Here is a 121896-nt window from a genome sequence, read left to right as displayed (position 1 = left end):
CATACTGCCTGGACTTTTTTTGCTTTTTTTTTTAATGTGGACCATTTTTGTCTTTATTGAGTTTGTTACAATATTGCTTCTGTTTTATGTTTTGTTTTTTGGGCCCCGAGGAGTGTGTGAGCTTAGTTTCCCAACCAGGGATCAAACCAGCACCTCAGTTTCCTCATCTGTAAAATCAATCACTAACAGTACCTACCTACTAGGGCTGTATGAGAAATCAATGAATACATGGAAAATAACATGTGCACACATATGTGACCCGTATTACAAATATACATGTCAAATGCTATCAATTACTACAAGTAACTACTGGGTCCCAGGTGTTAAGACTTGGTATCACAAATACACTATTTCAATTGATTCCTCCCTCAGCAATCCTATGAGGCTAGATAAGCTCCACTTTTACAGGAGGAAGTGGACTCAGAGGGGTTCTGGTGGCAAAGCCCACATAAAGACCCTGGCTGGCTCTAAACCCTTGTTTCCTCCAGAGGCCCCTTGCCAGAGAGTGCCCAGACCTCCTCTTACAGACGGGAAGACCAAGCTCCGGGGGTTGGGACGTCCCCAGCTCTGAGCAGCAGGCAAGGACCCAGCATAGCCAGCTTCCTTCAGGAGCAGACGGGCTCCCCTCCGTGGGCTTCGTAGGACCACTCTGGGTGGGCGTGGAGCCTGGCACGCCCTGGCCTGAGGCTGCCATGGGGGAGGCCCTGCCCCTGACTCCTGCCCCAGTGAGTGTCCTGGGGGAGACCGCCTCCAGGTGTCCCCAGACCAACAAGCTCCGATGCTCCTTTGAGAACCAGAGAAGGGGAGGAAAAGGGAAACCTAAGAGGAACTTGATGCCAGCAGCCTCTGCACTTGATAAAGACTTCAGCAACTCTTTTTCCAGGGCCATGGCACAGGTCTCCCTCTGAGGCATACAGAGCTTCAGCTGGAGCCCTTCCTTCCAGCAGCTGCTTCGTCTTCTGAGAGACTCGCTCCAAGAGGCTGCATGTCCCCAGAATACGCCTTCACAGTCAGGGAGCAAGTCACTCAGCCCGCGAGATTAAACAAGTGCTCCTTTCCCCACAAACCTCCCTCAGTCAGCAGTGATCATGGAACAGACACCCTTGGAACAGCTGCCATGCATCTGACTTTAGAAAGGGGCCTGCTGCATCCAGCAGGCAGGGTAGCAGATGATGCCCGTGGAATACAATGAAGCAGCCCTTCCAGCCTGCACCCAAAACTCAACTGGACTGTGCCTGCCGGTCCTTCTGCAGGACAGAACAAAGCCTGAGCTGGGCCTCCAAGTCCAGGTCTGTGGTGCTCTTTGCTCACCGGTGTCTAAAGTGCTTGTGGACAACTCTTAGTTCACTGTAAAGACCAATTAATGCCTCCTTTCTGGCCCTCTCGAGATTCTCTCGATCTTAAAATGAGCCAGTCAAATAGCATGATTTTATTGAAAGTGATTCACAGTGGGGAATGAAGGGCAAGATGGACAAAGCCCAGCGGACTGGAGGCCAGAGAGACACTGCCTAGCCAGGAGGAGGACCCCCACAGACAGACAACACCTTCTTGTGGTCCCCGAAGAGCAAAGACCACCTCCTGGCACCAGTTTAAGGCTATTATCTCCTTTATTCAAAAAATAAATATTTCACTTTTGAGTCGACATATATTTCAAATCACATGAAGCACAGAGAAGAATTACAGTCCCTTCGGAAATCGTGAACACGTGTAGGAAAGAGTCATGTTCAAAGCAACAGGGATGGGGTAAGAAGCGCTGATCCCAACTGATCCGTGACCCAGAGATTCCTCCTCTCACCAGGTGAAGCTGTCGACATATCGATTAGAGGAGAGAAACACACACCACACACCACACACACACACATACACACACACACACACACGGCTTTGAAGTCTGAAAGGCACATGAAGTGGACCATAAGGTGTATGGCACATTCAGTGATAAAACGTTCCCTATTCCCTTCCCGAGAAAAGTGGAGAAACTTTAATCAAGTCACAGACCAGAGAAGACAGGGGGCCCCTGCTCAGAGCTCAGGAAACCCTGCGCACGGAAGCCACTCGTCTGCGCCCTCACTCGGTGCTGGCGGGGCGCGTGGCCACGTACACGAACACCACGATGAGCAGCACCACCACGGCCAGCGTGGGCAGCACCACCGTGGTGATCTGCCGCCGCGCCTCCTGCATGGCCTGCTTCCGCTCCTTCTTGTCCCGGGACGTCTCCTTCTTGGGCTTCCCCTTGAGCTGCCGCATCTTCCTGGGCTGCTAGGAGGGCGCGTCTGGAGCCGGTTCCGACGGGAGGGCCACACCCCTCAGGTCAAGGCGCCGGATCTCCTGAGAGAGAACCACGGTCAAGAATCAATGGAGGCAAAGGGAAAAGGAATCCCGAGAGAAAGGCAAACGCTAAACCAGGAGGAGGATCTGCGAGTCGAGGCCCAGGGGAATGGACAGAAGATGCCTGGCCATGCCTCCGGGCGGTGGGCGGTGGGGACAGGCCAGGGATTTCCTGGGCAGTGAGACAGGGCTTCTCAGCCCCATGGCGGCCGGCCGGGCCTGGGCACAGATGGACACCAGTGCTTTCGTGGTATGAAGAGAGCGCTGACTGCCACCTCCACTCAGCGGGTGCGGGGCACCCTTCTCCCGCCCAAGGCTCCACATACTTACCTCATTCTAAACCCACCATCTCCCCAGGCAAGCCCAGTGCCGGACCGCCCACGGCTCCCCGGACCGGGGCCGCCTCAGTGGGGCTGCAGAAAGCCCGGGCACCGCTGCCTCTGGCTCTCCGTGGGTTCCCTCACCGGCCCACCCACACCTCCTACGTGCCAGGCTCTGGCTCACGGGGCTGAGGAAGGTGTGGCACCCTCAGTCTGTGCGCACAGAGAGCATGCGCCAGGGGTGCACCCTGGGCTGCAGGCGGAGTGGAGAGCTGGCACAGACAGACATAACGGGAGACCGGCTGAGCCCAGGGCCCCGCCGCCCACTCATCCTACGTCTGTAAAGTCTGTGCCGCGAGGAGGCGCTCCGAGGGTGCAGCGGTGCTGCCGGGGGCCAGGGAAGGAAGGAAACCAGGGCGTAACTCCGTGCAAGTCCCATCCCGAGTTTAAAGCAACAGAAACAGGCTGTGGCCGACTTAAATTGAGAAGTTTAGGCCGTGGCCTTGGGCACCGCACGGGATCAAGGAAACAGTGTGACAAGGGGTTTCCCTGGTGGCTCAGTGGTAAAGAACCCGCCTGCAATGCAGGAGACGGGGATTCGATCCCTAGGTCGGGAAGATCCCCTGGAGGAGGAAATGGCAGCCCACTCCAGTATTCTTGTCTGGGAAATCCCATGGACTGAGGAGCTGACGGGCTGCAGTCTGTGGGATTGCAGAATCGGACACGACTGAGCACTCCGGAGCCAGCGGCCATCCCGGGAGCCCACTGACACCTCGGGTCTCAAGGTGGCCTCAGGCTGGAGCACAGCCTGGCCGCTGCCTGGAGCCGGGCGGGGTAGGGGGTGAGGCAGACCAGACAGGCCGCTGTCACTGCTCCGGAGGACCCCCCAGGGCCCAGCTTTCCTGCGTCACCACATGTGCATGACCAGACAGCCGGAAGCCCAGTGCACCAGCAGCCCAGCCATCCAACCTCCACAAGCCAGGCGAGTGTTCTCTGAGCACAGTGAAGGAGCAGAGGGTGAGTACTGGGCAGGGAAATAAAAGAGACAAACGCCCACCGAAACCTCCCAGGCCCTGGTAGGAGTCAGGCCCTTTGGGAGGCAGAGGAGCAGCAGGCACCAGTACTCCTCTAACAGAGACTTTTGCAGCACAGCACCCTGTTCTCAGTTTTCACCCAGGGCAGCCGGGGTCCTGTCACCATCCTGGTGAGGAGGATGACATCTTCACCTAAAGGAACGTGTGAAGTGGCAGGACATCGAATGTGAGTTCCCAGCTGGGAAAGGACGCCTTTCTTAAGAAAGGAATCATGGCTATTTTCCAAAGCCTGATGGAAATCATACGTTTGCCTAAATGGGGCTGCCCGGAACATTTACTATTTGCTGTTGGCTGGCATCATGTCATCCCGCTACAGTAACATCAGCCCTCTTGCACTTTGAGAAACTCTGTCTGACCATGGATAATACAAAAAAGATACTGGGGTCTGGGATGAGAGGAGTGGTAAGAGACTAGGAGCCCTCTACCAACAGGCCACTACTTTTTAGGACCTGACACGTGTAGGAGCCCCTGGCTTTACAAACTCTCCTTTTACAAACCCTCCTTTTCAAATCTTTCAGAGAACTGGCAGGCTAACCTGGGTTCAAACTCAGGATGGATCACTTGCTGGCTGAATGGTTTGGGGCTTCACAAAGCCTCAGTGTCAGAAGTTCCCCAAGGCTTAAAAAAGCCTCATTCCTGGGGACAGTGCAGGTCTGGCCAGGACTCAGAGGACAAACACAGGCTCAGTGGTGGCCTGCCTGCCATGGGCCTGAAACACAGCCCCGAGAGCTCCTTTGGCCGAAGAGGGGGTGGTGGGGAGGGAGGGGAAATGCCTCTGAGCTGACAGCCGAGGGGAGGAGGAAGGGTCTAGAGGGACAAAGCCTGGGGAAGGGCGGCAGGCAGAGGGAGTGGACAGAGCCTGAAGGGTGACAGGAGAGGACAGGAGATGGCACGGAGGCCAGGCCACCCAGGGGCTGCTGGACCACAGCTAGGGGTCAGTCTTCACTCTCAGAGCAGCATGAGGGCTGCACACGGAGAGGTGCAAGCTTTCAAAAGCTCTTCAGGCTGGTCTGTGGAGACTTCAGTATAGAGGGATGAAGAGGAAGGTGCTTAACGCTGGCCAGGGAGGGACAAGGTGGCTCAGACATGGTGGGGACAACCAGTAGTGATAAAGACGAGAGTAAAAGTGAAAGTTGCTCAGAAGTGACCAGCTCTTTGCAACCCCATGGACTAGCCCGCCAGGCTCCTCTGTCCATGGAATTCTCCAGGCAAAAATACTGGAGTGGGTAGCCATTCCATTCTCCAGGGGATCTTTCCGACCCAGGGATCAAACCTGGGTCTCCTGCATTGCAGGCAGGTTCTTTACCATCTGAGCCACCAAGGAAGCCACGTTTGATACAACGAACAGGACCTAATGACAGACATGACACGAGAGGGAAAGAGAGTCATGGGGAAGACCTCGGGTTTGGAGCTTGAGCATCTGCTCAAGGGTGGATGCTGATCACCCTCGTTGAGGTAAAGGGGAATCACGGGAAATGGGGCTGGATTTGAGAAAGGCCATCAGTGCTCCGCTTGCACCTATCCACACGTGAGGAGGCTCGTCAGATATCAGCATGAAGACACTCAGGAACTGGGGAGGACATGAGTCTAGAGTCTGGTCTGGGCTGACGGTCTGTACTGGAAGTCACCAGCGATTGAGGACATGAGCTCGGCAAGGACAAGGCAGATGCAGAAGAGGCCTGGCCCAAGCATCTGACAAGAGAGCACAGGGAGTGTGTGTGTGTGTGCATGTGCGTGTGTGTATGTGTGTATGTGTGTTTGTGCGTGTGTGTGTCTGTGTGTGTGCCTGTGGGAGTGGGGAGTTTGGGGGGCAGGGGAGCCTGTGGATAAGAGGCGAATGAAGAAACGACTGTGGAGCCCTGGGGACCAAGAGTCGAGAAGAGCAGGCTGTAAGGCAGGAGCCTCTAGACCTGGTGACTCGGGGAGCTGCCACGAGGAACTTCATTTAGGGGGCAGGAGGGGAGCGCCCAGGAGAGGTCACACACTGTCCTTGAGCAGACAGAAGCTGCGCCCGACTGTAAATGACACACTGCCTCCTTCATCGAGAAAGTTTCACCATGAAAAAAATGTCAGCTGAACTAAAGTGTTTGCACTGCACAGCTGATCAACATCCCATCACAAACTCCTCAGTCCTGTGAGGACTTGTGACCAGAAACTCACACCCCAGCACTGTGCCTGGTCCTTGGACAGACAGCTGGTCTGAAGCTCCGCGGGAAGCCCCTGGGGGGCCCAGAGAGAAACGCGAGGATGTATGAGGGTTCCCACAGAAGGGAGAAAATCTCAAGGCTAGAGAAAAGGAGGGGTATCTTCAGTAGAAAGCTGAGAGCACAGAAGGACAGCTCCGCCTTTGAGAGAAGCAAAGGCAGGAGTTGGGATCCAGTGGGAGGCAAGACAAAGACGACAGGTTCAGGAGGGGGCAGGTCTGAACGGCCTGGTGGGATGAGAGGCTTTCTCCTTCACAGTGAAAGAGTGGAGGCCTTCCAGGGAAACCTAGGGAGCTGGGAGGCAGGCTCAAGGGAAGATGAGGCAGGAATAACCCTGATGGAGAGGGACAAGTCAAGCCGAGAAGGGAAACACCAGCCCGCACGGCCAACCCCCTTGCGCCCTCTGTGTCCATGCCCCCCCCCCCCCCGGCAGGCTGAGGACCATCTCACCCACTCTGGACGCAGCCGCCTGGACCAGGGGGCCAGCCAGTCCCAGGCTGGCTCCCCCAGGTGTGCCAGGACCTTTGAAACGTGTGGCTCTGCCTGGAAAGGAAGTCAGGCCAATCCACCTCTATTTCAGAAGTCTAAACTAAGAAACCTGAATGGACACTGAAGCCGGAAAACCCGGCAGGGGCGGGCGCTGGGGAAGCAACCTGAGGCCATGTGCAGCAGACGGCAGAGGAGGCCGCGCTGCGGACAGGAGCTGGGGCGCGGGGGCTCCTGAGAGCTGGGGAGGGGGTCCGCTGCTGTCTCTCCAGCACAGCCTGCAAAGGCCTGCTCGCCACAGGCTCCGAAGTCGACCTGTGTACACACGCTTCTAAATCCTAGCATAGACATCTCTTTGAACTTGAGTTATTTCCAGTGGGTCACTGTGGCCTCTAATGAAGGAGCCCTGGCTAAAATGATTGCTCCAGTTTTACAAACGAGGAGACCAAAATGAGGGAGTGGCGGAGTCCTAAGTCAAACCCACAGGGGTCTGACCCTGAAGCCCGACTCCTCACCATCCTCTAATGCCTTCCCCATGGACCTTCCCAGCCCTTTACCCCCTTTGCGGCCACATCACTGCTCACCAGCCTCCGTCAGAGAGAAAGTAGAAGCAGCAGCTCAGGAGGTGCAGTCTGGCTCTTTCCCAGCAAGCAGCCCAGGCCGGATTGAGGCCACTAGCTGAGTTCTAGCTTTAGAGCCCAACTGTGACTGCTCCCCTCTGGCCACCCCGCTGTCTCAAGTTCCCCTACCAAGGAAATGGAAGACTTCACAAACACTGGAGTTCCACCAATGCCCCTCCCCCACCAACAGGCCCATAGCAACTGGTCAGCACTGGAACATTCCAACTGGTCCCCAGTGCGTGGATAAAAGGGAGGAGGGTAGAGGAGGAAACACATCCTTTAGTTTTGACTCATTTTATGGTTTTTTGCTAAGCTTTCCAGTCTTTTTGCTATATTTTTGTTCAGCCACTAAGACTGAAGTTGTGTCTAAGTTGTGTCTGACTCTGTGACCCCATGGACTTCATTCAGCACAGCTGGCCTCCCTGTCCTTCACCATCTCCCAGAGCTTGCTCAAACTTATATCCATTGAGTCAGTGATGTCATCAAACCATCTCACCCCCTTCTCCTCCTGCCCTCAATCTTTCCCAGCATCAGGGTCTTTTCCAATGAGTCAGCTCTTTGCATCAGGTGGCCAAAGTATTGGAGCTTCAGGATCAGTCCTTCCAATGAATATTCAGGGTTGATTTCCTTTAGGATTGACTGGTTTGATCTTGCTGTCCAAGGGACTCTCAAGAGTCAAAAGCATCAATTCTTTGGCTTCAGCCTCCCTTACAGTCCAACTTTGACATCCATACATGACTACCAGAAAAACCATAGCCATAGTGTGCGTGTATGTGTATACATGTGTGTGTACACATGCTTATTAAAATCTTTTATGTATATTTCTTCCAACTTAGAGATCATAATGTGCATAACAGCCTTAGAATTTATGAGGGAAACAGTCAGGACCAGAAGTTAGAACGTGGGTTTGATACCAGGTTTGAGCCTCAGCTGTGCCCTGTCTAGTTATACAACCCTGGGCGATGTAATTAATCTCTCACGGGCTTTCCTCTGTAAAATGGGACAAGAAAACCTGTTTTGTGGAGTTACTGAAAAAAAAAGAGAAAGACCGAAGCATTGATTAACAGGCCAAACTAGATGCTTGATAAACTAGTACAGAGTAACTCAGTCTCCAGGGATGTTTGTGCAGTGCAGATGCAGGTGAGGAAGGAGACACCAGGGAATTCTGCCCTTTTTTTGGTTTTGAACCATGTAATGAACCTGCATGACAGAATCCCCCAGTTTTTCTCTCTTCCCTGTTGTAAACCACCAGACACCAATCTGCTGTTGGGCATATTTTCCCAGAGGCTTAATGGGAGAAGTAGGCTGGCATGGCAACTGAGGGAAGGTTCAGAATCACGGAGACCATGCCCAGCTCCCGTATCCCAGACAGGCTAGTCCTGCACTGCCCAGTATGGCAGCCAGAGTCACATGCAGCTAGCTATGAGCCCTGAGACATGGTGCAGTTCAAACTGAGCTGTACTGTAGTTTGAAATATTTGAAATACACACCAGAGATTGAAGACTCAGTACTAAAAGAAAGAATGTAAAGTATCTCATTAATATCTTCTATATTAATTACAAGAAATAATAGTATTTTGGAGATACTAGGTCCAATACAGTATATTATTAAAGTTATTTCACCTGTTTTCTTCTTACTGTCTTAATGTGGGCTACTTGAAAACGTCAAATTCCATGAGTGGCTCACATGGCACTGTAACTGAACAGTCCTGTGCCTGCCCCATGCAAATAAGCACCAGGTTCAGCCCCTGAGAAGTTCCCACATCACAGCCTTAACTCACAATGGCGAGGACTTTAGACCCCTCACGGTCCAGCCCCAGCGGATCTCTCCAGCCTCCTCACACCTCACGCAACCCACAGCTACCAACACACCTGAGCACACACCCCACACACTCACACCCCACACCCATGGTCACGCCCACGCCAGAGCTCTGTCATGCGCCCTCCCCCTGCGTAATTCTCATGCTCTTCCCCATGCACTGGCATCCTCTCGGTGCACTCATCCATGGTCACACCCTATGCCCAGCCTTCAGCACTCCCTCCTTGGCACCAGCTCAGCACTCAGTTTATGCCTTTATTGCAGCACTGATCAGTGGCTGCCACCTAAGCAGCTGGGCCTCTGATGTTCCCACAGGACCATGCACTTCCCCTAGGCTGGCAGGATGCCTCTCACATAACAGGTGCTCAAACAAGCATCTCTGGATTGAACATCAAAGGTGGAAGAGTTTAATACAAGCAGTCATCTTACATACTAACCACAGAGTTATAGCAAAAAATGCTTCAGTAGAGGAGAAAAAGTTATAGCAGAAAATAATCAAGCAGCTAGCTGCCACTTAGAAATGCTCATCTCATTCTCAACACAAGGCTGGTATCCTCAATGCCATTTTATATGAAGAAACTGAGATTCAGAAGGTATGGTGATTTGCCCACATCAAAGACTAACCAACACAGTCTCAATCTCAGTGTAAATCCCATAATGTGTGTGTGTGTGTGTTTGTGTGTGTGTGTTCAGTCACTAAGTTATGACTCTTTGTGACCCCATAGGCTGCAGCACATGCCAGGCTTTCCTGTCCTTCACCATCTCCCAGAGTTTGCTCAAACTCATGTCCATTGAGTCGGTGATGTCATCCAACCATCTCACCCTCTTCTCCTCCTGCCCTCAATGGTTCCCAGCATCAGGGTCTTTTCCAGTGAGTCAGCTCTTTCCATCAGGCGGCCAAAGTATTGAAGCTTCAGCTTCAGGATCTGTCTTTGCAATCAATATTCAGGGTTGATTTCCTTTAGGAGTGACCGGTTTGATCTCCTTGAAGTCCAAGGGACTCTAAAGAATCTTCTCTAGCACCACAATTCGAAAAGCATCATCACTAAACACTGAATGAAAGAATGGACTGAGGATTTGAACTTGGACTTAATTCCAAGTCCATGCATCCTCTTTGCATGACCCCACAGTGCCTCTCAGTCACCCCACAATTAAGAACGTCACCTATCACATCCTGAAGACTCACTTCCTGTTGGACTACTGCACTAAATCCCTCTGCATGTATGTATGCTCCATTGCTAAGTTGTGTCTGACTCTTTGAGACCCCATGGACTGTAGTCTGCCAGTATCCTCTGTCCATGGGATTCTCCAGGCAAGAATACGGGAGTGGGCTGCCATTTCCTTCTCCAGGGGGTCTTTCTGACCCAGGGATCGAAGCTGGGTCTCCTGCATTGCAGTCGGATACTTAACCACTGAGCCACCTGGGAGGCCCCACTAAATCCCTCTACAAATACACAAACCTATATACCACTTTGCAGACAAGGGAACTGAGGTTCAGAAAAGAGCCAGGTCAGAGTGCATCTGGGATTCTGCCCCACCTTTGCCTGCTCCAGTCCCACAGCTGCCCCCAGGGCCAGGCTGTCCCTTAGAAGCACATGGAGTGACGGGGCACAGGGTCAAGGCTCCACACAGGCTCCTGTCTGTCAGCCCCCAAGGGAGGCTGTGCGGAGCGGGCAGGGTGAGCGGGAGCCAGGCCTTCCATGGCCTGCCTTACTTGGCAGCGGGTAAAGCCTGTTCCTGACCTGCCCCGAGTCCTGGACGGTATCCTGCACACCCCCCGCAGGCTGGGCTGTTGTCCTGGGTTTAAAGACACACTGCCTGCTGCTTGGACTCACCACGGGTTAGGCAGCCGGAAAGGCCCCCGGGATGTCCCTGGCCGTTCGAGGGGCGCCCACTAGGAGCAGCATGTCAGGGTGACCATGTGGAGGGGCTGTGGGCTGCAGCCCTCCTCCCCACACCGGTGACGGGAGTACAAAAACCAGGACCGGGGGGCAGCCCCGGGGAGACCACTCCCAAGGGTGACGGCCAGAGACTGCCACCCACCACCATACTGTCCACCGGTTCAAACCCCCTGGACCTCCTGTCTCCAGAAAAGGCAGTGAGCATGAGGTACTCATGGAGAAAATGCTGCAGGCTTCTCCTACTTCCAAATCAGGAATGCAAACAAAAGAACAAAAATGGCAACCCACTCCAGTACTCTTGCCTGGAGAATCCCATGGAGGGAGGAGCCTGGTAGGCTGCAGTCCATGGGGTCTCAAAGAGTTGGACAGGACTGAGCAACTTCACTTTCACTTTCAAACAGCACAGAAGAGGGGGTGGGCTTCCCTGGTGGCTCCGTAGTAAAGAATCCCTCTGCAATGCAGGAGACCCCAGGTCGATCCCTGGGTCAGGAAGACCCCCTAGGGAAGGAAATGACAGCCCACTCCACTAATTCTTGCCTGGAGAATCCCATGGACCAACGAGCCAAGAGTCAGACACAACTGAGCAACTAACCCACCACCACCAAGAAGGGTGTGTGTGTGGGGGGGGGGCGCGGGACCTCACCAGCTCTTCTGGCTGCGTCATCCGAACGTGTAGCATCAGGAGGCCGACCTGCTCCGCGCTCCTGGCCACGAACCCGGGGGAGCCGCCCTGAGTGCAGGGAAAGGTAAGCGGCTCATCGGGGGAGGCTGCTTGACTTTCTATCCTCAGATTTAGCCACAAGGGGCCAGTGATGACCCCGCTCCCGCCTGCCGGCTAGAAGGGGCAGGGGGCCGGCGGGTATCCGGGAAACAGGCTGGGAGTCCCGACACCCGCCTGCACGTGCGGCTGACATCGGTGCCTCCAGGGGGCGCAGACGTGAGCACACAGAGACAGTCCCTCAGGCTGCAGCGCCCCGCTGCCCCCAGCCTCGGGCCGGGAGCTCGACGGCCCAAGGGAGGAGCAGACAGATAGACGCTGACAGACGCCAACCCGCGCATGCTTCTCTCATCAAGGCTAGAAAAAGAAGAAAATAGGTAATTGGGTGGGATAAAATAGGTAATAGCGGGGTCAGCGACTCCTAAATAAAAGTCCGGAACACTAAAAGAACCTTGGGGTGGGTTGCTGAATAACACAGACGTGAAAAGCTAGGGCTCTCAATAAGCAGGATGAGGAGCCTTCCTGTCAAGTGCTTTCTGTGCAGAATCTGTCTCCTGGCGCGGTAAGTCTGCATCTTATCTACTACTGCCCTTTTTAACAAGAAAGAGGAGTGTACATAGCAACTTCATGTCTGGATTTTAACTCCCATCCTGGTACTTGTAGGGTCTGGGCAAGGAACCTTTAATCTCTTAGACCTTCAATGACTGTATCTAAAACAGGGATAAAAATTCCTAGCATTCAAATATTTTTTGAGCATCTATGTCAGGAGACATGGTGGGTAGTTTACAGGAACATGGGGGATGGACAACCCACAAATGAACAGACTGTGTGTCAGATGATGCTACATGCTTTAGAGAAAATAAAAATAAGGGAAACAGAGGCTGCAAATTTAGAGAAATCAATCAAGGAAGCTTCCTGAGAAAGTGACACTGGACCAGAGATTCCAGGAGGTGAGAAAGTGACAGAGGCTAGACTGGAGTCGCTGGATGGCTCTGCCTGTGTTGAGAAGAGCAACGCTGGGCTGCTGGCTGTGGGGGGCCAGGGCTGAGGCCAGGAAAGGGGTGCAGATGCCAGTGAATCACTCAGGAGGGATGTGGTGGCTTGGCCCCTGGAGGGGCAGGTGTGCTGAAGAGCAGCCGGGCTCTGAGTGCTTTCTGAAGGGAGTGCCAACACGACTCACCAGCAGACTGGAAATGGAGTGTGAAACAACACAACGACTCAAGGTTTGTGGCCCAAGCAAGTACAGGAATGGAGGCACCTCACAGGGGCAGGGGAAAGACGGGGGGTGGTCACGAGGCAGGCAAAGCGACGGACGCCCAGCCGCAGATGGATCTCATCGCTGAACCGTGACGGCCCAATGCCCTCCTTCGAAGACAAGTCAGAGTTAAATTTATAGTGATCAGCAAATTCGAGCACAGCAATTTGTTTTAACTGGTTGACCTGAAGCAAACTCAAACACAGAAAGGGCAAAGGAGACAACTAAGCAGAAGCAAAGGAATGTGAAAGTCCTGTAAGAAGGTCCAAAACAGTAACTTTTGAAATGGTTAAGATGCCCAGAAAGAAATACAGTTAACAGCAGCACACACCACACAAATTAAAACCAAAGTTTTACGGTTGATATTGGACATGACTTAGCGACTGAACACCAATGCAACCTTATTATGGTCAGCATGCTCTGATATTTCATATTTTGTTTCATTAGGGAAAATGCTACTTCAATCCATGGAAAATGACTTGCAGTCAAAAAAACACTGAATGGAGACCAGGAAGGGCTGGTAAATGTTTCAATCTCATTCCCAGAAGAAGTCGCAGAAACAGCCTGACAGCCTTTTTCACCTCGATGAATAACAGGTTCTTATGAGAATGAAATGGAAGAAACACATGTGAAGTTACAAGCTCTTCCAGTTATTGTCATTCCTTAAGTGGCAAGTCTTGATTCAAACCTGCAGGTTCCCTGAACCTCATCTGCTATTCAACTAGGTACTCTTAGATACTAGGTACTGAAAGCAAGCACCACTAATTTATCACTTTGGTAATGAGAGCTCAACTCTGTGACAGATGAAAACTAAGACGAGGTTGCAGGAAAATTCCCGAAGATAATCATACCAGCCAATTACATGCACTGCACTGCATGTCTATTTTTTTAAGGCAGTGTTCCTCTAACTTTTCCATCTCAAACATGGCAGAGAGGAGTGGAGAATCATTCCTGGAGGCAAAGCCAATGCAAGACTAAAATTGTAATTGTCTCCTCTTTTATTTGAAAATGTCAAGCAATTATATATGATATTAGCCCTTGCTGTTCACTTGGGATGTGCATGGCACTATGCTAAGGGGGCTCTCAATGTCCCAGGCTCTCACCTTACAGGCAAGGAATGTTTTCGTTTCTTTTTTTAATTTGGCTGTGCCAAGTCTTAGTTGTGGCACACGGGTTCTTTGATCTTTGATGTGGCATGCAGGGTGCTTTTAGCTGCGGCATGTGAACTTAGCTGTAGCATGTGAACTCTTAGTTGGGACGTGTAGGATCTAATTTCTGGACCAGGGATCAAACCTGGGTCATTGGGAACCTGAGCACTGGGAGCTCAGAGTCATGCCCACTGGACCACCAGGGATGTCCTGAGAAATGAGGTTTTGAAAGTCAATGTAACTCGCCCAGGACCATGAAGCAAGGAAGTTGTGGGACAGATTCAAATGCACCCAGTCTAGCTTCAGAACCCCGCTGTAACCACTAAGCTATTTGAATTCCCCTCCAGCAAAGAGCCATATCTGTTTTCAGTTCAGTTCAGTCGCTTAGTCATGTCCGACTCTTTGCAACCCCACGGACCGCAGCAGGCCAGACTTCCCTGTCCATCACAAACTCCGGAAGCGTGCTCAAACTCATGTCCATTGAGTCAGTGATGTTATCCAACCATCTCATCCTCTGTCGACCCTTCTCCTCCCACCTTCAATCTTTCCCAGCATCAGGGTCTTTTCCAAGAAGTCCATTCTTCTCATCAGGAGGCCAAAGTACTGGAGCTTCAGCATCAGTATCAGCCCTTCCAATGAATATTCAGGACTGATTTCCTTTAGGATGGACTGGTTGGATCTCCTTGCAGTCCAAGGGACTCTCAAGACTCTTCTCCAACACCACAGATCAAGAGCATCAATTCTTCGGCACTCTGCTTTCTTTGTAGCCCAAATCTCACATCCATACATGACCACTGGAAAAACGATAGCTTTGACTGGACTGACCTTTGTCTGCAAGGTGATGTCTCTGCTTTTTAATATGTTGTCTAGTTTGGTCATAGCTTTTCTTCCAAGGAAGAAGCGTCTTTTAATTTCATGGCTGCAGTCACCATCTACAGTGATTTTTGAGCCCAAAAAAATAAAGTCTGTCACTGTTTCCATTGTTTCCCCATCTATTTGCCATTAAGTGATGGGACCGAATGCCATGATCTTAGTTTTCTGAATGCTGAGTTTTAAGCCAACTTTTCCACTCTCCTCTTTCATTTTCATCAAGAGGCTCTTTAGTTCTTCTTCACTTTCTGCCATAAGGGTAGGGTCATCTGCATATCTGAAGTTATTGATATTTCTCCCAGTAATCTTGATTCCAGCTTATGCTTCATCCAGCCCAGTATTTCGCATGATGTACTCTGTGTATAAGTTAAATAAGCAGGATGACAATAAACAGCCTTGACATACTCCTTTCCCAATTTGGAACCAGTCTGTTGTTGCATGTCGAGTTCTAACCGTTGCTTCTTGACCTACATACAGATTTCTCAGGAGGCAGGTAAGGTGGTCTGGTATTCCAATCTCTTCAAGAATTTTCCACAGTTTGTTGTGATCCACACAGTCAAAGGCTTAGGCATAGTCAACAAAGCAGATGTTTTTCTGGAACTCTCTTGCTTTTTCTATGATCCAATGGATGTTGGCAATTTGACCTCTGATTCCTCTGCCTTTTCTAAATCCAGCTTGAACATCTGGAAGTTCATGGTTCACATACCCCTGGCTTAGAGGATTTTGAGCATTACTTTACTAGCGTGTGAGATGAGTGCAATTGTGTGTGTGTGTGTGTGTGTGTGTGTGTGTGTGTGTGTAGTTTGAACATTCTTTGGCATTGCCATTCTTTGGGACTGGAATGAAAACTGATCTGTAACAGTACTGTGGCCACTGCTGAGTTTTCCAAATTTGCTGGCATGTTGAGTACAGCACTTTCACAGCATCATCTTTTAGGATTTGAAATAAGTCAACCAGAATTCCATCACCGCCACTAGCTTTGTTTGTAGTGATGCTTCCTAAGGCCCACTTGACTTCACATTCCAGGATGTCTGGCTCTAGGTGAGTGATCACACCATCATGATCATCTGGGTCATGAAGATCTTTTTTGTACAGTTCTGCTGTGTATTCTTGCCACCTCTTCTTAATAGCTTCTGTTAGGTCCATACCATTTCTGTCCTTTATAAAAGTGCCAATCTTTGCATGAAATGTTCCCTTGGTATCTCTAATTTTCTTGAAGAGATCTCTAGTCTTTCCCATTCTATTGTTTTCCTCTATTTCTTTGCACTGATCACTGAGGAAGGCTTTCTTATCTCTCCTTGCTATTCTTTGGAACTCTGCATTCAGATGGGTATATCTTTCCTTTTCTCCTTTGCTTTTCTCTTCTCTTCATTTCACAGCTATTTGTAAGGCCTCCTCAGTCAATCATTTTGCCTTTTTGCATTTCTTTCTCTTAGGGATGGTCTTGATCCCTGTCTCCTGTACAATGTCATGAACCTCCATCCATAGTTCTTCAGGCACTCTGTCTATCAGATCTAATCACTTGAATCTATTTGTCACTTCCACTGTATAATCGTAAGGGATTTGATTTAGGTCATATCTGAATGGTCTAGTGGTTTTCCCTACTTTCTTCAATTTCAGTCTGAATTTGGCAATAAGGAGTTCATAATCTGAGCCACAGTCAGCTCCTGGTCTTGTTTTGCTGACTGTGTAGAGCTTCTCCATCTTTAGCTGCAAAGAATATAATTAGTCTGATTTAGGTGTTAACCATCTGGTGATGTCCATGTGTAGGGTCTTCTCTTGTGTTGTTGGAAGAGGATGTTTGCTATGACCAGTACGTTCTCTTGGCAGAACTCTGTTAGCCTTTGCCCTGCTTCATTCTGTACTCCAAGGCCAAATTTGCTTGTTACTCCAGATATCTCTTGACTTCCTACTTTTGCATTCCAGTCCCCTATAATGAAAAGGACATCTTTTTTGGGTGTTAGTTTTAGAAGGTCTTGTAGGTCTTCATAGAACTGTTCAACTTCAGCTTCTTCAGCGTTACATAGACTTGGATTACTGTAATACTGAATGGTTTGCCTTGGAAATGAACAGAGATCATTCTCTTGTTTTTGAGATTGCATCCAAGTACTGCATTTTGAACTCTTTTGTTAACTATGAGGGCAACTCCATTTCTTCTAAGGGATTCTTGCCCACAGTAATAGATATAGTGGGTATCTGAGTTAAATTCACCCATTCCAGTCCATCTTAGTTCACTGATTCCTAAAATGTCGATGTTCACTCTTGTCATCTCCTGTTTGACCACTTCCAATTTACCTTGATTTCATGGACCTAACATTCCAGGTTCCTATGCAATATTGCTCTTTACAGCATCGGACTTTACTTCCATCACCTGTCACATCCACAACTGGGTGATGTTGTTGCTTTGGCTCCGTCTCTTCATTCTTTCTGGAGTTATTGCTCCACTCTTCTCCAGTAACTTATTGGGCACCTACCAACCTGGGGAGCTCATCTTTCAATGTCATACCTTTTTGCCTTTTCATACTATTCATGGGGTTCACAAGACAGGAGTACTGAAGTGGTTTGCCATTCCCTTCTCCAGTGGACCACATTCTGTCAGAATTCTCCACCATGGCCTGTCTGTCTTGGGTGGCCCTACATGGCATGGCTCATGGTTTCATTGAATTAGACAAGGCTGTGGTCCATGTGATCAGTTTGATTAGTTTTCTGTGATTGTGGTTTTCATTCTTCCTGCCCTCTGATGAATAAGGATAAGAGGCTTATGGAAGCTTCCTGATGGGGAAACTGGGTCTTCTTCTGATGGGTGGAGCCATGCTCAGTAAATCTTTAATCCAATTTTATGTTGATGGGCAGGGCTGTGTTCCCTCCCTGTTGTTTGACCTGAGGCAAACTATGGTGGAGAAAATGAAGATAATGACCTCCTTCAAAAGGTCCTGTGCATGCACTGCTGCACTCCGTGTCCCTGACCCTGCACCAGGCCACCGCCGACCACGCCTCCGCCAGAGACTCCTGGACACTCACGGGCAAGTCTGGCTCAGTCTCTTGTGGGGTCATGGCTCCTTTCTCCTGGGTCCTGGTGTGCACAAGGTATCGTTTGTGCCTGCCAAGAGTTTGTTTCCCCAGTCCTGTGTAAGTTCTGGTGGCTCTCAGTTCAGTTCAGTCACTCAGTTGTGTCCGACACTTTGCGACCCCATGAATCGCAGCACACCAGGCCTCCCTGTCCATCACAAACTCCCGGAGTTCACTCAGACTCACGTCCATCGAGTCAGTGATGCCATCCAGCCATCTCATCCTCTGTCATCCCCTTCTCCTCTTGCCCCCAATGCCTCCCAGCATCAGAGTCTTTTCCAATGAGTCAACTCTTCGCATAAGGTGGCCAAAGTACTGGAGTTTCAGCTTCAGCATCATTCCTACCAAAGAAATCCCAGGGCTGATCTCCTTCAGAATGGACTGGTTGGATCTCCTTGCAGTCCAAGGGACTCTCAAGAGTCTTCTCCAACACCACAGTTCAAAAGCATCAATACTTCGGCGCTCAGCCTTCTTCACAGTCCAACTCTCACATCCATACATGACGACAGGAAAAACCATAGCCTTGACTAGACGGACCTTTGTAGGCAAAGTAATGTCTCTGCTTTTGAATATGCTATCTAGGTTGGTCATAACTTTCCTTCCAAGGAGTAAGCATCTTTTAATTTCATGGCTGCAGTCACCATTTGCAGTGATTTTGGAGCCCCCAAAAAAATAAAGTCTGACACTGTTTCCACTGTTTCCCCATCTATTTCCCAAGGAAGTGGTGGGACCGGATGCCATGATCTTCGTTTTCTGAATGTTGAGCTTTAAGCCAACTTTTTCACTCTCCACTTTCACTTTCATCAAGAGGCTTTTTAGTTCCCCTTCACTTTCTGCCATAAGCATGGTGTCATCTGCATTTCTGAGGTTATTGATATTTCTCCCGGCAATCTTGATTCTAGCTTGTGCTTCTTCCAGCCCAGCGTTTCTCATGATGTACTCTGCATATAAGTTAAATATACAGGGTGACAATATACAGCCTTGACATACTCCTTTTCCTATTTGGAACCAGTCTGTTGTTCCATGTCCAGTTCTAACTGTTGCTTCCTGACCTGCATACAAATTTCTCAAGAGGCAGATCAGGTAGTCTGGTATTCCCATCCCTTTCAGAATTTTCCACAGTTTATTTGATCCACACAGTCAAAGGCTTTGGCATAGTCAATAAAGCAGAAATAGACGTTTTTCTGGAACTCTCTTGCTTTTTCAATGATCCAGCAGATGTTGGCAATTTGATCTCTGGTTCCTCTGCCTTTTCTAAAACCAGCTTGAACATAAGGAAGTTCACGGTTCACGTATTGCTGAAGCCTGGCTTGGAGAATTTTGAGCATTACTTTACTAGCATGTGAGATGAGTGCAATTGTGCGGTAGTTTGAGCATTCTTTGGCATTGCCTTTCTTTGGGATTGGAATGAAAACTGACCTTTTCCAGTCCTGTGGCCACTGCCGAGTTTTCCAAATTTGCTGGCATATTGGGTGCAGCACTTTCACAGCATCATCTTTCAGGATTTGAAATAGCTCCACTGGAATTCCATCACCTCCACTAGCTTTGTTCGTAGTGATGCTTTCTAAGGCCCACTTGACTTCACATTCAAGGATGTCTGGCTCTAGGTCAGTGATCACACCATCGTGATTATCTGGGACATGAAGATCTTTTTTGTACAGTTCTTCTGTGTATTCTTGCCACCTCTTCTTAATCTCTTCTGCTTCTGCTAGGTCCATACCATTTCTGTCCTTTATCGAGCTCATCTTTGCATGGAATATTCCTTTGGTATCTCTGATTTTCTTGAAGAGATCTCTAATCTTTCCCATTCTGTTGTTTTCCTCTATTTCTTTGCATTGATCGCTGAGGAAGGCTTTCTTATCTCTTCTTGCTATTCTTTGGAACTCTGCATTCAGATGTTTATATCTTTCCTTTGCTCCTTTGCTTTTCACTTCTCTTCTTTTCACAGCTATTTGTAAGGCCTCCCCAGACAGCCATTTTGCTTTTTTGCATTTCTTTTCCATGGGGATGGTCTTGATTCATGTCTCCTGTACAATGTCATGAACCTCATTTCATAGTTCATCAGGCACTCTATCTATCAGATCTAGGCCCTTAAATCTATTTCTCACTTCCACTGTATAATCATAAGGGATTTGATTTGGGTCATACCTGAATGGTCTTGTGGTTTTCCCTACTTTCTTCAATTTGAGTCTGAATTTGGTAATAAGGAATTCATGATCTGAGCCACAGTCAGCTCCTGGTCTTGTTTTTGTTGACTGTATAGAGAGCTTCTCCATCTTTGGCTGCAAAGAATATAATCAGTCTGATTTCCGTGTTGACCATCTGGTGATGTCCATGTGTAGAGTCTTCTCTTGTGTTGTTGGAAGAAGGTGTTTGCTATAACCAGTGCATTTTCTTGGCAAAACTCTTAAGTCTTTGCCCTGCTTCATTCCGTATTCCAAGGCCAAATTTGCCTGTTATTCCAGGTGTTTCTTGACTTCCTACTTTTGCATTCCAGACCCCTATAACGAAAAGGACATCTTTTTTGGGTGTTAGTTCTAAAAGGTCTTGTAGGTCTTCATAGAACCATTCAACTTCAGTTTCTTCAGCGTTACTAGTTTGGGCATGCTGCTGCTGCTGCTAAGTTGCTTCAGTCGTGTCCGATTCTGTGCGACCCCATAGATGGCAGCCCACCAGGCTCCCCTGTCCCTGGGATTCTCCAGGCAAGAACACTGGAGTGGGTTGCCATTTCCTTCTCCAATGCATGAAAATGAAAAGTGAAAGTGAAGTCACTCAGTCGTGTCCGACTCTTATCGACCCCATGGACTGCAGTCCACCATGCTTTTCAGTCCATGGGATTTTCCAGGCAAGAGTACTGGAGTGGGTTGCCATTGCCTTCTCCAGTTGGGGCATAGACTTGGATTACTGTGATATTGAATGGTTTGCCTTGGAAATGAACAGAGATCATTCTTTCGTTTTTGAGACTGCATCCAAGTACTGCATTACGGACTCTTTTGTTGACCATGATGGCTATTCCATTTCTTCTGAGGGATTCCTGTCTGCAGTAGTAGATATAAAGGTCATCTAAGTTAAATTCACCCACTGCAGTCCATTTGAGTTTGCTGATTCCTAGAATGTCGACGTTCATTCTTGCCATCTCTTGTGTGACCACTTCCAATTTGCCTTGATTCATGGACCTGACATTCCAGGTTCCTATGCAATATTGCTCTTTACAGCATCGGACCTTGCTTCTATCACCAGTCACATCCACAGCTGGGTATTGTTTCTGCTTTGGCTCCATCCCTTCATTCTTTCCGGAGTTGTTTCTCCACTGATCTCCAGTAGCATATCGGGCACCTACTGCTGGCTCTATGGCAGGGTTAATGGTGACTTCCTCCAAGAGGGCTTATGCCACAGGCTGTATGACCTAGGTCTGCTGCACACAGAGCCCCTGTGGCAGTCCACTGCTGACCCGTACCTGCACAAGAGACACTCAAACACAGTTCTGGCTCAGTCTCTGTGGAGTCTCTGGGTCCTGGTGCACACAAGGTTTTGTTTGTGCCCTCCAAGAGTCTGTTTCCCCAGTCCTGTGCAATATTCTTTAAATGTTGTTTCCCTCAAACCTGTGGGTAAAACAGGATCCACACTCACCCCAAGGCTCTGACCACATGATGGGCAGCACCTTGGACGTGTGGAACCCCAAGTCTGCCAGAATGCCTCTGGCTCCCTCATACTCTGTAGCCAGGCACGGGCTACCAGCCCTTCTCTCCTAGACACAGGACACCATCCTCGTGTTCTCTTAGGCATGAGCTTCATTGACAACCAACGTATCACCAGCACCAGTTGTTTGTGGCATTTTTAAAATGAAAAATTCATCTCTATGCTAAATCACAGCAAGTTAATTGCAGCACCTGGCTGATGGCAGACATACTGAGAGAGACTGAGGCATTGACTGAAATATCAGACGCAAAGAACAACTGCAACCACATGCACCCAAGACTATATGCCAGGGCTCTTCTCAAACACAGTCACTGGGGCTAACCCCACAGAAGGCCAGACTCAGAGAGAGACGGGCAAGCTCTCTAGACCACTTGTCTTTTCAACAGACACTCGCTGGGCACCTAAGTGCTGGGGAGTAGCTAATGACACATAGAGTCACTCACTTACCAGTTTATTCCATCAAGCACTTAGCAGGCACCTACTGCATGCCAGGCCCTGCTCATCTACACATACAGACAGATGAACTGACCAGTCCATCTCGACAGTCACTGATTCACCTGGATGCATGAGGCAGTGGAGATGGAATCATGAACAACACAAAGTTCCAGCTCTGATGGAACACACATTCCAGAAAAGGCAGATGGACGAGAGACAAATCAATACACAGCATGTGAAGGAGTGAAGTGCTGTGAAGAAAGATAAAGCAGCATAAGGTGACAGCAGAGGGCACACTGTAATACTAACAGTGTTACAGGGGCCTGTATCTGATTAGACAGCAGAGGCCTCAAGGAGAGGCGGGAGTGAGACTTGAGCAGAACCAGGGCAGGAGGGCCTGAACAGACGGCACCTTTGCAGCACCACAATGTGGGCCCATGGGCACCTGATGGCCAGTGAGCGAGAGGAGGAGCAGAGAAGGCCAGAAAATCACACCAAAGCGGACGCTACAGACCCACAGCAACGTCTCCAAGCCCGTTGTTTGTGCTTCACTGCAGGCCCTGACCACTGACAAAGTCCAAATATCTTGAAAAAGGCATCAGTAAACCAGGCTGCTGTGTAAAATCTACCCAGCAGCAACACTGCCCGGTCCCCTGGGTGGCATCCAGCACCCCTGACGTGGTGACAGAAAGAGCCCACATGCTCTCATGCTCACAGCTTCTCATCTCGGCCAGCTTTACTCACACACAGATGAGAAAGCCTGTCTGACATGTGTACCCCAATGTTCATCGCAGCACTGTTTATAATAGCCAGGACATGGAAGCAACCTAGATGTCCATCAGCAGATGAATGGATAAGAAAGCTGTGGTACATATACACAATGGAGTATTACTCAGCCATTAAAAAGAATACATTTGAATCAGTTCTAATGAGGTGGATGAAACTGGAGCCTATTATACAGAGTGAGGTAAGTCAGAAAGAAAAACACCAATACAGTATACTAACGCATATATATGGAATTTAGAAAGATGGTAACAATAACCCTGTATACGAGACAGCAAAAGAGACACTGATGTATAGAACAGTCTTTTGGACTCTGTGGGAGAGGGAGAGGGTGGGATGATTTGGGAGAATGGCATTGAAACATGTATATCATCATATATGAAACGAGTCACCAGTCCAGGTTCGATGCACAATACTGGATGCTTGGGGCTGATGCACTGGGACGACCCAGAGGGATGGTATGGGGAGGGAGGATGGAGGAGGATTCAGGATGGGGAACACGTGTATATCTGTGGTGGATTCATGTTGATATATGGCAAAACCAATACAATATTGTAAAGTTAAAAAATAATATTAAAAAAAAAAATATATATATATATATATGAGAAATGAGAACCTAAAAAAAAAAGAAAGCCTGTCTGAGCCCCTTAGTCAAAATCAGGTGCCCTTTTGCCTACATCTACACCTTTAAAATAGCCCTTCTTTGCTCCACTCTTTTTTCTTTTTAAAGAGTTCATCATTTTTGTCCACCTCCCCCACCAGAAGAAGTTCAGTAAGCATTTAGTGAATGGTCTAAACCTATTCCTCTTACTAATGTCACCCAAGGCAGAAGTTTGGGGGGTTTTTGGATGCCTCCCCTTCCCCCAATTCCTTGTATCAAATTATCCCCCAAGACCTATGTTAGGGAAATTAAAATGGAGGAAGTCTTGTTCAGGCTTCAAAGCAGGAGAGCGGGCCTCTGACCTTCCTGGACACTGCCCAGATTCCCTGCCTGCCTTCAAACACAGCAAGTCAGGCAACACTTCAGGTAAGAAAGGGAGTGGGTCTTGGAATTTTTGAGTCTCTGGAGGTCTGGCCAGTCCCCCAGGGTATAAGGAAATCCTATGACTCACAAACTGAAATGAACATTGTAAAATGGTTACAGTGTAAAACCACAGCTGAGTTTTTGCATGAAAACTTATGATGTCATCAGTTTGAAGCCTGTGATTTACAAACAGGAGCCCACAAAACTGCAATTTGAAATGTCACCCACGGGGTGACACACCACCTGGGAACCCTTTTCCAATTGCTGACCCCAGATTGCGGTTAATGAGGGCCTTTCCAGCACTGCTGAAGTCTGGATATAGGTGGGCCCAATTTGGTAATGTTTATGCTGCTATTTCTATTGTTTCTATTTCTTTTCTTTTAACTAATGCATATTGGAATTAAGTCAAATAATCTTCTACAAAAAACTGAAATTGTTTATGTATGTAACGAGTGGTTTCTTTTGTTAATGAATCCTTTGAGCCTAAAAGGAAAGTAAAACTTTTGGCAAAACAGACCTACTAATCCCTTTTCTAAACATCTCTCAACACATTCTCCTGCTCCATCCCCACTAGCAGTAGGTCAGGCCCTTGTCTGGTTCATGCAGATTTTTGCAACAGCCTAATCTCTGTTTCCCTGCCTTACCTTGCTACTTTCTCAAGCCCTAAGTAGTACAAACATTACTAAATTTCTCTAAAATCACTGCCCATGGATGGGTGTGGACCCCCTCCACACACTTTCCCCTTCTGAGCAAAACATATGCAGTAGTAGTTGTGAAGAATCACTATAGAAGCAAATGCAGGAGATGTACACATTTAAGGTATGGATGACTCATTCCCTGGTGGCTCAGACAGTCAAGACTCTGCCTGCAAGGCACATCACCCAGTTTGATCCCTTGGTCGGGAAGATGTCCTGGAGAAGGGAATGGCTATCCACTCCAGTATTCTTGCCTAGAGAATTCCATGGACAGAGGAGCCTGACAGGCTACAGGGCATGGAATTGCAAAAAGTCGGACATGGCTGAGCAACTAACACTTTCACTTTTTCACACGGATGACTCGTTTAAGTCGCATGCATGTGTTAAAGTCTATGGCATCACTGACTCAAAGGGCATGAGTTTGAGTAAACTCCAGGAGTTGGTGATGGACAGGGAGGCCTGGCGTGCTGCAGTTCATGGGGTCACACAGAGTCAGACACGACTGAGCAACTTAACTGAACTGTTGGAAACTCATAAGCCAAAACACATTCCTGGTGTAAAAGGGCATCACTTCACACTTTAAGGTAAACAATCAACCAACTAATAATGAGAAAGCCAAGTTATCAGTGACTGATAATTAAACATCTAGATTTCTACCAATTAAAAACTGTCACAAATTCAAGATGCTGGCAATAGTACACTCTTATTACAGTGCTGTTTGCAAAAATCTATGGGAAATTCTACGAACTGTATAAGTTCATGCTCTATGGGAACCTGAAACGCATGACTGCTCACATGGTGAGGAACTAGACTCCAAGTGAAGGACTCATCCAGAAACTCCAGCAGGCAGGACAGTCATCCCTCAGGATCTGCAGGGGGTTGGTTCCAGGACCCCTGTCTTCAATGTGCACCCAAGTCCCTGGTATAAAATGGCATAGTATTTGCATGTAAACTATGGCACAGCCTCCCATATACTTTAAATCATCTTTAGATTCCTTGTAATACCTAACATAATGTAAATGATATGTAATTAGTTGTTGTATGTGACAAATTCAACTTTTGCTTTTTGGAACTTTCTGGAATTTTTTTTTTCCTCAAATATTTTTGATCCAAGGCTGATTAGAGTTACCAATGGAGAACCTAAGGACACGGAGGTCAGACTGCAACTTAACACCAATCGCATTTCAGTAGCTTTTAATGACATCCTTGTGATCAAAAGTAGACAGCCTGCAGTTATACCTTCAACTTGGAAGTCTGTGGAATTCTGAGACCCACACCCTTAGGAACGGCTGAAAGAAACTGCATGTCTGAATCAGATCCCTGCCATCCAGGAGAAACCTTTTAAGTAAAGACCCAGACTATAGAATCCCTACTGTAAAATCAAACCTCCAGGATCTCCCTTGTGTAAAGCCCCATGGGGACATTCTGTAGAATGATCTAACCCTTGCCCACCTTTCAGCCCCCAGCCCAGTCCATGCCTCTAACCACAGTGGCTATTCATCCTCCTTGAGCCCTCTGGGCATGCCACCCCCTTGCTGACCTCCCAGGCCTCCACTCATGCAGTTATCTGAAATACCCTCATACACCTCTTTTCTCCCAGCCACCCTTCCAGTTGGCAAATTCCTCCTTCGAGACTCAGCTCAAGGGTCACACACTCCTGAAAGCATTTCATGACTCCCCAGGCCCTGAGGTGAGTGGGGGGCTCATCTCTGTGCTCCCATGACATCTGGGGACAAACTGCACCCCAGCGATCACCACGCTGCACTAAGAGCCCTCATCTGCTATTCCCATTATGTTATAATCTCTGCTTGCAGCTCACCACAGTATTCATCCAACTGGTACTAGAAAAAATTCCAAACTCAAGGTCACAGAAAAGTTGTCCTAATTTGAGGCCAAAGTGCACCACAAATAAAGCTGGAATTTCAGTAATTCCCATTACCTTGATTGAAAGGCTCGAGGAGAATGGAGAGTGTCACTGGACTCAGACAGAACCCACTTTTCAGGTGGCTACACACATGGCTACACACACACACACACACACACGCACGCAAAGTTCAAAGGTGAAAGGGAAGAAAGCAAGTAGGCATCATAAGAGGAGAAATGTGTATAAAAAGAAAAGCTGTGTACTGGTATTTTGTCTGTCTCTTTTTTTTCCCTTGTAGAAAGTCAGTCTTTTCTTCTACTGGCCTGGAACCAAGTTTCATTCGTGATTTCCTGAGCTAAAACGTTGTGCACATTTTTATGTGAAAATATTTGGGGGAGGAGCACTTGGAGAATAGCACAATATTAGGTTTTAAATTTTTTGTTAACTATATATTGATTATTTACTTATCAAGGCTTCAAATGAAATAGTGGTCCACTTCTGTGTTCTAAGCGTTGATAGGGTTGATATTCTGGGGTTTGAGGAACAAAGCACTCACCATCTCCCAGAACTCTGTATCCACCTTAAGTGTACCTTGGCCAGCCAGCAGGTATTTTATTGCACTAGGAAAATCAGAGTCACTTCAATCTGCCCAGGAAGTCAAAAGTGAAAGGTCAAAGCATCTCACGAGCTACTTCAATGCAACGCCAACAATGCTGTGGCATCTTCAGCCAGGCCCAGGGCCCAGACTTCGCAGTCCCCTCCACGGGCCCTGCTGAGTGCATGGGCTCCATCCCAGTGTGGGAGGAGGTCACTGAAGCTTTGAGAAAGAAGTGAATGATGAGACAAGCATTGCTAAAGATCCCCTGGCTCCAACATGGTGAGCGAAATGGAGGAAAAGTAGAAGCAGGACAACCAGTTCAAGGGCCTTTGCAGTGACCCAGGCAAACAATGACGTCAGCAACCTGGGAGACACACAAGGAAAGGTAGCAGATGAATTCAAGACCTGCTTCGGAAGCACCACTCGGACTCGGCAATTTGGAGGAAGAGAAAAGTAAGGGATAACAGATGACTCCCTAGTTTCTGGACTGAAAAAGTGAGCTAACAGTTGTGCTCCTTAATGAGATGGGGGGAAGGGAAGGCTGGAAAGGGGCTGTGGCAGAAGGGGACCAAGCGTTAAAATTGGGACCAATTAAGCTTGAGGGGCCCATGAGACAGCCAAGTTCACTAACTCCTATCAAAGGTATACTCAGAGGAGAGAACAAGATGGTGGAGGAGTAGGTGACGTGGAGTACATGTCTCTCCACGGATGCATCAGGAACACACCTTCAGACACAGAAGTGCGTGCAGAACACCAGCTGAGACAGGCAGGAGGACCTGACCAGCGGAAAGAATATGTAGACCCACGCAAAACTCGGTAGGACAAAGGAACTAGGGGAAAAACAGGAGTGTTAGTAGGACTGGACCTGCCCTTGGCAGGTGGGGGAACTGAAGCAGGGGTCAATCCCCACATCGGGGCAATTGTCTGAGTCAGAGGAGAAACATTTAAAGCTGAGAGTCAAACAGCTGAGCTGTGGCAGCCTAAGTGGAATGGGAATCAGACAGTCCTTGCCACAGGCATGCACACCCTGGATAGGGATGCAGGTCCCCTAGAAGGCGCAGCAGCTGGGAGCTGGAGTTTAGGGATCGTGGAGCAATCCCAGGGAGAGGGCTGCTGTTGACTGCGGAGAGACGGATCAGGGGATGTGAGGGAGGAGATCGTGGTGGGAAATGCAGGTGGAGGAAAGCCAGGCACCATGGAAGCAAGGTGATACTGCTGAGTACGCGTAGGGGCTGGAGCCATCACCATGGCCTCTCTCCCCACACACCAGCATCTGTAGGAGAACAACAGAGAGGCTGGCCCATCAAACGCCTGATGCACTGAACTACAGGGTAGGATCCCTCTCAGGGTGCCCCTTTAAATGACTGATGCACCGATCTACAGAGTAGGACCCCAGGCAGGGGGCCCCTCTATGTGTCTGATGCACTGAACAACAGAGAAGGACCCCAGTCAAGGGAGCCCTCTAAGTGCTTGAATGGCTGGAGCTACGGATAAAGACTGGCCAAAGAGGCCTTCTGATCACCAGATATAAGAGGCTGGAAAAAAGACTCTGATAGGGCCGTAACTCCTGCAGTAGAGGCAATCCGTGTCCCTGCACACTTGATGCCACCAGAGTCCCCACAAGCCAAGCAGCTGCACCACCTTCATGCTCAACCCTCACTGGGGCAGAGCTGCCAGAGGCAAAATAAGCCTTTCGTATACGCGTGCAGGGTCACATCAGTCATGTCCGACGCTTTGCAGCCCTGTGGACCGTGGCCTGCCAGGCTTCTCTGTCAGGGGGCTCTCCAGGCAAGAACACTGGAGCATACTGTCCAATACTGGTCGCCATACCCTTCTAGAGCACTGTATTTCCTGCTGCCCTAGCCGCCAACCCCCCTGAGTACCTGGTGCTGCCAGAACCCCTCTCTGTGTCTATGGAATACATGAAGGCCATTGAGAGCTCCCACAAAAGCAAACACACTAGTTCTGATAGCTGTGGACACTGGAGGCAAGAACACACAGGAGTAGGACCAGATTAGACTCTGAGCTGCCCACACAGCAGGTCCAGAGATCAGCAGAGTGCTGGAGGGCATCATAGGGAGGTGAGGTGGGCTGTGACTCCCAGCGAGGGAAAGAACTCTGACAGCAGTGACTCAAGAAAAACATTTATTATTCTTATGTTTTGACTTGTTCTATAGATTCTTTTTGGAGAAAGCAATGGCACCCCACTCCAGTACTCTTGCCTGGAAAATCCCATGGATGGAGGAGCCTGGTAGGCTGCAGTCCATGGGGTCTCTAAGAGTCGGACACGACTGAGCGACTTCTTTCACTTTTCACTTCCATGCATTGGAGAAGGAAATGGCAACCCGCTCCAGTGTTCTTGCCTGGAGAATCCCAGGGACGGGGGAGCCTGGTGGGCTGCCGTCTATGGGGTCGCACAGAGGTGGACACGACTGAAGCGACTTAGCAGTAGCATAGATTCTTTTGGATTTTTTTTTTTCTTTTTTTTCCCCTCCTCTGCTGTAGTTGTCAATTTTATTGGCACTATGAAATCTAATTAAGCTTTTGAGCTCTTTTATTTTCTAAGTCATATTTTTTATTGTTGATATAAACCTCTGCCTTTACATTGGGCTTTTGCAGTTCTGTGGAGTTATCCTTTTGTTTTTTTTCAATATTCTTCCTTTTTCCCCACTTTTTAAAATTTTTTAAACCTATTTTATTTTTTCTATATTTATTCCTTTGTTTGCTTTTCCTAATGTTCTTTATCCCTTGGAGTTAATCTTTAATGTATATAAATCTTATTTATCTACCTCTGTTTAACTTTGCATATCTATTATTTTTTTCTTTTCTTTCTTTCCATTCCTCTCAACAAATTTGTTAGTTTTGTTTTTATCACTTTATTTCCCACATGGCACCTTGCTTCAGTTTTGTTTTCCAGTTTGTGTTTTAGTTAGTTTTGTTCTTAACTCATAAATATAATTTTTTATTTTCTTTGTTCACCAGGTCAATCTATTGTACTTTATTTTTGATAGACTGTTTTGATTTGTTGATGGGTGTCTATGTATATGTGTATATTCCATTATTTTAATTATGGTTCCCTGATTTTGTAACTGCCATTTGCCTGGGGTTCATCTTTGGTTTCTTGTTTTAGGGTATTTGTTTTAATCTCACTTAATGCCATAACAAACCGCTTGTAGAATCTTTGTTCCTGACCAAAGATCAAGCCCTGAGCCTTTGAGTGGGAGCACTGACTCCAAGATCCTAGATTACCAGAGAGTAACCCTAGGTGGTATCAAATACTGAGAACTCACACAAAGGAAACCACTTGAATCAAGACCTGGCATCACCCAGCCACCAGTAGCACCCTGTGCAGGACGCCTCATCTAAAGAACAAACAAAACAAAAATACAAACCCAATCATCAGCAGAAAAGTTACCACCTCACTCAACCTTGCCCATCAGAGGAAAAACAAACAAACAAAAAAACTCAGCACAAATCTCACCTCATACAAAGCTTACACAAATCACTGGACCAACCTTAGGAGGGCAGAAACCAAAGGGAAGAAAGAATTCAACCCTGAATCCTGGGAAAAGGAGACCTCAAACACAGTAAGTTAAAAAAAAAAAAAAAAAAGAATAAAAAGGCAAAGAAGTACTATACAAATGAAGGAACAAACTAGAGACACAGCCGTCCAAATAAATGAAGAGGAAATAGGCAAACTACCTGAAAAAGAATTCAGAATAATGATAATAAAGATGATCAAAAACCTGGAAAACAAAATGGAGAAAGTACAACAATCAATTAACAAAGACATAAAAGAATTAAAGAATAAACATACAGAGACAAACAACACAATTACTGAAATTAAAAATACTCTAGAAGGACTCAATAACAGAATATCTGAAGCAGAAGAACGAATCAGTGAGCCAGAAGATAAAATGGTGGAAATAACTTCTGAAGAGCAGAATAAAGTAAAAAAAATGAAAAGAACTGAGGACAGTCTCTCAGACTGCTGAAACAGTATCAAACGAACCAACATTCATGTTATAGGGGTCCCAGAAGAAGAGAAAAAGAAAGGGTATGAGAAAATTTTTGAAGAGATTATAGTTGAAAATTTCCCCAACATGGAAAAGGAAATAGTTAATCAAGTCCAAGAGGCACAGAGTCCCATACAGGATAAGCCCAAGGAGAAACATTATCAAGACACACATTAATCAAACTAACAGACTAAACACAAAGAAAGAATATTAAAAGCAGCAAGGGAGAAGCAACAAGTAACATACAAGGGACACCCTATATGCTTAACAGCTGATCTTTCAGCAGAAACTGTGCAGGCCAGGAGGGAATGGCAGGAAATATTTAAAGTACTGAAAGGGAAAAGTCTACAACCAAGATTACTGTACCTGGCAAGGATCTCATTAGAAATTAATAAGTTAATAATAATTAATATATAAATTAATTATATATATAATTATATATATATAATTACTTTAAATGTAAATGGATTAAATACTCCAACCAAAAGACACAAACTAGCTGAAGGGATACAAAAACAAGACCCATATATATGCTGTCTACAAGAAACACACTTCAGACCTCAAGACACATATAGACTGTAAGTGAGAGGATGGAAAAATATATTCCATGCAAATAGGAAGCAAAAGAAAGCTGGAGTAGCAATCCTCATATCAGACAAAATAGACCTCAAAATAAAGAAGATTACAAGAGATAAGGAAGGACACTCATAATGATCAAGGGATAAATCCAAAAGGAAGACATAACAATTGTAAATATCTATGCACCCAACAAAGGAGCACCTCAATACATAAGACAAACACTAACAGACATAAAAGGAGAAACTGACAGTAACACAAAAAAAGCAGGAGGCTTTAGTAGGAGACACCGTGAGACACCGCTCACACCAATGAATAGATCATCAAAACAGAAAATTAATAAGGAAACACAAGTCTTAAATGATACATTAGATGAGGTGGATCTCACTGATATCTTTAGGACATTCCATCAAAATGCAGAATACACCTTCTTCTCAAGTGCACATGGAACATTCTTCAGGATAGACCACATCTTGGATCACAAATCAAACCTCAGTGAATTGAAGAAAACTGAAATTGTATCAGGCATCTTCTCCGACCACAATGCTATGAGACTAGACATAAACTACAAGAAAAAAACTGTAAGATACAGAAACACATGGAGATTAAACAACACGTTCCTAAATAACTAACAGGTTACTGAAGAAATCAAAAGGGAAATCAAAAAATTTCTAGAAACAAATGACAATGAAAACATGACAACTCAAAAACTATGGGATGCAGCAAAAGCAGTTCAAAGAGGGAAGTTTATAGCAAAAGAATCCTACCTCAAGAAACAAGAAAAACATCGAATAGACAACCTAACTTTACACCTAAAACAACTGGAAAAAGAACAACAACAACAACAAAAATTAAGTAGAAGGAAAGAAATCATAAAGATCCAAGCAGAAATTAATGAAAAAGAAATGAAAGAAACAATACTAAAGATTAATAAATAAACAAAATTGACAAGCCTTTAGCCAGACTCATCAAGAAAAAAAGAAGAATCAATTCAACAAAATTAGAAATGAAAAGGAGAGGTTACAACAGACAATGCCAAAATAAAAAGGATTATAATAGACTATTATGAATAACTATATGGCAATAAATGGATAATCTGGAAGAAAAGGATAGATTCTTAGAAAAGTTCAATCTTCTAAGACTGAACCAGGAAGAAATAGAAATCATGAACAACCCAATTACAAGCACTGAAATTGAAGCTGTGATCAAAAATCTCCCAGAAAACAAAAGCCCACGACCAAATGGCTTCACAGGAGAATTCTATCAAACATTTAGAGAAGAGCTAATGCCTATCCTTCTAAAACTCTTTCAAAAAATTGCAGAGGAAGAACACTTCCAAACTCATTCTACAAGGCCACCATCAGCCTGACACCAAAATGAGACAGAGACAACACAAAAAAAGAAAACTACAGGCCAATATCACTGATAAACATAGATGCAAAAATCCTCAACAAAATCCTCAGCAAACAGAATTCAGCAACACATCAAAAAGCTGATACACCATGATCAAGTTGGGTTTATTCCAGGGATGCAAGGATTCTTCAATATATGGAAAGCAATCAATGTGATACACCATATTAACAAATTGAAAGATAAAAACCATATGATCATCTCAATAGATGCAGAAAAAGCCTTTGACAAAATTCAGCACCCATTTATGATTAAAACTCTTCAAAATATGGGCACAGAAGGAACCTACCTCAACATAGTAAAGGTCACATATAATAAGCCTACAGCAAACATTATTCTCAATGGTGAAAAACTGAAAGCATTCCCCCTAAGATCAGGAACAAGACAAGGGTGTCCACTTTCACCACTGTTATTCAACATAGTTCTGGAAGTCCTAGCTACAGCAATCAGAGAAGAAAAAGAAATAAAAGGAATCCAGATCAGAAAAGAAGTAAAGCTCTCACTGTTTGCAGATGACATATACTGTACACAGAAAACCCTAAAGATACTATCAAAAAATTACTAGAACTAATCAATGAATTTAGTAAAGTTGCAGGATACAAAATCAATACACAGAAATCACTTCCATTTCTGTATATAACAATGAAAAATCAGAAAGAGAAATTAAGGAATCAATCCCATTCACCATTGCAACAAAAAAAATTAAATATCTAGGAATAAACTTAGCTAAGGAGACAAAAGAACTGTACCCAGAAAATTATAAGACACTAATGAAAGAAATCAAAGACGACATAAACAAATGGAGAGATATTCCATGTTCCTGGGTAGGAAGAAACAATATTGTGAAAATGATTATACTACCAAATGCAATCTACAGATTCAATGCGATCCCTATGAAATTACCAAGGGCATTTTTCACAGAACTAGAACAAAAAATTTCACAATTCATATGGAAACACAAAAGACCCCAAATAGCCAAAGCCATCTTGAGAAAGAAGAATGGAGCTGGAGAAATCAACCTTCCTGACTTCAGATTACACTACAAAGCTACAGTCATCAAGACAGTATAGTACTGGCACAAAAAGAGAAACGCAGACCAACGAACAAGATAGGAAGCCCAGAAATAAACCCATGCACCTATGGGTACCTTATGTTTGATAAAGGAGGCAAGAATATACATGGGGCAAAGACAGCCTCTTCAATAAATGGTGCTGGGAAAACTGGACAGCTACATGTAAAAGAATGAAATTAGAACACTTCCTAACACCATACACAAAGATAAACTCAAAATGGATTAAAGATCTAAATGTAAGACCAGAAACTAAAACTCTTAGAGGAAAACATAGGCAGGGCACTCAATGACATAAATCAAAGCCAGATCCTCTAAGACCCATGTCCTAGAGTAGCAGAAATAAAAATAAAAGTAAACAAGTGGGACCTGATTAAACTTAAAAGCTTTTGCACAGCAAAGGACACTATAGGCAAGGTGAAAAGACAACTTTCAGAATGGGAGAAAATAATAGCAAATGAAACAACTGACAAAGGATTAATCTCCAAAATATGCAAGCAGTTCATACACCTCCGTACCAAAAAAACAAACAATCAAAAAATGGGTAAAAGACCTAAACAGACATTTCTGCAAAGATGACATACAGATGGCTAACAGATACATGAAAAGATGCTCAATATCACTCATTATTAGAGAAATGCAAATCCAAACTACAATGAGATATCACCTCACACCACACAGCAAACATACATCTAGTCAAAGCTATGATTTTTCCAGTGGTCATGTATGGATATGAGAGCTGGACTATAAAGAAAGCTGAGCACCGAAGAATTGATGCTTTTGAACTGTGGTGTTGAAGAAGACTCTTGAGAGTCCCTTGGACTGCAAGGCAATCAAACCAGTCAATCGTAAAGGAAATCAGACCTGCCTATTCACTGGAAGGACTGATGTTGAAGCTGAAACTCCAAAACTTTGGCCACCTGATGCATAGAACTAACTCATTTGAAAAGACCCTGATGCTGGGAAAGATTGAAGGCAGAAGGGGACAAATGAGGATAAGATGGTTGGATGGCATCACCAACACAATGGACATGAGTTTGAGTAAACTCCAGGGGTTGGTGATGGACACGGAGGCCTGGCGTGCTGCAGTCCATGGGGTTGCAAAGAGTCAGACATGACTAAGTGACTGAACTGAACTGATCACCTCACACCGGTCAGAATGGCCATCATCAAAAAGTCTGCTGCTGCTGCTGCTGCTAAGTTGCATCAATTGTGTCCAACTCTGTGCAACCCCATAGACGGCAGCCCACCAGGTTCCTCTGTCCCTGGGATTCTCCAGGCAAGAACACTGGAGTGGGTTGCCATTTCCTTCTCCAATGCATGAAAGTGAAAAGTGAAAGTGAAGTCTCTCAGTCGTGCCCGACCCTTAGCGACCCCATGGACTGCAGCCCACCAGGCTCCTCCGTCCATGGGATTTTCCAGGCAAGAGTACTGGAGTGGGTCGCCAGTGCCTTCTCCTCAAAAAGTCTACAAACAATAAATGCTGGAGAGGGTGTGGCGGAAAGGGAATGCTCTTGCACTGTTGGTGGGAATGTAAATTAATATAGCCACTATGGAAGACAGTATGGAAATTCCTTAAAAATCTAAGAGTAAAACCACCATATGACCCAGCAATACCATTCCTAGGCATATACCCTGAGGAAACCAAAATTGAAAAAGACACATGTATCCCTCTGTGCCAGCTCAAGGTGGGGTGCACCTCACAGGGAGCTCATGTGGCCAAACTCAGCCAGGACACATACAAGCTGCTTCTAAGATGACCTTCAGTAAAGCAGACGCCAGCTTTGTGGCTAAGAAAACAGTCCTGTTAACGATAAAATGGGCTTTGCATCACAGCACAATGTGAAGTAGAGCATGTGTGTGTGTGTGTGTGTGTGTGTGTGCGCGCGCGCGCGCGCTAAGTCACTTCAGTCCTGTCCAACTCTTTGTGACCCCATGGACTGTAGCCCACCAGGCTCCTCTGTCCGTGGGATTCTCCAAGCAAGAATACCGGAGTGGGTTGCCATGCCCTCTTTCAGGGGATTTTCCTGACACAGGGATCAAACCCAGGTCTCCCACATTGCAGGCAAATTCTTTACCATCTGAGCCTCCAGGGAAGCCCGAAGTGAAGTATACAGCCTGGTATTTTTTTCAATTAGTCTTCGTAACAGGTGTGCTGATTTCCTGACACTGACATTTTCAAGGCGTCCAGGCAGAAGGGTCTCAGCATCTCGCTCACCCTGTGTCCTGACAGTTACATCACTGGGGATACTGCCCTGTTTGGGGGATTCCAAATAGAACCTGCCCAGGGAAACATCAATCGAAGGTGGTACAGCTGCAGAAGAAGGTCTCACAAGAAAAAGCCCAGAGTAGATGGCCTGTTTTAGGGAAACAATGACTCTGTATTTGGCCTGTTTTAGGGAAACAGTGACTCTGAGACACATCCTACTCTGGAGTTAATATGCCTTCTTCAGGACCAGCACCTGGTTTCCTATCAGGATGGATCTATTTTTCCAGTTTTGCCACCAAAGGACAAATCAAAATGCCATTCGACATTCTGTTTTCCAATTAAAAGTTGAGCCATTTTAAAAAAAAAAAAAAAGAAAGAAAAACACATTTAACTAAATAATCACACATGGCAATAAAGCACTGTGCTCTGCCTCCTTGATGCATGGCCACATTTGCAGTTATTTAGAGGGGAGGCAGGAAGATCATTAGAGACAGCCAGATTACGCTGCCCCAATCCCTGTTAGCGTCTTCCTGTGCTCCCAGAGTAAGACAGCACAGTATTCATGTAAACTAACTCAATTTCCTGCGTTTAAATAAGCCTGAACAAAAAATAAAACTCATTAGACTGACTGGAAGCTCTCAGGAAGAAGAGATCTACTTTTTTTAAGAAAGTGGCCTGGCTGGGGGTAGAGTTAACACCAGGATCAGACCGGGCTGGGGGTAGAGGAAACACCAGGATCAGACAGCATCTCTGGTCAACAGGTCAAGGCTCCCTCCCGAGAGGACACTGACATGGGTGAAAAGGGCCCCCTGGCTTTGTGACAGAAGCGGCTTCCAAGGAGAACTAGCAAGATGGTGCCAGGGAGAGAAAAACCAGACGCTGTTCACACTGGCAATGGCCCTCACATGGAATATCCAGTCCTCTGAGTTTCCAGGAATGCGAAGTTACCATTTGCCCCTGCCTATTTCCTAGGATTGGTGGGAGAAGGAACTCTGGTGGTGTGCACAGAAGCACTTTCTGAAAGGGGAAGAACTCATCAAATGTAGCAGACAACTGCTGGTTACTGTCAGGTAGGAAAGGCTGGAATGAGTCCTCTTAAGAGGATTGTGACCAACAAAACAGATAAAGTAAGTAAGGAACATCTTTGGGATATTCAGCAGATTCAGTAAAAGCAGGTAAAAAAAGGAATCTACTGACAATAATTTAAAGCAAAAAAAAAAAAAAGGTTAGGAGCAGGTAGGTGGGCTCAGATGCAACTCTGTTGATTGAGGCAGTCTGGAGGATCATATGGATGAATAGATGGATGGGTGGGTGGGTGGAGGAGGGGTCTGCCATCCAGCAGACAAGAGGGCCACAGACACAGCATGACCAAACCCCACCTCGTGCAATCCCTTTCAACACCACCCACAGCAAGGCAGAGTGGGGTGGGGAGCCACGTTTCCAAGGTCACTGGTTCCCTGACCTGCCCATCACCTCCCTTCCCCTCAAGCTTCTGGATCACAGCTCTTAACGTGGAACCAAACTGCCCATGAAAAATAAAAACTAGATATGAAAGCTTTGCTTCATTTCCCCAACAGCCAAAACACAAAAAGAAACTAGAGATTAAAAATCTCTGATGAATGCTCAAAGAATAAAATCGATTTATAGTACAGGCCCTATATAGGTGGAACGGTGGAGGTACGTAGTGAATCCACACATGAGGTGACCACTGCTCATTCAATAATCGTTTATGGAGGCATCTTCTATGTCTGAGGCACAGTTCAGATACATCTTAAGGAAGTGACTGGGGGAAACACGCAAACAGGTAACTATAATCCAGTATGGAAGTGCTACAGTGGGGTGAGGGTCACAGAAAGCAGCCCCCACATCCCACACGGCTGTGGGAGAACAGAGAGGAGGGGCAGAGAGTGCCCCCCGGGATACAGGTCAGTAAGAAGAACGCAGTACAGGGGGAGTTCAAAGGCAGGAGAAACCACACCAGCCAGAGGGGAAAGCCCTCGTTTCCAAGGTGGCCGCCATTGGTGAAGGTAAACCAGGGCGTGGCCAGGCAGAGGAAGGTAAAATGTTACACACAGGGCTGGGTATGTCTGAGAAACAACAGGGACCCTCAAAACCTGGGTTTCCCTCTTAAGAGGACTTTAGCAGACACGAATTTGCTTCTATTTACCTTTTCTTCAACTTCCAAGAACTGCTGCTTCAGTAGTTTCAGCAAACTGACTTCCAGGAAGGGTGATTTGGATTATTCCTGTTGAGAAATCAGAAGGAGAAGTATAATAGGCTTGGTTGGTTTGCTTTCTGCAGACCTCCTGTGACGCCTCCACCAAGTCGCTGCTGAGCCGGCGGTTGCGTGGCTCCCCCAGCTGCTCCGCACCAGCACTCATGCGGCCCCGCGCCTCCCTCTCTCACACCAGGCAGGACGGAGGAGCCTGCCTCTCCAGCCCCCAGCACGCTGGTCAGGCTGTTCCCTGCACTCCTGAGGTTCCTGCAACAGACCCTCTGCTGACTTAAGCTGGAAAGAGAGCATTTCTTTTCCTTGCAACCAAAAGTTACTTATTTAAAACGACAAGATCCAGGGTTAGGACTAAAAAAAAAAAAAAAAAAAAGAAAAGAAAAAACACAAGTAGAGGGTGATGAAATAAAGACTTCTGGAACGAAGGAAAAATAAAAGAGAGACAGTGACCTGGGCCTCTCAACTACCGTCCCATAATATCTGAGAGGAGAGGAAGAGAGAGAGGTGGGAAACCCAGAGAGGAGAACCAGCAAATAAGTCATAAAATCTCAGCAGTATTCAATACTAAGACGGAGACCCAGAAACTGGGGAGAGAGTGGTCCTAATATGGGTATTACCCATAACAAAATAAAAAAGAATTTCAGTGAAAATATAAACATGAGAAACTCTGAAAGTGTCTACAGCACGTGAGGAATAATTGAGTAACCATACAATGCCTATCAATACTACAATGAGAAGTGAAATAACTTAAAGATATGTCTTGATTTACTATGCTGTCCTTTTTTTGGTCTTAATAAACATTTTCTTCACTCATGGTTGGTGGGTCAGCAATTAGTGCTGGGCTCAGTGGGGTGGTTTTTCTTCTGGTCTTGCCTGGTTTACTCATGTGGCTACAGGCATCTGTGGTTCAGCTGAGCCAGATGGTAGACCAGATGACTCAGTTCACATACTAGTGGCTGATACTAGCTATTTGTGCTATCTTTGGAGTCTATTTTAGTAAACACGAACATTTGTTTCACTAAGATCTTGAAACATTTATGCCCACTATCCCCTTGACCTAATTTTCCATTGGTTCCTCAGTAGATCAACCATGAAATCACCTACTGTAGGGCTTCAAGACTCTAAACCCTTCTAATCCCTCTATTAGGGAGTAAGATTTTCATGAAGTTTAAAGATAAGGGCTATGAAAGTGAGGGCTGGGAGGCAGGGCTAGAAGGTAGATGGTTTTTCATGGGGTCTGAATGCCAAGATAAATTGCATGCATGCTCAGTCACTCAGTCATGTCTAACTCTTTGCAACCCCATGAACTGTAACCCACCAGGCTCCTCTATCCATGGGATTTCCCAGGCAAGAATACTGGAGTGAGTTGCCAGTTCTTACTCCAGGGGGTCTTCCTGACCCAAGGATCAAACCGGCATCTCCTGCGCTGGCAGGCACATTCTTCACCGCAGTACTACTTGGGAAGGCCCAAGTTAAGTTGAATGGACTTTATTCAAGCAGCTTAAGAGTCAAGATGACTACAGGCTAATCCCATTCTCTGAGAGAATAATTACCACTCTGAAAATGTAGAATGTTAAAACTGGGCTATGGAGGGAAAGTACGACCCAAAGCACAAAGACAAAAGCAGTCAGCTGGAAACTAAGTGGACAGTAGCCGTGAGCTTACCCTCGACAGAGTACTTTGCCTGCTGCTGTTGGCTCATTAGCTGCAGCAAGGCCTTCATTAGCATCTCCTGGCTTCTGGGTCTTCTAGGCAGCCCGGAGCTCCAGGGGTTCACTGGAGCACCAGCGTTCACTCTGTCGGGTACAGAACAGCGACGGGGACACCAGGTGGCCTGCAAAGCAGGCTGAAGGGCAGTGATCCTGTCTGCTCACCCCAGACCTGGTGCCCAGGGGGCCGGCGTCCATCCCCATCTGTCCGTTCCAAGCAGCAGAGGCACCTGCTCTAATCTCAGCCCCGCCTTCTCCTCTCTGGGCTTGTTTCCTTATCCACAAAACCAGGGAGGGAGACAGGACTCATGGCCCTCAGAGGGTGGTCTTCAGACCAGACCTCTCTGCTGCTGGTTCACAACAAGCCAAGTACAGAAATTAAGAGCAGTTCAAAAGCTTTTAGTGCTCATGACACTGCTACACAGCCAAGCACATGATTGGGGGACTGTCTTGCTGAACAGAGCACAGACTTTTGTAGGAGTTTCCTGCAAATGCATAAAAAAAAAATTACCACAAACTGAGCAGCATAGCACAACAGAAATTTATTCTCTCACAGTTCTAGGGGCCAGAAGCCTGAAATCAAGGTGTTATAGCCATAGCCCCTCCAGACTCTAGGGGAGAGTCCGTTCCTTGCCTCTTTCAGCTGCTGGTGACTGCTGGCATTCCTCGGCTCATGGCTGCATCATTCTTTCATTTCAGTGCCTTCTCATGTGTGTACGTGTGTAAAATCACTCTCTTCCTCTCTAAGGACACCTGTGGTCACATTTAGGGCCCACCTAGATATAACCTAATATTCCCAGGTGTTGCAGTGGTAAAGAACCCATCTGCCAAAGCAGGAGACACAAGAGACACAGGTTCAATTCCTGGGTCGGGAAGATCCTCTGGAAAAGGAAATAGAAACCCACTCCAGTACTCCTGCCTGGAAAATTCCACTGACAGAGAACCCTGGTGGGCTACAGTCCATTGGGTTGCAAAGAATCAGACATGACTGAGCACACAGTCACACACCTAGATAACCCAAGATGTGTGTGTGTGTGTGTGTGTGTGTGTGTGTGTGATGTCTAACTCTGCAACCCCATGAACTGGTTCAGATACTGTGGAATTCGTGTGCGACCAGTTGTTACATAGTGCACACGGTACACTCATACCAGTTCACAACTGGAAGAGAAAACCACTGCCCTGCCTTTTGCTCTGCTGGGACTCTGGCTCCTCCGCTACAGCCCAAGAGCCCAGTGAGATCAGCCTGGAAGCGCCAGGAAAGGAAAGGAGGCTGACAGGAGGCCGGGGCATGGGGGCAGGCCCCTCACCAGCAGGCAGTGCAGGGGCTGCTCCTCTCTACCCACTCCTGCCCTCAAACGGCTTTAGCTGTAAAGGGATTAAATTCATCATCTGTTGCTGCTGCTGTTGTTCAAGGGTGCCTCCCTCATCCCATCAATGCTCAGAATATTCAATGTCCAAGTTTGAGAACAGAAACAAAACAGTTTGATTAGAATCCTTGTGGCCGTAGCACTGTCCTACTACTAACATTTGCTCCCCAGCAACATCCTGCCCCATAACTTTTAAAACACTCAGATCCAGGCTTCTTAACAGGATGGAAGAGGCACCTGGAAATCTGACAAAGCAAGGGTTTCATTTCTCATTGCTTGCCTTGCAGGAGCATTTCTTGTCAAAGAAACTACAATTCTGAGTCCTTTTCCATGTCACATTTCAGCCTTAAAGGGCAGACCATGTCAAAATACCTGAGGATGTTTAAATGACAACACTCAATCCAGGTATGGCCATAGCAAAGTGACTACTCTCATCATTCAACCAGGAGTATGAAAGGCAAAATCTTTCTGGAAGTAATTGGCAAATTCTTATTAAATGGTTTAAAACTATATACACCCTCTGATACTATAATTCCATTTTCAGAATTCTACCCTAGGAAATGAATCTGAAATGGGGACAAAACTTAATGCTCAAAGGTATCCATGGCAATGTTTTACATGAGATTAAAAACAAACTGGAAATAAAGTTAATAGTCAACGAAAGAAAATGACTAGACAAATTACAATAAGTTTGTGAATAAAGTTTTATGCAGCCATGAAAAGGACATTTTACAGAGAATTTCTAATAAAAATACCAACTACAACAGCAACAGCTAATCTTTACATGGGTCAAACACTGTCCTAAGCTTACCAGGTGCTTTAGAAATATTAACCCTCTTAATCCTCAGGTTGCTAATGTTATTATTCCCGCTTTACAGATCAGTAAATGGAGGCACCAATACTTAAGACACTTGCTCAAGATCACCCTGCTAGTAAGAGACTACACGGGGTTTTGAGCCCACCCAGTCTGGCTCAAAAGTCTATGCTCTTAAATCCTCTGACAGTCTGAATAATGGTCCCCAAAGATAACAGGTTCTAACTCTGGAACCTGTAAATGCTACCTTGGGTAGATAACGGCACCTCTGCCAGTGAAGAATCTTAAGATGGAGAGACATCCTTGATCATCAGGTGGGCCCTAGATGCCCTCCCAAATGCTCTCACAAGAGAGGCAGAGGGAGATTTCTCACACACACACACACACACACACACACACACAGGAAAGGCAGATGAAAACAGAGGCAGACGTTGGAGAGAGGGGGCCACACGCCGGGAACGCCAGCAGACACCAGAAACTGAGGGTCGAGGGATGCCCTCCCTCGAAGAGCCTCCAGGGGGCGCACCCTCCTCAGGCCCGGCTCAGACTTCTGGCCCCCAGAACTGAGGGAATCCATTTCCATGGTCTTAAGCCATCCAGTTTGTGGAAATCTGCAGCCAGAGGAAACTAACACAAGTTCCCATGCTGTAGTGCTCTCAATGCAAGATAAAATATGCTAAATGGGGAAAGGGGAAATCAAAATTTATACACAATGATCTTAATTATGCATATAAAATGCATGCAAATACAACAAAACGTTTTGTAGTGATTATCTCTGAATACTAGAAATTATGGGTAATTTTCAGCATTATGCCTTTTGATATTTTTCCAAATTTCTACAATTAATGTGAATTTCTTTTACAAAGAAATGAAAAAAAAACTTTTTTAATTAGCAACTCATGATACTTCTGCAACTCTAACTCAATCACAAAAATGAAAAATCAAGAAAACTCCCTGAGGATTTTCCTAATTTGGTCTCAGAGCAACACCTGAAGAAACCAACCACCCGGGTGCATTTCATCTCCTAAGAGACTCTAGCCGACCCTCGGCCTCTCTAAAGCCTACCAGTTTTCAGACTCGGGCAGGACCATGACGTGGCTGAAGAAGTTTCAGGCTTGGAAAGAAGACGACAGTCTGAGCGGGTGCATGTTTTCCTATCTATCCATCCACACGAGGTGGTGGGGAGGGGGGAGCACTGGGAGAAGTCCACACGTTCCCAGAGCCCAAGCAGCCCAAACTGGCATGGGCCACACGCCAAGAACCAAGAGGACTGGTTACTAAACATGGAATGTTTGCCTTCTCTGTGGGTGACTTCACAGAGCGACACATCACACTAAACACGGGCTTAATCTTACTGAAGTCCGGACTCCAAGCCCATTCTGTTGCAAAACCCTCCTGCTATCATCTGTCCAGGAAGTCAGAGGACCAAAGGCCAATTTCACTGTATCAACATCATATACTTTGATTAAATACTTTCATATCAAGAGTATGTTAACATCTCCTCCCAATGTATGGTCAGAACTGGATCAACACAGAAAGGAGTGCGTGCTTCATGTTTTGTTTTGCGTGGCAGAGAAGGTTGAAAAGTCACTGGTTCCCTACAACACAGGTCAGGTCAGAGCCGAGGGGCATGAAAAGTAGGTACATGGCTTTATTCAGCCCACCCTGTTATGGTGGAGCAAGCTCAGGCATGGGGTTGATGGGATCACAGTGTGGCATTCATCCTTTAGTCTCTGAGCACACTTATTCACTGACTGTTCAGCCAATCAACATACACGAAGCTACTACATGCCAGGCTCTAAGAGGAAGTTGGCTCACATTTCTAAAGACCCAGTCTCCAACATGCCATCCCCTCCGATGACATGGCCAGGTGAGGCCCCATAATTATGGAGCCTCTTCATCAGCCTTCTGGATCCCAAGAACGCCAGCAGAGCAAAATGCAGACAGGAAAGCCTGAACAGGCCCGGTGGAGGTTTGAGAAGGAGAAAAACAAAAAGCAAATGCTTTAGCACTACAGACCATCCGCCCTCTGTCTCTGTAGGTTCTACATCCAAGGATTCAACCAACCGCAGATGGAAAATATTAGAAAAAAGAAATTTCAAAAATGTCCCAAAAAGCAAAACAAATTTGCCACATACTGGCAACTATTTACATTGTATTTATGACTATCTGGGCTTCCCTGATGGCTCAGATGGTAAAGAATCCACCTGCAGTGCAAGAGACCTGGGTTCAATCCCTGGGTTGGGAAGATTCCCTGGAGGAGGGCATAGCAACCCACTCCAGTATTCTTGCCTGGAGAACTCCATGGACAGAGGAGCCTGGTGAGCCACAGTCTATGGGGTTGCAAAGAGTCAGACATGACTGAGCAACCAAGCACACGTATGACTATTTACACAGGATCTACAGATGATTTAGAGTATACGGGAAGGTGCTATAAATAATCTATAGATTTAAAGTATATGGGAAGACATACACAGGTTTTATGCAAATACTAAGTCATTTTATGCAAGAAAGTTGAGCATCTGGGGATTCTGGTATCTGCAAGAGTCCTGAGACCAATCTCCCAGGGGTACCAAGAGATAACTGTACCTTCCACATACCATCAACATAACACTTGTAATTTGCAGGGATCAGTTGATGATAATTGAATCTCCCACCTGACCATCTACTCCACACAGTCGTGTATTAATATTTTCTCAAAAGTATTTTTTCTTTTTGCTAGCCATTGAATGCCTAAATCTACCAGTGTCTAGCCTTAAGAAGTACTAAATAAAAGGTATAAATTAATGCATGAATAAACATGTGTAATCAATTTACTAATCTGTAAAAACTGAAAAAGGCAGTTTACACAATTATTTCCTAAAGAAAATTCCAACGAACCTAATCCTGTGAGACATGCCAAGAAAAGTTTCATGTGTTATTCAACTGGTGAGAAATAGTACATTCTGTAGCCTCCCATCCCACTTAAAAATTCACAGTGCACATCATACAATGAAGAATACGGGAAGGCCTTCAATTAAACACTTTTTGAACTTCCCAAATCAACTTAACCACAGATGCCCTTTCATGCTTAATAACACTTGCTGATATAAGAGAACCAATATTCTAAGAAAACCCTGGGAAAATAGTAACCCAATTCTTTGTTGGTTGAAAAAACATTTATTAAGCCCTGGAAACAAAAATAATATAAGGGTGATGAAGACAGGCAACATTAAACAAGTTAATATTTAATAGGAATGATACTTGGTGCTATCACCACCTAAGATAAATGTGAAACCTGGCTCACGGCCTACTGTCTACTGGAAGAGACCCATGAACACGTGATGAGTAGAACCAATATCAACGGAAGTGACAGAGACATGCACATATAGCTACATACACGTATATATGTATAAGTGTGTGTATTTGCACACACACATAGGAAGGGAGAGGGTTTTCCAGGCAGATGAGAAGCAAGAGTGTCCAGTGTGCAGAGGTTTTATGCACACATTGGTCTTATCCAGTGGTTTCCAAAATTTGGTCCAAGACCCTCTCTGGGGGTGCTGCCAGGTCAAAACTGTCTTCAGTTGTGTGACATCTGCACTGACGGTGCAAAACCAACGGCGGGGAATGGCTGAGCCTCGGCCGTAGCCAGGCAGCGGCATCAGACAGTGACAGCCGCACTGTAATCTCCACCACGCTCTCACGGCTTAAAAAAAAAAGGTCAACTTCATCTAAGAATATACTAATGGAAGCATTAAAAGTTATTAATTCCACTAAATATTAACCCTGAGTACGTATCTTTTTACTATCCCGTGACACAACGAGAAGCACACACACAGCACTTCTGCTACAAGCCCAAGCGTGGTGGTTCTTGGCAGGAAAAAGCACTCATACAACCGAGCGGCAAGCCGAACCGGCCACTCTTCCGCTGAATGCCATTTAACTTGAAAGAATGACTGACAGAAAAGCTATAGTGACTCAGATCTGGGTGTTTTTAGAATGAATAAAGGGAGCTTGTTAGTTCAAGGAAAACTGACAGTATTTGTTACTAAAGAAAAATTTGAGCTTTCAAGCAAAAATTAAAATTTGGAAAAACCCTATTGGCCACTATGAGCTCTAGAGTCTTTCAATACTTGAAGGCTTTTCAGAGGAGAGCGGTAGTGACAGTAACTAATGTGATGTTATTCAAATGACTCATGCATGATGTTACAAAATGCATAAAGATCTTTTCAAATGCAAGACAGACCAAAAGATTTTAATGTAACAGAATATGAGAGACTCTTTGATATAAGATTTCGGATTCTATGCTGCAACAAACCTTGAAGAAACTACCACTTGTCAAGCTCTGATGTAGTTTCAAAGACTATCCACAATTAACTGAATAGGTTGTTAAAACATTCCTCCCTTTTCCAACTATATCCAGGTAAGGCTGTATTTTCTTCATACATAAAACACAACAGGGCTTCCGTGGTGGCTTAGTGGAGAGGAATCCACCTGCCAATGCAGGAGACACGGGTTGGATCCCCAATCTGGGAAGATCCCACGTGCTGCAGAGCAACAAAACCCATGCGCCACAGCGGCCGAGCCTGCGCCCCAGAGGGCCGGAACCTCCGCTTCTGGGCCATGCGCCCCGCAGCCTGTGCTTGGCAACAGGAGAGACCACCGCAATGAGCAGCCTGTGCGCTGCAACGAAGTGAGGCCCCTGCAACTAGAGAAAAGCCACAGAGCAATGAAGACCCAGCACAGCCAAAAATTAATTTTTCTAATTTTTAACACACACACACAACATACTACAACAGAATGAAGGTAAAACCATTGATGAGAATCCAGCTGTCTCCCATTAAGGCAGGCAATAAAGTTATCTGGAAAGAAGCAAAACAATGTCCCCCTTCATTTTCTGCTTTGGAAACAGTTATTTTTCATTAAAAGTGTTATCTGTATTATGTAATGGGTTTGTTACTGCTATATTTAAACTAATTTAATAAACGCTTTAAAATCTTTTCAACTTCAATTTCTAATATTATAAGTACTGCTAGATATAACCCACATAACTGAAAGCTCTTTGGGGATCTCACTAGCTTTTAAGAGTTTTAAAAGGGTCCTGAAATGAAAAGTTAGAGAGCTGCTGGTTGTGGGGGGAGGGGAGGGGAGGGTGAAGAGGCGGCCGGAGGGCCAGCAGTGGCCCCCACTGTGGTGAGGGGTCAGGGCTGATCTGACAAGAGCCAGCAAAGGAGTGGGGAGCACCAAGAGGATGCAACAGACGTGCCTGCCAAAGAAACAGCAAGGACACCGAAGAGCTGACTCCTACTCGATGAACATACAATTCTAAACGCCAGTCAGTCTGATGGGAGGGCAGACTGCAGGACACTGAAGGTCCATTACTACAATCTAAAAAAAATGAAATACAAATTCCTATAAAAGAGGAGAAACAGAAAAGTATTAAAATTTAACGACAGAAGGGAAAGAAGCAAGGTCACGCAAAATAGACATGCAACCAACTAGAATTCTGCAAAGTGAAGGAAATCATCAGTAACAGTACAGGGCTTTAAAGATCTAAAGATACCAAAATCAAGGTGCACTTCGGGCAAGGCTGAAAAGTAAAAATAAATGAGCAGTAAAGAGCAGTAAGCCACAGCAGTAAAGAGGGGAAACGAATGCAGCCCAGAGAAGACAGACAGAAGTCTTCACAAGTCAAAAGCTGGGAGGAAATCAGCTCCTATTTCCAGAGCGTGGGCTCCATCCACTCCAGGGTGGGGCAGGGGCTGGGGAGCTGCTGCGGGAGTGGGCACGAAGCACTTGACAAGGAAGGAGACCCCTGCAGAGTCCAGCACAGGCAGAGGCCGGGGATCCTTAACTGGACGACCAGAGTCTCGCCCAGGAAAAGGTGGATCACGCCAATCAAAAACCCAGACCACCAGACAAGACAACTATTAGAATTTGCTCTCAAGGAGCTTATAATCATTATTTTCTAAATCAAAAACAAAAATCAAGGAACTTCCCAGGCAGTCCAGTGAAGTCCAGTGATTAAGACTCCAGGGGCACAAGCTTGGTTTCTGGCTGGGGAAGATCCTGCAGTGCTGCAAACAAAAAAGACAACAAGAAGAAAACCTAAACCCCACAAACATCCATAGGCTAGCTGTAAGGAAAATGCAAATGGCACGCTCTGAGAACAGAAGAGGTTAGCAAGTTTCTCAAACTCCCTGGGCCTCAGTTTTCTCTTCTGCCACGTGGGGAGTTCTGTTCTCTCAAAGCCTCCGAGACGAGGAGGTCAGCAGGACGAGGCTTCACAGGCCCTGTGACCACACAGACTGCGCACCCGCCCAAAAGTGCCAGACCCTGCGACAGAGACAAGGAGCATCCAGGCTGCAAGGATGCAGGTCGGATGGGGGGAGAGGACAAGAGAACAGGTTCTATCTGTCAAACAGAAACCATCCAACTTCTGTTTTCACCACAACCTGCAGAGTGAGAAAGACACTTTACTTGGCAACCCAGCGTGCGCACGCGCACACACACACACACACACACACACACACACGCAGCGTCTCTGAGATGCAGGCTTCCGGTCTGACCCTGGTCAGTTTCTCCAGTTCCCGCAGTCCAGTTCCTCCCTGTGAGTCAAGGACAGGAAAAACAACACCATGACTTCAGTTGTTGTGGAGAAATAAGTCAACATGTGTAAAGTGCTTCACGGCATCAACCTTTCTCTGTAAAACTCTTACTATACACAACTTTCACAAAACTCAACCTGACTATGTGTATTCCACTCTCATGCCTTCCTCCCATTCTATCTCTTCTTCTTTTTTAATATTGGCAGAGACCCTCTGGATTAACTTCGGAACCCCGTTACTGGGGTTCTGACCTCCAGCTGGAGACGAGGGCTTGGACCTGGGTAATAGTAATGGAAGAGACAGAGCTGATAGTTTTGGGGTGACTGGTTACAGGGGAGGGGGTGTCAGATGACTCAGTCCTCTGGGATGATGATGTTGTTGGGGGAACAACAGACACCCACCCTGGCCAGACACCATAGTGACCACTTGCAGGAGTTATCTTAAACAGCAGGTCCTAACAAGCTGCTGCTGCTGCTGCTAAGTCGCTTCAGTCGTGTCCAACTCTGTGTGACCGCATAGATGGCAGCCCACCAGGCTCCCCCGTCCCTGGGATTCTCCAGGCAAGAACACTGGAGTGGGTTGCCATTTCCTTCTCCAATGCATGAAAGTGAAAAGTGAAAGTGAAGTAGCTCAGTCATGTCTGACGCTTATCGACCTCATGGACTGCAGCCTACCAGGCTCCTCCGTCCATGGGATTTTCCAGGCAAGAGTACTGGAGTGCAAATTCAGATTCAGATTTTCTAGTCTTACTCCCTTTAGTTGCAACCATTACTAAAGCTGTCATTTTAATAGTAACAGCTATATTTGTTAAGCACCTACCATATACAATGCACAACTAAGGACCTTAAATGCAGCATCTCCTGCAATCTTCAATCTGCAGGGTAGGGATTATTATTTCCATTTTACGGATGACAAGATTGAAGCTCAAAGAGACAACATAGTTGAGTAAGTGGCAACACTGGAATTCAGACCCAAGGCTACTTAACTCCAAAGTCAAATAAACACAATCACTCTGAATTTTCTGCCCTCTTTTTCCCTGGCACAGGGGCTGGAGAACAGCCCATCTGATATGGAGTCCACAGTCAATACTCACCAAAGACCTAAGCAGGGCTCAACTCACAGAAAGCTTTTTTAGGCTTGAGAAAGCCACAGTTTATCAAGATTCATTCATTCATCTCCTACCAGCACATAGGTCAAGTCAAGCTTATTTTTAACTCTATCACTTAAAAAAAAAATGGAATGTGCTAATGGCCTCTCTTGTTTCTGAAAGAACGTTTAGGGACTTCCCTGAGGGTCATGGTTAGGACTCCATGCTTCCACTGAATGGGGCCTAGGTTTGATCCCCGATTGGGGAACTAGGATCCCACAAGCCTCACAGCATGGCTAAAAAATATATTTTTTTAATTAAAAAAAATTTTTTTTAAAGAATGTTTAATTAAACTAAGAAACTAACTACGCTCAGACTAATCAAATTATTAGTGTCAGGTCGTTAGTAAAACAGTCACAAAACGCACAACAGTTTCCATATCTGCTGTGTTTCAGTCTGCCCAACATACATGACTTCATCTGAGCATCTCAGTAACCATGGGGTGAGAACAAAACAAGACTAAAAGACGTTCAGTGAGTCCCCGACGGTCACAGTTCCTGTGACTCAGGACCTGGTTATAAGCTACAAAAGAAAGCGCTCTGAGCAGCAAGGTCACAGGAGAAAGAAGACGGCCCGGGCAGCAGAGCTCCCAGATCCCCCCCACCCCCACCCCGCAGCGTCCTCCCGCCCTGGACGGCCCAAACCTCCCCTGCAGACAGGAAGCCGGCACTGCAGAGCCCGCGTCCCCGCCCACCACCTCAGACGGAAAGGCTCTGGGGCCTGGAGTTCTGGACGCCAGGGGGGGAGTCTGAAATGCCTCCCCAGCACTGTGCTGGGTGGGGGACAGGGGGATGGATGGCCCCCAGAGGCGTCCCATCATCTGAAGCTGAAGCCCTCCCCTTCATCTCTCTGACCTGGCTGAGGGGTCCAAAAGTGGCAAAACCAGCGTCATGCTTTCCCCTTGTAATTTCCACACAGGAGGCTGCCTCAAGCTTGCAATGGTACAGGACAACCCCGCACTGGCAGCTCCGGATAAACAGAGGCAGGAAAAGAAAACCATTTTAACATCCTACTGTTAGTGTGCCAGTCGCTCAGTCACGTCCAACCCTGTGTGACCCCATGGACCGTAGCCTGCCAGGCTCCTCTGTCCATGGGGATTCTCCAGACAAGAACACTGGAGGGGGTTGCCAGGCCCTCCTCCAGGGGATCCTCCTGACCCAGGGATCGAACCCAGGTCATCCATATTATAGCAGGCAGATTCTTTACCCATCTGAGCTACCAGGGAAGCCCACATGACTGCAATTATTGCCTTGGAGTGAGATACCTGGGGCTTCATAATAAATTCTTCCCTTTTACTAAAAAAAAAAAAAAAAAAAGATTCAAGGGGAGCCCTGCCTGGCCCAAGTAGGTCAAGGGTCTGCTTACAGCACAGAGACAAATCAAGAACCACTCCTGGCAGGTCCCAAGTTCAGACAGAGGAAAGGTGCTTCCCCAGAAAAACAGGAAGGGTCCACCAGTCTCCAACAAAGGAAGAAGGCTTATTTAAGGCAGATGAAATAACACCATAAACATAAGTACTCAGAAACCCTGCACACACAACTGGTAAGCCACTGCTCTTCAGATCCCAAGTCCAGTAATCTCACTCATTCTACACCACAGCTGACATTATTTGGGCACTAAATTGTAAAGCAATAACAGTAAAGAACAGCCAGTGTAGAATAAGGTGCTAATTGTGCAGTAAAGATGCTTAGTGCAAACAGAATTCAGAGAAATCAATGCACCCTTTTACATCCATGGAATATTCTAAAACTAGAGATCTCCAAAGAATTGACACTTTTGAACTGTGGTATTGGAGATGACTTTTGAGAGTCCCTTGGACTACAAGGAGATCCAACCAGTCCATCCTAAGGGAGATCAGTCCTGAGTGTTCACTAGTACGGACTGATGTTGAAGCTGAAACTCCAATAATGTGGCCACCTGATGTGAAGAACTGAAACTCATTTGAAAAGACCCTGATGCTGGATAAGATTGAAGGCGGGAAGAGAAGGGGACGAGAAGAGGATGAGATGGTTGGATGGCATCACCGACTCAATGGACATGGGTTTGGGTGGACTCCGGCAGTTGGTGATGGACAGGGAGGCCTGGCATGCTGCGGTTCATGGGGTCACAGAGTCGGACACGACTGAGTGGCTGAACTGAACTGAACTGAGAGATCTCCACACCACAGTTTTGTGCTAGGATGAAACAGAAACCATGTTTCTTCATCAACGAGAGCCAGGCCTGCCTCCCAGCTCCCTTCTGACTCCCTACAGCTGAGTAAAAGGTCTCTCCTTGGGTCCACGACTTTTTACTCCTCTCTGCCCAGGTGACAACTAAAGGCCCTGCTTCTCAGGAAGGAAGCAGAAATCAGGACACAAACCCAAGTCGACCAAGATGAAGGCAAGGGCCCAACTCTCTGAAGCGACTAAAGGGCCAACACAGAAGGCAGGGCCCACACAGAAGGCAGGGCCCGTGGGAGGGAAGGAAGTGGAGGGGCGGGGGCCCTGCAGCTCGCCGGGGGTTTCCTTCTTCTTCATCAAACACAGCTCTCACCCTCACTGCTGCTTCACAAATATTCTTTGCTGTAGCTGGTTCCACTGGCTGCACGGGGTTATGATGACTTCTAAAAGCAATCCAAGAAGTGGGAGCTTTTGATCCTTTTCTCAGTGGTCTAACCTAAACCTGGATCACTGGAATCACCCCCACTTCTCTGCTTCCAGCATCTTGCTTCTCTTCCTGAGCTGTGGCCACTTCATTGTCTCCCTCCACAGACCAGAGACAAACGCTGGTATTTACTGGGCGCTTCCCTGGTGGCTCAGATGAGAAGGAATCTGCCTGCAGTACAGGAGATGCAGGTTTGACCCCTGGGTCAGGAAGATCCCCTGGAGAAGGAAATGGAAACCCACTCCAGTACTCTTGCCTGGAGAATCCCATGGACAGAGGAGCCTGGCGGGCTACAGTCCATGGGGTCGCAAGAGTCAAACACAACTTAGTGACTAAACAACAACATGGTAATGCTATGTTTAACTTTTAAGGATCTCTTTAACATGTCTTGAAAATAGGAAATGCTACAAAGAAAAGCCAGAAGGACTCTGAAAGCAAAAAGCAAAATGCAGTGAGATCAAAGAAGTTAAAAAAAGAAGTTTGTCTAGTCTCACCCCTTCTTTCAATAAGCTGAAGTCTGGGCACAAGGAACCGAAACAGTACACTTCTTCTTAAAAGGCTGAGAACACTAGCAGGAGAAAGCTAAGATATGTAATTCTTGTTGTTCAGAGCGAGCCGCGAGCCCAGGGCACAGACGCAGCCTCTCTGCACCTGCCTCACCGGCTTTCATGCGGCTGATCACCGCTGACGCTTTAGCAGGACGGCCAGTGGCAAGACGGAAATGTGGAGGGGCTGCACCAGAAGAGGCCACTTCGACACCTTTAAATTAAGTGAAGAAGAAAATAGTTCACTGAAGGCAGAGTGAGCTAACCACAAATGACAAACCGACTCTTCTGACACAAGCAAAACACCAGCGTGACGGGGACGGCGGCGAGCCAGGAGACAGGCAGGAGCGCCAGCGGTGCTCGGGGGGCAGGGGGTCCATAAACAGCAACTCAGTCAGCTCGCTGTGCATGGCTCCCCACAGACACACCTGAAACACCAGCGGTGGCCTGAGATTAAGTCCACATCCCTGCTTTTGGCCAAAGCAGAGTCTAGCAAAGATGCATGTGCAAAAGGCAGAAGCACTCCCAGATTAGCTCTAGCAAGCCCTTTAAAGTTCAAACTAAAACCAAGGCCAGGAAGGAAACAAAGCGAAAGGTAGCTTATTATCAATCAAAAAAAGTCTCCTTTTTCACGAGTGGCTCTGCCTGGTCACTTCAGATACAGACAGACCTGGTGCTTGGACTGGGGAACGTGATAAAGACAAATACAGACGTGACTTAAAAGCCAACAGCAAAGTGGGCTTCCCGGGTGGCGCTAGTGGTAAAGAATCCTCCTGCCAATGCAGGAGAAGCAAGAGACACGGGTTTCATTCTTGCCTGGAATATTCCAGGGACAGACGAGCCTTGTGGCTACAGTCCTTAGGGTCCCAAAGTGTTGGACATGACTGAGCACGCATGCCAGCATGCACACACACACACAAACACACACACACGCCCTTACTTGTAACATCCCTTATGTGTGAGCTTCTGGAAAGTCGAGACTTAACTCCCACCTACCAGGCAGACCTATGGTCTGAATACATGGGAAAGAGTATAGAAAAGCACAAGGACTCATTTGACAGAGGCAAGGGAAACAGACATACGCTGAGAATAATATAAAATCTAGGTTAAAAAAAACAAAGGTTATTAGGACAGAGAGCTACAGGTCCTTGATAAAGTGGGATTCTCCTGGCACCCAGCATCACGTCACTCAGGCCCGAGAAAAAACAGAACGCCTGGCTGCAAAGCGGAGTATTAGAACTAGAAGGAGAGTGTGACGTCTGTGCCCCTCCTTTGTTTTAGAGAAAACAATACTGAGGTTTGGAGAGATTCAGCAACATATCCAGGACTGACTGTTAACAACGGCAAAGCCAGGCCTATAACCCTGGTCTCCTGGAAGGCCTTCCACTAAACAGTATTGATGATGGTGGTGCTGGTGCTGGTGCTGAAGAATTTACCAGCAAACATTACAATGCGGGCTTTACATGTATTATCCCATTCAATCAATCCTCAACAAACTATAAGGCGGCAGCAGTACTTAGGTGGTGCCAGTGTCAAAGAACATGCCTGCCAAGACAGGAGACATAAGAGACCCGGGTGCAATCCCTGGGTCGTGAAGACCCCCTGGAGGAGGACATGGCAACCCACTCCAGGGTTCTTGCCTGGAGAATCCCATGACAGAGGAGCCTAGGGGGCTATGGTCCATAGCGCCGCAAAGAGCTGGACAGGACTGAAGTGACTTAGCGCACGTGCAGTACTATTATTAGCCCATTTCACACGTGAGGTGCAGAGAGGTTAAGCTACTGGCCCAAAGTCACACAGCTACTGGTAGAAGCAAAGGGAGATGTGCAACAGCATGGATGAACCTGGAAAGCATTACGCTAAGTGAAAGAAACCTGACACAGAAAAACAGATAAATCACAGCAGGATCTCACTGATATGCAGAATCTAAAAAAGTCAAAACCCATCACAGAACAGAATGGTGGTAGCTGGGGTCGGGGGCAGGGAGATGATGGCCAGAGAGAACAAACATTCAGTCATGAGATGAATACATTCTAGGGTGTAATGTGCAACATGGAGACGACAGTTAATAATACCAAATGCCTAATTTGCTACAAGCGTAGATCCTCAGTGTTCTCACCACACACAACAGAAGTGGTGACTGTGTGAGGTGGCGCATGTGTTAATTTACTTGATTGCAATAATCATTTCACAATGTGTATGTACATCAAATCATCTTGTGGTACTCCTTAAAAATATACACTTTTTATTTGTTAATTATGCCTCAGTACAGCTAGGAAAAATAAATAAGAGGGAAAAAAGCAGCACATGAAGGATGGAAACCTAGGTCTAGTTGAAATCCATGCTCTTGACCCTTATATTAATATTTGACTGCCTCCAAACAAGGGAGGAAGTCACATTTTTAACTAAAATGTACACCAGAAACTTCTTATCACTGGGTAGTTTTTATTGTCTATCACCTTGCCATTCAAGATTAAAAACAAACAAACAAAAAAAAAAACAATCTGTACTAAGGGATATAAAGAACAAAAATATTTTAACTTTGGTGAGAAGGCTTAATACTCTCCAGCCCAGACAACAGAACTGATTAGACTCAGACCTGAAAAATTAGAGGCTGGAGCCAAAACACGTCCCTTTGGGATTTTGTCTGGCATCTTGCACTTTCAACAAGTTCCATATTTATTTTCACAGAGCTAATTCTGACTGGATAGTGGTGCTGCCAGGCCCAGTTGGTGATTTCAGAAATCAGTGTTTACCAGATCTTGGCACTTCCACTAAAAACATCACAGAATCACCAGTTCAATCATAAGCGTGGCTACGTTTAGTTTTAGAAAACAGTTATTTTTGAAAATTGTCAAAATGTAAAAAATGACATTAAATGAAACTGATGCTTTTTGATTAAATAAAAAGCATCTGACTTTTGTAAGAAATGCCATTTATCTTCTCAGATACCACAGTGAGAGTGCCATCTCATTGTACATGGAGATGCTCTGCTCTGTAAGCTGCAGAACCAAGAATGTCTCCCTGCAGACACCTGCCCCAGCGCAACACCACAACCTTTCCCTGCACAACTGAACCGCAGGCTCGGGCTTCCGGTCCCTCCACGATCTACACCAGTCCCAGAACTGCAGCTCCACAAGGGCCACCTGCCGCAGGCCCCCATGAGTCAGAATCCTCAATGTGCATCACAAAGACAAGGGCAGCAGAGAAGGCTTCCTGTGCACGATCAGAGGCCCAGCGCTGTGTGAAGGCCCTGTGCGCTCGAGCTCTCTCCTCTCACGCCCCCCACACTCAGCAGGAGGTGCCCCTCTTACCGCCATCTTTAAAGACAGAGACACTGAAGCTCAGCAGGGCTAAGGGAGCTGCCCTGGGCTGCACACCCAGACGCTGCACACACACACACACAACCCAGGTCCCTCAGACGTGAGCGCCCAGCCCTCGGCCCCCTCACTCCGGGGGCTCTCCCTCCCCTCAGATGTGAGCGCCCAGCCCTCGGCCCCCTCACTCCGGGGGCTCTCCCTCCCCTCAGATGTGAGCGCCCAGCCCTCGGCCCCCTCACCCCGCAGGGCTCTCCCTCCCCTCATGCACAAAGCCCAGGAAGGCCCCCCTGCCATCTCCTCAGACAGCGCAGGGCAGGTTCTCACTTCCAGTCTGAAGGGAAAACGCTAGGGGTTCTCCCAGACAAACCAGCTGGATAAAGGGAGCATTAAAGGAAGAGAAAACATCTCTGCCCTTAAGAACTTGACCGTCTAAGCTAGAGGGCTCTAAACAAATCCCTGTATCTCTAGGGCATTTCCGGTCAGCAGTGTATTTCCATCATCATCTGGGACACATGCACACACACGGAGCCTGACTGTGTGTGACGCGCTGACACTTCCTAACCTTCTTTCCTTTTAATTCGAGTATAGTTGGCTTACAATATTACAGTCGTTTCAGGTGTACAACATAATGATTCAATACTTTTATAAATTATATTCCATTGAAAATTATTATAAAATATTGGGTATATTTTCTGTGCTGTACAATATATCCTTGTGTGCTCAGTCACCCAGCTGAGTGGGACTCTTTACAATCCTATGGATTGTTGCCCGCCAGGCTCCTCTGTCCACGGGATTCTCCAGGCAAGAACACTGGAGTAGGTTGCCATGCCCTCCTCCAGGGGGTCTTCCCGACCCAGTGATCCAACCCGTCTCTGTGTCTCCTGCACTGCAGGCGGATTCTTTACCGCTAAGCTATCAGGAAAACTCCACAATATACCCTTGTTGCTTATTAATTTTATACATAGTAGTCTGTATCTCTAAATCCCATAGTCTTAGGTCCCTTTGCTTTTTCTTGTTGTTGTTGCACCACACACACGGTTTATGCGGGATCTTAGTTCCGTAACCAGGGCTGGCACCTGTGCCCCTGCACTAGGAGTGCCGTCTTAACCACTATACTGCCAGGGAAGCCCTTTTTTCTTTTTTAATGTGTCAACCTACTAACTTGACTCTGTGACTGTAGATTCTGGATGATAGCTTGAAAAGCCCTGCTCCAGAATGCCCTATTTTAGCTCTAATTTTAAAAATAAATAAAATGGCAAAAAACAATCAGGAAGCTGGCCCTGACATCTAGCTTAAGTTTCTTAGGCTGCCAGGTCACTTCAATGCGCACGGCTGCACACGTCCTGGGGCGGACACAGCAGTGACCAGGGTGGCCGAGGGCCTGCACCTGGAGTCCTCTGACCCGCACCCACGCGCTGCCCGAGTCCTCCAGATTCTGGCCTGTAAACTGGGAGCCAACGCCACTCACGCCCGAGCTTGTCGCAGGCCACCTGCCCGGAAGCTGGTCCCCGCTGCTCCCCGCTTCTCAGGAGGCCTAGGACGCAGGCGAAAGGGGGCCAAGCCTAGCCTGTGGGACAGGCCCAGCCCCCAACCCTGGCCTCTGCCTCGCAGCGCCTGACGCCCCCCGGTGGTTGCGGGCAGCTCTGCGGCTGCAGACTGGCCTGTGGCCCCTCCACCACGCCGAGGGCCACATTCAGACCTCACCTCTCAGGGACGAAAGGTCTGTTTTCTATAGGAAGCATGACACATGAGGTGCCTAAGCTATGACGGGGCCTCGGCCAGGCCCTCAAGCTGGGCAGATGGACAGGTAAACAGGTGACCATATAACCCACTGGGCCAGGCAGTGTAACTGAAACCCAGGCATCCAGGGAGAGCGCAGCTCATGCTGGAAGGCCCACTCCTTAATCCTAGCTGACTTTTTTTAGTAGGAAAAAACCACAGCTCACAAATTGCTAATGTATTAAGAATCAGAAACTACCACCTCCAAGCCAAGTCTCAAGCCCGGAAGAAAAGCATCCTTGTCTGCTCTTGTTGTTGTTTAGTCACTAAGTTGTGTGCGACTCTTTGTGACCCCATGGACTGTAGCCCACCAGGCTCCTCTGCCCATGGGATTTCCCGGGCAAGAATACTGGAGTTGGTTGCCATTTCCTGTTCCAGGGGATCTTCCTGACCCAGGGATGGAACCCACATCTCCGGCATTGCAGGCAGATTCTTTACCAAGCCACTGGGGAAGCCCATCCTTGGATATACGGGCAGCAACAGCAAGCAGGACCGTCACGACTCCAGCACCGCCTCCCTGATGTGACTGTACGCTCCCTGAGGCTGGAAGTAAGGTCACCTGTTCAACATCACAAGACTGGAATCTCGAAAGATGGAAAATCGCTGATTGCCTTTCCGGTTCCTCTGGAACTTGCTCTATATTTGTCCAGAATCAAAATTACAAAAGGAAGGAAGGGTGGGTAGGATGAAAGGCCTCCTATGAGGTGGTCAAAAATAAGACTGAATCTGCTGGATGCTTAAGTAGGTCTTCTGAAAGGTGAGGCCAGAGGCCTCAAAGTTAAACTTTAAAAGTCATCTTAAGATTATAAGTCACTGTATATGTGTGTACTAAAAGTATTCATGTGTCCAATGTGAATACTTGAAATACGTGTTTCTCAGTATGAAGATTCATTTTGATATTTGGCAAATCTAATACAGTTATGTAAAGTTTAAAAATAAAATAAAATTAAAAAAAAAATAAAAAAATAAAGTTCACACACAAAAAAAAAAAAAAAAAAAAAAAAAATCTAAAAAGAGGGTTACCACATGGCCCAGCAATCCCACTGCTGGGCATATATCCAGAAAAGATGGAAACTGTAAAGATACATGCACCCCACTATTCATAGTGGCACTGTTTACAACAGCCAAGACACGGAGCCACATGACAGATGAAGGGATAAGAAGACGTGTTATATATACACAGTGGAATATTACTCAGCCATAAAAAAGAATGAAACAATGTCATTTGCAGCAACATGGATGAACCTAGAGATTACCCTAAGCGAAGTAAGTCATACAAAGAAGGACAAATACCATATGATAACACTTATATGCAGAATCTAAAAAATCACACAAATAAATTTATTTACAAAACAGAAACAGACACTGCAAATAAAACCTATGGTTACCAAAGAGGAAAGGGGAGGAGGAAGAGATAAATTAGGAATTTGTGATGAACACATATAGACTACTATATATAAAATAGATAACCCACAAGGACTGTATATCACAGGGAACTGCATTCAGTATCTTAAGCTATATGTATGTGTGTATGTATATAACTGAATCACTTGGCTGCACACCTGAAACTAAAACAACATTGTAAATCTCCCGTGTGTGTGATACGCTTAGTTGCTTAGTTGTGTCTGACTCTGCAACCCCATGGACTGCAGCCGCCAGGCTCCTCTGTCCACAGGGATTCTCCAGGCAAGAATACTGGAGTGTGTTGCCATGCCCTTCTCTAGGAGATCTTCCCAACCCAGGGATCGAAACCAGGTCTCCCGCACTGCAGGCAGATGCTTTACCGTCTGAGCCACCAGGGAAGCCCAAAATATCACACTTCAATTAAAAAAAAAAAAAAAAAAAAAAACCTGTTTCCAACATCCTATTTTGGCATTTCTTCATTTTTTTAAACTACTGGGCTTGGGCGCTTGAGAGTGGCCATGTGGTTAACAAGGATACCCTTAGAGCTCTGGTCCCAGCAAATGAAGCAAATGTCAGCTACCCAGCTCCCAAACCAAAAACCTTAGAAAATACCCGGCTAAAGCAGGACTCTTAATGCTCCGTCCTCTCTCCCTCGCTTTGGAAAAGGGAGTGTCCCAGGGAGGTCAGTTACTAAGGCTCTCGGGACGGTGGGAGCGCCTCAGGCCTCTGCACCCGAGTTACAGGCCTGTGATCTCTCCAAGCCGTGCTGGCTTAAAATCAAGACAGAAAGCAGTAACCTGTTCACTGAGTTCCGGGCGATTTCATGTACGCTGTCTCGTTTACATCTACTCAGCTCCTTCAGATATTATGATGATGCCCAGCTTAGGGGACACAGATGCAGAGGTTGAGTAAAAAGCCAGGAGGTGACTGGGAGGGACACTCAGATGGGCCCAGACGTGGCCCCTAGGCCCCACGGCGTCCTTGCCAGCGGGGGCAACACATGAAGAGGGCACATGTTCACTCTCAGAAGACAACTGAGTTTTAGTTAATACCCCTGCTGATGTTTTGTCTGAAACATCAGAGAAGCCTATGCAGTATGCTACCTAAAGTCTCAGGTTTGTGATGTCCCTTGAGAACCCATCCGGGGATGTCCCTGGTGATCCAGTGGTTAAGAATCTGCCCGCCAATACAGCGGACTCGTGTTTGATCCCCGGTCTGGGAAGATTCTTCATGCTGCAGAGCAACTAAGCCGCGTGCCTCAACTACTGAGCCCATGCTCTGCAACCAAAGAAGAGAAGCCACGGCTGCTGCACCTGGAGAGCAGCCCCAGAGCTCTGCAGCTCGAGGAAGGCCACACGCAGCAACGGAGGCTGAGTGCACTCAGTAAATAAACAAATAAAATTTGTAAAAAAAGAAAAGAAAAAGAACCGGTCTGTGAGCTGGGGTCAGCAGTGGCTCACTCTGGGGCAAGCCTGTGCACAGCGCCTGAGAAGTGTGACACGCCCGCGATGCACACACGACAGGCAGCAGGCTGACTGCCGGGGCTCTGCAAGACGCGCAGGGGGAACAACTGCAGAGAGAGACAGGCAAACACACACCCGAAAGCTTGTGTTTACTCCCCAAAAACGCAGGGAAAGCAGAGTCCTGAGGACAGAAGGATGTCCAGGCGGACAGGCCCTGCATCCCAAGGAGTGGGTGGAGATGACTCCATCACCACCTGCGTCTCTTCGTAGACCTCACCGCCCCACCGCACTCACCCAAGGCCTTAGGCAAGAATACCCAGAGAAAAAAGAGGGAAAGGGGAGAAAATGAGAACAAAGAGCAAAATTCCCACAATTCTGTGGTCCATCAGATCAGAGAGCTGGCCTGAAACATGGCTCCATTTGCACACAGAACCTCTGAGTCGGGAGGCCGGCGCCCTAGCGCCCACACCTGTTCCCCTCCGGGGGGAGGTCACTCCTGCCTCTGAACAGGCCCAGGAGCTGCTACCCGACTCCCCGCTCCCAGATGGGCTCCCAAAAGCATGTAGAGTGAGGCAAGAGGCCGCACTGGACAGACGGACCTGGGTTCCTCTGCTCAGTGTTATGCGGCAGCGGGAACGGGAGGGAGCCTGGGGGAGAATGGATATTTGTACAACTGTGGCTGGGCTGCTGTGCACCTGAAAATATCACAGCACTGCTAATCAGCTATGCTCCAATACAAAATTAAAGGTTTTAACGAAATTAAAACAGAAAGACCTGGGTTCAAATCTCTGGTGCTGCTACTTACACACGGGGTCTGTTGGCATCACCTGATTCTTGCCTTACAAAACAGGGACAGTAATTCCTTACTTCCAAAGTTGTTGTGAGGAGTAAATGAAACAACACACCTAAAAGCCTTGATCGTCAACCAGCCGCTCTTACTAACATAAGCAGAAGCCACCCAGCCCTGGGTAATAACTAGATCTCATTCTTTAAAAGAAAAAGATTTCAGGAAGTTAATGAGGACTGACCATTTTCAGAAAAATCAAGGCTGTGGGGTGGGGAAAACTATACTCCCTCTCCTTCTGGAAGGATTCTGAAACCTCTCCACCACCGGCGCCCCTACCAGACGGAGAAGTGGCTGGCAGGTCTCCTTACCTCCAGACTCTTCACACTTTATAAATATACCACACGACCCAACAGAGAGTGCTCGCTGCCAACCTCCTGGGCAAACAAGCCCAACAATATTTGATCCGGAAATTAAACGTCCAGGCAGCCCAGCCACACTCAGTTCAAAATAGATCTCTGTGACCTACTTAGTCTTCCAGTACCATTCCCAACGCCAGACCCAGGGGGGCGGGCGGGTCCGCTGACTTCCGCAGGGCCCTGCACAGCACCCCAGCTTTCCTGTAATTCAAAACATGCACTGAAACAGTGATGGCTCAAGAAATTATCTTGGGAGGGGCCAGAAAGAAACCTTAGCTTAGAAACAGCTGATTGAAACAGTTGTTAAAAAGCAAAGAGTCTCCAAGTCATGACGACAATGCACCCCTCTGACCAGCTCCCATGATGTATTTTCATTCATTTAAACAAAGGCTACCACCTCTCTTGACAGTCCATTTTCAAGCTACCTATCCGTCACCCTCACAGTTGTTTCTGGAGTATCGATACCTTCTCCAGGACACAATGGGCTCCTTGAGACCCTGTCTTCTTTATCGTGATATTTCACAGCATCTTGGTGCAGCGAGAAGCAAGCACCGCATTCACCACCACTGCCTCACCAGCAAGTCTTCCAGGTCCCACCCACTCCCACGCTTGGCTCCTCAAGATTAGGGACTAGAAAGAGACAGACTTTAAAGATGAGAAAGGCACAGAAGACCAGGGAAAGCTGCTACATAGTTTCAACCACCAGGTAGCTACCAAACAGACCTCCTCTATTATAATTCATTTCACTAGGGCGGTGTGACCCTTGGGGCAGGAGACCAGGGAACCAGGGAAGTGAATCCAAGGGCCTTGGCAGAGTCAAAGCCAGTAAAATCCCAGAGCATTCCAACATACAGTATGAGGCAGACAATGGAACACTGTCTTTAACTAACTAGGCAACGGTGGAGGAAGCAAGCTGAGGGCCAAAACCAAAGAGAACAAGTCAAAGCAAAGCTGCTAGTCTTCACATAATCCACCCTCCCCAGGTCTCCAGCATCAGCAGCATAGACTCCTCTCCCAGACTGAGCTCTCAAATACCATCCCACGAATTTACTTGGTAGGCCTTTAGTTTGTTTAGCACTTTGACCCCATCATGACATTTAATCCTCTGCGATCACGAGACAAGCAGAACAAGCATTTTCATCGCCCACTTAGAAATGAGGAAATTGAGGCCATAGCATGTCTACCCCATGGTAAAAATCAGGTCTACTGCACAGACCTTCTAACTCCAAGTTCAATGCCTTTTCTCTAAAATCACTCGCACAGTATGCCCAGGCCTGGGAAAGCCAGGTATCTGAGCTCCAGCCCTCTGGTCTCCAGCCCACTGGCCCCTACGACTGAGAACCTTCTGGATACAGAACTCTGACACACAGGCCACACACACACACGTCCACCTGCTTAACAAACAGGTGCAGAGAAATCACCGACCGTGGTGTCACTTACGTCAGCCACGGTGCCCCAAGCCAGGTGACCACCCGCCTGCCTGTAAACACACTAAACCCAACTCCAGAGCTTTCAAAGGAGAGACACACACACACTGCTTTCCGCAATCAAATGGTGATCGCGGGGCAGGGTAGGTAATCACAGACCCCAGCAGCCACAAACCAGAGATCCTAGACCTCCGAGTACCAGCACCCTGGGTCTACATCCTGTTTCCGGGACTCCTTACTCTCTGTGACCTTAAGCATCTTTGTTTCTCTAAATCTCAGCTTCCTCATTTCTAAAATAAGGAATTTAAAAAAAGGATCTCATGGTGAATATATTTCATGCCACAGAACTGAAAAATGGTTAAAAAGGTAAGTTTTGTATATTTCACCACAATAAAATAAAATGGGCTAGCATTTATATTGTTAGAGAACCTCACAGGTTCATAACAAGGATTAAATAAAAGTTTAATGGCAATTCTTATGTGTGTAGCACATACTAAAGCATAATAAATAGCTATTTATTATTTATAGTAATTTTAATATTAATAGCTTTTATTATCTAGGCAATATGTGCTCAACATGGAAAATGCTGAAAAACAAAAAGATAAAAAGAATCTCCTTTAATACTAAAATCCAGAAGCAACCACTGAAATAAAATTCTTTATGGTATTTTTCCAAAGCATAGATATTTTGTAAATTTGTAATATAATATATAGTCAACTTTGTCATCATTATCCATTCTTTTCTGAAAAACTGCAGAAACAACTCTCTCTACATCCAGAAATAAAGGGACTTTGTTCAGGGCAAGGATCAAAAGTTGCATGAAACTTGAGGCAGGAACACAGAGCTCATGCTGAACAGCTGGGGACACCTGCCCCCAAAGCCAGGAGGGAGGTGTCCATCAAACCCCGGCCACCTGTTCCTCCCTCCCCATCGACGCTCACCCGGAGAGCAAGACCCCGGGGTCTGGCCAAGCAGGACAAGGGCCATGGGGGAGCCCATGGGAGCTCTGCGCACCATGTCCCCGCCCTCGGGAGCTCCTGCAGTGACAGGAAAGCCACTGCAGGCAAGTCACCCTGGGGCCTGTGCCGCAGGCTGCGGGAGCACAGGAAGGAGACACGCGTGACAGCCGTCCCATCCAGCCCCCGGTAAGGAGGTCACCCAGGCCCAGGAGACAAGTGACGGCCCCAAGGCTGCAGGGATGAGACCAGTCCCGACTTCGGGCCAGAAGGCTGAGCTCTCAGGGTCCTGAGGTAGCTCACAGATGCCCAGTTTAAACACACACACACACACACACACACACACACACACAAAGAAACCATCAAGGCCAATATCCAGTATGTACGTACAAGTCCTTATTTACTAGGTGCTTAGGGCACATCCCCAGTGGCTCAGCATTAAAGAATCCTCCTGCCAATGCAGGAGACGCAGAAGACTCAGGTTCGATCCCTGGGTGGTGAAGATCCCCTAGAGAAGGAAATGGCAACCCACTCCAGTAGTCTTGCCTGGAGAATCCCATGGACAGAGGAGCCTGGCAGGCTACAGTCCACGAGGTCACAAAGAGCCAGAGACAACCAGGCAGGCACACACTGGGAGCATGTCAGCACAGAGACAGTGGTGCCTGGGCACAGGACAAGGAGCTTGTTTTACCCAGACCCTGGGACTCTGCCTGGCTCCCATCCGTGGGCAAGGCCTCTCTGCCTCTAATGTGGAAATGAGGCCAGACTCCACCGACTCCTGGGGACGCCACATGGGCCAAAACTTTCCGGAGTTCCCTGCAAAGAAGGAAGCTCTTCTGCTGGGCTGGGGAAGGAGCCCCAGGACTAACTCCGGAGAAGGAACCACGATCCCACAAAACACACTTAAAGGTTCTGTCCCCTGCGAGGCATGGCCTTCCCCCACTTTCTTTTGGAGGAGTGAGTATTCTGTTGGGAAGCAGGGGCAGGGAGCGAGCGGCACCCCCAAGGCAATTCCTGAAATCCAACAGAGGAGCAGCTGCTCCAGGCACTGGGGAGTTCTATTTCCATCTCTGCTTACACGTAATTATCTCCTAAAGCAGTGCTCCCCGGAGGGCTGGCAGCGCCAGCGGCCCCAGCTCACCTCCTGGACTGGCTGCCCCTGCACCAGCATCACAGAGGGAGGCCTGGAAGACAGCCCAAAGCAGGGCCACCCGCGGCCCACTCCTCCCAGGCCCGGACTGCAGCCGTGCCAGGCCCTTTCCTCTGGAGACGCGGAGAGGAAATCAAACGGGAGCCAGATAAGGAGCTCCGACGCCGAGCAATCCATAGCTATGAGTCCCCAGGGGCCACGGGGGCCAAACCAGCCCAGGCCGGCCAGCCATGCCCGGGGCGCTTTCCTTCCAACAACGACGGGGCTCCGACGCGGGCCCGAGTGCTTTCACAGCAAATAGGAACGACAGCGCACAGCTCTGCATGCTCTGCGTGCCGGCGACGAGCTGGGGGCAGGGAGGGCCTGGGTGCCCTGACGCCGCCCGGGCGCCCCTCCCGGCCCGGCGCTCTGCAGGCCAAGGGAGGCAGCCTGAGGCGCTGACTCCACTCTTCTCACGGTGACGGGGTCCACGGAAGGATGCGGGCCCTGAGTGCCCTGGGCGCACCGGCCTCAGTCAGCAGTTTCTACGCCTGCTGGGGCACGGGCACCGTCCCGGGTGGCACCCCCCAAACCGGGCTTGCGGCAAGACGCGCCCCGGCCTCCTCTGCTCTCTCTTCTTGCCTGTGATTTCCGCATGGGGAGCAGGTGATGTACAGGCATCTATGAGGAGGCAGGACACAAAGGAGAGGGCGGTGGGTCAAGGGTCAATAGAGCAGAGAGAGACAACTGCCACAAAACACCCTGGTGCCTGAACATGGCGCTGCAGCGGCATCTAAACCCGGAAAAGCCTCAACCGGCTGCCCACCTGCCAGTGATGCTCTCGCTGTGCTTGCGGACTCGACACTGGCTCCTATCCCACGGGGGCAAAAGGCCCCCACCCCAAACACACACACACACAACTTCCACCTCCGCGCCCCCACACCAGCCTGGCAGGCGCACGTGTCTACCTTGAGGCCTCTGTGGCAGCTGCCCCCTGGCTGGACCGCGTCCCCGCCACACTACAACTCTCCTCAGACATGACTGCTCAGCAAGGCTGCCTGGACCCGCTTTCAGTGCCTCACCACCCCCTGCCCCAGGCGCTCCCCTGATGTTTCAGCAACTATCCCCACCTCACACACTGTTCTGGGTCCACCAGTGTCCCCACAAACCCACAGCCACCTGGAACCATATGACCCCTTCTGGAGAGAGGGCCTTCAGATGTACAGGTTAGGGCGAGGTCACGTGGAGGAGGGGGCCCGCAAAGAAAGAGGGGCCACAGACACAGGGAAGATGCCATGCGGTGACGGAGGCAGGGAGCAGAGGACACAGGCACCCCCAGGAACGGGGGAAGCAAGGGACAGGTCTGCCCTTTGAGCCCCAGGACAGCGAGAGAACAAGGCCTGGTTTTAAGCCATCTGGTTTGCGGCCCTTTGCTGCAGCACACTAGGAAACTGGGATGACCATGGGCTGTGACCAGCTATTTATGGTCTGTTGCCCCTCACGAGAAAATAAGCCCCAAGAGAAAAGGATTTTGATCTCTTTTGCTCGATGTCAAATGCCCAACGCATGGAATAGCATCCACCTGAAAAAATGTATTTGCTGGACAGGTTCTGAGTGAATGAGGATAAGCCTAGAAGGGAGGTGGGGTGCTGCACCCACCCTACAGAGGGCACAACTGAGGGGCTGGTGTCCCAGCTCCACTCAGAGACAGAAGAGCCAGAACCAGAACTGAATCGAGACCTCGTTCATTCCTTTGAGAAGCAACCTTCAGCTCCTCCGGGCGCCGAGCAAGCCACTGCCATGCGAGCCCTTGGTGAGCACACGCGTGGAGTGGAATGCAGGAAGCTCAGGCTCCAGGAGTCCCCTGGGCAGGGCCGCAACCTGACCCAGGCCACCCCAGGGCCGTGTCCTCGCCTGCAGAGTGAGGGCAGCCGGCCGGCCTGCTGGTGAAGACACAAGTGAGGCCTGTCTTTCCACGCTGTCTCTGCAAGGCCCTCTCAGGCCCAGGGGCCAGAGGACGGCCATCCAGCGGCTAATGCAGGGTGGCGCCTCTGGCACTCTCCGAGTGCTGCTCTGAAGTCCGGCTCACACCTCAGGGCACTTGTGCTTACACGCCCCACAATCACACCCTGTCACACGCACAAGCGCCTGGACTCACAGTACCCAGAGCTCTGCAAGCCCTGTGGTCTGCGAGCCCACCTGTGTCCCTGCTGGGCAGGCGGCTCTGTTCCTCCCCCACAAACATGGGGCTCCCCCAGCACGCTCTGCTTTCAGGACCAAAGTTCCCTTCTGCCCCCTGGACCCAGGCAGCCAGGGTCCTCTGGAACCCTGGGCACAGCTCTGCCCACACTCAGCCGGCAGGCCTCTCTGGTTTGGGGGAACCGTCAGAAAACATAGCAGGGACTTCAGAAGAACGTGCCATCGCACCCGCATGCACTGCACACACACGTGGTCAGGGCAGGAGACCCGCGGCAACGGCACCCCAGGGCCGGCACTGTTGGGAGCGCAACCAGGCAGGGGGTGAAGCGAGAGCCCCCACCTGCGGGCTACACTTCCCGGCCCTCCCTGCAGCGACCTCAGCTCACAGGGGCCCAGAGCAGCAGACGGCAGACTCTACAGGGCACCCCGAACACTGCATGGTTCTATTTTCCTGCAGCTAGAAGAGGCAGCACGTGGCCCATTTACCCAGCATGGAGAACAGGGTAAAGAGCCCCAAGCCTGGAGCCCGGAGCCCCATCCCACCTACACGCTGAGCCACCAGGCTCACAGCTGCATGTCCCCTCTCACAGCCGGGCTCAGCCTCTGAAACAAAGCGGAGAGGCTGTAAGAGGATCCGCAGGACCCAGTCACCCTAAGCAGGGGGCCTCTTCTCTAACACCCCACAGCAGGGCTGGCGCAGGAAAAGAGCCCTGAACCCTCCACCCCATGGCATTCCCACAGCCCTGCCTGACCCGGATCTGCCTGTATCCTCCTCGACGTTACCAGACAATGTGCACTGCTACATTTAGCAAAGGCAACACTCGTTTGTTCGTTTAGAAACACTTATTAAGGAAAGGGGTTTCCCAGGTGGCTCAGATGTAAAGAATCCACCTGCAATGCAGGAGACCTGGGTTCAACCTCTGGGTGGGGAAGATGCCCTGGAGAAGGAAATGGCAACCCACTCCAGTATTCTTGGGCTTCACTGGTGGCTCAGCTGGCAAGGAATCTGCCTGCAATGCGGGAGACTTGGGTTTGACCCCTGGGTCAGGAAGATCCCCTGGAGAAGGGAATGGCAACCCACTCCAGTATTCTTGGGCTTCACTGGTGGCTCAGCTGGCAAGGAATCTGCCTGCAATGTGGGAGACCTGGGTTTGACCCCTGGGTCAGGAAGATCCCCTGGAGAAGGGAATGGCAACCCACCCAAGTATTCTGGCCTAGAGAATTCCCACAGATAGAGAAGCCTGGTGGGCTATAGTCCATGGGTCGCAGAGTCAGACACGACCTAGTGATTAAACCACCATTAAGGAAAGGAGAACACAAATGAAAGTGGTAGCTGCTTACTGTTGCTGAGTGCATGCTAGTAGTGTGCTGATCTTCACAAACACGACTCTCTGAATCCCCGCAACAGCCCTGTGGGGTGGGTGCTGATATAACTCCTGGTTTACAGATGAGGAAATCAAGGCCAGGAGAAAAGACAACTTCACTTACATCACACAGCCACAGAGGACAGAGTAAGAGCTGGAAGTGGAGCCTCCTCCCACCCCACCCGCGCCTCCATCACTCCTGCCTCCTGGCCTTCTTTGAACGGCAGGTGCAGGATGCTGTCATTAAGTCAGAGCCTCCCAGAGCCCACTGTGCGGCTCAGCCCACAGGGAAAGGCCAGGTGAGACGTCAGGACGTGCCCTCTGCCCACCCAGGCCGCCCAGGGACCACCCGTCACTATCTTCCCAAGCGAGCCGGGAGGGGCCAGAGGGGCACCGCCTGCTGCAGGGACAGCCCCGCCGCAGGGTGCTGCTTCATGCTGGGGTGCTGCTTCACGCCCAGAACAGAGGCTGTCCCAAAGCCAGAGCGCCTGACTTTCTGGCGTGCACTTCCCTAGCTCAGCTCCCAGGCCTGGCACCTCTGCCTCGGCTATGCAGAACAGAACTGCTATCAACGCGCTACTTACAAGCACTTGCCTCCTTGGGGAGAGGCTTGCGGAAAGACTCTGGCAGGTCACGCCAGAATTAAAATGATCCATTACAGTGCCCAGCCTCTGGGAAAAGTGGACAGAACATGAAACCAGGAGCCCTTGCTTCCACTGCCACATCCCTACCCCTGTCTGCAGGACACCCTGAGCAGAGCCGTGGTCCTGGGGGCTCAGCGTCCCCATCCTCCAGGACTATGATGCCCCCCCAAAAGTAAGATCCGAAAGCCAAGTGAGTCTCATAGCCACACCAGCGATGGTGAAATGCCTACTAAACACTATCCATTTCTATCATCTAGCAGAATGGCAGTCCAGGGGGAAGGGGCGGCCTCATTATCTATTGGTACTTTAAACCAGCCCAGCCCTCAAAAGCACAGCGTGGGGATTCGCTGTAACAGTTCAAACATGTAGAACCTGTGGCATACTGATTCCACTCCTAGAGAAATACACACATGTGTACAACAGATTGCATGTATGAAGATATAATAGCAAAACTAACGAGTTAGATTATGTCTATCAATGGGGGACTGACTCATAAATTATGATACATCTATAAATATTTTCTAGACAAAGTAAAAGAGAGAAGAATGCATGAACAGATCTGTAAGATCCATTATATACAAAGATAAAATAGTGAAACAATATATATGATGCAATCCAATTTATGCCTACAGAAGAAACAAAGCGGTATGTTTCTGGGTCTGGACAGGCTGATGGAAGTTCCAATCAGTCAGGGCTGAGAAGTTAGCAGGGAGGGAGGGGCCCCTTGAGAGAGGGGGTCCCAGGGGAAGGAGAACTCTGTATCTGCTGCTGTGGACTTCACTAAGTGATTGGGAGGGTGGGGTGCAAGAGTGTAACAAATTCATGTATCACTGAGAAAAAAGGCAACAATCTGATTGAAAAATACCACCACCACCAAAACAGGGTTCTTTTGTGTTCTGGGGTGAAGCTGCCTCCCCAACTTGAACAAGTTTGGGGCCATACTCCCAAGGTCTTCACAAGAATGAATAATGAAGTTCAAGTGCAATCTCTAAGCCACAGAGACAGATGGGATCAGGGTCTACAGGGAGGAAGGGCAAGGTGGACGGCAGCGCTGTGGGAGCTGCAGCTGCCCCCCGGAAGCCACTGGGCTCCAGGAGCCACTGTTCTGAGACTCGCCTCCCTCTCACCCCATGGGATAAGAAGAAAGTGAGAACCAGGGTGAAGGAGAGTTCCTTTTCCCACAGCAGAGGGGTGGTCACCCACTGTTAGCAACAGAGCTGCTCCCCAGTGAAGCTGGAGAAAAAGGGAAAGCAGGGAACGTATCAGCCGTTAAGTCGTGTCACACTCTGCGGCCCCACGGACTGTAGCCCACCAGGCTCCTGTCCATGCGATTCTCCAGGCCAGCACACGGGAGTGGGTTGCCATTCCTTTCTCAGGGGACCTTCCCAACCCAGGGATCAAACCCAGGTCTCCTGCACTGCAGGTGGATTCTTTACCGTCTGAGCAATTTTCCTGCCAGACTCCTGAGGCTCCAAGGACAGCCAGGCTGGCAGCCCAGCGTCCACACATTCAACTCCCTCCGAACAACCAGTCAAGCCTCCCTTCACATTCAACACTGAAACTGAACCGGAACACACATCAGAGGGTTCTGCCAACAGAACAAGAACAATGTGGTACAAGGAGAGATCAATCAGTGATATCCTGGGTAAAGACAGTTACTCTTTCTGCTTGTCCCTAGTAACATGTCTGTAAATTTAAAGATTTGATAAAGACCTTGTTTGCTTCCTAATAATAACTAAAACAAACACACAAGTACACAGCTAAACACAGAGCAAAAAGAAAAAGAGGGGCTTTGCTTAGGACATGATGTTCAGGAGGCAGGCTGACAGCTGACACCCCCAGGTCAGGTGCTTCCCTCCCATTAGAACAGGTACCCCGTTAGTGCACCAAACACTCTGGGCACTGGAACAGCCCACAGCTAGGGGACCACCCTCAGGACAAGGAACAGAAGCCCCGTCTTGGGGGGAAGGGGTGCTCCCCGCACAGCGGGTTAGTGGAGTCCCGTGCGTGACTCACCAGGGCGAGGCCTTGCCTGCAGAAGCCAGGAGCAGGCCGGCCCAGCAAGGACACTCGGCCCCCTCGCAGTGAGGATGCAACCGAAGAAAAGCCAGGACCTGGCCAACAGGCCGGAGCTCAGCAGGAGCTACCTGAAGAGTCCAAGTGTTTACGCAAGGAAAATGGGAAGCCTGGGCAAGTTTGCACGGATGCCGGCACTGGCGAAGGGAACGGCCCGGGGCCAGCGCACTCCTGATATGATGGCAGGCAGGCCCCACACGATGAGGACACGCAGGCCCGGAGAGCACAGGCATGGCGCGCGCCCCTGGGCTTTGGCGCCACTTCCCCCGAGCACGGCCCAGCTCCCCACCGCGCTGCACCCCTTGCGGGGTGGGCTCACCTCCCGGCAGGGCCAGCCACCCTGAGAACTCGCCCACCACTGCCGCCCACCAACCAGCCCCAGATGTGTGGTGACCACCTGCCACCCGCGTCTAGAGACGGGTCGGCCCTGGGGGACCCGTCAGAGGCGAGGCCCACGGCCAGCACAGTCCACTGGGTCCCCCGGGAGCAGGAGGATGCGGACCCCACCCTGGGAGGCGGCCTCCACGGGGCTTCTCCCCTGTGATCCTTTCACCTGAAGTGTGAACATGCAAGCCTGCACATCCCTCACGGACTGGGGTCTGAGAACCTGAATTCCATCCCGAGCTGCTCCAGGAAAGGTGGCAACGGAGGCCAGGTGGGTGGGCGAAGACAGGGAGGGGTTGGGGCTTATTCCAGCACCTTCCTCCAGCTTGAGAGACCACAGGAGGCCACCGTGGTTTCAGGCCCTCAGTCTGCACATGGCATCAATACCCCGCCTGTGGCACGAGACTGGCCGTGAAGGGCAGAGGGGAGAGCGGAGACTTGGTGCCTCATCTCTCAAGCCCCGGTCTAAGGACAGAACACCGTCCACGGCCAGCGCCCCCCATGCCCCACCACCTGCCAGCCTCAACGCCATGAGTCCAACCCTCACGCTCTCTCAGGCCACTTATCCTGACGGCCTCAATCCTCTGCTGCCCCTTGCGGACTCCACACAGCCCCGACCCAGCCGCGTCTCCAGGATGGAGTTCAGCACCGGCAGGGCGGCCTGACCCCTGCCTCCCAGGCTCTGGGCTCACAGACATCTGGGCTGCCACACAGGTGAACATCCTGCCCCAGCTCTAGGAACGCAGGCGCTTCTGAGCCGTCTCCTCATCTGAGCAGGGGGATAACACGACTGACCTCCGGAGCCTCTGTGAATTCAGCAGAGGACACCCCTGCTCTCCAAGAAGGACCACGACTCTCCCTGTCCCCAACCTGGTTCCAGAGTCTCCTCTCTTCACGACCTTGTTGTGCTGCTTCCTCACAATGAATGAACATGGGCAAGCTCAGAAAAAAGGCATATTCGAGATCTAAAGGTGAAGGATCATAAACATAAAAATTAGGCTCCCAAGATGTGAAAGATACCAAAATTAACTCATTATCAAAATGATGTGAGAGGAGGGAAAAGACAGGAAAAGAAGAAAAACATCACTTCAGAGGAACTGCTTTTAAAATATATAGCTTTGTGACTTTTCCATAGACTTCATTTTTTCCAAAGATTTAGGAAGATTACATTTCAAAAGCTCACAAAGGAGACATTTCTGGGTTTTTTTTTTAATTGTTTCTTAATTAATATCTTCAGAGAACTAAGAAGTACTTTTATAGACTGACTGAATCTTAATAAGTTCTCAGAGAAATTCTGGCATCAGTCACAACAAACACCCTCTTGGAATTTAATTTCATTTTCCACATACAACTTACTATGGAAACTCATTTATGATGATACCACCACCAGTCAAAATCTGCCTGGAGCACAAAAACTTCAAAGTGCCACAAGAGATTCCTTTAGGACTTGATGGAAATTGGTCCCATATTTAGCCAAATCCTCATCTAACGGAGAATTCCTCCATGACAAACTGTCCAGATTTTACCATCAAAATCACCTTTTCCATCCCCTCGCAGCCCATAGCTTCCTTCCCCTCCCACCATATACTACAGCTCTAACAATGCCTCCTTCCAGCCAGAAGTCCCCAAATTCAGTCTCTTTCCCTTTTTGCACAAAACGGACAAAAGGTAACTAGCCACATCCATCTTTAGCCCCTACCAAAGACCTGTTCCTTCTGGCTTCTAGTTTGCTTCAAGCCCCGCCTTTCTTTTAATTCTCACTTGAAGTATAGTTGATTCACAAGGCTGAGCCAGTCCCAGCAATGCCCTCCTTTCAGATGATGCTAAGACCCCGAATATTCACTGTGTGTGTTGAGGGTGCAGTGGGAAGCCAAAAGCTAAAAGAATTATTTATAAGTACAAAAACATACTTTAAAGCCTTTTTCCCTGGAGGCCAATTCCTACTGGAAGACTTAATCAATCCCATTATTCCAAGTGCCCATGGGCAAGGGGAGAGGAAGGGGTGAATGCTAACCATCACTGAGTACCTGCTGCAACTCACAAGTGCATCTCATTTAGTGCAAGGCAGATATTATCATCTTAATTTTACACACAAGGAAATCAGGCTCAGAGGGATTAGGCGATGGGCTCACCATGTACACGAGGCCCACCAGACACTGGGCTCCTGAGTCATGGACTCATATGCTTCCAGAGTCCTCGGGTGCTTAGGGTAGAACCTGCCCCGGGTTGGAGGGCACTTTACAGTTTACACGTTGCTTTTCACATATAAGATCTCATTTAATATTTCAATCCTGTAAGTAACAGTTAAGAATTACTTTTCCATGGGCGAGGAGCTTGGGGGAGAAGGGGTACGTGCATACGCATGGCTGAGCGCCTCTGCTGTTCACCTGACACTACACAACGTTGTTAATCACTACATCCCAAAACAAAATAAAACGTTTAAAAAAAAAAAAAATTACTCTTCCACTATCATAGAACATTACATGCATGTATGCTGTCGTGTCCGACTCTTCGTGACCCCATGGACAGTAGCCTGACAGGCCCCTCTGTCCATGGATTCTCCAGGCAGGAACACTGGAGTGGGTGTCATTCCCTCCTCCAGGGGATCTTCCCCACCAGGGATCGAACCCATGACCTCTGCTGCATCTCCTGTATCACAGGCAGATTCTTTACTGCTGAGCCACCATATCTTGTCCTGCCTGATACATGGTAGGGGCTCAAATGACAACTATTATTAGCACCAGGATTTTTATTAATTTAATAGCTCTCAGTTAAAATAAAAATTTATACAAGAAACTGACAGAAAAGGATTACTGAAAATGATGTGGTCAAACCCAATATGGATTTGAAAGCTACTAATGGAAGAGAACAGAAAGACAGGAGCATTCAGTTATGATAAAATACACACACACACACACACACACACACACACAGAACCCTCCCCGCCCACCAGCACCATGGCTTGATCATGAATGTGCGGTTTGACCCAGCCATGACATTTCAACTTCTCAGCATCCAAAACAAGATGGGCAGGAAGAGCCTCTGAACTTCTACTGAGAGGTTGTCCAGAGGGTCTAGGGAATAGGGGTGGAGCAGACACATTATTACCTTGAGCTATTTTTAATGTGCTGTATCTAATGCACTATTTGCCTATTAATTTTACTCACTTGAAACCTGGGAGGTTCAGAAATGCCACATGTAACAGGAATCAGTTCCCCATTTCTCAAGTCAGAACGGAAAAGATGACAGAAGTGTGGTGATATAAAGACGGCAGCATCAGTCAGACAGAAGGAAACCTACGGTCCTATGGCAACGAGAGGGGCTTCCAGGTAGCTCAGCGGTAAAGCATCAGCCTGCAGTGCATGAGACCCAGGTTCAATCCCTGGATCAGGAAGATCCCCTGGAGGAGGGTATGGCAATCCACTCCAGTATTCTTGCCAGAAAATCCTACAGACCAAGGAGGCTGGTGGGGTCCTCTGGTACAGAATGGGGTCACAGAGTCAGGCATGACTGAGCACTCACCCACAGCAAGGAGAGATCCTGGGGGTATTCTTCGAGTAAGGCTGCTCCAAGTGGATCCACTGCTCATCCACTCCAGGCTTGAAGGTTCAAACAAAAGAAAAAATTCAGGTCCACAGATGAGACATACATAACTTTTTAAAGCACAGTTAACAACTTTATGATAATGATAGCTGAACAGGCAATACACTAATTGTCTGCATAAGAACAGTATCCTGACAGCAAATCCAGTACCAATTATTACTAGTTGTTGGTTTTGTTTTACCGTATGCAGCCTGTCTTGCTTCTGAGCTGTGTTAAGTCTACCCTAATTTCTTTATAATAGGCTGAGGTGGATTTTGTGTGGCTGATCAAGGTTCACAAGGAAAAAGATGTCCCTCAAACACCTACTCCTGCCACCTAAGACTAACTCATTCTGTATACTGAATTTCACACATAAAGAAACTGAGTTCCAAAGAGGGGAAGTGATGCATTGGAGGCCATCAGTTCAGTCCCTCAGTTATGTCCGACTCTTTGCGACCCCATGGACTGCAGCACGCCAGGCTTCCCTGTACATCACCAACTCCCGGAGCTTACTCAAACTCATGTCCATCAAGTTGGTGATGCCATTACTGGAGGCCATAATCCTTGCTAATACATCTAGGACTAGGACAAGGTCTCAAGGCCTACAGTGTGGGTCTCCAGCTCTACCACTGTTGCAAATTACCTAGTGCGCTTGTGTCTTGAATACAAATTTTATTTGAAGGGGAGAAAAAAAAAGCTAACATGAGTCATCTCCACTGTCAAGGGGCACCACACAGATTATTCCAATAAAGCATCTGCAGAACCACTTGTTTCTGAAATAGCCAGCCTCAGCCCGAGAATCAAAGGCCATGTCTTACGCCCCTTCAGGATGACCACGACTCTGCGAACAGAGAGGCTGCTAGGCTTTGCGGATCAGTAGCCGAACCCAAGGAATACCGACGTGGCAATGGGGGTGGGTGCGTGGGTGTCAGAGGGGGTCAGAGCTGCGTCTTCTCCTGGCAACGGTTAATGATTGCATGCAGCCCAATCCTACTGCCCACGGGACCCCTAAATATCCCATCCACTCAGGGGTCCCTCGTCAACTTCCCAGACAGCAGCGCCGCAGTAGGGGAGGCGAGTCTGGCAGACGGGGAGGGGAGGTACTTGGCCCAGGCTGTAGAGGAAGCGCGACTCGACCGCCTCCTCCAGCAGTTCCAGGAACTCCCCACCGGGTCTCCGGGCGCCCAGAGGCGTCCCCAACTCTGAGCCCGACCCCTCCCCCGCGTCCGCCCGGCAGGGGGGAGAAGGCAAGCCCACCGCCGCTCCACTCCGCCCCCCGCCCCCCGGCGCCCCCGCGGGCCTGCCTTCCCCCTGCTCACCACGGGCCCCGCCGGGCACCTGCGGGTTCCAGCCGGGGACCCCGAGCGCGCCCCTTCCTTTCCGCGCGCCGAGCACCCGCGCCCGCCGCCTCCGGCGCCCCGCGTGCCCCCGTCCCCCGGGGCCGCCGCGCACCCGCACTTCCCGCCCGGCCCGCGGGGCTCGCGGTCCGCCCCAACTTTCCCGGCCGCGGCCCCAGCCCGCAGCGCAGAGACCCCGGCCCCGCGCAGAGACGCGCGGCCCCGCGGCCCCCGCCCGCGGCCGGCACGAGTTGCGCTCGGGACGCGCTCGGGGCCCGGGCCTCGGCAGCCGCCCGGCTCTGCGCGGGGCGGGCGCGGCGGGAACCACGGGGCCGCCGCCCCCCGCCCGGCCTGGCCCGGCCCGCGCCGCTGCTCACCTCCGCCCGCGCTGCCGCTGCCGGGAAGACGTGGCGGTGGCCGCCGCTCGCGCTCCCCGCCTCGCCTCCCGGCGCCCGGGCGCGCGGCCCCGGCCGGCAGCGCCAGGCGCCCTCTGCCGCCGGGAAGCCGAATCCTCCCTCCCTAACCCTAACGCGCCCGCCCGGCCCGGCCGCCCGCCCGCGTGCCGCGGCCCTTCGCCCCCCTCTCCACCGCCGCTGCTCCGAGACGCTCCGCCGGAGGCCCCGGGCCCGCCTCGGGGAGCCCGCCTCCGGGCGCCCGCCCGCCCTGGCCAGCCGCCACTCGCCGCCCTCCCGCGCCCCGCCGCCGGTGCGGCTCGCGCGCCCCAGCCGGCTCCATACCGTTTCTGCTTCCCTTAACCCTAACCCTTGCCCCGGAGAAAGTCAAGTCAGGCTGGGGAGCAGCCGGCTCGTCGTCCCCTCTCCTCGTTTAGCGCCCCGCCCGGAATACCCAAGTGCGCCACAAACACTTCTTACGGGATCCAAGGAGCGAATGAATGAGGACGGACTTTGGCAGCACTCCACCACGCAGGCTTCTAAACTTCCAGAGAACAGAAACCCGGACCTGGATTTGTTTTTTCGTTTGTGAATTACACACACAGACACGTGCTCAGCGTTGCATAAATAAATAAGATTCACAGTTCCGGACCTCAGACCAGCACGGAGCGGCACAAGGCCCACCGCCCAGTTACTCCGGGCTTTTAGTCGAACAGACTTAGGATTTAGATCTTCCACTTAAAAGCTGGGAGCTCTTGGGAAAGCTAATCTCTCTGAGCGGTTACCTCGTCTATACACTGAGAATAGTAAAACCTACTTCCCAGGGCTGTTGTGAGCATTGAGACCTTGCATTGTATGTGAAGTGCCTTGCTCGGCCCCTCCACCCACCTATGCTGCAGAGCTAAGTGGTAGAAGCCCTTATTATGATCATTAACAGGTAGCTACTGTTACTATTATTACTGATCCAGTAGGTAATAAAAACTATATGCAAAATGTGAACTAACGGCCACCTTTTCATCTGAGGACACCCCTTGTGAGTGTGGAATTGTCACCTACCCAACAGGGCCTCTCCAGTCTCTCCTCTTCCCCACCCCCAAGAATTAACTAATTGGTACTGGGTTTTTTTTAAGACCTGTAGAACTGGCTCTCCTACTGGTTTTCCACCTGGGTTTTGGTGGCCAGTCTCTTAATGAACAGTGTTTATTTTCTTGTAAAGGCAGTGAATGCTTAAGGGTTTCTGCAATCTACAGCATCTACTGTTTCCTCATTGCCCCTCTCTCAACACCTGGAGGACTTTTGACAGTCTCCTTCCTGCTCTGCATGGAAAACAGCAGCGGGTGCAATGAAGTTGCATCAGACAGGACTGGGCTGGAATCCCAGCCTGTCCACCTTGGGTTTTCCATGCCTCAGTCCCCTGAGTTGTAAACTGTGGAGAATGACCCATCTGTGGCATTGAGAGATGGGTGATCCAATCTTTGAGTGAAGTGCCTGGAACATAAAGGTGTTTACTAAAAGGCAACTGTTGATTTGTTTATTTAACCAGCATTTAGGGAGCATCCTAGGTGGTGCTTGTGGTAAAGAATCTACCTGCTAGTGCAGGAGACGCAGGTTCAATCCCTGGGTCAGGACAGGAAATGGCAACCCACTCCAGTATTCTTACCTGGAGAATCCCATGGACAGAGGAGCCTGGTGGGCTACAGTCCATGGGGTGGCAGAGAGTTGGACACAAATCAGCATCTGAGCCTAGCATAGCACAGCTCAAGGAGCATCCACTGAGTGTCATACATTCTGGGAGAGTGACGGAAAGAAACATAGGTGAGGTAGGATTCCTGTCCTCAAAAGAGATTAAGGTCTGCTTGACAAGAAGGGCACCCACATCCATGGGCAGAGGGGTTAGGAGGACATAGATGCTGCCAATATGAAATTAGAAAGCCTTAGTTCCAAACTGAGGCAGTGGTACTGCAGTAAAGATTGCTTTAATTCATTATAATTGTAAATGGTATTTTCCTCTAAATATGTACATAACTTTCCAAGGCCACTGCAAAAATTAATGAATAATTTTATGAGGCAAGCAGAACCACTTGATGTAGGATTCAGTCCCTTAATAAGGTGACTCCAAATGCTTCCTTATACTAGTAATAACATGAACACTGTGTCTTTGTGAAAGCACCAAATAGGTTAAACTTGTACGTCTTGCAATGCATATCTAACAGGGACAGTTCACACAGTCACCCTAATGGCCTCTCTCACCTCCTTATGCATGTCTTTGGTGTCGAGCCTCCTCTGTTAAGCCTGGGCTTGGCCCCTGGGACATCCACAGACACAGCAAACGAGGGGTGTTTGACGAGCACTTGCGCCTCGCTCCTTGTCTTCTTGAAATGCTGTGAAGAACATGAAAAAATCTGGTCCGACCTCCTCAAAAATGAGAGTCTGAGGCAGAGAGAGGCTTGTCATCCCAGCTGTAGCAGTTCCCCAGCCAACCCACCAGCTGAATGCCACCGTATGACTGAGCCCAGGCAAGTCTAGCCAAAATGACCCAGCCGTCCGAAGAGTTGTGAGAAATAAAATGGTAGCTGCTTTAAGCCACTGAGTGTTGGCAGCAATAGATAAACTGATAGATGACGCAGGAGGAGAAGGGGGTGACAGAGGACAAGAGGGTTGGATGGATGCATCACCGACCCAATGGACATGAGTTAGCAAGCTCCGGGAGTTGGTGAAATCAGGGAAGCCTAGCGTGCTGCAGTCCATGGAGCCACAGAGTTGGATGTGACTTAGTTACGGAGCAGCAGCAGACATATCACACGCAGCCATTTCCACAATTCCAAGGTCTTGGCAAAATTCAGCCAAGAGTCAATACTCTCACTGGTGTTTTCTGTCATGGAGCACTCAGTTGAAGTTAATATGTCTCAGCTTAACAGAGTATCACACTTCAAGTAATGCCTTGTCTCAAAGTTCTGCATTGAATGACTACTGAGCCTGGTTAAAATCCTTTTGCAGCCAACAAGACAATGAGCTGGCAAAACCAGCTTAAAAACCGCTTTAAACATAGCTCCTTGGAACACAGCAGGGATTATAGAGGTTGGGTGTTGGTATCTCCCATTTGATTATAAACTTCTTGATGATGAGCACTTCGTTCTATTTGACAGGGTTTCTCTGTAGATCATGAAACATTCGAGAAGGAAGGGAAATTAAAGATCAGCTAATCCCCTACCTCATTTTGTAGATGAAGGGACTGGGGCGCAGAGAGATTAGAGATGAGAAGAGCCTGACAAATTCTCAGGGTCCTGGAGCTAGCTTAGGGCAGAACTGAGAAGACCAAAGATCTTCAACACTGTTCACTGGACTGGATTGTTTGTTGGGTTGTTTTTCCTCTGTGACACTGGTTGCTCCCAAAAATATCCTCCTTGTGCTCAAAATAGCTTTACAACTTTCCTTTGCATTTAGGATAAAATCCAAAGCCTTCATCTGGCCCCATGAAGCCTGGTGCAGCCAGCCCTCCGGAGGCATCGTTTTGGCTCCTGCTGTCACTCGGCACGCCCTGCCCTCTCCTGTTGTCTTCCATCCTGTGTCACTCCACTCAGAGTCCAAGCCCTGAATGAAAGCCAGCTTGACCTGGCTTGGTCACATGACGTAGCTTGATCACAGCACCAACCCAAGAAGAATGGGACTCCCATAAAGAAAGCCCCCGAAGACAATCATCATGTGTTGTCATCAAAAGGAGAAAGTGAACCAAAGGTGACCAAAACCAGTGGACATCTACTACATTATCTCAGGCCTCGGCTCAGCTGTTGCTTTCTCAGGAAAGCTTCTCTTACCTTCTGCATCTCTTACACTCTGTCATGACACTCCTGACATTTCACTGTGCTCATCACATTTTATGATTACATATTTGTTTGTTTGTCATGTTCTCCCCCCATGAGAGAAGGGACTGTGCTGTTTGCCCACTGCTGTATCCCTGTAACCTGACGTAGAGCCTGCTGCATGATCAGCTGTCAAAATTTATTAAATGAATGAATCAATGAATGAATAATATAGGCCTTTGACTTTTCTGACTCATTCCATATGACATTAGCTTTATAGGAATGGTGAAAAAAAAAAAAAAAACAACAAAGAGAATGTGGTGGGTATAGATTTGTGGAAGACACACCATGCTGGGTCCGTCCGTGATCCTGTGAGGACACATACTCACACTCAAGGTTAAGGAGGAAATGATACCTTGCACATCCGAGATGGGCCATGTTGTGCTGGACTATGCCAGTCTTTATTTTTTTAGTTGTATTTCTTTATTTTTGGCCGTGCTGGGTCTTAGTTGCTGTGGATGGTTTTCTCTAGTTGCATCAAGCGATGTGCGGGCTCCTTAGCACGGGGGCTCCTCTCATTTTGGGGCGTGGGCCCTGGGTGTCCGGGCCTTGGGAGTTGGGGCTTACAGGCTTAGCTGTCCGCGGCATGTGGGGTCTTCCCAGACCAGGGATTGAATCCATGCCCCGTGAACTGGCAGGCGAACTCCTAACCCCTGGACCACCAGGGCAGTCCTGTGCCAGTCTTGGGGAATGAGTGCTAAAAGCCGAGAAGTAAGAAAGGGCAGGTCTGGGATGGGGAAGGCAGCAGGCCTGGGTGCTCGCAGACAGGAGTCCTCAAAACTAAGACTGGGCGCGCCCTGGCTGCAGCCGCCAGAGCACAGCTCAGCGCCTGGTCACGAACCTGCTCCCTCGGGCCTGGCCCTGCCCAGCTGTGTCGTCTCTACAGCAGGATCCCAGGCTCATTGCTGACAGCTGCAGACCCGTGGAGAGGTTTCTGCTACTCAGAAGCAAAATGAGATCTTGTTAGAGCAATGTAAAGCTAAATGCATCCCATTTTTATATCAGTGAATATTATACTCGTGATGGCTTAGGGTTTTTTTTTTTTTTTTAGCAAAACAGAACGTTTACAGTCTCAGTTTCCCCCTTAAATATTTTCGTAATGTTACAGGCCTATGCCATCTGAAAGCCTTGGACGTGACTGCCTTACAATCTCAGAGATCTGGGTGACCCCTGCAAAGGCTCAGCAGACTCAATACACCATTACTCGTTCAACTGCTACTGTTTGAATCACACCTCTGCTTCCTTTTCTCTCACCTACGTGGCAGACACATTAGCAGATTAGAATATGGAGCCTAAAGAGGCATCACTCCAGGGACTGCGTCTGTGGCTGTGGGTCAGGAAGGAACTGGGGGTGACTCAGGACTGAGACTTTGGGCTTGGGATTTGGTCAGTGACAGAATATGTGTGTATACGTGTGTGTGTCCACGCACATACGTGCATGCTCATAGGTGTGTGCTTGTGGTAGGGGGAGTCCTTCTTAGGTCACCAACACTGTTCACCAGAGGGAGGCTACTTGACCCTAAGAGAAGATGTTGTTTTAATCTTACAGAGGGGGGACTTCCCAGGTGGCTCAGCAGTAAAGAATCCACCTGCAATGCAGGAGCCACAAGAGATGCAGGTTCGATCCCTGGGTTGAGAAGATCCCTTGGAGGAAGGCATGGCAACTCAATCCAGTATTCTTGCCAGGATAATCCCATGGACAGAGGAGCCTGGTAGGTTACAGTCCATGGGGTCACAAAGAGTGGGACATGACTGAAGCGACTTAAAACCCACACATACAAAGAGGAAAACTGAGACCTAGCACGTTTGAGAACAAGCCCAGATGAGTACAGAGGTCAAACACTTAACACCTTCAACAATGCTTCCTTCTGCAGGTACTCAACTGGTGTTATAATTAAATCCAATATGAATCCCTAGAAGCTGATAATCCAGAAAGACTCTTCTGGAACTAAAAAGGGGCTGAAATTTATCTTCCCTAAGCTGTGAGAGGAAAATATCCAACTTCTTGTGTTTTCAAGGGTAGCATAAAGTCCCAAACATTCACATTCCCACCAGGAGCAAGCCTACCCATGTCATACACTTAGCTGGAATTTGAATCCCTCAGAGAAGACTGCTGCATAAGTATCAAGTATTACAATAAAAATGTCTTTTTTCTCACTGATAGTAATATCAGACATACATAGTTTATTAAAATTAAAAAAAAAAAGACTTTGAGCCAAATTATACCTACTCAATTCTACAGTAAAGGAAGGCTTGCTCATTTTTATAAAGCTGTAAAATCCCATAAAAGGGAACTTTCAGGATCTCTGCTTTCTTTTGCACAAAGACATTGGGCCTCCCTGGTGGCTCAGACAGTAAAGAATCTGCCTGCAAGGCAGGAGATCCGGCTGGTTCGGGGAGATCCCCTGGAAGAGGAAATGGCAACCCACTCCAGTATCTTTGCCTGGAGAATCCCCATGGACAGAGGAGCCTGGCAGGCTACAGTCCAGTCGCAGAGAGTCAGACGTGAGTGACTAACACACACATTGGAGCAGTAATGAAAAGTTCAACCAAGACCTTTATGCTCACTGCCTCTGATTTTTGAAGTTTAAGTCTTCAGCTAAAAAATGGAAAGGAATCCCTGCTCCACCCCACTGCTAACACACCAAAGCAAACTCTCAAGCCAGGAATGCCAGTGGATTCTCTCAACTTCATTTCTTCACAACTTTCTCCCTGCTGGCAAATGTTAAGTTTCTGTTTGAAGAGAAATAAGAGTTTCATTAACTTGCCTGTCTTTGTAGTCGTCTAATTCTTTTCAGGGTTTCATGGCTTTTTTTTTTTTTTTTTTTTTTTTTTTTGGCTTGGGAAAATAAGACCACAGTAACACACAACTCCCCAGAGTCCCATTAAAGGCAGAACAGTTGAAGCAGTTGGCATGGATGCAACAGAGCAGGAGCCTCTCCACTTTATAGAGGTTGTATTTCACTACAGGTTTTCAATTCCAAACCGGAAAGCAATGTTTCTTAATTACCTTAACTCTCAGATTCATAACCCTTAAGATCTGCATCAATGACACATATACCAGCTGTCCCTTTGGTCTGGCACAATTTTAACATCAAACGGTGTTTCCTGTCAACAGTGCCCTTGTCCTCAACTGAACCTCATCATTATCAGAAAACACTGACATGGTTTCTGAAGTGTAAATCACTCAGTCATGTCCAATTCTTTGTGACCTTGTGGATTGTAGCCTTCTGTGTCCATGGAATTCTCCAGGCAAGAACACTGGAGGAGGTTGCCATTCCCTTCTCCGGGGGATCTTTCCCACCAAGGGGTTGAACCTGGGTCTCCTGCATTGCAGGTGGATTCTTTACCACCTGAGCCACCAGGGAAGCCTGTAGCCTATACTTAGATCTCTAATTACTCCGCATGTATTTCCTGAGCACTTCAAAGGTGCAGGCACTACACTGAGTTTTGTGAATGGAGAGGCAAGCAAAAAAGACACAGTCCTTTGCCTACCTAGAAAACCTTGCAGACCAGTAGAAAGAAAAATAAACATGTAATTACAAATGATCTTAAGTGTTTTAAAGAAAAAGAACAAGGTAGTATCAGAAAGTTTCATAACAGGATTTAGTTCTAAATTGAGAGGGTAGAGAGGAACTTTCTGGAAGTGACCTTAAAGCAGAGACCTGGGAGGTAAATGGGGGGTTGGGACTGTGAGGGGCCCAGGGGCCACATGGTCCTGCTTACTCAAAGATTCTGTGTGTCTTGGATCATGACCAAAACAAGGAATGCAACTTCTCAAAGACTCGTTGCTTTCAAAAAGAAGTCCAGAGAGCTCCGTGTGCACACAGGCACAGACCCAGGACAGGATGCCCAGGGTCTTGCTTTGCTACTCAACCCGTACCCTGCTCTCTCAACTCCTGACTCGCAGCAGCAGCTCGTAAAGGCTCACCTAACCATAAAGAAGGCTGAGCGCCAAAGAATTGATGGTTTCAAACTGTGGTGCTGGAAAAGACTCTTGAGAGTCCCTTGGACTGCTAGGCAATCAAACCAGTCCATCCTAAAAGAGATCAATTCTGAGTGTTCATTGGAAGGATTGATGCTGAAGCTGAAACTCCAATACTTCAGCCACCTGATGCGAAGAGCTGACTCCTTGGAAAAGACCCTGATGCTGGGAAAGACTGAAGGCAGGAGGAGAAGGGGATGACAGAGGATGAGAAGGTTGGATGGCATCACCGACTCAATGGACCTGAATTTGAGTAAGCTCTAGGAGATGGTGAAGGACGGGGAGGCCTGGTGTGCTCTAGTCCATGGGGTCGCAGAGTAACATGGGGACACGACTGAGCACCTGCACACCAAAGTGTGCATCACTTAGGCTAGCAGTCCAGATGAGTGCTGTACCTGGTTCCTGTGTGTGTGCAGCCTCCACACCTATGCTGTAGGCTCTCAGAGAGCAGGTGACTCTGCTTTATTCTCCCTGTCTGATGCTCACAATGCCCAGAAAAGAGCTGGACTCGAAGCTGCTCTTCAGAGGACACCTGCTTAATTGAATCAGGCTTCATCTCGGCATTTAGTCATATGGTAAACATCTGATATGAAAAAAGAGCCAAACTAGACAAATAAAGTATGCTTTAGAAGAGCTGAGATTAAAAGAAAATATCATGAAGAGCATAGGAATGGGAGCACTTTCTGAAGCTTCCGGAAATGTAGCTTGTATGACTCTGTGAGGCCACAGTTCTAAGACTCAGCTGTAAGACACAAAATGGATTTGATATAACAGCAGTTTACTTGTCTGGGCGTGGGGAGGAGAGTTGGGGTGCTTTCAGTGTGTGTTTATATTGAGAGTTATATCCTGATTGCAGAAATATTAAAATGTTCCCAGAAAGTATCTTATAATAATAAAATAGTACCTGTCCATGGTTTTCATGGAACTTAAAAAATTATTTTCTCTTTTTTCTGCCTCATATCTACAGCAATTTTTTTTTCTGTTCTTTTTTTTTTCGTGTATGTGTGCCTCAAATTTCTTCTGAGAAATGCTTCTTCCTCATCAGAGACAGCCTGCTGAGGTATTTGATCAAGGTACCCAGTTCTCCTCTAGTGCAGGAATGGGCTCCTAACCCAGCCGAGGACACTCAGACGTTGGAATGATGATTGAGGGTCAAAAGCCTGGCCCCAGATGGAACCTACTTATTCTAGATGTGGAATGCAGATAAGACTGTCTAGAAGCTTCTGCTACAGCCATCCTCTAGAACTGCCTGGCTCCAGGCATTTTCTGTTATCTACAGCCAGGAAATGGTAAGTCATACAGTGCCCTTAACTGTTGGTGCATGTAAAACTGGCGATCTTAACCTGGGGTCCACGGGCTTGGAAATGTTCCACGGACGGGTGACAGGAGGTCCATAGACATGATGTAATTTTTGCACATGTACTTGTACATGATGTAAATTTTGTACTAATAAATGCATTTGCAGGAGGGTGAGATGGTGTACAGATAGCTTTTGTTAGATTCTCAAAGACATCCCTGACTGGAAATAGATTAGAAACTGTTGACTCCAGAATAAGCATTCTTAAGCAACATCAGTGGATGAACTTGGTTGGGGAAAAATGATAACTTTGTTTCCCCTAACTTCCATACATGTTCCTTTCCATTATGAATATAAGTGACAAATCACAGTAATATTAGCAATATCTGTGACTTCGCCACCAATATATTTTCATACCATTTTATAGTGTTACAGATATCTCCAAATATAATTTACACCTCTCCCTACTTTAAGATTACAGTATTATTAGACCCACACTGCTGCTGCTGCTGCTAAGTCGCTTTAGTCGTGTCCGACTCTGTGCGACCCCATGAACTGCAGCCTACCAGGCTTCTCCGTCCATGGGATTCTCCAGGCAAGAACACTGGAGTGGGTTAGACCCACAACTAGGTCTCCTATTCAATATGTTAATAAAGAAGCATTAAATAAAACATGATCACCAAATACTTTAATATTTTATAACTGAATCTCAGTATAATTAGCTTCCTTTGTAATCCTCTATGCTCTATTTTATCCAAATCACCATCCTGAGAGGAAGTCCAAGAGCTTCATCAGACTGCCAAAGGGTTAGTCACTAGTCATACGAAAAGGTTAATAGCCTCGCTTGGGAAAAGTTTGGTAGGATGGTAGGACTGTCTCCCACCTTGCCTGTACTGGCTTCTACGGCGTTACCTGTGTAGCATCCTCCCTGCAGTCCCTCTCCTTTCAACAACCTGATGTCTTGGCTACCATTTTGCAATCTCTGAATCCCTCCAAAACAGCCTGTGGTCCAGAGAAACACACAAACAATTCTATGAATCATAAGGCAGAAACAAAAGCCAAAAATTAATAAGAAATTTTAAAAATAGAAGGGTCTGGAATAGGTAAATCCATGGAGACAGAAAGCAGATGAGTGGTTGGTTGCCAGGGGCTGAAAGGAGGAGGAGAGGAGGGGTGACTGCTTAATGGATGCAGGGCTTCCTTCTGGGTAATGAAAACATTACAGAGCTAGGAACAGATGATGGTCGGAGAGCACAACCCTGTGCGTATGCTAAATGCCGTTGTATTACCCACCATAAAAGGGCTAATTTTATGTTACATGAATTCTCTCTCAATAAAATATGATAAAATAATCAATAAGTACGAGGAAACTCCATTATAAAGTCACCTGGGAATTCAAGGCCCCTACTTAGGGGAATAAAGACAAAAGGTCCCAAAGTTTCAAGCTCTTTTGCCCCCTCTCCTCCCTGTCCCGCCCCCCCAAGCGGCCCATGGACACTGCGACTGTAGATCACTCGTGAAATCGCTAATGTGTACCCTCGGCTACACAGGAAATTCTGGTCTGCACTTATGCACATTAAAACACACCACTAAATACTCATCTGACAAGCTATATTTTAAACTTCAAACAAGGTTTTATTGTGCCTGGATGCATTTTAATATACCTACTAAATTTTCACTGGAGTGAAAAACGGCTGACAGTGATGACTGAGAAGGGAGGAGAGGGTCTCTCCCATCCTACCCACACATTCTGCTTTCACTTTGAGGAACTAGGGATTGGCAGCCCCTACCTCCTGAGAGCTCGAGAGAGTTTTCAGGGAAGGTTTCCAACGTGATCTGATAGCCTCAAGCAGGGTCTGAGAGGTCGCTGGAAGGCTTCCCATTCCAGTAGCTCTAGGACTTCAGCGTCTCCCACCAGGGTTCTCAGTCCTTGGTGGCCTCCGTCAGAGAAGGCTAGGATTAACCTTCCACAAGCCCCTCTCACATCCTTCATAATTCCTTTTCTGCCTGGGCTTTGAAATCCTTTTCCTGTTCACCAGCTCTTGTGACTCCGCACAGCCTGTGGGATAATGCCCAAGTATCTCAGGTTGAAACCGTTTACCTCAGATTGGGACTCGAACTCACAAGACCGAGACACGAACCCAGTCCAAACCCATGGTTCTCCAACTGAGGTCACAGACCTGCTTTCAGGACCCAGTGAGGCTCAGGTTCTTACTGTCTTGTGGCAGAAAGAATTCAGTGAGAGACAAAGTGAAAAGGAGTGGTTTTATTCAGAGAGAAACGCACTCCACAGAGTGTGTTGCAGAGGCTGTTGCAGAGGGCGAGTGCAGCCTCAGAATGTGGTGTGGTTAGTTTTCATGTTATTGTTGTTTAGTCATTAAGTCATGTCCGACTTTTGTGACCCCATGGGTTGTAGCCCACCAGTCTCTTCTGTCCATGGGATTTCCCAGGCAAGAATACTGGCTGCTGCTACTGCTGCTAAGTTGCTTCAGTCGTGTCCGACTCTGTGCGACCCCATGGACTGCAGCCTGGAGAATACTGGAGTGGGCTGCTATTTCCTACTCCATGGGATCTTCCTGGACCAGGGATTGAACTCACTCCTCCTGGGTCTCTTGCATTGCAGGTGGATTCTTTACCACTGTGCCATATGGGCTGGGTAATTTCATAGGTTCATGAGCGGGAAAATTATTCCAACTATTTTGGGGAAGTGATGGATATGACCAGGAACTGGGCCACTGCCCACTTTTTGGTCGTTGATGGCCTTGGAACTGTCATGGCACCTCCGGTGTCAAGACATTCAGCTTGCCGATGTGTCACAATGAGTATATACTGAGGGTCAAGGTCTAGTGGAAGCGGACTTGTCTGCCATTCTGGACCCATTTGATTCTAACTAGAGTACGTTGTCGGAGAAGGCAATGGCAACCCACTCCAGTACTGTTTCCTGGGAAATCCCATGGGCGGAGGAGCCTGGCAGGCTGCTGTCCATGGGGTCGCTAGAGTCTGACATGACTTCACTTTCACTTTTCACTTTCATGCATTGGAGAAGGAAATGGAAACCCATTCCAGTGTTCTTGCCTGGAGAATCCCAGGGACGGGGAAGCCCAGTGGGCTGCCGTCTATGGGGTCACACAGAGTCGGATACGACTGAAGAGACTTAGCAGCAGCAGCAGTGTACATTGTGCCCTCAGGCTTCCAAGGTTGTGTCCTGTCTCCTCTCTTCCTGTTTCGAGCCCAGAACTGTTGTTTCAGGAGGGCCCAGACAGTGCTGGTTGCTGGGTTAGGTTTCCAAACCCGTGTCTTCAGCAATGCTTGTGAACATCACGGTTCTCTCACGGTCGTTTGGAGATGCAGAGACTAGGCTTGGGTCGCACTCGTCAAGCCCTCCCTGAGTCCCACCACCTCCCTTCCATCCTCCCGCTGCTGTTCCTGTGCTCAGCTTCAGCCGAGCTTCCCCTCCTTGGCCCCTGACTGTGTCACAGGGGCCTCACCCAGAATGTCTCTCCCCTTTGCACCCCCTCATTCCTCAGAGTGTGGCTTCCCCTCTCCAGGAAGCTTTCTCAGCCCCTGGGGTGCTGGCCTCCTCTGAATCCACTTCTTACACCAGCACACACCGAGCATAGCAGGGGTCACCCACAGCCACGCTGGGTCTTGCCTCCCTGCCCTGCCCCACACCATGCCCAGAGCAAAATCCTCACTCAGGACAGGGCCTATGTCTTTTTCCTCTGTCTTTACTGCATGCAGTACCCAATAGGATTGAGAGATGGAAATTACTTGCTTCTCTCCATCAGCAGGAGATGGATTTTTTTTTCAGACTGAAGCTTCGGGCCTGTTTCCCTGGCCCCTTTCCCTGCCCTAGGAGGACTGACAGGGCTCCGAGTTGCTCCACGCCACCCCCCACACAGGGGAGCCGACTGAGCTCGGGGTTTTGTCCCTGCTGCAAGGCCTCTTCCAGATGTGGCCTGTTGCCTTTGCAGCTAGACGATGGAAAGGGCTCTTTTTCCCTTTACGTGTCCAATGGCATTGTCCCTCTCTGGCAGGGACATTGGGAGATTCACAGAAGTGAAACATGGCTGCTTATTCGGAGAAGGAGCAGGCTGGGCCCCGTGTCCTGGTGACAGCGGGCTGCCAAGGGGATGGAATGTGTGAGGCAGGGATAGAGAGGCTCCGGGTTCAGCTGCTGGAGTTTGTCATCTAAGGATAGACGCTCTAAGAGAAAGATAACAGGAGGATAACAGGAGGGGCTGAGCCCTGCCAAATAATAATAGAGACAAGATACTTTTCATTCTTGATGTCAAGGAGATCATTCCAACTACACATGCACAGAAAAACTCCTTGGAGGTCAAAAGGTGAATGATGCCAACCCCATAAGCCTCTTTGCTGTAATCCACCTTGCCTGAGAGATGGGAACGCACACGTAAGAGGATCCTGAGGTCAACCAAGTACAGACTCGGAACCAGACAAGGGAAGATGATTGGCCCAAGGAAATCTGGAAGAAACGCCCCATATAAGTGATTTAAACTTCCACGAGGGCGCAACACTGAGTCTGCCTGTGTGTCTATACACACATACTGTACTCTTTTTCTTCGTAACAAACACTTTACATGTTTTACTACTTTTCGTCTTTGTGGGAGTTCATTTCTGCAAGGTCGAAGGGCCAGAACCTGTCATTGGGCACTGGTACCTGGTGTGGTCCAGCAGTTAGGATTCAGCACTCTCACTCCCATAGCCTGACTTCAGTCTCTGGGCGGGAACAAAAATCCTGCTTCAAGCCACTTGAGACCACGCAAGATCATGTGGATCATGCCGGCAAGAAGAAAGGGTTCAGTGGCATTAGGCACTCACAGGAGAGGACCGGCCTTGGGTGGGGTCTGCTGCACCTTGCGATTTCACGAGGCGGAAGACCCTACGGGGCTCCTACCACTTTCCTCTGACCTTGTGATGGTTTCTTCTTCTTTCTTTCTGGGCTCAAATCTCCTACTATGTTCAGTTTTTCTCTGTTTTATATTATGTGGCTTCTTCCCTTCTACACTGTCTTGCCTTAGACGCACATGTTGGGAAGGGTAATTAGGGGCGGAGTGGGTATGATGACACGTGTTTTCTGGGAAGATGGGTCCAGCTGAGAAAGGGCAAGAAAGCCCAGAATGAGTAGGCTTCACCCAGTTTCCACACAGGATTGATCGTCACGCTGGGGACACTTTGACAGGTACGGGCAGTCAGGGGTACGGTAGGAGGGGAAGGCAGCGTCTGTGGGGGAAAGGGCGTGAGACGAGGGGCAGGGAGACAGAGGAAGCATCTGAATCGGGTCAGCCTGAGCAGTTCCCTGGGACAGGCAGCACCGTCCACGGAAACTTTGCCCTGCAAGGACAGGCTGAAGATGAGCGCTGAGAAGGGGAGCAGGTTTCGGGCGGGATCGCAGAGCGACTGAGGAGCAGCCCGCCTACGAGCAGGCAGGAAGTTGGAATGAGTGACGTCATGCGCCCGCCCACCCCCGCCCCTGTTGGAGGACAAAGCTCCAACCCAGCCCCTGTGGGGAGGGGCGAGGCCTGGAGGGGCGAGACGTGGGCGGGGGCTGGCATTAAAGAGTACAGCCGGAGCTGCGGGGGGACTAGAAGGCTGAGCAGCTTTTCCACAGAGAACTCGCTGTGAATCAGGGACACAGCAGAAGCACTGTTGTATGAGAGAAACAAGGTGTGCAGGTTTTTAAAATTATGGCAGGATGCACATCACCTGCCATAAACTGATAAAATCTATCAGTTTAACTGATTTAAAGTGTACAATTCAATAGTATTCGTTACATTAACAGTGCCACGCAACCATCACTACTGTCTAGCTACAGAACATTTTCATCACCCTGAGCTGAAACCCTAGGCTTCCCATGTGGCGCTAGAGGTAAAGAACCTGCCTGCCAGTGCAGAGAGATGTGAGACACACGAGTTCGATCCCTGGGTCCAGAAGATCCCCCGGAGTAGGAAATGGCAACCCACTCCAGTGTTCTTGCCTAGAGAATCCCACGGACAGAGGAGGCTGGCGGGCTACAGTCTCTGGGGTTGCAGAGAGTCAGACATGACTGAAGTGACTTAGCACGAAACAGAAACCCCATACCCACGAATGAGTCACTGGCATTCCACCTCCCCACCAGTTCCTGGGCTGCCACTAGTCCACTTTTTCTTTCTCTGGATTTGCCTGCTCTGGACATTTCATTTAAATGGAATCACACAACAGGTAACCTTTTGTGTCTGGCTTCTTTCACTTAGCATAATGGTTTCAAGGTTCATCTGTGGAGTAGACCGTGATGGTTAATTTCGTGTGTCAACTTGACTGGGCTATAAGAGGCCCAGATATTTGGTGAAACATTATTTCTGGGCGTGTCTGTGAAAGTGTTTCTGGATGAGATGAACATTTGAATTGCTGGACTGAGTCATGCCTGTTTCCCTGCAGAGTATGGGTGGGCCTTACCCAATCCACTGAAGAGCTGAATAGAACGAAAAGGCTGAACAAGGGAAAATTCGCCCTCTCTCTCTCTCTCTCTGCCTGACTGATTTCAAGCAGGGAGGCTGGTCTTTGAACTTGGACTTAGACTGGAACTTAAACCATTGATTGTCCGAGTCCTCGAGCCTTTGGACTTGGACTTAAAACCATACCATTTTGGTTCCACTGAGTATCGGCTTGCAGGTTGCAGATCTTGGGTCTTGTTAACCTCCATCACCGTGTGAGTTATTTCCCCATTTTATAGGGATAACATAGCATGAATATATAATATATTAATATATTTTATATATTTATATATTTTCCCCAAACTTTTTATTTTGGATTGGGGTATAGCCAATTAATAATGTTGTGGTAGTTTCAGATGAACACCAAAGGGACTCAGCCATCCATACACATGTATCCATTCACTCCCAAACCCACCTCCCATCCAGGCTAGCATATAATATTGACCAGAGTTCCATGCGCTATACCATAGATCCTTGTTGGTTATTCATTTTAAATACAGCCATGGGTACACAACCTTTCAAAGTCACTAACTATCCCTTCCCCTTGGCAGCCATAAGCTCATTCTCTAAGTCTGTGAGTCTGTCTCTGTTTTGTAAGTAAGTACATTCCCATCACTTCTTTTTAGATCCCACGTATAAAGGATGCCATACAATATTTCTCCTTCTCTGTCTGACCTAAGTATATATTGATATATTAATGTATTTTATATATCTCCTAGTGGTAGATGATATGTAGGTACATAGATATACCAATATTAATATATTTAATTATATAATGTATATTTTATACATATCCTATTGGTTCTGTTTCTTTGGAGAATCCTGACTAATAAATAACGTGGATCAGTATTTCATTTATTTAAATGACTGAATACGATCACATTGCAACGATATACCATGTTTTGCTTATCCATTCACCAGTGGATGGGTATTTGGGTTGTTTCCACCATGAACCAGGTTTTGAATCCTGTTTAAGTTGAGTCACTTAATCGCTCTAGGCACCTGTTTCATCACGTGTGACTTTTTTTATGAACAGTAAACCGGATAAAGTATGTAGAAGCCTGACATAGACAGGGCAATCAGCAAGTTGGTTTCCTTACCTGGAATCAGAACCCAGATCAGAGTGAGTCAAACAGCAGAGCTAGCTTGCAATGGACCTGGGTTCCTTAACTTCCCCCTCAAATCAGAACTGGGCCCAGAGCCAGGGCAGGGTGGACACCTCCAGGTGGAGGACAAGCAGTCTTAACTGTGAGTGTAAGAAGTCAAACCCTTCCATGACCTCCTTCCTGCTCCCAGCAGCATCCTTGAGGACTGAAGATTCTAAATCAGGGCTCCAAATATGAGTATGGCTCTGTTTCACAGCATCTCAGGCCAATCAATACTGTGAGGAAATATCTCACACTTGCACTGTTAGAAACACCACACATTTGCCGGCATTTGAAAGATAAGGTACACACTGCCATCACACCTTATCCTAGAAATAAATACTCTTCAGGCTTATTTACAACTTTTGTTCAGATTATTCCAGAGCATGCATTCACATTACATAAAACTTGAGAAAAAATAACACCTATCATTCCCTAAATCACAGTAATATCAGAAGTTTACACTTACATTCACTTTTTTTTTTACGTGTTCTGTAACTGCAAATGCTGCTCTATAGATATCATAAAAGGCAATCTGAAAAGTTGAGTTTAAATGCACTGAGCCTTGTTTGCTCCAGGTACACAGAGAAGAGCTTACCACCTACTTCACATGCACGAGTGACCAGGTCAATACCAGCCTAAGAGCTCTCAAGGCCCTTGTGACGCTCTGGGGGCCGTGCAGGTGTCCCCTAAAGGCGCAGAGCCTGCTTCCTCACCTGGGCAGGCTATTCACTCAGCAGCACTCGGCGAGGATCCCAGGGAGCCACCAGGCCAGGGTCTGGGTTACAGAAGAAAGGAAGATCTACATCTCCTGCTTTCACAGACCCAGTCAAGCAGGGATTTAGCTAGCACACTCAAGGTCTTACCATGTGCCAGGGGTTGTTCTTGCATTTCATAAATGTTAACTCATAAGATTCTTCCCACATCCCTACAAGTGGATAACATTACTCATACTATTATTACCTTCATTTCATAAATGAGGAAACTAAAGCACAGGCTAGTTCAGTAACTTACCTGGCTAGTAAGAGACCACTGTACGGGCACTATGGAAAACAGCATAGAGGTTCCTTAAGAAATGAAAAACAGAACTACCACATGATCCAGCGATTTCACTCCTGGGTATAGATCCAGAAAAAATAAAAACACTAATTCCAGAAAATTCATGCAGCATTATTTACAATAGCCAAGATATGGAAGCAACCCAAGAACCCATTAACAGATGACTGGGCTAAGAAAATGTGGTATCTATTGTTGTTGTTGTTGTTTTCCAGTCGATAAGTTGTGTCTGACTCTTTGCAACCCCATGGACTGCAGCAAACCAGGCCTCTCTGTCCCTCACCATCTCCTGGAGTTCACCCAAATTCATGTTCACTGAATCGGTGATGCCATCCAACCATTTCATCCTCTGTTGCCCTCTTCTCCTTTTGCCTTCAACCTTTCCCAGCATCAGGATCTTTTCCAGTGAGTCAGCTCTTCACATCAAGTGGTCAAAATTGCAGATTCAGCTTCAGCATCAGTCCTTCCAATGAGTATTCAGGGTTTATTTCCCTTAGGATTGACTACATATATATATGTGTGTATATGTATACACACATACATACATATGTATATATATACACTTTGTAAACAAAGAGAATATATATATATATGGAATATTACTCAGCCATATAAAAGAATGATATAATGCCATTTGCAGCAATGTGGATGGACCTAGAGAATATTATCCTTGGTGAAATAAGTCAGAGAAAGACAAATACTGTAGATATCATTTATATGTGAAATCTAAAAAATAATACAAAGGAATGTATATGCAAAACAGACTCACAAATATAGAAAACAAATGTCTGGTTACCAAAGGGGAAAGGGAAAGGTGGGGGCAAATTAAGAGCATGGGAGCAATAGATACAAACTATTATGTATAAAATAGGTAGACAATAACAGTTGATTGTATAGCACAAGGAATTATACCCCTTATCTTGTAATCACCTATAATGAAATATAATCTGCAAAAATACTGAATCACTATGCTATGCATCTAAAAGTAACATAAAATTGTAAGAAATCAACTAAACCTCAATTTTAAAGAAGAGTCCACCCTGGACTATCCACTCACCACAGAGAGTGCCCTAGTGAGTGTTCACATAGTAGTCCTCAATGCAAATGACACAGAAACAAAGAGCTGAGCTATTGATTTTACCTGAACGAAGGTAAGGAAGGCATCAGACGTGACTCTGTATCTTGGCCAAAAAAATGAGTAGGGTCTCAGCCAGCAGGGACAGGGGAAAGAAACCATCAAGAGCAGAACTCTGGAGGTGGCGCACATGTGACATAGTCAGGAAATGCCAAGAAAGCCCTGGTGGAAGCAGCAAGGCCGCACAGGTGAAAATGAAGAATCGGACACAGGCCTTCTCTGAAGACCCTCCTGGTTCTCAACCCTGTTTCCTACTTACAAACTGTATCTACGATCCTTCATTCAAGGACACACAATGCTTGTCTATCACGCTGGCCTTAAGGAAGTACATACCTCCCTATCCCAGCACCCAGATTTCCTTTAACCAGTTCATATGATGTGTTGTATATTTCATCATGTGTATTTTTAACATCTGCTGTTTCCTGAGCAAACATGTAGAGCACGAATTCAGTGCCCAGACCCTCTCCATTCCTACTGCACCGTGGGCCTCACGTCTTGCCCACAGGCTCTGCTCTCTGCAGTCCGTGTCCTCTCTCCTACGTGGCATGAATCTACCATTCTCAGTTCCTAAGCTCTTCCCACTTCCACAGCCGACCACAGCTTCCAGTGCAAAGTCCGGCCTCTTCAGCATGGTACTTAGCACTTCTCTCCACCGTCTGTGGTCTAACCTGCAACCTCGTCTCCTACCTCTCCTCACCCCTCCATCCCCACTCCATCCTCCCCAAGGCCCGCCCACACCAAACCACCTCCATCCAAAGAGCAAACACTGTCTTCATTCCTGGTGGCCCCAATGGCTGTCACTGCTCTGTCCCACAGCTCTGCTCCTAAATGCACGGCAGTGCCCGCCTGACCATCCAGTTACCTCTGAAACACTGAGGTGCATTTCCCCAAGGCTCCCCTGACCTGCTTTCTGAATGTTTACTCAGGCAACAAACGCATGCCCATCGAGCCACTATACTAAAACAAGTCATGCTAATTTATGAATATTAACTGGTTAGGTGGTCACTACTTACAAAGAAATGTTCAGGATACTTTTAGAATGTGTTACTTAATCTTCTTAAGACATCATTTACCAAATACATATTGAGCTTACCAGAGGGGAAGAGGGGAGGGATAAAATGGGAGATCCAGACTGACATATACACACTACTGAATATAAGAAAATTAGACATATCAAGGGAACATTTCATGCAAAGATGGGCTCAATAAAGGACAGAAATGGTATGAACCTAACAGAAGCAGAAGATATTAAGAAGAGGTGGCAAGAACACACAGAAGAACTATACAAAAAAGATCTTCATGACCCAGATAATCACAATGGTGTGATCACTCACCTAGAGCCAGACATCCTGGAATGTGAAGTCAAGTGGGCCTTAGAAAGCATCACTACGAACAAAGCTAGTGGAGGTGATGGAATTCCAGTGGAGCTATTTCAAATCCTGAAAGATGATGCTGTGTAACTGCTGCACTCAATATGCCAGCAAATCTGGAAAACTCAGCAGTGGCCACAGGACTGGAAAAGGTCAGTTTTCATTCCAATCCCAAAGAAAGGCAATGCCAAAGAATGCTCAAACTACTGCACAACTGCACTCATTTCAGAAGCCAGCAAAGTAATGCTCAAAATCCTTCAAGTCAGGCTTCAGCAATACGTGAACCATGAACTTCCAGATGTTCAAGCTGGTTTTAGAAAAGGCAGAGGAACCAGAGATCAAATTGGCAACATCTGCTGGATCATGGAAAAAGCAAGAGAGTTCCAGAAAAACATCTATTTCTGCTTTATTGACTATGCCAAAGCCTTTGACTGTGTGGATCAAATAAACTGTGGAAAATTCTTCAAGAGATGGGAATACCAGACCACCTGACCTGCCTCTTGAGAAATCTATATGCAGGTCAGGAAGCAACAGTTAGAACTGGACATGGAACAACAGACTGGTTCCAAAGAGGAAAAGGAGTACATCAAGACTGTATATTGTCACCCTGCTTATTTAAATTATATGCAGAGTACATCATTAGAAACACTGGGCTGGAAGAAGCACAAGCTGGAATCAAGATTGCTGGAGAAATATCAATAACCTCAGATATACAGATGACACCACACTTATGGCAGAAAGTGAAGAGGAACTAAAAAGCCTCTTAATGAAAGTCAAAGAGGAGAGTGAAAAAGTTGGCTGAAAGCTCAATATCAGAAAACTAAGATCATGGCATCTGGTCCCATCACTTCATGGGAAATAGATGGGGAAACAGTGGAAACAGTGTCAGACTTTATTTTGGGTGGCTCCAAAAATCACTGTAGATGGTGACTGCAGCCATGAAATTAAAAGACGCTTACTCCTTGGAAGAAAAGTTATGACCAACCTAGATAGCATATTCAAAAGCAGAGACATTACTTTGCCAACAAAAGTCCGTCTAGTCAAGGCTATGGTTTTTCCAGTGGTCATGTATGGATGCGAGAGTTGGACTGTAAAGAAAGCTGAGCGCCAAAGAATTGATGCTTTTGAACTGCAGTGTTGGAGAAGACTCTTGAGAGTCCCTTGGACTGCAATGAGATCCAACCAGTCCATCCTAAAGGAGATCCATCCTGGCTGTTCATTGAAAGGATTAATGCTGAAGCTGAAACTCCAATACTTTGGCCACCTCATGTGAAGTGTTGATTCATTGGAAAAGACCCTGATGCTGGGAGGGATTGGGGACAGGAATTGCAGCATGCCAGGCCTCCCTGTCCATCACTAGCTCCTGGAGTTTACCCAAACTCATGTTCATCGAGTTGGTGATGCCATCCAGCCATCTCATCCTCTGTCGTCCCCTTTTCCTCCTGCCCACAATCCCTTCCAGCATCAGGGTCTTTTCCAATGAATCAACTCTTCGCTTCCATCTTTCAGCTTCAGCATCTATCCTTCCAATAAACACCCAGGACGGATCTCCTTTGGGATGGACTGGTTGGATCTCATTGCAGTCCAAGTCTTCTCCAACACCATAGTTCAAAAGCATCAATCCTGCGCTCAGCTTTCTTCACAGTCCAACTCTCACATCCATACATGACCACAGGAAAAACCATAGCCTTGACTAGACGGAACTTTGTTGGCAAAGTAATGTCTATGCTTTTCAATAGGCTATCTAGGTTGGTCATAACTTTTCTTCCAAGGAGTAAGCGTCTTTTAATTTCATGGCTGCAATCACCATCTGCAGTGATTTTGGAGCCCCAAAAAAATAAAGTCTGACACTGTTTCCACTGTTTCCCCATGTATCTGCCATGAAGTGATGGGACCAGATGCCATGATCTTAGTTTTCTGAATGTTGAGCTTTAAGCCAACTTTTTCACTCTCCTCTTTCACTTTAATCACGAGGCTCTTTAGTCCTTCTTTGCTTTCTGCCATAAGAGTGGTGTCATCTGCGTATCTAAGGTTATTGATATTTCTCCCAGCAATCTTGATTCCAGCTTGTCCTTAATCCAGCCCCGAGTTTTTCCTGATGTACTTTGCATATAAGTTAAATAAGCAGGGTGACAATATACAGCCTTGACGTACTCCTTTTCCTGATTTGTAACCAGTCTGTTGCTCCATGTCCAGTTCTAACTGTTGCTTCCCGACCTGCATACAGATTTCTCAAGAGGCAGGTCAGGCAGTCTGGTATTCTGAAAATTCCCAGAATTTTCCATAGTTTGTTGTTATCCACACAGTTAAAAGCTTTGGCATAGTCAATAAATCAGAAGTAGATGATTTTTCTGGAACTCTTTTGCTTTTTTGATGATCCAATGGATTTTGGCAATTTGATCCCTGTTTCCTCTGCCTTTTCTAAATGCAGCTTGAACATCTGGAAGTTCACGGTTCACGTATTGCTGAAGAATTTTGGCTTGAAGAATTTTGAGCATTACTTTACTAGCGTGCGAGATGAGTGCAATTGTGTGGTAGTTCAAGCATTCTTTGGCATTGCCTTTCTTTGGGATTGGAATGAAAACTGACCTTTTCCAGTCCTGTGGCCACTGCTGAATTTTCCAGATTTGCTGGCATATTGAGTGCAGCAATTTCACAGCATCATCTTTTAGGATTTGAAATAGGTCAACTGGAATTCCATCACCTCCACTAGCTTTGTTCATAGTGATGCTTCCTAATGCCCACTTGACTTCACATTCCAGGATGTCTGGCTGTAGATGAGTGATCATACCATCGTGATTGTCTGAGTCATGAATATCTTTTTTGTATAGTTCTTCTGTGTATTCTTGCCACCTCTTCTTAATCAACTATACTCCAATAAAAACTTTAAAAATTACATATTGAGTGTCTCCTCTGTTCCTTGAGTACACTAGGTGCTGGTGATAGAGTAGTGGGCAAAACTAGTGAGAAAACCACCATGAAGGGCTTACAAAATGTTCTAGGTGGAAAAGCAGATGAACACAAGAAAAGAAATAAACATGACCTTGGGAGGCCCTAATAAGTCTTCATCAGCAGGAAACAATGGGAGGAGCTGCTTACACCATCAGAACGGCCTCTAAGATGAAGTGACATTTGCACAGACTCCTGACTGGGTGCACAGGGGCCGGTCATGAGAACTGGAATAGAGTGTCCAGGGTCCAGGGCACAGCACATGCCAAGGTCCAGATTGGGAAAGGGTTCTCTGGGTATTTGGAATAAAAAGGAGCAGAGTGCGTGTGTAAATTCAAGGGCAGGAGAGCTAGAGAAACAGCTAGGAGAGCTGTTGAAATGATTCAGTGAGAGAAAGCATGTAGAGTGCATCATGGATACTCAAAAAGTGCTATCTGTCTATCAATTTTCATCATCATACGAGTTTGTAGAGTTAGGAGATAGACCATGCAGGTCACTGCAGCCCATAGGAAATCTGAGTTTTAATCTAAAAACAACTGCAAGTCATTGATGAGGAGTTTGCAGGTAAGTGACATGGTCTGATTTATTGTTTTAAAAAGATCCAGGGCTGCTCAGTGCAGAGAGATTGCTGCTGCTAAGTCGCTTCAGTCGTGTCCGACTCTGTGCGACCCCATAGACGGCAGCCCAGCAGGCTCCCCTGTCCCTGGGATTCTCCAGGCAAGAACACTGGAGTGGGTTGCCATTTCCTTCTCCGATGCATGAAAGTGAAAAGTGAAAGTGAAGTCGCTCAGCAGAGAGATTAGAGCAGAACAAGAGTGGAAGCAGGGAGAGGAGTTAGGAGGCCTTTATAAGAATCTGGATGCAAGGTTATACAACATAAAATGTCTGAACACCCATCTCTTATTTTGATCTTTACACAATTCATAAAAATCAAACTGTATGTGCTTCTGAGTTGGCTGCCCACTTTTGATAGAAATGTTTGTATCTTCTGACATTCTTCATGTTTAAAGATGGACAGCTTTACGTTGTTCTCTCAAGAAGGCCACTGGTGTGTTTTCCAACACCAGTGACCCATTCCGAGTCTCCTGGCACCAGCTGGGGAACCCACAGGTCAATTCTGATGCTACCAACCTGTCTGATCCCTGGTGGCTCAATTGGTAAAGAATCTGCCTACCACACAGAAGACCCGGATTAGATCCCTGGAGAAGGAAATGGCAACCCATTCCAGTATTCTTGCCTTGGCAATCCCACGGACAGAAGAGCCTGGCAGGCTATTATCCAGGGGGTCGCAAGAATTGGATGTGACTTAGCAACTAAACCACCACCACTCACAATGCAGCGAGCTCAGTTCCCCAAGGCTGCCTCACTTCAGATGTCTATCACAAGTCCTGGAGCACCTGTACTTCTGAGTGACGGGCTTTAAGGTGAGAGTTCCCACCACCCCCTAGTTGGTTTGATAATTTGCTAAAATGGCTCGTGGAACTCCTAAGACACTTCACTTATGATTATCAATTTAATATAAAACCTAGAACTCAGGAAGAGTCCAAAAGATGCCTCCCTATAGCTCGAGGTGTTTGCTCACTGAACCAGAAGCTTTCCAAACCCTATTGTTTAGGGCTTTTTTTCCTGGAGTTTTCATCACGTAGGCCTGATGGGTTAGTAACCTAATCTCTAGCCCCTCTCCCTCCCCAGAGGCTGGGGAATGAGGCTGAAATTTCTAGACTTCTAATCAAGATTTGGTCTTTCTGGCAACACGCCCCCATCCTGAAGCTATCCAGGGGCCCATCAAGAGTACTTCATTAAAACAAAGAACATTCCTTGCATCCTTATCACTCAGGAAATTCCAAAAGATTTAGGAGCTCTGTGTCCGGAACTGGAAATAAAGGCCACATAGATATTTCTGATTATGCTACACCCATCATTGGACTAAGTATTTTACCTAAGAATAACAGTCTTGCTCATTAAATCTAAGATAAAATGTCTTAATAGTCTGTAAATAACTGCTCAGATCTGCTAGCATGGCATGTGTCATGCCAGGCAGTCTTGGTTATTCTGTAAAGTCATCGACGTCCCTAGATGTTACCCTCATAGGACTGTTAGCTGCTCCCAAAGAACAGACCTGGTGATCTTTTTGTCTTTCTCTTGGCAAATACTTAGCACACTTCCTAGTACATAATAGGTCCTCAATAAATGTTTCCCAAATGCATCAATGAATATTATGTGTTATGGACTGAATGCCTGAGTCCCCTTCCCAATTTGTATGTAAGAAAAATATTGTATGACATCCCTTGTATGTGGAATCTAAAAAGAAATGATACAAATGAACTTACCTACAACATAGAAAGAGACTCACAGACTTAGAGGATGAACTTATGGTTGCCAGGAGAAGGGATAGTTATGGAGTTTTGGATGGACATGTACACACTGCTGTATTTAAAATGAATAACCAATAAGGACCTACTGTATAGCATAGGAAACTCTGCTCAACATCATGTGGCAGCCTGGATGGGAGCAGGGTCTGGGGGATAATGGATACATGTCTATGTACAGCTGAGTCCCTTTGTTTTTCACTTGAAATTATCACAACATTGTGACAGTTATACCCCAATACAAAATAAAAAGTGTTAAAATAAAGAACTCCTAACCCTGCACGTGGTAGGATGAGGAGATAGGGTCTTTGGGAGACGATGAAGTCGTGATCAGGTCTCACCCCTCATGGACGGGATCCGTGCCCCTATAAGAAGGGAGAAAGGTCTCTCTCTGCCTGTACCCACTAAGGAAGAGGGCCCTCAAGAAGGATCTGACCAGGCTGGCACCCTGATCTCCGGCCTCCAACCTGAGAAATAAATGCCTATTATTTAAACCACCCAGCCTGTGGTATTTGTTACAGAAATCCAAGATGAAAGAGACATTATGAGAGCACCTTGGTAAGAAATGGTCCCTTCCCTCAAGGAACTTGTAGTACATTCAGAAAGGAAAAAAGAGACCTGAACCCTTATATAGTAATTCTTTTTGTGACCCTCACTCAAGAGAGGTGCTGATATGTGGTCAGAGCTCTTAGACCCAGAATTAACTTGGGCGCTGTGCACGCGCTGTGTGCCCCTTGGTGAATTGCTCCAGCTCTCTGAGCTTTCCTGTCGCTTTCTGCAAAGGGCAGCTGGGAGAAGTAGATAATCTACAGAAAGTGCTTAGATCAGTGCCTGGAACACAGAAAATGCTATCAATTTAAACCCCAAAGAGGGGATAATTTTTGTGCTGTGTAGCACAGATGTCAAGGCTAAAGTGTTTGTTTGGGTTAATAAGAAACAAGGTTGATAATGAGATGATGGAAATCATGTGTGACTTGGCATCCTGTGAACCCCACAGGCGTAAACCCAACCCACACAGAGGTCTCCAGTCGTCAAAAGAGCAACTGGCGTTGGCAGCCCCTCCAGGTGGCCAGGACCTTGGCTGGGCCCTCCATGGGTCCCTGCTGCGGAGCATCCGCCAGGGAACTGTCCAGGCACGGCTGTGACTGAACCGTCTCCAAGAAGTCGGTCACTCCACTTTTGGCTGGAGGGAGGTTTGGGTGGCCACGACTGCCAAGTTTAGCTGGACGCTGGCCACGTGCTGTCAGTGAGGCTGTGGGAAAATGTGACCTCTTGCTTCATTCTGTTCTGCACGGGCGCGTCTCCAGAGCTGGCTTTCTCTCTGGCATGGAGCTGGTGCAGAGCGATGGAGCAGCGGCTTCTCCTCAGGAAAACTGATTCATCAGCCTGGGCTCCACGCGGGTGACTGATGACGAGGAGGCGCCTCCTGCCCATCTGATCTCTCTTCCAGACCCTAGCTGGAACATGTTGCCCTCCTAGAACTTCCCCCTAGCTGTCTTGGCAATACAGATAATTGAAAACACCTCAGCAAGACTCAGAGCCAAAGGGACACGCTCCTCCCTCACTCTCACCCCAACCCCTTCCAACTATTGCCATCAGAGGTATGTCGCACTTCAGGAAACACACATGGAGAAGCCCTGCAGAAAACAAAGGAGACACGCCAAAACACTCAACCTATCAAATTCTTCAACTGCACTGAAAATGGTAACTGACACATTTCCAGAGCAGGACATTTTACATAAAACTGGATACGATTACAGGGCAACAAGCCCATCTTCTAAAGCTTTTCTTTCTGCCCAAAATCTAATTCAATGGCACAGTCTACTACTCTTCCTTTGAATCATCTTTCACTTCTTTTCTCTAATTTTATATCATTTAAATGGAAATTTATCCTATGTCTTATGTTTATTATGTGCTAAGTTGCTTCAGTCATGCCCACCTCTTTGCAATCCTGTGGACTGAAGCCCACCAGGCTCCTTTGTCCATGGGATTCTCCAGGCAAGAATACTGGAGTGGGTGGTCATTCCCATCACCAGGGGATCTTCCCAGCCCAGGGAGCCAACCCATGTCTCTTCCATTTCCTGCTTTGGCAGGTAGGTTATTTACCCCTAGTGCCACATGGGAAGCCCCTATGTTTATTAGAGGGAGGCGAAAGATGATGGTGATGAAGTCTGTTTGGGCTGGAATCTCAGCCTCACGATTTACTAACCAGTGACTGGATCAAGTCCCCTAATCTCTCTGCTGCATTGTCTGTAAAAATGGGGCTTTTATGAGGCACAAATTAGATCATGCATTTAAATTCCTTAATTGGAGCACCTGACATAGAAAGCCCTCAGTGAGTATTTATCAATAATACTCTTCTTCCTAAAGCTTTTGGTCAGTCATTCAGATCATCCCCTCTTTTCCTTCTTTAGCTCCGCTGACTACTAGCATAACAGGTATTTAGGTCATTCATTTATCATACTTTTTAATGGATGAGTTATGTACTTTGATTTATGGTCATAATATTTAAAAGCAGCAGTTAAATTTATTTAGTGTTTCCCATGTTCTGGGCTTTATGCTCAGCTATTTACACATATCATCTCATTTAATCCTCATAATGAATGGCTTCCAAAGGCCAGACATGGACTAATGCTGGCATGAGACTAAAGTTGTCATCAGTCTAAAAATAAAGCCGTTGGGAAACACTGTTTTTTTAAGCTATGTTCATTTAAAGAAATTAACTTTTCCTACTCTTTTGGTGTTAAAATACTCTTATCATGAGGATAGATGATAGTTTATTTTTTGAAATATTCCTATCTGAAAAAAATAAAAGATTGGCAACCATGCATGAGTCACTAGACTGTTTTTGGCCCATTGAATCCAACAGTCTAAAACCTGTTCCTCAGAACTCTAATGGATAGATACTACTCCTATTTTACAAAGCAGAAGCCAAGGCTCAGAGAGGTCATGGGACTGCCCGAGGTCACACAGCTAGCAAAAGGCAGAGCCCAGCATCCTGGCTCTAAGTCCTTAGTAATATCGGCTTACTGAGTCCCTACTGCATACAGGACACACACCTCATTTTATTCTCATAGCTGCTCTGTGAGGAGGTGTGATTCCCCATTTTACAGAATAATGAAATTTGGGGGCTTTAAGAATTTGCCAAGGTCTTAGAGTCTGAAAATACGAGAACAGGGTTGGAGCACAGAGTTCTCTGATTCCAGTTCCTGTTCCCTCGGCACCTACAATGTGCCAGACACCCTGAAGTGTGGCCTGTCACAAAGTCACAGAGAGCTGAAAGACGCGCTCCGGCCTCAGGGCTCACAGTCTCCACAAGGACACGCTCCACAGCCATCATGGTGCCCTGAGAAGCACTGGGAAGGTGAGTCTGTGATACTTGGAGAGCACAAAGAGGGGGAACTTATTTTAAGCCCCCTGGAAACATTTCTGACAATATTGGGGCATCTTACTATATTGTATTTTAAAGAAGAGTTGACAGGATTTTTTTTTTCATTACAAGCATCTTTCTTGTATTATTGGATTGGCCAATAAGTTAGGAAAACCCCAAACGAAATTTGTGGCCAACCCAATATAATATGCTGCTCTGATTAGTCATTTGGTGTGAATTTTCTGGGATCCCATAGGCTAATCCATTTTATTTTGAAAGTTAGAAAAAATTTCCTTTAATAATAAAAAAAGCCACCAAACACTTTAGATCGTTCAGCCCCTGTCATATCCTAAAATGACGAAACATTTCTCCTGTACCTTTAACAGTGCCAGTTTGGAACTTTGGGAAAAGACTAGAAAGAATTTGATTCTGTTCCCCTTCGCTAGCCCCAGAGCCACATTCTGAGTTTTATTTAATAGTTTGTAAATAATTAAATAGGAAATACAAACAGTAACTAAAGGTTAAATTATACCAGGTAAAAAGAGAAGTATAAAAGCTAAATTTCACTCTAAGCCCCAAAGAGGTAGCAGGTAAAATGTCTTCAGGCCAAATCCTTTGCTCCAAACTGCACTGCAGAGGCTGAGTCAGATGCTCTGGGCCCAAGGAACTCCATCTGACGTCACTGCATACTTAGCGACAGGCTATTAAAGCTACAGGGGGGCAGATGGTGGCCCTGACGGCAAAGCCGTGCCCTTGGACTTTGCCATTGAGGGTTAATGTATCACCATGCTTTCAAAAGTATGGGCAGCCAGCTGGCTTCTGACAGGGTTTCGGGAATTGCTAAATCCCAACCTTTGAAGAGAAATATATTTTCTGACCTAACAGGGTAGATGCTTCTACAATGTACAGTGTCCTTGAATCTTGTTCTTTCAAAGTTAAAGATTCTTTGACCCAAGACTTAGAAGCTAGGCTTGCATCATCCTATTTTACTTATTTTATCCATTTCCAGGAATCTATTCATAATGCTCTTTAACAAATATTTGTTGAAGGACTTGCTATGGCACATGGAAAAGCCAACAGAGACAAGCATGTCTAAGTTGCATGAAGCTGAAAGTCTAATTAAAAGCCGGACATTAAATCAATCAAGTCAGTCACACTAGTGAACGTGTGCTACTGAATCCACAGACTCAGGAGTGAAATGACATCTTTAAGAGGGAGCAATCAGGGGACCTGGCCTAGAATGAGGAGTTAAGAGTGGAGAGGGTAAGAGGTTTCCAAGCAAAGGCCAGGGAGCAGGGGTCCCGAGAGAACGGAGAGCAGGCAGCTGATGGGAGGGGAGCTGAGAGCCGGGCGGGATCAGACCAAGCGGGGCCATCAGGGCTCTGTGGTTTGTCTGGTCCTCGTCTTAAGTTCATGTCTGATCAGACAGGCCTCTTGGCAAGATACCCTGGCAGCTGTGCAGAGAAGAGGAGAAGGGAGATGGTCAGATTGTGATGTCAGAAGACCAGTTAGGAGACTCTAGTGTCGGTCCAGCCAAGGCCTGAAGACGCCTTGGCCAGGAAGATGGTAAAGAGGGTGGAGAGGATAAAGAGGTATTTAAGTTAAATGTGACGGGGCTGAAGACGGTTGGATATAAGCCTGAGGGAGAAGGAGTCTTAAGGATGGTGCCTGGACGTCTAGTTTTTGGAACTGGGTAGATGCTGGTGCCGTTTAGTGAGATGGGAACCCTATAGAGGGCCAGATGATTCAGTGGAAGGTCATTCCATCTCAGCCACAGGGGGTCTATGGTATCTTGAGACAGCCTGGTGAGGATGGCTGTCTGAGCACCAGACTGGAGACAGGCAGGCCAGAGCTGGAGGTAGAAACTTGGGCGTCACCAGGCATTCGTGGACGTCTAAGATGTGAATGGAATCCTCCAAGCCAGGAGAGAAAAGGGCTTGGGTGTGTCTTCAGGGATTTGACCATGCAGCTTGGAAAAAGCAGATGAGTGTAAAAAGGCCTTAGGTGGTTTTGCCGGGAAATAATTCTCCCACTGGTATGAGCCCCATCCAAGGCCTTTTATTCATAATTTTGTATTCTTTTAAAGAAAGACCCGTACATCGAAACTGTTTCTGTCTCCACAAAATCTGGTTGCACCTCTGGCATTCTTAGAGGTAGGAGGAAGTTCAGGAAAACAAACAATACACAAAACCAGCAGAAGATAGTGCCTTGTGTAGGAAGACTGGTTCCAAGCATGCGAGGCTTCTGAGAGATTAAGTGAGGTGACAGCCATGCAGGGAGGAGGCAGGCCGCGAGGCAGAGGAGAGGACCCTGGGCAGGCTTCCAGCTTTGGGACTGGGTGCGTGGTGTGCACAGGTAGGAATTCAGAAAGAGGAGCAGGACTGGTTCAGCCCTCTCTCGAGGCCACAGAAAACTTCCTTTCTATCATGGAAATCAAATGTCAAGATCCCTGTGGGCCTCAACCTCTTTTCTTGAAAGCAACACTTTTCTTTCAAATATCCTCATTATTTTCTTCCGAACAAGCTCCACATCCAGAAACTGAAGCCTGCCTCCCTGTGTGGTCCAAGCAGCCCCGAGAAGCATACTCCATTACCAAGCCTCCTCATTCCATACTTCATCTCAGTGATTCCCAGCTGGGGCTTCCTTTCACAGCCTTGCTTGCTTGTCAACTAAAAAACATCCCATTTTCTGCTCATGTTTTGCTTCTAAGCCACATCTCCCCCCTTATATTCGTGCCATTGGATTTCTTTTACCCCAATGTAGCATCTTCCATTTGTCTTCACTAAATTTCAAATCTGTAGATTCAGTCCATCTCCATAGTTTATGAAAGATGCTTTCCAGTCCTGATTCTTCATGTAATGTGTCTGCAGAGATATCTGTCCTGTACTGTGACATGGTCTCCAGTATAGCAGACAACAGTAGGCAAGCTAATGATGTCTCATATTGTTGCAGGCAAATTAAGAGAATCATGACTGCACAGCATAAATCTGTTCTCTGCTTACAATGGGTTACACCTCATTTAACATTTATGCAGGCATATATACTTTACCTCACTTAAATTAGAGTTGCATGATCAACATGGATAAATCAAAATATCATGTTGAGACAAAACAAAAGAACAACTTATAGAATAATATGTGCAATATTATATTATTTGTATAAAGTTTAAATATGTAAAAACACCATGCACTGTTTGTGAATTCACTCATACATGGTATGCTACTGCTAAGTCACTTCAGTCGTGTCCAACTCTGTGCTACCCCATAGATGGCCGCCCACTAGGTTCCTCTGTCCCTGGGATTCTCCAGGCAAGGATACTGGAGTGGGTTGCCATTTCCTTCTCCAATGCATGAAAGTGAAAAGTGAAAGTGAAGTCACTCAGTCGTGCCCGACTCTTAGCAACCCCATGGACTGCAGCCCACCAGGCTCCTCCGTCCATGGGATTTTCCAGGCAAGAGTAATAGAGTGGGTTGCCATATAAAAATATACAAATAAACAATAAATATGAAATTTAAGAGAGTGAGCACCTTTGAGACTGAGGAAAGGGAAAGGCATTGGGAAGGGGTCCTATGAGACTTCAACTGTATCTACAAAAGTTATGTTTAATTTTTTAAAACCTCTGAAGCAAATAGAGCAAAAATGCTATGATTTGTCATGAATGGGTACCTGGGAGTTTATTATTCGCTATATACTTTGTAAGGTGCTTAGAATATTTTGAAACTTTAAAAAAGTCCCAATCAAGTGGAGAAATGATAAGCAACATAAAAGAGGCATTGACAAAAGATTATAGGAGGACAGGAGAAGAAAAAATTAATTCTAACAGGAGTTTTTATGATGCCAACTTCATCATCAAAAAAATATGGCCAATGTATGTGTCTGGTTCTTCTAATTCAAACAATATTTATTAAGCACCATCATGTTAATTATTAGAGGCACAGATATGGCTATGGCATCAAATCATACAGTCTAAAAAGTCTTCATAGACAGTGAAATGATAACCAGGCAATGTTACATTCAGTTCAGTTCAGTTCACTTCAGTCGCTCAGTCGTGTCCGACTCCTCGAGACCCCATGAATTGCAGCACGCCAGGCCTCCCTGTCCATCACCAACTCCAGGAGTTCACTCAAACTCATGTCCATCGAGTCAATGATGCCATCCAGCCATGTCATCCTCTGTCATCCCCTTCTCCTCCTGCCCCCAATCCTTCCCAGCATCAGAGTCTTTTCCAGTGAGTCAACTCTTCGCATGAGGTGGCCAAAGTATTGGAGTTTCAGCTTCAGCATCATTCCCTCCAAAGAAATCCCAGGGCTGATCTCCTTCAGAATGGACTGGTTGGATCTCCTTGCAGCCCAAGAGACTCTCAAGAGTCTTCTCCAACACCACAGTTCAAAAGCATCAATTCTTCGGCACTCGGCCTTCTTCACAGTCCAACTCTCACATCCATACATGACCACAGGAAAAACCATAACCTTGACTAGACGGACCTTTGTTGGCAAAGTAATGTCTCTGCTTTTGAATATGCTATCTAGGTTGGTCATAACTTTTCTTCCAAGGAGTAAGTGTCTTTTAATTTCATGGCTGCAGTCACCATCTGCAGTGATTTTGGAGCCCAAAAAAATAAAATCTGACACTGTTTCCACTGTTTCCCCATCTATTTCCCATGAAGTGATGGGACCGGATGCCATGATCTTCCTTTTCTGAATGTTGAGTGATGTTACATTAGGGGTAAGCAAAAGGTCTTGAGACACATATATCTGCCTGTAGATGGAGGAAAGCTTCACAGAGTGCAAATCTCTAAGAAATAGAAATCAATAAGAAGAAAGAGTGCATGCTTACTCAGTTGTGACTGATTATTTGTGACCCCAAGGGCCGTGGCCCGCCAGGCTCCTCTGTCCATAGAATTTTCTAGGCAAGAATACTGGAGTGGGTTGCCATTTCCTACTCCAGGGGATCTTCCTAACCCAGAGATGGAACCTGAGACTCCTGTGTCTCCTGCATTGGCAGGTGGACTCTTTTCTGCTGAGCCACCTGGGAAGCCCAGGAAGAGAGAGAAGGAAGGGCAGACAGGTGACAGGTATAGAAGGTATAAAGAAACAGAGTTGTGAAAGCTCCCAGGGACTAACAACGAGCCTGGAGGGAGACCAGGCCGTGAGAGGCTGGGAGCAGGCATTCAGCACGCCCTGCAAGCCGAGTGCCTGCGCCCGCCCAGCCAGTGAGCCCAGCCAGGCGTGCCGAGTGCCTGCGCCCAGCCAGTGAGCATTTGTGAGAGGAAGAAGGGAGGGAGGAAGCGGAAATGTGTGTCTCAGCCTGTCAACAGAGTGTAGCCAACGGAAGCGATTTCATCAGGGAGTGGCAGCATGTGAATAGGAACAGTGAGGAGGAAAACACTGGCTGGAGTTGAGGGGAGAAGGGTTGAGGGAAGACTGGAGGATCTCACCTCAGCACAGGGAGAGACTCTGAGGACCTGAACTAAGACCCAGGGACAGAGGGTGAGAGGAGAGACTCGTCTAGGGGAAATGTTTGAAATCAAAGCAGGAGACTTGAATAACTGATTAGTTGGAGGAGGTGACAAAAAGGAATAGAAGGAAGAGGTGAACATTCCTTGAAAAGTTCTTATTGGCTTGTTAAATTAACTCTACAAAGTTACGCTTTACATAAAGTTAAAATGTGTCAATTTTGATATATGATTTTCATAAGTTTAGACAAATATATACATCCATGTAACCATAGCCAAGACATGAAATATTTTCATCATCCCAAAGGTTCTCTTATGCTCTCAGTCAGTAAACAGTTCCCCTACCTTGCCCAGATAGCCACTGATATATTTACTTTCTGTCCTTGTAAAATAGTTTTTTTCTTTTCTAGAATTCCACATAGGTAGACTCTTACAGCAAGCACTCTATTTTTGTATGTGCCTTCTTTCACTCAGCATAATAGTTTTGAAATTCATATAGGATGTTGTCTGTATCAGTAGTTTGTGCCTTCATTTCGCTGAAATATTATTCTGTTGTTTCCTGTACCCTGTTTTATTTGTTCAGTCACTCGCCGATGGATGTTTGTGTTGGTTTCAATTTGAAGCTGTTACAAACAAAGCTGTTTCTTTGTATGAAATACGTTTTTAATTTCTTATCAAGGAAATAGCTTGGAGTGAATTGCCAGATTACAGAGTAAATGTAAAAGTAACTTTATAAAAAACTGCCAAATAGTTCTCCAAAGTGGTTGCACCATTTTGCATTTCCACCAGCAATAGATGTCGCTCCATGTCCTTGCCAGTACTTATGTTGTTGGTCCTTTTAATTTTAGACATTCTTGTGCACAGAGTCTGATATGACTGAAGGGACTTAGCAAGTATTCATGTGGGTATATAATGGTCTTTTATGGTGGTTTTAATTTTCATTTATTTGATAACTGATGATGTTGAGCAATGTTATCATGCACTTGTCCATTTGTATGTATTCTTTTTAAAGCATCTGTTCTGGGGGCTTTCCTGATGGTCCAGTGGTTAAGAATCTACCTTGCAGTACAAGGGATGCTGGTTCAATCCCTGGCCCAGGAAGATTTCATATGTTGTGCAGCAACTAAGCCTGTGGCTGTAACTATTGAGCCTGTGCTCTAGAACCGGCGAGCTGCCACTGCTGAGCCCATGCACTGCAGCTACTGGGGCCTGTGTGCCTCCAGCCTGCGCTCCACAGCAAGAGCAGCCATGCAACTAGAGAAAGCCCATGTGCAGCAACAAAGACCCACAACAGCCAGAAATAAATAAAAAATTTTAAGGTAAAAAATATAAAGCACCTGTTCTGTCTTTTGATTATGAGTTAGTTATATACCTTGAGAGACTGGGAAAGTAGAGAAGGCATTAACTAAGATAAAGGAGCAGTAGAGAAAGAGCTGGACAGAGCACTCTCAAGCCTGCGAGAGAGTGATCCCAAAACAGGGTGAATTTCAAGAAGTAAATGTTCATTTAACATTAAGTATCACGAAGAGTTCAAGTAAAAAAAGATTGAAAAATGAATGGTTGGTTTTCCATCATGGTTTTGAAACTGTGGATGACAACCTGTCAAAAGTCAGTTGAGTGGAGCTTCACCAGTATTTCTTTTAATGAAATAGATTGGGAAAGTACATTGCAGGTACTGAGCTTAAGTATAGTTTCATGAAAATTATTTTGTTAACAGTGTACGATATAACTTTTGCTTTGGATTATGGTGGAAGAATCTTGAAAGAGGGAGAGCACAGAAGTTCTTCCCAATGTTATCCAGGTACAGGGTACAAGGCTGAGGATATAAACTCATCTGGGTCTGGGTTTAAGCCCTGGTGTCTTCCTCTTTGTTAGATATTTGTATAATCTTGACTATTATGGAAACTCTCAAATTTTCCCTTTCCTTAAGTGTAGATTGGAGAAGGAAATGGCAACCCACTCCAGTATTCTTGCCTGGGAAATCCCAAGGACAGAGGAGCCTGCGGGCTACAGTCCATGGGGTCAAAAAGAGTCAGACCCGACTGAGTGACTAACACAACACACTTTAAGTATAGTTTGAGAATAAGGATAGTTTGAAAAAAGAAAGTTAAGTTGCTCAGTCGTGTCCGACTCTTTTTGACCCCATGGACTGTAGCCTGCCAGGCTCCTCAGTCCACGGAATTTTCCAGGCAAGGGTATTGGAGTGAGTTTCCATTTCCTTCTCCAGGAATAAAGATAATATTTACCCAAAGTGCTGGTGACAGAGTTGCCTTTGTGCACACTGGGGGGACCAGTGCCTCTCCCTCGGGGCAGACACAGCCACCAGACTCTGGGCTGGTTTTCAGTTCCCAGCCCCTCTGCTGGGCTGTCTGGTGTAAGGCTAACCTGCACAAGCTTTTGCCCCATGAGGATTAGGTGGGGTTATACTCATAAACCTCTGTGCACAATACCCAGAACAGGGCAAGCTCTCCATCACCATTGGCTGTAGTCAATACTAGCTGTTATTCTGGTTAAAGCAAAGCCAGATCCCACTAGGTTAAGGAAGTGGAGATAATACATAGGGGCTAGCCTTAAAAGGTTTGGTTGGTAAAAAGGAAATATAGCCAATATTTTATAAATGGAAAGTAAACTTTAAAAACTGTATAAAATTTTTAAATTTTTAAAAAGAAAAAAAAAAGGTTGGTTGATGGAAACAACTCAGTGTTCGTCAACTAAAGAACAAAGTGTGATGCAGTGGAATACTCTTCAGTCATAAAAAAAGAGTGAGGTATTAACACATGTCACAAAGTGGATGCACCTAGCTAAGCAAAGGCAGCTCTTTGGAAAAGGTCACAGACTGAATAATAAATATTCAGAACAGGCAAACCCATAGCGGTAACAAGCAGGTTAGTGGTTGCCAGGGGGCAGTGGGAAGAGGGAATGGGGACAGACTACTTAAAGGTGGAGGGGGTTCCTTTTGGGGAGATGAAAGTCTCCTGGACCTGGCTAGTGGTGCTGTTTGCCCAGTATTGTGGATGAAGTAAGTGCCATTAACCTGAACACTTTTAAATGGTCAAAATGTTACATTTCTTATGCATTGTACCGTAATTTTTTAAAGCGTGATTCAACTTAAGGATGCTTCTTGGTTCTTTCATAACACATCCCCAAGCCATTTCCAAAAAAGAGGGGGGAAAAAAATCAGTTTGATTGGGAGCACAACGAGAAAGATTAGCTCAAGAAGGAAATTTCTGTGCAACTCTAAAAGCTTCTTACGAGCTATGTTACCTGCTAAGTGGTCCTCGGTGCCAACCCAGGACAATCTCCCTGTTGAAAGGACCCTCAAACAGCGAGGGAGGCACGGATGGCACCTTCCTGCCCTCATTAAATGTGGAGCATACACTGTGGCTCTTCCTCAGGGAGAGGGGCGGGATTGGGAGATAATTAACAGTGATCCCCTGTGACTGCCTCTCTGGCTGTGGCCTCAGGAGCTGAGAAGCTAAATAGCTCTTTATTATAAACTGATTTCTCAGTGAATGAGGCTATTGGTATTAATAATTAGAGCTAATTTACCATTATGTACATTATCGAGTGGTGCAATACTGTGTATAATTTGGAGCACATGATGATTTTTTTAATGCTTTGCATTGTGTTCCAGGTATTTAGGGGCTTACCTTGTGGCGCAGCTGGTAAAGAATCCGCCTTCAATGCAGGAGACTTGGGTTCAATCCCTGGGTTGGGAAGATCCCTTGGAGAAGGGAACGGCTACCCACTCCAGTGTTCTGGCCTGGAGAATTCCATGGACTGTATAGTCCGTGGGTTCGCAAAGTCGGACATGACTAAGCAACTTTCACTTCACTTCACTTCAAGGAGTTTGACTCCCCTCTAAGACATTTCCTTCTTTTAAAGTTAACTCATTTACTTTTGGCTGCACTGAGCCCTTGTTGCTGTGCACAGGCTTTCTCTAGTTGCGGTGAGCAGGGGCTGCTCTCGAGTAGCAGGGTGTGGGCTCCTCACTGTGGGGTCTTCTGTTGTTGCAGAGCATGGGCTCTAGGGCACGCAGGCTTCAGCAGTTGCAGTGTGTGCTCAGCAGTTGCGGCCCCCATGCTCTAGAGCATGGGCCTCGGAGTTGTGGCTCTCAGTCTTAGTTGCCCTGCATCATGTGGGGTCTTCCCAGGCCAGGGACTGAACCCACATCCCCTGCATTGGCAGACGGATTCTTAACCACTGGACTGCCAAGGAAGTCCAATACATTTCCTTTTCTGATTCTGTCTGATGAGGGATAATTTGAAAATCACTTTACATTCCCAGAGGCGGGCCATGCATACATCTTTCCTCTGGCTTCTTTCCTCCCCCAGACATGCATGGTATGGCCCATTCTAAGAAATTTTAGCCTTAGGCTAAAACCAGTGGGATTTTTTTTTAATTCTGTAAATAAAATTATTGAGAGTGAGATATATTGGATGATTATGACAGTAATTAATATGTCTCTGACTAATCTGCCATAAAACATTTTGGCAGTACCTACTAGTCAATATCTAAATCTCCTTGTTAAGTTATTCATTCAATATTTGAGGCCAAGTAGCAGGTACAGGAGATGCAGAAATAAATAAGATGTGATTATTGTTCTCCAGGAACCACGGGTATAGAGGAGGAAACAGGCATAGAAAGAAATATACGCCCACAAATTTAGTAAGTATAAGGAAAAAGCAATCAACTCAACCTGGGGTGAGGCCTTCAGTGAAAATACACAAGAGCACTGTCTAAAAATATTGCCTCCCTGTAGCCCAAAGATCGGAGAAGGCAATGGCACCCCACTTCAGTACTCTTGCCTGGAAAATCCCATGGACGGAGGAGCCTGGTAGGCTGCAGTCCATGGGGTCGCGAAGAGTCAGACACAACTGAGCGACTTCACTTTCACTTTTCACTTTCATGCATTGGAGGAGGAAATGGCAACCCACTCCAGTGTTCTTGCCTGGAGAACCCGGCGGAGCCTGGTGAGCTGCCATCTATGGGGTTGCACAGAGTCGGACACAACTGAAGCGACTTAGCAGCAGCAGCCCAAAGATATGATACCGCTTTCATTTATGTAGATCCAACCCAATCTGGAATTAAAATTCACCTGTCTTCAGTGAGCTGAGACTGTCTTCTTTAAACTATTGCTGATAAGTTTGTTTTTTCATTTATTTTTAGTCTTATTGCATTAATAGTGTTGCTTTTGTTGACACAGTCCAGCTTCTCTCCATCAGCCTAAAAGAATGACAGGCAATAAAAAGCTTAACTGTTTTCCTGGCAAATGTCTCAGGCCTGAAGTTTATAAAAAAGAGCTTTTGGCCAGCTGCGGGAAGACGGATGATCACATCCAGACCCCGGTTGTGGGCCATGTGTGTTACCACCCCAGGCTCTTGAAAACTCTTTAATCAATAGATGTTAATGAGGCCTTCCTGGGGTCGGGCTACAGCGCAAGGGGATGAAAACAAGCAGCAGGTATTCTTGTTCTCTATCCAACTGGGGCCAGAGGTGAGCTGGTTCCTTTTTATTTTTAACTTTTTATTTTGTATTGGAGTATAGCTGATTATCATATCAACGTTGCGATAGTTTCAGGTGGACCCCAAAGGGCCTCGACCATACAGACGTTTGTATCCATTCTCCCCCAAACTCCCCTCCCATCTAGGCTGCCACATAACATGGAGCAGAGTTCCTTGTGCTATATGGTAGGATCCCTTGTGATTATCCATTTTAAATGTAGAAGAGTTACATGTCAACCCAAAACTTCCTGTCTCGTCCCCCTATTCTCCCCGCCAAGGCCCCAAGCAACCATAAGTTCCTTCTCCAAGTCTGTGAGTCTCTTTCTGTTTGTAAATAAGTTCGTTTGTATCATGTCTTTTTGATTCCGCATGTAAGGGGTGTTATATAATGTTTCTCCTCTCTCTGACTTACTTCTCTCAGCATGACAGTCTCTAGGTCCCGCTGTTTCCTTAGCTGGGGTGAGGACAGGGGTGGGTCGGTGGGTGGGGCAAGAGGTGTAGCTTAGGGGGTCTGCCGACCCCCTCCCCCAGTGGTGTGTGCAGGGAGCATGCGCAGTAGACTGCTTTTGCTCCCGGCACCTCAGGAACGGCCATTGGTTTGTGGCCTTTGGTATCCTATTCTCCTAATCGCCCCAACTGTGCATGCATGCAGTTATTTTACGGTCCTCACAGTTTCTTTGTGTTTGGTTGCTGGAGGAGACTTTGTCCAGGTGCAAGCACTCTTACCTTGGCAGCGGTCCCAGGTCCCACCCTGTGTCACCCGCAGACTCCTGATCCGCGCGGGGCTTTTGACGAGGTGGGTGGTGGGTGACGCCTGCTCTCAGCTGACGAGCTGCCCTCCTCCGTCCCTGACCTGTCTCAGGGTCGTGCAGTCCGGGGACAATAGGTTCAGGGCACTGTTAACACTTTGGTGACCAAGACATTAGTAGGATGATAAGTGAGCATAAATTTCACCTCTCCCAGGCCTCCGTGAAGATACCATGGTGGATAGCATTCCAGATTTTATTGCCTCTGGCTGGGGCGAAGTCTCTTCAACATTGTCCAAGTGAAAGGATACAGAAGACAAGGTGATTCTGTGGTTGGAATGGACCTTAAGGTCTTCTCTATTCAGCTCAATTGTTCAGTCATTGATTCATGCATCAGTATTTAACGAGTGCCTACTGTATGCTATGTACTGTGTGTGGTGCTAGGCTGATCTTTGGAATTTACAGTCTAGCAGGGGAGAAAGACCGGAGAAGGCAATGGCACCCTACTCCAGTACTCTTGCCTGGAAAATCCCATGGACAGAGGAGCCTGGTAGGCTGCAGTCCATGGGGTCGCTAAGAGTCGGGCACGACTGAGCGACTTCACTTTCACTTTTCACTTTCATGCATTGGAGAAGGAAATAGCAACCCACTCCAGTGCTCTTGCCTGGAGAATCCCAAGGACGGGGGAGCCTGGTGGGCTGCCGTCTATGGGGCTCACACAGAGTCGGACGCGACTGAAGCGACGCAGCAGCACCAGGGGAGAAAGACAGGAAATGAGGAAACACATAAATAAATCAATTGCTGCTGCTACTGCTAAGTTGCTTCAGTCGTGTCCGACTCTGTGCGACCCCATAGACGGCAGCCCACCAGGCTCCTCCGTCCCTGGGATTCTCCAGGCAAGAGCACTGGAGTGGGTTGCCATTTCCTTCTCCAATGCATGAAAGTGAAAAGTGAAAGTGAAGTTGCCCAGTCGTGTCCAACTCTTAGCGACCCCATGGACTGCAGCCCACCAGGCTCCTCCGTCCATGGGATTTTCCAGGCAAGAGTACTGGGGTGGGGTGCCATCGCCTTCTCCAAAATAAATCAATACAAGACCTCAAATCAGTATAGGAGGACGGGGTGGCAGGCACATTAGATAGGGTGGTAGCAGCAGTTAGGGCCAGGAGATTAAGGCCAGATGTCACCAAAGTAGGATTGGGACCTCCAGCTGGAGAAGTGGAGAGACTAGTTTCACTATTCCACCCTGGTGCTACAAGAAGTCTCAAAAGGAAGCTGAGGGACTTACCTGCTAGTCCCTTTCCAGGCAGTCCAGTGGCTACTGCTTTGCAGTCCCAATGCAGGGACCCAGGTTCAATCCCTGGTCAGGGAAATAGATCCTCATACCAAAGTTAAAGATCCCATGGGCCGAAACCAAGACCCAGTGCAACCAAATAAACAAATAATAAATATTTTTTAAATAAAGAAGCTGAGCCTGGAGAGAGGTATGACCTCGCTTTCATCAGTCATAGAATTTTAGAGATTGTCTAGCTGTCAGGGGCCAAATTTTTCCCCCTACCCAAATTCATATGTTGAGCCCCTAGACACCAGAAAAAAGACCTTGTGAACAAACAGCAAGAAGCTGCCATTTGCAAGCCAAAGGAGGAGGTTTCTGGAGAAGCCAAGCCTGTCAATCAATTATCTTGGACTTCTACCCTGCAGAACTGCAAAAAAACTAATGTCTGTTGCTTAAGCCACCTATGTCTGTGGTCTTTTGTTATGGCAGCCCTCCCAAACTAATACACTAGCCCAAGGGTTATTCATATCAGGTGTTTATTAATAAACATAACTTTGGGTCCTGTGCTCCACTCCATGTAAAAATAAAAAATAAAAGTTTATGTGGGGAATCGGATGTATGTGTGTGCTCAGTCATGTCCAACTCTGTTGGACCCCATGGACTGTAGCCCACCAGGCTCCTCTGTCCGTGGCATTTCCCAGGCAAGAGTACTGGAGTGGGCTGCCATTTCTTCCTCCAGGGGGTCTTCTTGACCGAGGGATCAAACCTGATCTTCTGCATTGGCAGGCGGATTGTTTACCACTGCGCCACCTAGGAAGTCAGGGAAGGAGCTAGAAAGCTGGAATTTAAGCAAGCACCCTCTCAAAAATAAATAATCCAATAATTGTCAAAATTTTCATCTGCACTGAAATTTGAAAAGCGCTACAATTAAGATCAACCTGTTCGTTTGATCCCAGGAGGCAGGCAGGTTGGGGAGCAGGACCTGCCGGCAAGGTCTCCTGATGCTGAGCTCACTGCCCTGTGCCCTGCCCTGGCCGGGCCTGGGAGGTGCGCTGCTGGGAGTCAAATCCTAGACTCAGCAGAGGCCGCTGAGCATTGCTCACCAGGCAGTTGGCAGTAGCGGCTCCAACCATCTGTGCCCTGGAGCTGAGACTGAGGGCGTGTGGGTGCGGGTAATGAGGTCAACAGAAAGCAGTGTGCGCAGGTCCTTATCTCCGAGCCACGCCCTGCGCTAACGCTGCAGTCACATGGACGCTTAGGAATTCTGGAATGAGGTTCCATTGTAGCCTCTCAACATTTCTGGCTATAGCTAAAACCTACTCCTTTTTTCCTCTTGGCAAAGAAAAATAATTGACCACTATAACAAAAGGCACTGACTGGTAAATTTCCACTTTTTCCCCCTGAACAAATAGCCATCTTTAACCTTTCAGCAGCGGAGAAGGCAATGGCACCCCACTCCAGTACTCTTGCCTGGAAAATCCCATGGACGGAGGAGCCTGGTAGGCTGCAGTCCATGGGGTCGTTAAGAGTCGGAGACGACTGAGCAACTTCACTTTTACTTTTCACTTTCCTGCATTGGAGAGGGAAATGGCAACCCACTCCAGTGCTCTTGCCTGGAGAATCCCAGGGACGGAGGAGCCTGGTGGGCTGCCGTCTATGGGGTCACACAGAGTCAGATACGGCTGAAGTGACTTAGCAGCAGCCTTTCAGCAGAGCTCATTTTTTTACAAGAATCTTTTATCAATTTGTTTGTTTTTATAGTCTTTCGAATGCTTCCCATACTTGGGGACCCCAAACTAGCCAAAATAAAAATGTAATCCATGACAACTGAATAATTATGTTGATAATGAAGAAACAATTCTCCTTTTTATTCCTCCTTTCTTCTAGGCCATGTTTGTGGTTAAAAAAAAATCTGTAAGAACAAAAAAGAACCCATGCATTTACTCACAGAAGGTTCATCATGCAAAATGTTAAC

General features: G+C 47.3%; 1 protein-coding gene across 10 annotated transcripts; it reads right to left on the bottom strand.

Annotated features, from left to right (window-relative positions):
- Positions 1–1588: 1588 nt before the first annotated feature.
- On the bottom strand, positions 1589–78532 carry SMCO4 (single-pass membrane protein with coiled-coil domains 4). 10 transcript variants are annotated; one of them, XM_044943353.1, is made up of 4 exons: positions 78394–78532; positions 76125–76201; positions 38377–38454; positions 1589–2328 (listed from the first exon to the last, which is right to left on the bottom strand). In XM_044943353.1, the coding sequence occupies exon 4, from the start codon at positions 2245–2247 to the stop codon at positions 2068–2070; it is 180 nt and encodes a 59-aa protein (XP_044799288.1). In that variant the 5' UTR covers positions 2248–2328; positions 38377–38454; positions 76125–76201; positions 78394–78532; the 3' UTR covers positions 1589–2067. The 10 variants fall into 10 exon arrangements, with proteins under 10 accessions (XP_044799288.1, XP_044799287.1, XP_044799286.1 ...); XM_044943352.1 differs by having other exon boundaries at positions 78259–78397; XM_044943351.1 differs by lacking the exon at positions 78394–78532 and adding an exon at positions 77899–78052.
- Between the last annotated feature and the right edge of the window lie 43364 nt (positions 78533–121896).

This window comes from Bubalus bubalis, chromosome 5 (assembly GCF_019923935.1).
Source record: "Bubalus bubalis isolate 160015118507 breed Murrah chromosome 5, NDDB_SH_1, whole genome shotgun sequence".
In the NCBI taxonomy this organism is placed as follows: Eukaryota; Metazoa; Chordata; class Mammalia; order Artiodactyla; family Bovidae; genus Bubalus; species Bubalus bubalis.
Note: the sequence above shows the minus strand (reverse complement) of the source record. Positions and strands in the feature narration are given on the sequence as shown.

What these genes read in the sequence shown, in the direction of transcription:
- SMCO4 (XM_044943353.1), bottom strand. Translation starts at nt 2,247, where the DNA reads ATGCGGCAGCTCAAGGGGAAGCCCAAGAAGGAGACGTCCCGGGACAAG.